This window comes from Poecilia reticulata, chromosome 20 (genome assembly GCF_904066995.2).
Source record: "Poecilia reticulata chromosome 20, P_reticulata-male-v2, whole genome shotgun sequence".
Classification (NCBI taxonomy): Eukaryota; Metazoa; Chordata; class Actinopteri; order Cyprinodontiformes; family Poeciliidae; genus Poecilia; species Poecilia reticulata.
In genome coordinates, this window is record NC_088849.1 from 17639274 (window position 1) to 17783452 (window position 144179).

At 38.7% G+C, this 144179-nt stretch overlaps 4 protein-coding genes and 1 long non-coding RNA gene across 10 annotated transcripts; 3 read left to right on the plus strand and 2 right to left on the minus strand.

Moving 5' to 3' along the window:
- Window positions 1-2064: 2064 nt before the first annotated feature.
- Window positions 2065-9520, plus strand: insig1 (insulin induced gene 1). The gene is made up of 6 exons (XM_008396750.3): window positions 2065-2262; window positions 2355-2702; window positions 4633-4757; window positions 4984-5150; window positions 5838-5937; window positions 7124-9520. The coding sequence occupies exons 1-6, from the start codon at window positions 2205-2207 to the stop codon at window positions 7151-7153; spliced, it is 828 nt and encodes a 275-aa protein (XP_008394972.1). The 5' UTR covers window positions 2065-2204; the 3' UTR covers window positions 7154-9520.
- A 126-nt stretch (window positions 9521-9646) lies between these two features.
- LOC103456903 (uncharacterized) lies at window positions 9647-69539 on the minus strand. Of its 4 annotated transcripts, none has more exons than XR_014085401.1 (10): window positions 69451-69539; window positions 67291-67373; window positions 67110-67193; window positions 66886-66973; window positions 66729-66781; window positions 58849-66378; window positions 58214-58285; window positions 55263-55301; window positions 35850-36031; window positions 9647-14621 (listed from the first exon to the last, which is right to left on the minus strand). It is a non-coding gene; the product is annotated as an uncharacterized LOC103456903 (long non-coding RNA). The 4 variants fall into 4 exon arrangements; XR_014085398.1 differs by lacking the exon at window positions 9647-14621 and adding an exon at window positions 28724-29000; XR_014085400.1 differs by lacking the exons at window positions 9647-14621; window positions 69451-69539 and adding exons at window positions 28724-29000; window positions 67560-67867.
- Window positions 21205-28590, plus strand: en2a (engrailed homeobox 2a). The gene is made up of 2 exons (XM_008403340.3): window positions 21205-23191; window positions 25447-28590. The coding sequence occupies exons 1-2, from the start codon at window positions 22705-22707 to the stop codon at window positions 25767-25769; spliced, it is 810 nt and encodes a 269-aa protein (XP_008401562.1). The 5' UTR covers window positions 21205-22704; the 3' UTR covers window positions 25770-28590.
- Window positions 69540-69557: 18 nt separating the features above from the next.
- Window positions 69558-104419, plus strand: rbm33a (RNA binding motif protein 33a). Of its 2 annotated transcripts, XM_008396747.3 has the most exons (19): window positions 69558-69715; window positions 73347-73425; window positions 74470-74518; window positions 74942-75015; window positions 76041-76329; window positions 78072-78203; window positions 79262-79430; window positions 79533-79762; window positions 81463-81775; window positions 83151-83212; window positions 87245-87374; window positions 87754-88124; window positions 90280-90543; window positions 90740-91024; window positions 91997-92767; window positions 96392-96571; window positions 97294-97479; window positions 98885-98973; window positions 99113-104419. In XM_008396747.3, the coding sequence occupies exons 1-19, from the start codon at window positions 69697-69699 to the stop codon at window positions 99159-99161; spliced, it is 3741 nt and encodes a 1246-aa protein (XP_008394969.1). In that variant the 5' UTR covers window positions 69558-69696; the 3' UTR covers window positions 99162-104419. The 2 variants fall into 2 exon arrangements, with proteins under 2 accessions (XP_008394969.1, XP_008394970.1); XM_008396748.3 differs by lacking the exon at window positions 96392-96571.
- Window positions 104420-107689: 3270 nt separating this feature from the next.
- Window positions 107690-118080, minus strand: shha (sonic hedgehog signaling molecule a). Of its 2 annotated transcripts, none has more exons than XM_008396745.3 (3): window positions 116493-118080; window positions 113045-113306; window positions 107690-109420 (listed from the first exon to the last, which is right to left on the minus strand). In XM_008396745.3, the coding sequence occupies exons 1-3, from the start codon at window positions 116793-116795 to the stop codon at window positions 108750-108752; spliced, it is 1236 nt and encodes a 411-aa protein (XP_008394967.1). In that variant the 5' UTR covers window positions 116796-118080; the 3' UTR covers window positions 107690-108749. The 2 variants fall into 2 exon arrangements, with proteins under 2 accessions (XP_008394967.1, XP_008394968.1); XM_008396746.3 differs by lacking the exon at window positions 116493-118080 and adding an exon at window positions 113491-114483.
- Window positions 118081-144179: the final 26099 nt, after the last annotated feature.

Here is a 144179-nt window from a genome sequence, read left to right on the forward strand (position 1 = left end):
TAATCCATCTTGCTACAAAACTCAAATCATCTGGTTTGTTTCTTTAGCACAACTGCTCCAGTGGCCTCAGAGGCCAGCAGTTGCAGTACTAGCAAACTGTACCTGATAATAGTCTCCCTTGTGCGTTATTGGTCTGTGAGTCAAAAAGTGACTTCATGTATATATTTTTTTTCATTTTATGATTTAATTTGCTAGTTGCTTTCTTTCTCTTATATCTGCCCCCTAATAGGGAAACTATAAGAAACATCAATAAAAACAAGATTGTACTTCTGTTGTAACTGGCCTGAAGGGAGGATACAAGTCTTTGCTGTATAAAGACTAGTTTTGAATCCAAAGTAAAAAAAAAAAAAAGAAAGCTTATTTCACAAATGTATTTCCATAAGACATGAGAAGCCATAAGAAATATACCAACAATCTAAAATGATTTGCTCTCTGTATTTGTGTCTTTCATTTGCTATCGGTAAAAAAAATGTGACTTGCCACTCTGTTGATTTAAATACATAATTCTTTTTCATAAAGTGCCAAAAGCTTGCATAAAGAAATTTGGATTATTTTTTAATCACGATTTTGACATCCACCTGGATAGTCAACTAATAGGACATCATCAAAGAAGTGAGGATCGTATTTATCTAAACGTTTTTTTGGGTTTTTTTTTTTTAGCATTTTAATATCAGTGTTACATATAATACACACATCTACAGGCAAAGAAATATCCGTGCATGTACTGGTTGATCTTAGCACAGAGTGTGTGTGTATGTGTGTTCTGCTGTCTCTGGAACAGGGTAGGTACATCACCACAAAAACATGTATCTGTGTTGTTGTCGATCCTCAGATGACGGTCATTGACCCTCATGCAAATAACAAAATAACAGACAGACGTGATAGAACTCCACACACCCCTAAGCCACACCTCCTGCAGACTGACCCAAAGTTCAACAACTCCTGCACCATGTGAAAAACAGAAGAAAAAAAAAGCTGTGCCACTAACCCCATTAACCAGTGCCCGCCTATATATAAGAGTACCTGTGAATGAAATGAGAGCTAACCTGGCAAGTTTGTGTTTAAAGTAAGAACTAAGGATTTCGTCACCTTCTCCATCGCAACAAGATCATTAGCTGCCTGGTAAACATTTTCATGTATCTATTTTTTTCCAGTTATATTATAATTTCAAATACTTTGATGTTGCATTGTGAAAATTGCAGTAACTTTTGGGAAACATTCATGAAACATTTCCCCGAAGGTCCTTTGAAGATAACAGTTGCAAAAAGAACGGCTCACCTGATACTTCAGAAGGTCGCACTGTGATGTTGAGCCTATCCTTCAGAGAACCTTCAGGGAATATTTAGGGTACTGTGTGTATCCATGGTATCACCACCCACAATGGGGTTGGAGAGGTTTGGGTAGCTGTATTACTCTAATAATTCTGTTCAGGTCTCTGGCCAATAATTCAAGATTTCATTCTTGATGAAGAAAGGCCATGATAGTTTGTGTGCTTCACCTGGAGTAAAGAAATTAGGGAACCGCTTTGGAGGTGGTTCAAAGTAAGTGCCCTAGTTCCTGGGGCACTGCAGCTCAGCCCTTATAAGGCAACAGAGTGCCACTTCCACATGGGCCACTACCAGCAAAATGCCAGGTGCAATTTTAGACATGATCTGGATCTTGGGATGTGGAATTTTGTCCTTAAAATGGGCAGTGACGGTCATATTTTTTATCATAAAAATATAATTTAAAAAATGACTGAATTGGGACCAAAACTAAAATATATTTTTGTCATTAAACTACAACTAAATGGGTAAAAATGAACCCTGCTGGTTATCGTCTGATTGTGAAACACAGCGAGGTTTTTGATGAATGCCTCTCTTTGGAAGTCAAGGTTTTAAAAGAATTGCTCAGTTTCTACTTTCACTTCTGTCCCAGAACCACCTAATCTCTGTGCGTCTGTCTGCACCGGACGAAGGGGCGGGGCAGAGGCGTCACGTCATATCAGCCGCCGCGCTCCGATTGGCTGCCGACTCTCACCCGACACAGCTGAGATTGTTTTCTGCAGAGGAAGCTGCTGTTCTCGTTGGAATGATCAGCCCTTCTTTACTAGCTGAATGAAGCAACACGGCGTGTTTACCGAAGAAGATATGAACAAAACAACGTCATTTGTGTGACTGTTGTAGAGAGCAGGAAAACAAAGCGGGGGGGGGGATCCTGGCTGCATGAGCAGGCGTGGAGGTTTCTGTTTGAATCAGACTCTGAAACCGTCTAAAGAGCAAGGTAAGGGGGCCAGAATCCTGACTAGTCTCACTTCAATCCTTTTTTTTTTAGCATCACCCTAATAAACTTATCTGTCTATTTATGACAAATAGAGCAAAAGTGCCAAATGCCCAGACTAGACGACCACTGCTGGAGCTGCTCTTGTTCACCGAAGGCTGAGACCAAGCATTCGTCCGGAGCGAACTGGTTCGCTTCCAAAGCTGAAGAGATGATGTCCATCATCACCGCGATGCTTGGCAGCGCCTACGGCTCCCTGCACGACGTCCGCACCGCCAACCTCATCCGGAGGGGTCTGGTCCTCTTCACAGTGGGGGCATTTCTGGCGCTGGTGCTCAACTTGCTGCAGATACAGAGAAATGTCACTCTGTTTCCCGAAGAGGTGATGACAACTCTGTTGTCATCTGCCTGGTGGATCCCCCCATGCTGCGGGACAGGAGCTGGTGAGTGGGCCATTCGCTTTATAAAACACTTTCCTACCGTGTGTCAGTGGTTGCTAACTTGGGGACAAAATGATACATTAGCCTTTATACATGAAGAAAAACTAATAATGTATTGAGCGAGTAGGGCGCTTCCTTCTGTTGTTCATTTGCTTGCAGATACATAAGGTTATCATCCACAAGCTACAGTCTAAATTTGGTATGTCAACCAGCTTGTTATCAAAAAACCTGAGTATAGACGCGTAATAGAGATGCCTGCCTTGTGATTGGCTACTCACTACGTGAGGTGTGCGCTCATTGGTTGATGTCATAACGGGTGAGCTGAAGGCCCTCCCTGAAAACCCCGGACACATCCGTGTTTGGCTCCTCCCCCCATGTGCTGCAAGGCAGAAAGAGAAATGAAACAAAAAATGATGGAGATTTTTTTTTTTTGTCTTTTATTTAACTTCATAGTTCCTTGAAAGCGATTTTTGTATTTCCTTTCACGAAATTATAGGAAAAGGCAGCTGCTGTGTAATGCGTTGAATTAAATAAAAGCCATTAAAACGGTTATACATGGGGTTATGTAATCTAAAATAACAAGCAGAAATAAACAAATTTTCCTTAACATATGTTGGCTACACATTTCTGTTTTAATAAATGTTAAGTCTTCCATGCTGTAAAAGGTTGTTATTATAAATTAGGCTGAGTTTGTGACATAAAGAAATGCACAGGTGGTTATATGTTGGAGATTTCCAGATTCCCTTTGTGTGAACTAGTTAATTAGGACCAGCCATGGGCTAGATGCTTAACAGTAAGCTATTGATTAAGACAGCTATATTAAATTTATCTTGAAAATATATTTGGTGTCATTTTGGTTTAGTACATAAACCTAAGACAAAATGGAAAATAAATATCAGCTAAATTTACTATCAGTTTTCAGGGTTATTTGTTTATTGTCCAGAATAACAAACTATTATATAACAATATATTATATAACAATTATATAGTATAACAAAGTATTTTTTAATATAGATACACATAAGACAACTATATTAGCTAGTTAATTTGATGGGTTCACAGAACTTGTAGATTGTCAACACTGGTTTCCAGACCGCCTTACCTTGACATCCAGGGTTCATGTTAATCCAGTTAGTTTAGTTTACAGACAAATAATTCCCTAGCACCAGATGTTTGTCTTGTGAGGTAAAAGTGCAAGAGCCTTCTTTTAGCCAGCTGTCAGACAGTGTGCAGCGACATGTTGGCAGGTTTTCTACATAGCCTGATAAAATCTTTAACAGTGTTGTGTTTATTTCACGTGTTGTTTACGCCATGTGAGTTCCTATAGTGTTGTTGAAAAGTTGTCCTTACTTCCTGACTTCATTTTGTCCTTTGTTTTTTTTTCTTTCCTCACTTTCTTCCTTGTGTATTTCATTCTTTTCTTAACTCTGTCAATTCCTAATTTGTGTCTTTTTATTCTTCTTGAAACAGAGTGTAAGTATAATGAAATGAATTTTGTTCAGTTTTTAACCACAGAAACAGTGAAGTTCAAACTTGATATTTTTGGCACATTTTAGCTACAAATTTCACTGTATTTTGTTGAGCTCTCACAAATGAAGGAAGATATTGAAGTTCAGATATTTCAGATATTTTGGAAAAACTAGGTCTTGTTTTCCTTACACTTCACCATTATCCTCCAATTTGTATTGATCTTTGTAATAAAATCTTAATAAAATGCATTACAGGCTATAATATAACAATATAAAAGTTAAAGGATTTGAATACTTTCACAGTGCCCTGCATGAGTGCAAATGAGTCACTAAGTAAAACAAAACCATGTTCAGCAGATAATCTTTCCCAGCTTTCTCAGGATTGGCTCACTGTGGGTCACACAATTTTCTGCTTATCTTGTATAATTCAGACCTGTTTGTTCCTCTTTTTCTTTTTGTTGCAGCTGTTATCGGCCTTCTCTATCCCTGCCTCGACAGCCATTTGGGTGAGCCGCACAAGTTCAAGAGAGAGTGGGCCAGTGTGATGAGATGTATCGCAGTGTTTGTCGGAATCAACCACGCAAGTGTTGTATCCTTTCTCAAAGGCCTGATTCCCAAGCCAAGTTCTTCTCAAAAGTTGTAGTAAATTCCTGCAGAGGTTACGGTTTGGACACAACGACCGACTTTAACATTTGTTATTGATGGAACTCGGTCACAATCGGCCAGACAAATATTTGCTTGAGATCACAGTCCTACACATCCTCCCGTTCTGACGTCAATCCGTTCGACTTTGCCCTTAACTTACGCTAACCCAGAAACTAGATTTCGCCAACAATGTTCAGCTCTCCCTGACCCTGGCCGCCTTGTCTTTGGGCCTGTGGTGGACGTTTGACCGCTCCAGAAGTGGCTTTGGCTTGGGCATCACCACCGCCTTCCTGGCTACCGTCATCACACAGCTGCTGGTCTACAACGGAGTGTATCAGTGAGTCAACCAGTTTTCGCTCACAGTGTTGTACTTGTTGGTCCAGAGACAGGAAACCTGGGGGATTTAAGCTGACAGTAAAATTTTATATATAGTCGCACATGCTTAAGCTATAATTGCAGGACTTTTTCAAACTACATGTTCTCTTATTAACCTACTCAATATATAATATACAAACATATACACACCATCGTTCTGACAGACTACAAATGAAGGGGAGCAATAAAGCCATAAAGGTATTTATCACCTGACATCCATGCCTTTCCGGCACATCTTCAAAAGAAATCTGCTAGTGAAACTGACTTAAAACTATGTATCTATTTCATTAAAATCAAACATCCCCCGTAAGTGTTTTCCAGTCCCTCTGTAAATTTGTAAAAGTGCATATTTTAGCCTCAAATAGGGGTTTCAGACATTAACTAAAATCCTCCATCAACAACATTTTCTGAAACCTACACTGTATGAGGCATTGTAGTTGGGTAATCGCAATTTCGAAACTTTTTGTACTTAACTGCCCCAATCTGCTTATCAAATTTAGCCAAAAAAGGACAACAAAAAAAAGGTCTGTGGACCGTTTTACTGCAATTTAAATGCTTTCTAAATCCAGAACTGCTCAGTTATAAAATCTTAAGTTTTTCTAAAAGCCTTAACAGTTATTTAATAATCCGCTTTATTCCTCTTTTTCAGGTACACATCTCCAGACTTCCTGTATGTGCGCTCCTGGCTCCCCTGCATATTCTTCTCAGGCGGTGTCACTGTGGGCAACATCGGACGGCAACTGGCCATGGTAACATTTGCTGCCTTTTCTTTTGGGTATTTAATTCTGTACGAAAGGTTAAACTTGCAAACTGATGCCTAACGTAACACTTACATCACACAGTTTAAGAATGTTGGTTGTTCTTAGATCAATAAAGCTGCCTTTGATAAAAGTATGAGAACCCTTTGTTTCTGCTATTGATTATCTGTATCAATCCCATTGACCAATCAGAGGCCACTTGGTTGTCAAAGTAGTTTTTCGCTCCAGATGTTTTAGTGGAATACGTCACATTGACTACCAAGCTGAAATTCTGAGATCGCTTTTATTCTGCTGTATTTGCTCAGAATAACTCCACTCCATGTATCTCCATCAGCCTCCATGCCATTCATTAATAAAAACAAAGACTTTTAAAGGGCTCCTATTCGCCACATATGTTTTTTTTAGCAATTATATAGCAGAGCCACAGAGCTCGCTCGCAAATAAAATTGTGAATTGGTTTAAATTTTTTGCAAACAGCATTGCATGCCCCCCCAACCCCCCTTGCTTTTCTGTCATAATTATCCCATCAAGTCAGCTTTGATGTCTTCATTAAGCTAGTGCCTGGAAGCCTCACCTCATTCTGTCTGTAAAGTAAGAGTCCCGTCACTCCCTCAGTTTGACTCAGCGAGAGCGTGAAAGCAGATTAAGAGCTCTTGTTTTTCACAGTCGCTGCGAGGCGCTGAGAGCTAGTCAGGACTCGGCTGACCAGAGGGTCATTCGCTGCTTGTTTTTGTTTGCGATGAGGCCTGTGGAATGCTGGCACAAGTCTGAACGTGGGGGTTTAGTTTGCAGTTTTTTTGTTGTTGTTTTTTTCCCCCTTTTTCTCCTTCTGGTGCTTCGGCTAAGGATCAGGGGGCGAATTAAGTTGTTGTTTTTTGCGCCACCATTTTTTTTTGTTGTTGTTTTCAGAGCATCTTTATTAAGATTCATATGTAAGCCTATTTTTCTAATATATATCCAGACTATAAAGTTCTAAAATACAACATTATCCTTTAGCCCTGTATATTTTAATCGAAAATTCGTATATATAATTTTGCAAGCCAAACGCACAACATTAGCCTATGACTGAAAAGTGACATTAGTCATAGACTTTGATACATTTCAATGTCTCTACTCGTGTATTTGAGTTTGTGTTTTTCGTCTCAGCTGATTGCTTTTCACCTTCGTCTTTCCTCAGGGTGGCGTTGAGAAACCTCACATGGACTGAACTGTGAACTGCACAAGTGCTATAGAGGAAGACCTTAAGTGAAGAACATTTTAAGCAGAAATGGATTAACAGGAAAGGAAGAATGAGAAGGATAACCTGAGAAAAACCGACTCCTTGTTTTCGACTCCATCCTTTGTTCTAATAACAAAGTACAGGTCAATTCTGCCCCATCAGCTAACGTGCCATGCCCTTCGAATCTTCTTGCAGCCAAATGAATCGCCATTCCCGATGTCCTCCATTAGCATTAAGGCATCCTTCGCACTAAACTGGAGGATGGACTTGGCCTTGTTTTGATTTTGTTGTTCATTGTCTCATGTGACAAATGGACACACAATGATTTTGTTTCATGAAGTGGACTCCTGTGTGCGCGAGTGTTTGAGCGTGGATGTAGTACGGTCTTAGCAGAAAAGACTTGACGATTTTGCAAAGATGTCTTGAGATTTTCTTTTTTTTTTTTTTAAACCTGACTGTAATATGGTCATAAAAGGGAAACTTAGTCTGAGTGGGGACACGCCTGTCTTCACTCTTTCATAGAATTGTATTCAGCGATATTGCATGTTCCCCATCAAACCAAATTAAAGTATTTATTTTTAGAAAGTTTTCACTGAACTAGCAGACGCATGTGGGATTCAGATTTAGGCTCTTCGGTTCTTGAGGAATAGTTTGGGAAATTATTTGCTTTCTTTCAAACTTTAACTTTAGCTGAACTACTTTAAATTGTCTATGTAAAAAAAAAAACGCACAAAAAACCCCACATGATTTCTCAAAGGTGAATTTTAATGTACAGTTAATTTAGACTTGCTTTAAATTTTCAAGAGCCTCCTAATTGTAAATGCAATTCATAAGCTCCAGTTCCCTCACCTCATCAAAGTTGGAGCAAAGTTTTTATACGAGGCCTTGCAGATTAGATGCGATATGAGTAAATAGTTGCAGGATTGCTTATTTCTTGCATCAGACCTCGCAGGGTTGCAGATCTGCAGCTGGACTTTTCTAAGAGTTTCTTATTTGGAAATTGCGCTTTGAACATGGGGAGCAAAAATAAATAAATTTGCTTAGCTTTTCTGCAAATGGCAAAACGGGCTTGTTGCTTGGTTAGTTCCAGTAAAAATGAAGATGAGCTTTGCATTTGTTTTCAGGATTTCAGAGGAAAGCAAATGGTTTCCCACAGTGTTGGTTTATGTAGAAGTGGATAGTTGAAATGAAAAGCAAAATGGTGGTATGTAAAAAGTGCCATTGTTCAGAATACTCTATACTAAGAGAGTATAAGCACATGCATTTGTGTTTAAGAGGTACACTGCAAGACATTTGGGGCACCTCATGCAAAACTTGACAGCGTCTTCTTTGATTTTATGTTTTGCTTGTAAAAAAAAAAAACAAAAAAAGAAAAAAAAGTACAATATTGACTTGCAATTGGTTGTCAGTACAATATCTATTTTTTTACAGACTGTATTTTCTATCGTTTTAGATCCGGGCAACAAAAAAACAAAAAAAACAGGATTGTAGTTGAAAGGAAAGGAGAATGTCCCATTAGTATATAACCTTTAGGAGCTACATGTCTCGTAGAATCATGTGATCACGTTCATTTTCCCAGTCACATCTTTAAAAAAACTCACTTCAACAGTTTGGGAACATGCACCGATCAAATGTGTGGGCGAGACATTATTACTTAAGATTTGCAATCTGTGATTGCCTGTGTTTTATAGAATTTAGTGCTTTTGTCACTACAAGGGTTTAGTTTCCTCCTTTGTGTAGAGATATTGTCATTAGTGCTTGTACGTGTAAAAGCATTCTGCCGATGTAATCACACAGGTATTGCCACACTAGACCGACAGTATGTTTAGTGTTTAGGGGTCAAGAGGATTAAGTGCAATCACACCACACATGAGCCGATTATTCTTATTTATTATTATTCTTGACAAAAGGCTTAGAAATAATCTGTGTACATGCAGTGTGAGTTGCTTGGAGAAAAACAAAAAAAAAAAGCAATAACGTCGTCTTTTTTTTTTTTTTTTTTGTCAGATTTCATGCCTTTGGAGTCAACACCAGTGACTCTCACTGGAGACGAGATAAAAAAAAATTCTATGTTGTGTCAAACTGTTGATTGAAGTTCATTGTGTAGCATTATCTAAGGATACCTGATATATTTCTTTTTAAATGTGTTTGGTGGCAGACCGCTCCAAGTGGAGTCTGCATTAATTCAGGTATGCTAAACAAGAGAGGAAGCTTTATTTATTGTATTTTTTTTTTCTTGTGGCATATCACCTTGTTTTGATGTGTTTTAATTCTGTCTTAAATTTGAGCGATGTGTGGTTTTTTTTTTTTTGCTACCTTGAGTTCAAGTGAAAAATAAAAAAAAACCTGACAATATCTGTGTTGTCATTAGAATCATGAAGGGTTGAAAGAATGAGTTTTTTATATTTGAACAATTTAATACTGAAAATAAAGTAAGCAGAAAATGTAGTTTTCACCCAATAATTTTAGACAAAAATCTGATGACATAAGTGAAAAGTCATGATTATTATTTTTATTATTTCGAACATAATAGACATAAAATCACACACATGAACAAGGAATGCAAAAGACATTTTTGTACAATAATCTTAACATGCTCAGATGATTTCTTGTATGGTGCAGATACCGTCTAATAATTGTGGTTCTACAAATTACACACACCACTTTGCTCTTTTCGTAATTACCTAATAATTGAATTTTACATCAGATTATTTTTTAAATGGTGATCTGAGTGCATTTTCTTATTTAAAAAATACTATAAGATAAGTTGATTCTTTAAAATGAAGTAAAATATTAATTTGTATTGTAGTAAAATAATCTGTCTTTCCAAATTAATCACCACTCTCAGTGCCAGTAAACCTTGAAAATTCACCTCATCTTCACTATTTAACAAAAGATAGTTCAGACTTCATGGGCTTGTACAGAAGAAGCATAGATTCACAGCTCAGATTGATAAATCTTCCAACAGCATAACTATTAAGTCATGCACTTCACAAACCTGCTAGAAGAAAACCACGTCTGTAGTTCTCCACAGACCTGGGCACAGAAAGTGGAGGAAGGAGATTTAGTCAGATGAGACCAAACCTGAACGTTTTTCTTTGCATACATGTTTGGTAAAAAATTTCAATACAACATGGTGGTGGCAGCGTCATGAAACGGAACTTGGCCAGAGTTGATAAAATAAAGACGCGGTTGCAGCTACATGAAGGAAAACGGCAAAAGACTTCAGGTTGGGGTGTAGGTTCGCCTTCAGGCTCTTTACACTATTCTATTTTTCATAGAAACAATCAAAAATCACATCCTTCTCCTTACAAAGCAGTTATGAGTTTTTGCTTGCACGTCAAAGATTTTTAGTTTCACAAGTTATGAAAAACACATCTTGTCCTTCAGAACAATGGAACCATTTACACCACAAATGTTACACAGGGAAGCTTTTATTGAATCCCGTTAGTGGTGAGCTATACAAAACAGCTACAGTTTGCAACTCACTGATTTTAAACAGTTTCTGAAATAAAAGTTAAAAGACAAAAAAAAAAAAAAACACCTCTTCCATTGTTGGTGAAAACACCACTAACCCAAACAGTTTTTACTATAGCTCGTTGAATTTACTGAAGTCTCAGTCTATATCAGAATTAAGCTGTCTGGGGAGCTGGTGACTGTCTCTGCTGCCACGGCGAAGCTCAATGGATGAGGACGCTCTTTTGTCCCTGCGCTCTGTCAGTCCCCAAAGCCACCATGATGTCTTTGGCTGCATCTTCCTTCTCCTTCCTCTTCTTTGTGGGACCATCACCAATGAGCCAAATAGACCTGAAACTGCTGCCCTCCCACTTGTGTGTCACTAGGATCATAAGAGACTGCCCCTCCTGCTCTTCCTGCCTCTGTCTGCCCCATCCCAGAACACGCCTTTCTGCAGGGCAGCCTTCTATTTATACCTAGTGGGGGACTGACAGTTAACCTTTTGCACTGGGGGGACATTTCTGGGAGAGCAGCCAATGTCTGGAAGCTAGTCTGAATAAACCCTCTGTCTATTTATCTAGGTATCTATGTATGTAAGTCTGTCTGTCTGTATATAGATAGATATATATATATATATCTAGATATAGACATATATCTAGATATCTATGTATACATATACAGTATATAGATATCTATATATGTGGCAATGATCCAGCGCCACCCGCCCTCTCTCCCTCCTCTAAGGAATGGTAATTGGCTGACTTTCAGCCTCTTTTTATTTACAGTCACAGCAAACTGAAAGACTCCATTAAGGCACCTTCTCTCTGCCAACAGCACCACCACCCTACCCCCTCCTCACTCATAAGCTCGATCCTTCCTCTAGGGCACTGAGACGGGCCTGGCTGGGCCCCGATCTGATCTATCGGTTTGCCCCTCTCTAGCTCTGTCCTGGCAGACAAACACCGACCCGAGTTGCATTCTGGTGGCTTTAACCCTTTAGCTCTGAAAGTAGATCTGCCTTTGACTGTTTTATTTCACACTTCACTTTTATGTCTTAAAAAAACCTATTGTTTTGAAACAAATACGGAATGGAGTCAGTTATTCGAACGGTCTCTCTCATCCAGATGGCCCCAGCTGAGGTGAGATCAATCTTTATTGATTGGAGGGGAAGGAGTTGCAATAAAGCAGCAACAACAAGATAGAAACATCCACCAGGCAACGCATAAATGAACAAAAACGTACAAATGTGTAAAAAGAAAACGAAGAAAAAGAAGGTGGAAGTTTGCATGAATTGGACATTGCTTTTGGGCTTTGAATGATTGGTTTGAGCTCCTTCTTTGGAGGAGCGCAACATACAACTTCAATGGTTGTGAAAGAAAACTATCAATTTATTGTGTTACACAGGTTTAAATATAACCTTGCACCCCTGCTGATATTTAGTTGAATGTTCTATAACAGGTTATTGCAAAACTAAACAGCTGAAATTCTTACTGGACATTTGATCTCTTGATTTCATGCTATCCAAAGCCAGTTTTGATATATTGTTAGGGATTATGATTCACAATTTCCTCTTGTGGCCACAGAAAATTTAACAGAACCTCAGAATAACACTACCACCACCGAGCTCGACACTTGAAAATATTTTTTCTTAGTGGCCAAATAGTCCAATCATTATGTCATTCAATTAAAAACACAAGCTTCTCCAGAAACTATTTGACTTATTTGTGTGGACAGCTGCTCTTTGTTGACCTTAGAGGTGTATATATTGCAACAGGTGGTTATTCTTTGGCTTGCTCGATCTCAGTCAGTGGTAATGTCAAACTCCCATTATTGTAATCCCTGATAGTGGTGTTCCATCATCTTCATCTGCTTTCAGGGTCCTAGGTTGCTCTTAAACACCCGACCAATTTCATTTCCTCTGACAGTGAGGCTTTGACTCCGATGGTTGAACCTTGGACACAGCTGGGTGTTTTGGCAGGAAGATGATAATTCCAAATACAATTGTAAATAATAATTAATACACAACATATACATTGTTCATTTTTACTAAGTAGCCTTGATTAAGGAGTTATTGAAATCTATAAATATTACTTAGCAGCTTTCCCATGTGAAACTATCAATGTTCCATGACAAAAAAATATATATAAAACTGTTTAAAATAAAGAAAAACAAAGTGACAGAAATAATTAAAAGCAAATACACAGGGATATTTAAAAGGTTCTTAATGAAAACAATGTTTAAATAAGAATCTCTTCAGTTGCTGTTTTTATGAAACGTGTGAACATGTTTCAAAAATTATCAGCAGATTCAATGTTTCTCCTCTACACAAAGTCATTTAAATTGAGTTTAACACATATTAACACTAGTAGTTGTAATATTTGTTCTGTTTCCTCATAATTATCTTATTGTTGTTTTACTTTTGTGCAGCACTTCAGCTGCTATGTCATATTTTACGTGCTTTAAAAATAAAGTGGCATGTTATGGTGATACATTAAAAAGTGAACAGATTTTTTTTATCCATAGTTTAACTTTTGTTTTTCTCTCCCTTGTCTGACACAAGGGAGAGTAAAGCTAAAGATCCCTAACGTGAGTACTAAACTCCGTAGGCATACTTTCATATTTATATAAAACATGTTTTATATAAACATATATAAAATATGTGGAAAACAACTCACAACTCTTAAAACTCACATATTATTAAGTGTACATTCTACGTCACTTCAAGTAAGTTTTAAAAAGTAAGTTAATTTAATGAATGCTTTAAATCAGCTTTGGTCACAAATTTGTGACCTTTTCTTGAAAACCTTCCACTCGACATTTTTTCTTTTAACCCACTGTGATTTTGAGAACTTCTCAAAAGCCATCTAAAAATGTTTTTGCAATAAAGCACAAACTACATATTATAAGGAAGCTTTGCCTCCAAATAAAGTGAAGAAATTGTCTTTCATGTTACCACCAGATGACAGTGTTTATCCTCTCAGCCAATCTGGACAAGACATCGGTGGACCCCTAGTGGAGGGACAGGGAACTGAAATGTCTTAAAAAAGCTTTCTCAAACCAGCAGTTCTTCAACATTTTTTTTCTTATAATTCAAGTGTTCTTTGTCTTTATAAATCATAAAATGAGTGCTCTTCTGTAATCTGAGAAAATAAGCTCTAAAGTGTTAAAATTGCATGTCCGAGTGAAGAAAGCACATTGATAACTTAAAAGATTTATATATAATTTCCTTAAAGTCTGATGAGCATACATTTTTGCATTTGAAAAAGATGCATTATTAAGTGGCAGCAGGAATATTATTGTTGGAATATTTATCTGGCGCTGCAGCGGGCAAGCTGAGTTACATGCATGATGGAAAAGGTCAATGAAATAGATTGAGAGTGGAGAAAATCCTTGCACACTCTTATTTCTCCGCCAAAAGGTCTTCGGCAGCATTAATGTGCTGCTCCCTCTGATAGATAATGAAAGATTGCGTGTATGTATAAGTGATGGAGGGAGAGAGGGGAGGAAAGTGAGGAAGGGGGCCGTTTAGGTCTACTGAGTCTTCATTACACCAGAGCAGAGTCCACTCCTGTCCTTTGCCCTCGCTCATTGCCTGTGCCGGCCAGGAATAATGAATTACAGTTGATGCCATGGGAGAGAGGGAGGAGGGTGAATGACTGGAGTCCATTTTAGATCAAATTACGTCTCAGATCCCATTCAAATGGCAGTCTCAGGCTGCTCTTTGGCTTCTCTGTGTACCCCTGTCTGCAGGGTAAATGATCCGTTCACACCTCTTTTCCAGCATTTTTAGAGGCCATTATTTCCACTTTTCCTGCTTTGCTCCATGGTAAATTACCCAAAAATAAATAAAACAAACAAACAAAAAAAAAAAAAAACACTGATACAGCATCAACTTTAAAAGGATAAACAGCCATCGTCGTGATCATCACGGTGGAGTGGAGGATTTATCAGTTCAGTCAGCGAGCTCAGCCACATCCATGTTGCTTTCCTCCTCTTCCTTCTGCAGGACAATAATAAAAATGACAGCGTAAACCTGTAGTGATGCCACATTATGCATGCCATCCAAGCAAATTCTTGCCAGTGTAAATTAAACACACCTAGAGCATCTCACAGCACCGATCGGACTCTGCGATATCAGCCAGGCCAATGACGTTGAAAATTAATGGAATAAATCAAGATCCATTCCACTATCTGTCTCGAAGTCGACCAATTTTAGGAACTCAACGACAGAAAGGTTAATAGTAGAACGCGGGTCGACAAGCTCAAAATTTACTTTAGAAGAAATCAGAAAGCAAAGAACAAAAGAGAGAGAAGTTGTTTTGTTTTTTTTATTGGAATTTAACGTGCTAGACCAACACAAAGTAGAGGACAATTGCAAAAGGAAATTAAAAGGATGGATGATTTTTGATTTGAGGACAAGTGTGACATACATACATTTATGTTAAGTTCCCAACACCTTGTTGAACTGCCTTTCCTGTAACTACAGCTGCTGTTATTTTTTAGGATATTTTTTAGGCACTGGAATTGTTGCCCAGATAGCTCAAGCTCAGTCAAACTAGACAGAGAAGCATATGATAACAACAATATCTGAGCCTTACACATTCGAAATCAAATTTTAGTCAGGACTTTGACTGGACCATTCTAACTCTTGAACACGCTTTGGTCTGGCTTCATGTTTACTCTGCAGTCTTTTGCAGCCTCTGGCAGGATTTCTTTCGGTATTTTTGGACTGACTGCAAGAGAAAAGCATCCCCACATTATAAACATTATAATACTGCCACTACTGTGTTTAGTCATGATGAGACAGTGTTCTGGATGTTTTAGACCAGGAATAATGTTTCGTACGTTGGCAAAAAAAAAAAAAGTTTTGGATCCGAGTGCCTGCCTGTTCTCTAATGAACCTCCAAGGTCGTAAGGGACCAGCAGTAGGTATACTGACATGAACTCAATGACAGGCGGACTCCGTTTGAAAAGGTGGATTTTTAGGACAAGCTGTTGCTCTGGATTTTATGTGTGGGGAACGAGAATATAAGGGTTGGACATAAATTCACACCACACTATAGATTTCTATTTAAATATTTTCTGTGTCGTTTCCGTTCCTTGCATTAGTACCTTATGTTGGTTATCCCAAAATGAGCCCCAGTAAAATACATATTTAGCATTAGTTATAAGTGAGAACAGAGCACATTCTAAATATTTGTAAGGCTTCCACAATAAGTCTGTGTTGTCATTTTGAATAATGTAAATCAATGGACACTTAATGACCTAGTCAAAGCTTGCAGCTTCACCCACAAAGGTCAGTGTTTGCCATGTACTGATTACTCTGTGTGTGTGTGTGTGGGCAGACCTGCTTTGAGCTTCTCAGCTGAGAAACGTTCAGAGTTGGCATGGCTGAAAGTTAGTGCTGCGGTGCTGACGAGCCCGACGAGCCCGTGCTCCCGATAAGTGACAAATTCACAACATATCCGCGATGTGGGGGGTAAAAACAACTCAGGTGCGGCAGCGTGGGAGGGAAGGGGAGAAAGGAACTTGGGCGCACATGGCACTTTCAGGGGAGTCCGGCACTATTTTGGCGAGTTTGACTGCAAAGGGCGCGGTGCCACACAGGAAGAGGGGTCGGGTAACCGCTCCTGGCTGACCTCCTTTATCTATAATTAAAGCTGGGAGCTGAGCGCAAGGACATAGCTTAAATTGTTTTCTCGCCTTTAAAAAAAATAAATACATAAAAAAATGTAGATAAAGCAATGCTTTTTAAAGTTTACATAAAGGTTTTTCAACTTCAGGTACACTTTTAAAACTCACTTTCGGGGTCTCGTTTTTTGTGCGTTCTTTTGCAGGCTCATGTTTGAGCGATTTTCTTTTTAGAAAAGGACTCGTCACGCTGCGCGACAAACGTTGACTGTGTTTTGTGTTGCACGCACCCGTCAGGAGAAAGTCGAAAAGGCTCTCTGTCAACTTTACGCGAGTTTCATGTTATTGCATTTTTCCTTGTATAGAGGCTGGTTAAACTCTCAGAGCAAGAAATCTGTGTTTACTCTGCAGCAAGTGCTCTCCACCTGTCCATCTCCCACTTGTTCCTCCCTCCCTGGCATGTCAAAAATCCAAAACATCCCAGATTTGGCCCGCACAAGAGAGTGGAAGATCCACAACTTTTGAGGGATGAACGCAAACTACAGCGCACAGGTGCTGCTGCTTTGATGATTTTTGGCATTGCACGCTCTTTTCTTCCAACTCTTTCTTTGTTTTTTCTCTCTCTTTTAAATAATTGTCGGCAAGTTAACTCTTTTTGTTCCTCTCCAGGTAACTCTGGAACAATCGGATGGCGGCTTGTTTGTTCTGGGTAGAATGGGAATGTAAAGTCTGGAAACTTACAGAAACAGCCACTGCGGACAGAGCATTGATTGGTGTCAGGAGTAAAAACTCCGCACTGAGAACTGCAGACCTGTAGTTCAACGGGACGAGCCAGGGGCCTGGCACTAGTAAAGCATCGCAGACATAGCTGCTCTTTGAATATGAATATGAATATGCATTATACTAATGGAGGGGATCAAAAGAAAAGTGCGTCTATGTAAAAAACAAACGTTTCATGTCATTATTATCTTATTTTAACAGCAAAACATTCATGAAATACTTCTTTGTTGCTTAGAAAGTTGCATGTGGGTTAAAAGACGAGAGATTTGAACGTACGTTTGACTTATAAAAATAAAACAAGACAGATTATTTTGGGGGGAATAAATGCGGGACAATTTATTTACTTATGCATTAATTCACTGCAAGCAATCTTTGTTTATTTGTGTACAGAGTTTATTTACTTACTCGCATATTTATGCTTTTCGTTTAGGTGCAATTTATTCATGAAATCCAGTTTGATTCCTATGGGTTCAGTATCATTTCATTCGTGCAAATTTTATTTATGACTCAATACATATAAAGTCGCAGTTTTACGTAAACTAGCGACTGACGCTAGTTTGTAAAACTGTGACTTTAGTTTGTGACACGCTTTCTTTCCAAAACGATGAAGGAGAGGAGTGGAACCCTTCAATAACTTGATCAATCACAAAATAAACACATACACTTTAAAAAAAAAAAAAAAAAGCAATTATTGACCATCAGACGGGGATTGCTGCCCACATTCGTGCAGCTTTCAGAGCTTCGCTGATGGAAACTCAGGCTGCATTCAATTAGCCTTCATCTAATGTAGCTGAGGCCCTAATTGCGCTCAGGGTGGTAGTTGTTTGCGCTAAGCCCCGTTTGAGGCTTCTGTTGAGAGAAGTAGAAGAAGTAAAAGAAGAAGAAGAAGAAGAAAAAAAGAACAATCTCAATTCAAATGAGACTTATCTACGCCACAACGATCAGACGGATTAAGACTTATTAAAACCTATAAAGGGCTAAAAGCAGAAGATTCCACAGATACAAAGTCCACAGCGTGGCGACTCTAGAGGATTTCTCTGTAATCGCGATGAAATTACGAAAAAAAAAAGAAAATAAAAATACAAACAAATTATATAGACATCATGTAGCTGCAGTGCAATGTGCGAGGAATAAATAAAAGGGGAAATGATTCGTGTAAAGGCAAATATTTAGTCAAAAAAGGGTCATCATAATTTAGGCAATTTGGAGAACCCATGCAATAAGATTCAATTATTAACTGCTTAATAGAACTCAAAGCATCTGGATTGCTTTACGATGTTTAACTTCCCTTTCAGATCTCCTTTGTTTTGTCTTATTTTCACATTTTAACAGGTGTAAATCTCATCTTAAAAATGTGTCAGTTACCGACTGACTTTTTTTGTTTCTGTTTCCACTCTTACATCCCGTCTTTTAACCCACTCTTAGCTTCTAATATTTTCTATGTCAATGTTCATGCTCTTGGGCGACCCAGGATAAGAAAAGAAAGAAAGAAAAAAAAAACAGGGGGCAGCCGGCTTCCAGACCTTAAAAAAAGTGAAAAAGGGAGGGGGGAAAAAATCATACAGGATCATCAAATAGAAGAGACGTGCTTTCAGGTTTTTGAAAGGACATAGGAAGCTGGAGGATTTGGTGCGACCCCTGCGATGGTGACATAGCCGATATCTTAGGGGACCCCCATTCATCTGGAGGCAAGGATGATGACCGGGAAGAAGGAGGGATGGGTGGATAGGGGGGGACGGGGACGGTGGGGCCGCATCTGCAGAAGGTCCCCACCGCCCTCTGATCAGTGAGCTGGCACACATCACGGCGTCCATTCACAAATCCTCCTCCTGCGCGTCACCTTTTGTAGTACTCCATAGTACTGACGTATACGACAATCCTACCAGGAGAGATTCGGGGGGTGGGTGGGAGGACGGGGTGGGGGTGTGTGTGGAATGAAATAGGTTATAGGAACTCAAGGACAGGGCACATGCGCACAACGCGCGCGATTGATTTATAGGCGTAGGGAGGGGTGATATGTCTACGTGCGCGCGCGTGCACGAGTCAGGAAGAGGGAGGGGGAGTGGAGCTATATGTGGATGTTGCCATATACATTGACTACATGCAGGGATACATAAGTTTAAGCTTTGTTGCTTTGTCTTCACAAAATTAGAAAAATATTCTATGAAAAACAGGTAAAATACGCGCGCACATTATATATATATAGGCCACACACGCACACATTCCAGCGTATGGAAACAGTGCAAATAGAGGTCGTATTTGTTAGTGTGGACTTCTGGAATGGAAACAAGCAAAGCATTTCAGTGTATGATTAGTAAATAGAATGTTTATTGCAAAAAATACAAATACATATATATTATTTTTTAATGCATGGGTTTGCTCCATGCGCAGCTATCAAGAAATTTAAGCGGCTGCAGGGCCTGCAAGGACGTGATGTTTTCGTTCAACATGTGAAATCGTTGCAGACATCGAGGCCTATGACTGGTATCCATAAACTAGGTTTCCTCTGCACCACAGCAACAGCTGCATGGCTCTTTGTTAAAAGCGTAAACAGTCAAAACAACAAGAAAACTAGCTTTAAACAAAAACCTTTGCCCAAACTGCACATGTTTTAACTATTTATTGCACATTTAGGTGGAATGCAAAAGACATAAGCCTTACTGCACTTTTGGAGTGCACAAAGGCAACCGGTTTGACAACAGAGTTGGCGTACATTTATTTATTTGCAGGATGGTTTTGCATGAAACAGCAAAAATCCTAATTCAAAGTACCTCACAAAACCAAACAGCTGTAAGAAAACACCTCAGCCTTTTATAGCTTAAAAGGCGGTAAAGTAAAATAAGGGATTCATTTGCGATCCCTTAACCAGACAGGAAATTAGCTGGTTAAGGGGAGTTGCAAAAATCTTGCAACTCGAGTAAAAAAAATAAATTAAAAAAATTAAAAATTAAAAAAGCTGATAATTTCATAAACTGGTGAAATAGTCATTTTTGCTGCATACCATTAAACGCGGGCAACTTAACAAAAAAAAAAAACATGATATCGCAGTTAATTTTCAGTTTTCCCTTAACAAAGCGGACAATAGTGACCACGATGGACGCTTGTCTGCCAAAAATGAACATATAAAAGAATGATTGCATCAAAGTGACTATTTTTACCTGTTTTTCGGGAACAAAAATCTTCTAAAATTTCCCGAGCTTTACTATCTGTCCTAGACTCGTATATTTTTTTTAATAAAAAATAATTTTTATAATGTTTTTCTGCCTTTTTCAGGGATAATACGACTTTTAGGGGGGCTTGGTTGAATAATATGTAATATATTGTAATGCACAAAAGGCCTCCCCATTCTAATTCAGAGTCTGCAATGGTGTCATTTCCTCCAGACGCCCCTGGTTTTTTGCTGGGGAGGTTAGAGGCCAAGCCCAGGCGGTAGCGGCCTGTCTGTGGACCCATTGTCTGCTGCTTATTTAGCGCTCAACATTAATCTGCGCTTCCCCTCACAAGTGAGAAACAATCGCAGCGTGAGAGTGGCCTGTCTAATTACACCTTTCACTCTCAACTTGCCACTGTTTGGACTGGACGCACAGAAGCGGTGGGTCGTGGTCAGGTAATCAAAATCCAAATGTTTGAGGTTCGGAAATAAGATATGCATTTTTAACTTCACGATGAAGCTATTGCTCTAATATTGTTTAAAAAAAACTAAATACTGGACACATATAAGTTAGCTAAAAAAAAAAAACAATTGCAAAAATAACAATACCTGTACTCTTTATAAACAAAGCAGCAATCAAAAGGGCGAAAGCATAAAATGCGATTTTTTTTTTCCTGCAAAGCTAGCCAAATGTGACGAGAGTAGTTTCATATGCCAAAATTTCAAATAGAAACAGCTAATATTAGAAAAAAAAACATTCAAGCAATAATAAAACAATGCTATAAGATCACATCCATCAAAGTAAGCACAAAACATGTCAAGCCCAAGGTAGCGTTTTAGAAAATATACACGTTCCCCAAATCAAATTTGCAAACAAAAATAAAAGAGGAAAAGATGTTTAAAAGCACAACGCACGCATTTTGATAGTAAAGAATTAACTCAGTCACTCTCACCGCCGCTCTTTCTGCAGATTCCACCTTATTGACGCAAACCGTCCCGGCTCCAAAACGCCAGAGGAGCACCGTCCGTCCTCACTGATTGGGGGAGAAAAGCACAGAAAACTCGGCTTTGGAGGTGGTCAGCAAAGTTACTCAAAGTTTTGTCTTTGGCGCGACTCCGGATCCCGAGCGGCGCGCACAAAACAGTTTGTTTGCATCACTGATTTCTTTTAAAGGGATATGGACCCTGTTCTGGGGCGACCGCAGGCGTCACGGCAGGAGAAAGCAATCACATTTAAAATACTAAAAGCACATCAGTGTTGGCTATTCTGGCCATCGTGCTTTAATTATCACGCTTTTTTTAGTTGCATATAATGAGATGAAGTGACGCCATTTCGCAGGAAACAAACACATATAAAGAAAAGTCGTTAAGTTCAATGATCTAGTAAATGTTAATATAGTGACATGATGGCTTAGAAATCCAATATTGTTTTACTTCATCTCCAAATGTTGATTTTTACGCATAATCCACACCAGATTGACTTTATGTAAAGCGTTTTTGTTTAAACTATAAACATCTTCATTTTACCACAACTGTTACAAGTGGGCCTAAATTCAACAAACAGCACCTCACTTCTACGTTATACACCAGGATATGTTGCATCCCCCCATAAATAGGTCAGGTGCAGAATTAGTTTTGATTTAGGCACATTTTCAACTGTTAATCAGCTGATGAGTATTTCTAATTTTCATCTACAAAAGTCGCCATAATTAAACTTCACATCATTCATATATGTTCTGGGGCATATTAAACCAATGAAAATCCGATTTCCTTGTGTGTTATTGAGATTGTTAAACCCCGGGGATCCTCGTGGCTGAGCATGTCAACCCTACCGTTGTTTTTGTTTTTCTACTCACAATGCACATTTTCTCAAAGTCCTGAGAAAAAATAAAGTACAACATGTCATGAAATACTGGGTGTATCTGTGTGCATGCACCGGATTCAAATTAGGCTTTCCACCTCGTACATGTTCAGGGCTCTTCCCCTTTTACTAGGGCGAGGATGGGGCGTTTGTAGACTGCTCCGTAGTCTGCGTCATGTGGCCCAGTTTCTGCCGTCCTATTGGTCAGAGGCACGTGTCTGGGAGGAGGGTGGGAGAACGTCACTCGGGGGGCTCGCATTGAAAATAAGAACAAAACTCCAGAGTGAGAGTATTAGAGCATCAGTTTAGGAGCCTCTTTATTTACCCTTAGTTTAGTTTAGGTGTAGGCATTCCCGAGGACGCACAAATCGGATGGTGGTATAAATTTGGATGGTGCGCAAATGGCAAGCGCTTTAGCTCTAAGATATCACTTGTAACCCGATTTTAAGGGAATATATGAGACAAATTATGCTTTTCTCAAAGGACACTACGGCAAGGCTTTGCGTGGTGTCCAAGGCACTCACTGGTATCTGAGTTTATTTATTTTACCCGTGCAGTTTTTTGGGGGGTAATTTCCCTCAAAGTTCTTCGCAAAATTTATTTCTGCGGAGGGAGCGACAAAGGGGTTAAAGAGCATAAAGTGGGGGAAAGTGAATCAGTATGGAAGAAAATGATCACGGCAACAGAGATGCGGTGGAGCGACAGGAGTCCGCGGATGAATCCAATAGAGCCATCCTCCCCCTGCTACAGGCGCCGGGGAACCTGCAGATCCCGCACCGGGTCACCAATTTTTTCATCGACAACATCCTCCGGCCGGACTTCGGACGCAAGAAGGACGTGAGCGCTCACCGCGATGAGAGCAGCCCAGCGTCGCGGGAGAGCCGCGGCAGCCCCGCCGCCCCTCAGACTGAGCCGGTGGGCAGCACTGTGCCAGCGGAGGGGACCTCCACTCCACACACAGTCACCGGGCCCAAGAAGCCCGCGAAAGCCGCCGAGGAGTCCCTGAAACCGAGCGGGGAGAGCGGAGACCAGTGCCTAAGCTCAGACTCAGACAGTTCCCAAGCCAGTTCCAACCCATCCATGTCGCAGCCCATGTTGTGGCCAGCCTGGGTCTACTGCACCAGATACTCGGACAGGCCTTCTTCAGGTTGGTCACATACTGTTTTACTACATCCCCGTATATTTTCTGTAACCTGAAATACCCCGTAACACTGACCCAGGATGGCTTGACCGAGTTTTAGCTGCAGTAGGGAGAACGATCGCTGTGTAGCGCACAAAGCGGAAAAAAAGACTTTTCTAAATACGAAAAAATATATATATATGTATTTGAACCTCAACCTGCATTCAGATATAGAATTTACACAAAAACGTGGCATCGGGTCCTAACAAACTTAAATAATTTATCTCATTATTATTAAACCTAAAACAGAATTCTCGAACGAGGAGAGTAGGCCTTTTGAGAAAATGAAAACAAAAGAGGATAAATATTTAGTGTCGGCGAGCAGAATTTTTACATTTTTTTTTTTTTTAGCTCTAGACAAGAATATTATTAGTTACACATTTTTAAAACTTTACGCATAGATTGTTTCCCAGTATAGTTATGAAATTTCGAGACTCTAGGAGTATTTTTTTTTTCTTTTTTGCAAGTAAACACAGGCGCGCTGGTTCCCTTCCAGGCGAGGGAAAGCCTTAAAACTAACAATTGATACACTTGTAGAGTCTGATTTTGCTTTCTAAAAGTTAGATTTGGGTTTATAGCAACGTGATTTAATAACTATCGCTGCTCAAGGTGCAGCAGTCAACTTTTTGGTGTATTTATAAACTCCCTGTGATTTAATGTCTCACTGAGAAGTAGACACGTCTTTAAAGATTTTTTTTTTTGGCGTGCATATAAAAAGTGGAGTACAACTTGTTCTCATGCATTATGTAATGCTACACTATAGAGTGGCGCGGGGGGCTACTACCAGTTGCAGGGCTTCAGTTCTCATTCAACATATAGAGTTGTTTCGTTTACGTTTTGGATCAGAAGAGCTAGCAGGCCGTCTTTCCAGGTGAAAAGTGACTGAACGTGTTATGGGAGCAGCTCAGATCCAACATTCTGTTCACGTCCCGTCTGCCAGGGAGTTTTTCAGAAAGTGAGGGAGGAAGAATGAGAGCGACAAGGTAGTGGCAGATAAAATAATTCTTAATTCTTCACTGAGCAACAAAAACACGGATTCTTCTACTTTTCCTGCAGAAATCTGTTAATGTGAGTGCCTAAAAACTAGAGGGTGTCCGTAAATGTTCAATGTGTATGCGTGTGTGAGTGTGTGTCTGCGTTTGTAAGAGAGAGAGAGAGAGCAACAGGGAGGCATGACTGCTTTTGGGAGCTTAAGACAGATTTTAAGCCATTGTTTGCTCTTTTTCTGCAAGTTTTCAGAGCGAAAGATTTGGGTTTAAGTTATTCAGATAATTTTACTTTTGATGTTTTTTTTTTTGTTTTGTTTTTTCTGTTTTACAGAAACACAAACCGAACTGAACACGCACCAGATGAGCATGTTTGTTTACATGTATTTCGGGCGATTAGAATAAATATTCGAGAAAAAAGTGACCTTTTGTTGTGAAGTGTGCTTTACGCACGGATTTTGGGTGCAATCGGTGTTTATTTCCATAATGCAAACTGGGAGAATATTATACAATTCACGTTTTAGTGAGGTAGTTTGGTCGAAACCATAAAAATATGTTCCTGGTGGAGTTGTTTTGGTTCATGTTTTGGCTGGTTTGTGGTTAGTTCGCTGCTTCGACGATTCGTATCCTGATTCATTTCCACACGTTGCCATTTCGTTTTCGCAAACAAACTGTTTTGTATTTAAGCTATTGTAATCTGTTTATTAATCTTTGTAGAAAAGTATTTTCATCAGTGGTGGTGGTAAATGTCCATTGAAACGTTCAAATCTCGAGTAAATTGCTGTTTAATTGTCAATGATGATCTGAAACCATTGTGTTACGCCTCATTTCCATATTTAAATTCTGACTCTTGTTTTGCGCCCGTTGATTCTTATTTAATATGCAAGATTTTGAACCCTGGTTGTACTAAAATAACTTTTATCGAGCTACTGATGGTAATACTAGATAATATGGACAATTCTCTACACTGCAGCTTACTGGGTACGAAATAGCACTTTCTACTACACATTTTGGGAAATAGTTAAATTTCGAACTGACCATATACATAACTCGAGTTTTTGGAGCTTTTATGGACAAAACTAGAAAAGTACAACATGGCAAATGGGCGAAAAAGAAATATCAGCACTCAATTATTGTGACAATTTTTTGACCAATTATTCTTTTATATATACTGACAAACAACTGCTTGTGTTTCTGACCCCCCCCCCCTCCCCCCAACCTCTCAACCCCACTCAGGGCCAAGATCTCGCAAACCAAAGAAGAAATCGACCAGCAACAAAGAGGACAAGCGACCACGGACGGCCTTCACAGCAGAGCAGCTGCAGAGACTAAAGTCGGAGTTCCAGACCAACCGGTACCTGACGGAGCAGAGGCGGCAGAATCTGGCGCAGGAGCTGGGTCTGAACGAATCCCAGATCAAGATCTGGTTCCAGAACAAAAGGGCCAAGATCAAGAAGGCCAGCGGCACCAAGAACAGTCTGGCCTTGCACCTGATGGCGCAGGGACTCTACAATCACGCCACCGTCACGTCGAAAGACGAGAAATCAGACAGCGATTGATTCCCAGAGAAGTAAACAGCAGCCTCCTGACGAAAAAGAACCTATAGTAATCCTATGATAGATTTATATAGAGATTAAAACTCTACTTACAGGAATATTTAATGTTACCACTGCAGATACTTTATCACTCACCATGGATGTACACAATGGCTCCAAGAAACCATAACAAATGAATAGATTCCCTACACGAATTTCTAACCCAACCATAGGCCTCTATAGGTTCCTATGGGAATATTATAGTGATTTTTTTCGTTATATGGGAGGTGTAATCAAGCCTACAATGCAATAATATGATCGAATAAAGGGCCAGTGTATAGCCTTTACCAGCATAAATTGTTTTAAAAAAAAAACAGAGATATTTCTGCAATATCACGTCTATAAAAGATGTATAAAGGTACGTTTTCATTGTTTTTGTCGTCCCCGCCCCCTTCCCGGGGCTACAAATGCTTACACTCTCCATTTTTATAAGCCGTATAAGGATTACTGCTATCCATGATTGTCATCGTGTTACATTTTAACTAACTGGCACTTGACGTTTTTACTTGTCAGTAAAGTGGGAAATTAATAAAAAGAAAAAGAAAAAAAAAGAAAAACTGAAGTCCAAAGAATATTTTTCTGCTGCATCCAGGCTACTGTGAATTTAAATATGCTAACAAGGTTTTTCTAATGCCATGCTCGCTTGGTTTTCTTGGTTGTTTTCTGCGTGCAAAGTGGACAGCGAAATTTGTTAGGGCTAATTGGGCACTGCATTATTATTTTTTTTAATTATTTATTTAATTTTGTCCCCCAAGCGTTGTTGTTGTAATGCAGTTTGTTGGAAGTGACCAGTGGCGTTTCTTGCAGGAATGGCACCCTGGGCGAGGTTGTCCTTTGGCCACCCAATACATGTATAAAAAAGAAAACCCACACCCAAAACCTATTTTACAGAGAATGTTTTTATTATATAATTTAGCAGAATCATTTAGAGATACACATACTGAACCTATAATTGATCTACATTTTTGTGTTGTTATGTTTGTTTAGAACACAAAGAGTTGGGGATGCACCGATCGATTGGCCATACATCAAAATTGCATTTTTTTTTTTTTTTACTTAAACAGCTCTAATCTTTGATCTGCAAATTTGTGTCTGTAAACACATCAACTAGCAGTGTGTACTCTGATGCAGTTGTCTTTGGTTCAAAATCAAGTTAAGGTTAGTTATATATTCTTCATGCATAAATTGCAATAATTTTGTACTGTCAACATTTGCTGTTTGAATTAAGACTACACCTATCAAAGAAGCTGCAAAACATTTTATTTTCTCTTTGATGTGTCTTAGTTTGTTGACATAAAAAAAATCAGAATTCATAAAAATGAGAATTAGCACCTCATACCTCATAGGAAGCAGAATATTGGCCAGAAAAATCTAATTGGTGCATCTCTAAAAAAGGAATCTTTTTTCTCTAAATAGAGATAATACATAAGAATTACAGAAAATATCAGTAGAGATTATTATTATTTTTTATTTTATTTTATTTTTTTTTACCACTAATCATACAATGCTTTTCATAATTTTCTCAGTTTAAGATGTGTTCTTTCTCCTTTCTGTGTCATGGCGCACCCAGACCAGGCAGCCCTGAGGAGATAGCCATATCTCAAAAACCGCCACTGGAAGTGAAAGAGCAAAATATTTTAATTTTCTTTTGTAACTAACACACAAAGGTAGGCCTTGCTTATATGATTATGGTCGTCTCACAGCCTTTAAATAAATGTGCGTGTTCTCTTCATTATATGCCAATGCATCAGTGCAGCTATTATAGTTTAAAATAGCAATATAAATCATTTTTTGTAGCTAAACAAAGGCTATAATGCTGCCTTTTGAGTCACAGAAACAACTCTGTAGCATAAAGACAATGAAGACAACCATTTCTGCGCACTCTTTAGACTTTTACATGCAGGTTGTTGGATGTTCTTGGTAAATCTTTCTCTATTTACATTTTTATTGCATATCCATATATCATAAAAAGAAGGGAACTCCGTCAGTGACTGTATTACAAATCTCTTATCGTTGTTGAAAGGACTTCATATGTGTATTTATATAGATTATATTGAGAAAAAAATCTATCCAATGACCAGTGTTGCTTTAGAATAGATATCTGAGGTGTTTACACTGCTTGTTTATCTTGCAATAACTTCTTTTTGTTTCCTTTTTTGTTTGTTTTTCTTTGTGAATGAAAAAAAAAAGTTTATGGGGCCTTTTTTTGCATGAAAGCTGCAATTTGTTGTACTTTGGGCAAAAACAACTGTGTTTATTAACTTTGGTCTTTATCGACAAAAAAAAAAGTATGATCGAGTTTCAGACTGTATCCATACCAAATTGTGGACTTTTTTGCCTTTTTTTCAATGTGTTTTTTTTTTCCTTTTGTTGTGCATCTGCAAAAAGTGTGTGTGAATAAAAAAAAAAGAAAGAAAAATCCACCAAACAGAAACACACTTTGCCTTAAAAAGTTCGAGTTGGAACTTTTTTTCCTGAAACAGAACTGTGCCGAATCAGAGAAGCAGTGTTACTTCAAATGCAGACTTACTCAAGTTTTAATGCCTTTATGAGAACTGCTGGTACGACATTATGAATTTACTCATCAGCGTATATCTATCTATATATGAACATGTTTAAATGAAATTACAACACAGAGTTGTAGAATACAATGCTATTTTTTATTTTATGTTGGAAGTATTCTTTGGTATAAATGTACATAATTTGTATCATGTATTAATTGTGTAATTAACTGCCTCCTGAAAAGCCGCAAAAGAGTAAATAAAACCTTGGAGATTATACATGAGTAGGTTTCTGGCTCTTTTTGTAGTCAGCTAGTGAACATACATACATAAAACCTTTATTATGTTGGTTTACTCAAAAAAAAATACATTACATGTTCACAAATGTATGTATAAACATAAAAAATCTCCATGAAATCTAATCAAAATCACATTTATTAGTTTCCAGATTAAAACATTTGCAAAAAAACAAAAACAAACAAACATCCAAACATTATGCAAGTGAAAACCTTGAACAATTCCCAGGCATGTTTCCTCAACAATGCCTTATCTGCATTTCCATACTTGCACCGCTAGTCTTTGAACGCCATGTCTAACGGCCAGCGACTAGCGTTGGAGCAGATTGGGGGCTGCTCCCAGCACTGTCTTCGAGACGGTCAGTCTTCTTCGCTGCCTCTGAAAGGAGCCTGAGCTTCTATCGCGAGGCAGAAATGGGGAGCAGAGTGGGGGAGATAGGGAGGGGGTGGGGGGAAGGGAGGGTAAAGAGAGCAATGAAGGTCAAAGCCCGTCATGGCTGCAGGTGGCTGTCCCCCCCTTCCCTCCATCCTCCACCCTTCCCCACCTCCGCCTCTCTTAGTAACCCATTCTCCACACACAGCTTTCTCACTCTCTAAACTCATACACTAAGTCTGCCTTACACACACATACACATGCACACACACATTTATCACTGTATTTCATTTTATTCTCCCACACATTCCCCAGACTCCATTCATTTCTGTTAGTTCTCTCTCTCCCACATACACACACACGCGCGCATAAGCATGCACGTATACACACACACACACACACACACACACTCCACTGTTGTTTTGATCCTTCATTCAACCAATAGGAATCTTCATCTGAATGTTCACAGGAAGAGGAGCTGCGGGAAGTTCAGATAGGGACACCAATGAATGAACAGAAACTAAAGCTGTTTAGCAACATGGGCGCATTCCCCTTGAAATTAAGAAAATATGCGTTATCTGTGGATGATTTTGAAAAGGAGATTAAATATTTCTCAAGTGAGATTCTGTCAAAAGATACGAGCATTTAATACTTTACCTGCAGCAGATATCTCTACTCATGTCTTCATTTAGAATGATTTCAGATATGTTGATTCTGGAAGTTAATGCTAATGGAGAGTCCAAGAGGAGACCAAGAAGGAAACGCACATCCACCATCTTTAAACATCTTTATCGCCTTATACAAAAGATATCTTATGACCTCTTAAATCGTCTTCACATTTGCACTAGGTGGTTATCGGCAGATAAGCCGATAATTATTTACACAGGAAATGAAGACGTTGGTGTACATCCTCTAGTGTGAAAGACATACTGAGAATGCAATATATAATATATAAGGTATTTCCAGTCAAAATAGACTGGAAAAGTAACGCGGAATAAAAACAAGAATGTTAAGCAAGTTTTAAGTTAACATTATATTTTATTGACTTTTACACTGCAATACTTTCTCATTCGTAAATGTTTTACAGTGTTACATAACATATTTCACACAGGAAGACTAAGCATAGGTAAATTACTGATACAGCAAGGTTTTAAAGGGCCAGAGTTACCGTTTGAAAACCACAAAATTTCTCTGTCATACTAATTTTTAAGTGTTTTTATTTTTCCGTGTCTATATGGAGTGACACAGTCCTGTTCCTCCTCAACTTGTTGCTACGCACTGGTGGACTGCTGGCTGAAAAAAAATCCTACTACACTTTCCCTTTGATTACAATAAAGACAATTTAGGTGGGTAGGGAAATACTTTCAGACAGGAGAAACAAGAACAGTCAATAAGCATAAGAGAAAACACAAGAAAAAGTGCAATAATCAATATGCTATGTAATCTTAGACAGTAGGATTAAATAGTTTTCAGTTTAAAATAAGTTCCATATTTTTTATGATTTTTTGTTAATAGTGTGAAACCATAACATATTTTCATTTTTCAGTTATCGTACCTAACAATCTGATGCCAGCCCGTGCCTACAAACAGTGGCAGTTTCAGCATTAACTGCACCTTTTGGTGAGCTCCAAAAACATTTCTCTGTTAAAAATGAGATCTTGTGTTTTTTTTTTTTTGTTTTTTTTTTATATATACATGGTGAATCCGTTTTCAAGGGTTTATTTTGTCGAATAGTATCTCTTATTGCTGATCTGCTCTTTATAGACTAGCAAAAATTTAACAGGCTGATATTATGCTTTATCAGTCAGACCACCTGCTAAAGTGGCCAGACTGCAATTTGCTGCTTAGCAGACACTAGTTTCACAGTAGCTGTGAGAGCTAATGCTTCTTTAATTTCCAAATCACAACTATCTATTGGAATTTCTTTATTGTACATAAGAAACATACAGTAGCCTTCTTCCAGCTAGCTGACCACCAGTGCACAGCACCAAGTGGGGGGAGGTGCATTGCTGCTTTACTCTATGCTCTATAAACCTCTTATCAGTTCTTTAATTTCTCTGGTATTTCATTCAACTTTAAACCATAACAATAGTATGACAGGATTTTATGGGAGATTTTGAAGCCGTAAGTTTTTTTTAAAACTTTGGTGTACATCAATATCTCTTGGCCTATTGGTCCAAAGAAAACTACAGAAACTTAAACTTACTGAAGAGAGTGTGGGATGCATCAAGTAAAGTATCAGTGTATATATCTCTGCACACAAAAGGGCCCCATCCTGCTATGACCTCTCCTACCATCCTCCTCCTCCCCTACTGTGTCATTTACCCACAGTTTCTGAATGCTTCCTACGGCCAGAGTGGAATCTGCTCAGAGGTGCCCAGGCTTTGTGGCGGAAACATAATTAAAGTGGTGAAAGATGTAAAAGGTGAAGAATAGGGATGACATCAGGCCAATTTCACACTTGGCACTCGAATGGCTAGGTCCAAGCCAGGACTCTTGCCTCGCAACACAGATCAAAGCCCACTGTCAACGCACCAGTGCAGGAAAAAAAAAGAGGCAAAAGGACACCTAACTATGCTAATCCCCAGGACGAATATATTTTAATCTTGTTAGAATACAAGTTAATGCCGTGGCTCAGTGGCTGAACTTTTTTTTTTTTTTTTTTGCAAGAATGAGAGGTGGACAGAACTACGTTTACCTTTTCTACACGAGGTGCCTCTGTACTGCCGAATAAACAGCCAAAGTCTGAACAAACTTTCTTTTGGACATACTCGCCATATTATCAAGCTGCATACTGTACAGGCAGCAGATACTGTAGAGGTCCCAAGCCATTGAAAAGGCAAGCAACAGTTTTATTAAGAACAACGATGGGAGGGGGAAAAAAAAGTGTCAGTGACCCTATTTGAATCCCCACTAGGGCATCTAACATGCAAAGGAAATGAGTATTTTGTGGGCCAGTTTGTCCCCTCTCACACTGAGCCCTCCTTTCTAAAAGCACCTTGGTAACCCTTGATCTCTCATGTATGGAAGTCAGGGTACTGGGGCCTGCAGAAGTTGACTGGGCAGACAATAGGAAGTGGATGCATTCTGGTAAAAGTCACACCCAAGCAACTCTCATTTCACACACAGGGTTTGAGTGACCCTTGAAGAAGGATCCAGAACTTTTAAGCTCAAATTCTTTGGGTCACTTAGAAAACACACCTGTGGACTGTTTTTTTATGCTAGCAGCACATTTGATCTACAATGGACTTTTATTAATCTTGTTTTCTGCTCATTAAGAAGTAGAACTAATGTAATTAATTTCAGTGTTGTTTGTAATAAACATCAGATTCACATTCTCTAGTTTGTAGACCAATTTTGACCAAGTTTGAGCACACTGAAAATTAAGCTTTTTATTTATGTATTTTTTTAACTCAGTGATCAGTGGGGTTAAACACCAACCCCTTTGTGATCCTATGTGGACAGGCATGTGTAGACAATGTATATATATATATATATATATATATATATATATATATATATATATATATATATATATATATATATATATATATATATATATATATATATATATATATGGACCAAAAAATTATACAACATACTTAATTTTCAAAAATATTTCCTGATTTGAGTCTCAAGGGTAAAACAAAGAAAATATTTGCAAATACTGGACCAGCAGGAATCACTATGAATAATAATATGGCGATTATAAAATAAATCACAGTAAAGGCAAAATCAACTAGTAATTGAAGATTTTTTTGTGATGTTTATTATGATGATGCTGCTTATGATGATGGTGATGATGATGACAGTCATGGGAAAAAAAAGTTCAAAACTAAGTGGACATAAAATGCTATAAAGTTATTTATAGATAGACAATAAATTAATATGAACTTATGGATGAGAAATGTAGAGTTTGAACATTATCCAAATATTTTGCAATACTTATTTTAATTATATAAGTTAAGAGTAAAACTTATAGAAACTTGGAATAAGAGAAACATACTTAAATTTTTGTGATTTTTGTGGCAATTATGAGTCATTATACGTAATGTAAAAAGTACTGCAAACTATCAAAACTCTAAAGCATAAAGTTTGTCGCCATAAAAGTAATGCAAACAAGGAAGGAGCAAAACTTTTAGTAAATTTAATCAAGTTTTTTGGTGGGAGGTTTTAGTCAAGATCCCATAAGTAATTAGGAAATGTAATACAAACTAGAAATAAGTGAAACTGATCATGTATATTATTGAATTATTGTGTGAATAAGCTAAAAGTGAAGAGAATACAAACATAGGTACATAATGTTATCAAGATATTTTGTATTTTTGGTAAACTTTTGGGAAGTTATAAAAAACTACAGATTTGCAAAAATGACTGAAAGACTATGTTGCATTTATTGTGATTACCATATAAATCAAAAGTAAATAATGAATGGGTGTTAGACATTATAAGGTGTTTATGGCAAAGGCAATACAAGCTGTGAAAAAAGTAACACAAACTAGGAATATACATTAAGTAACTTTTAATAAAATATTTTGTGGTACTTATGGCGATATTAATGTAACTTACAATAACCATAATACAAACTAAGGAGAATGAAACTGGTTTAAATTTTTATCAAGGCATTTTATGATATTTATGGTAATAACAATAAAAATTACATTAAAAATGTATTTGGCAAAACATTTGCATGTAATCAGACTACACAAAAAATAAGAGTTATCTATTATCAAATAGACAACTTCACTACAACAGTTCCATTCAGTGGTGATACTAAGTTGCTTAATGCTACATAATTGCATTTAGTAAAATTTTGAGACATAGCTCTCAAGAAAAACAATGGTGAAAATAACTTAACTTAAACAGCAAAATTAATTATCAACAGTTTATTGTTATCATTATCTCTTTTTTCCCCAAAAAACTGTATTTTTACTAATCTATTTTACGCATTATACAATCTAGAACCTTCAAACATAGGTTTTGCTCTGAAAGTAAAGCTTGTACGTTATCAAGTAGTGAGCTTCAGTGCCCCAATTACATGATGCAGTTCAACTGAGCTGATAAACAGAGCACTGTCAAATTTGAAAACACAACTGAAGGACTGGTTGAGGCTCTTATGCAGCTGACTTTGTAGGTACAGTTCAAATTGCGAGATTCATAATAAACTGACTTCTAGATTTACAGTTCCATCAAATTCAATTCAGTTCAATTCAGTCGATTAACGTAGCACAAATTCACAACAGCTGTCATCTCAAGGCCTATTTTTATGCCAACAGGTTCAATTCATAAGCAGTTATTTACAATTTATTTCGATCACATTCATTCCAACACAATCAAATTATATAGTCAGATGCAGTGTAATTTAATCCCACTGTAATATCTGACAATCCCAGTATTCTGTAAATGATACAATATTAATATCACACAGTTTTTTTGTGTCTGCTTATAATTTGAATTATTGATTAATTAAAAAATGGTTTTGTCCAGAATAACTCTTTAATTTTATAGATTAGTAGATATGTATATCTATATGCAGTGCAGGGCAGATTTTTTTCCTAATCTTTCTCCATCTCAGCAGGATTTTGGAAGAAATTAGAGCACTTTACAGGTAAAATTGGACACAAGTTATATGCTGTTGATTCCTGGTGCTTAGACAGAAATGTTTATGTTTTTGAAATAACAAGATAACACGGATAAATGTTTCTTGGTATTTATACTTAAATTTAAAACAAAAAATATTTTACTATTTAATTACTCATTTTAAAACTGAAAATTTGGCATTAATTCTGCAGCTGAAATACTATACCACGTTGATTAATAATAATTCAATATAATTTTTATTGTGATACAATAACCAAAGCGAAAATATTAAATAAACGCGTACAAGAGTTTACTAGAAATTCTTAGATTAAAATTTTTGATGAAACTTTTACAGTTCTAATATTAACTTAATAATTAGTGGGGCTATCAGCGCAGGTTACGTCTGCAGTCAGCTGCTTGCAGACTTGCCAAATGTTGTTGAAATACAGAGCTACCTCATTAATTTCCTGTTTTTGTTGTGGCTGGAAATATTTCAAATTTTGCTTTCCCATAAAAGCTGAAAAGGTGTAGTAGCATTCTTTAAGCCAGTTGAATGGCAGTGTGCAGTGATACAAGTTAGAGGGGAACTGCAATATTATGCCAAAGAAAACTTTCTCCGACATGTCATTAAAAGGACTGTAAACTACACCAGCTTTGCGTGCATGCCCAAAATGTTTTTGGAACATTGAAACTGTAACTCTTAGCACCGTGGTATACCTTGATACTGGTAACCAGTCTATATTTACCAGTAATTAAACAATTATCAACATTTTGTCATTTTGGTGTGCAACCCTGAATATTAGTTTAGAGTAACTACACACCTCAAAACATAAACTTCAACATATGTTACGTTCAAAACTATGTGAAATCCTAACGTTTTTAACCTAAAACTTCTGCTTTGGATTAACCAAGCACTATTCCAAAGCTAGGTTTGGGTGTCCTGTTCTGTATTTAATGCATGAAAGAAAATGCTATTACTGGTTACAAAAAATTAGCTCAGGTAGGTTTGTAAAACATAGTTGTCACAAGGGACACAAGTGCATATTAAGCTATGAAAAACATCAGTGTATTAAGTTATGAGGTGCATTACAGTTTCATAAGTCAAGGGAGTCTAGGCAGTAGAAAGTAGATCTCTTGAGCAGATTGGTTGCTTCTTATATTACATTCTCCTTACACATACTAAATAAAGATGTAGCTACAATGTACAGTCATGCCAGTTCAGGCCTGCTTTTTACTGAGTTCATGTTGCTTGCTGACACACAGCTAGACAGGGTCAAGGATACATCTGACTCACCTCAGACCTCTGCTTTCCCCCCGGAGAATGGCCTGTCACTCACTTTATGGTTACGGATCATAGCTGACAGAGGCACAAAGTGAGAGCTCGATGCTGCATCAACAGCACCAACATCATCGCCAAAAAACCCCATCCTTAGTGTGACATCTTCCTCCTAGTCCACCAACACAGCTCTCTCTGCACTGTGGAAAGGGGAAAAAAAACAACATTCACACACCGAGAGCTAATAATAAAGTGTCATTCAGCGAGAGTGGGGAAGAGCTAAAAATAATGAAATATAGACATTTACCTTTAAATTCTGCACACTGATGCTTGAATATAGGAAGTCTAGCAATAGAGTTGTTAAGAGGTGGCAGCCAATGCTGCAAAGCTTTAAAATGACAGGGTATATTTCTTAATTTAAGCTTTTCGCACAGACTGGGTGTAAAAATGTTCAGTGTTAAGCTTAGTGAAACAGCGTCAAGTTGCTGCAGAAGATAGCCTTTAATTAGTGAGATGACAAAATAATCACATTCATAGAGATGTTAGCCTAGGAGCAAAGGGCTTCGCCAATCTGTGATCTTTGCATTTTGTTCTTTTTTTAGTGATTAAAATGAATGTGGACTTGAAATAATTTCAGATGCCTAAATTAAGATGTCAAGCACATATACATTGCATACATAATTTGAATACTTTCAATTTTAAAATGATACATAGTAAAAAAAATAAAATAAAAATTTGATGAGCTACCATTTACGATATAGCAACAATATGCAATGAATCATTAAAAAATTAAAACAATCTTGCCAACACGCTGGACAAATAGCAGTAGTGTTATTGCATAATGAGACTGAACACTGAAATGAAGATATTAGTATTGGATTAATAGATTTTTGGAACTAATGGAGTAAATTTCCTGATTTTTTTAACTTTTGCACTAGCTTAATGAACAACATACAGTTAGTTTTTGGTATTTTGTAAGGAGCAAAAACTGGTGGAAGTGTGCACCCCTACTACATTAAATATCTTTGTTGAGCCTGAATTACAGCAAAATTTAGTAACGGACATGTATAAAAGTGTACTGATGCATCAAAATCCATGCTGAAAATCAAAATCCATAAATCCAAAAAAAATGAAGGTCACAGACAATTTTCACACATATTTCAAAGGATATGTGCAGATGAAAAATAAATAACATTTGTTTCAATAATTTAGATCAGCGTCTACACCTTTAAGAAAGCAAGAATTTGGTGCAGAAGAACTCAACACAACCCCACGTTGCAGCCGGTGCGCAGTAAAAATCTGCTGGTGTCTCAATTCTAAAGATTTATTACAAGTCTGGGGTTTTGGGGTGTATTAGATCTGAAGATTTAAATGTATCGTAAAATTCAATAAAGTCATGTAAAAAAGACCTTAGCTTTTTCATAAATTTAGATGCTACGCCGTTGGACGTAACTCTGGACCCAGATGGACGCAATTTAGCCAAAAACATTGTTCTCGTTGTTGAGAACGTTGTTGAGTTGGCATACGAGACGAGGCGAGCTGCAGCTCAGCCGATCGTGGTTGCTCACTGAGTGGGCGTCTCCCTGCTTTTTTTCCGTTACCCTCTCACTCATTTTGTTGCATGCTGCCATTTTAACTCACTCCTGAATGGCAGGCGAGAGGGCGTGGCTGGTGATGGCGGCAGCCATGATGGTGAAATCACCGGTGCAGCTCCTGTGCAGAGGCTTCATCAATCAGGTTCTGAATAGACTCTATACTATAATTTACATTCGAACCCAGGTACTGTGTTCGAATGGCACAGGTACTGTGTAGGCATGAGACGTTTCACTGAGGACAGGGCGTGAGATTTCTATCACAAATAAAAATGTATTCATTACGCTTTTCTAATTTCACAACATTTGCTTTTGAGTCATTTTGAATCATCTAGATAAAAGACAACTATGTACAGAAACAACTGAGATCCTGTGTCAGTAATACATAATTAAAATCAATGCGAATATATTTTCTTATGAAAATAAAAACATCTTTTTACCATTGTAATTTTACATTATTTAAAAAAAAATCAATCAAGGCTACTTAAACGAAAACCTCACTAATTTCACATCTTGTGCACAAATTAAGGCGATCATGACGTTAAAAAGCCAAACTTCAACTTAAAAATAACCTGATTAAAAACAGTAGTTTTTAACACAATGGCTCTTCAAAATTGGGAAGACAAGAGAACATTTATTCAAGTATTGCATGTGTTTTTTTATCAGTGCTGAAAAAAAATTGGGGTCAGTCCTTACTATTCATTTAAAATAAATTAAATTAAACCATTTACATAATTTATGATTAACCATTCAAGGATGGCCACATAGTTGAAGGTCTGTTAATTCCAAGTCTGCAGAATTAGAAAGACAAGAGAACATATCAGTAAAGAACTGTAACTATTTTAACTATATCACTCATATCACAATGATGGCAAACCTAACTATTCTAAAACAAGTGTAACTGAGCAATTACTAACTTATAATGTACATTTTAAAAAAATTGTAATTTACTATTTTGAGTTACCTACAGAGTTGAGGACCTTTGACTTAGTCATTTTTGACTTCCTGTTTCCCTGTATAAACATGATGTGGCACTGAGGCAAATTTCTCTTAGTCAACATTTAAAATGGATAAAACAATAAATATGCTTTGATAAAATCTTTTTTTTTTCTTGCAGTAGCATAATTTAAAACCTAAAAGGATCAAACGTTATGCCGAGTACAGTTATTCAGAGGGCAAAATTAAACATACAGTCATGATTGTTTTATTAAAAATACCTCTTCAAAGTGGGAAAGACAGGAAAACATGGCATTAAATGAAATAAATATGCTAAAATAAAGGCTAGTGGCCTAAATTTGCCCATTAGAACAGTCCTCAATAATGCAAATGTTTAAAACAGCTGGAGCTGTGGCACATAAGCCAAAGAACAGACCAAAGTTTATCTTGTCACCACAGTGAATAGGATAGCAAAGAAGCTCTCTATTAAAGAACTGTAACAATGAATGATACCATATAGTCAACAAGTCTCCATAGCAACTATCCTTTTTACTTCTTTTTCAATAACAAGAGATTTAGTGGCTACTTACTGCAAATTTAGAAAAAAAAATTACTCCACAAGTGCATCCAGGTTGTGTCCAATAAAACAGTTTTCAAATCACAATGCAATTCTATGTTTGATTTAAAATATATAAGGCAGTAAATTCATGCCTGTGGCCTTTCTAAGCAGCATGTGTTTAATGTGGGTTGCATCCACATGCTGCCTCACTTCCCCACCTCCAACTCTGAAAATTATAAAGAAAAAAACTGTCTTCCTTGACTGACCACAGCATCTCCTAACCAACTATGTTTGAGGTCAAAGTTCACTATGTCCCCTTGGCAACACCACAGCAACTAGAAACAACGGTGTCTAGACAGGTCATGGTGCCCCCTCTCTTTCCCCAGGAGTGCCAGCATCCCCCCCCCCTCCCCTTCCATTCCTGGCTCTTTCCGGAAGGAGGTGTCAGTGGCAGCCAAGTACAGGGTAAACAGGGCATGGTTTAGGGGAGGGGGTGGCCTTTGGCCCGCATGGGGTCGCATCAGCACCTCCACCCTCCATTGATCAAAGATGAGGATCCTCCTCACCAGGACCTTGGTCAAAAGAAGGCAGGGTCGGGAGATGAACCCTGCGTTTCTGTAATCTAGACGTGTCCAGGCCCAATTGTCTCCTTTCACGGCCCAAAATGGACCCTTCCGGTGCTGCTGATTACATTAGGGAGGACAACCTTTTTTCACACAGGGGCTCCCAGACAAAGAGGCTCTTCCATGCTCCTCGCCATCTGGTCCCCAAAATAACAGAAAAGGTCCCAGGAAAGAAAAGAAAAAGGAAAGGGGTAAAAAAAAGAGCCCAGCAAGCACACAGCTTTAACTGAAAGAAACGCTGTTTGAATAGATGGGATGGCTGGACAGTTAAGCAAACATACAGTAAAGCCTCATGTTTAAGCGGAGATTGGAAGCCAATCTACATCAGCAAATAAAGCAGCATACGTGGGCTCCGATAAGTAGGTCTGTAAACAGAGAGATGTGCCACCGACACACACAAATACCACTGCCACAAAAGTATGGAGAGTCTCCATCAGCTTACAGTGAGCCATGGTACCAGTGTTGGTTTTTACACAAATGGCACCCTGGGTAAAAATCCTTTTTCACAAACTTGGATGAGATTATGTTTTATCAATAAAAGTTTTAGAAAATTAAAACACCATTTTTGCAAATAATTTGTAATGAGTGTCAAAAAGGGTTTAAATTGCTGAAATATTGTGCTTTCCATTAAAATAAAGAATTGGAAATGTATTTTTTTTCTGTTTTCTAAAAATAAAAAAGTTTGAAAATATCAAAGTTTTATTTTAAAGAATCTCTGCGCAATGTGTAATAATACACTTAGCTAACTAAATACTTTTAGATTTTAAACTAAAGTCAAACTGGCATCTATAAGTTAAAGGGCCATTTAGATTAAAGGAAGATTTCTTCGCAAATACCAACGTTAGCATTATTAACCAGCCAAAGTGTGTCAGTGTTTTCTCTTGCAGTCTCAGCACAGAGTATTTTCTTACAGTCAGGTCAAAAATTAAGCAATAAGGAGTAAAAGATATTGAATTACCCCAAATATAAGATGTTTTGAAATGTTTGAAACAAGTAAGTCAATAAAAAAGTATATAAATAATTTGTTACACCCTCTGCAGTTTGGCACCCTTGACAGAGGGCTATTACGTCAATATTAGAAAGTGTCACTAAATAAGCTTTATTATTTAGTAATTTTCAAGCATAAAATGTTGAAATGTTAAAATGCTATAGAAAAAAAGAACCCGGTATTTCTTAGGATATTCCTACATGTCTGTATCACACCATAATATACAATTATATTCAATAAATTGGAACCTTCCAATGAGACTCATTTGTCAGTTTAAAAGTAATTTTAAAAATAACCATTCTGTATTAAAAATATTTTTTATTGGTCTGATGTAATATTGTAATCTTAGCTATTAACATAGTTACCAGAAATAAAGGCTTAAAAACATCAGTATGTGCAACGAATCTATATGATGTCTTTCACTTAGTGAACTGAGTTGCTAAAAAAAGCACTTTTAAATGATATCCTAATTTCCTGAATACACCTGTGTACAAAAGCACTAAAATATTTAATAAAATTAATTGATTCAATGTTTGGTTGACCCCTGACCACGGGACGCCCTGGGTGGTGAGCCTTATCAATGATTTGAAAAACTGATGACCAATACTAGTAGATGTTAGATGAAAATAGTGTTAAAAAATAATGACATATAAAAATTTGGAAAAAAGAATTAAGAAGTGAAATCAAACAAATCGGCATCATTTAAGATGTAGTAGAGTTTGAAAAGTTCAGAGTTTCAACTAATTGACTGTTGACTGATTTGCATCATTAATTACGCTTGCTATGGCTTCAGTTTGCGATTTATAAATCGGCTTTTAAGTAATTTTCCTTTAGTTGCAACACCTTTAACCTGATTTAAACCCTAATGTTTCCTGTGCTATTTGACCTATGGAGCAGACGATGTCAGCATCAAAACTCCATAAAGCGCAAGTGTTCGGCAAAAAAAAAAGTCAGAATTTTAATACGAATTGGCATAAAAATGTATCTTCAGATAAAAGAAAATGTCTCCATGTATACTTTCAGAGACTTATTTAGGTTTCATTTTTGCTGCTCTAACATCAGATCATTCTGAAGCACCCTACATTTTTCAACAGTTTAAAAAATTATTCATCTTTGAAACCGACAACTTGATGACTCCCCACTGCCCTCTTTTGAAGATTATGTCCAATTTAAAATCCTGCACATCTTTGTTGAGAGTGTAATAATGTGCTCTGCTCACTTCACTAACCTCCTTAAAAAGGTGTTCATGTTCAACATGCAGTCACTGCAGGTATGATACCCTGAGTTATATTGTCACACAAATATATAACCTGGGATTTCTGAAGCTTTATTTAGCTAATGCTTGATTATGTGCTCTGTTGTGCATGGCCTGGTTTTTTTCTCTCAGTTTGAGCTCAGAAGAAAATTTGGAGAATAAACAACCTCATTAGTGGCAGAGGTGATGCTGCCCTTGTTCTTGAATGGTTTTGTTGGGGGGGAAAAAAAGGATGATGTGCAGCACTGGTGAGGAAACTTGTTTCATATAACTACAAGTGTGATTTTGTTTTTTAATTGTGCTGTTCTAAAAACAATCATTTGTTGGGTTCCAAAAGATTTGCAAAACTTAAAATTTAATTGCCAACTACCAGTCCTAAAATCGTCTATTTTAGTCATATTTACACATGCACCCAGCAAGATTACCATTATAATTTGTCACCAAACTCTTTTTTTAAAGAATGCACCTTATACTTAAGGTTTTAGATTTCAAAAGGAAGAATTAGAGAAATTCACTTTGCAGGAACAAAACGCATAAATTATTAAGACACTTGCATGTTTTTGTAGATAAGAAACTCCCAGAATATCTACAGTGAAAACAGACAAAACTTTGACAATGTTATTTTTATCAATGCTTCAAAACAGAATGAAAAATTTGAATCTCTACATATTTAATACATATGGTAACATCTTTTTAAAATTGTCTTACTTTTACCTAAAAACTAAAATTTAAGAATTAAAGCACCCTCCACTTTTATTGATATCCGCAGTAAAGATGTATAAAAAGCCTTGAAATAAATGTATATTTTATTGCAGAGGCATGATTTTACACTGAAAAATTTAGAATAATCCAACCTTTAATTTGAGTACATTTAAACCGTGGGACAAAAAAAAAATCACTTGTTATGAAATACTAATTTTCAACAAAAATCAATGGTCTCTTCCCCCTTGTTTTGGTGCCTCTAACAACGGCTATAAGATGAGTAACAAGTATTTTTTTAATGCATGGTGTTTTAAGGTAATATGATGAGAAAGGTAAAGGTAAAGAAAAAAAAACCTAAAAGGTCACTGTTGCAGAACTATGGCAAAGAGTGGTGCCTTAGGGTCACTCTCTCACAACATTTTCTCAATTAAAAAATGTAATTTAAAATCTGTAAATTGTTCAAAAAAAGCCAGTAAAAATTGGATGCTCTTTAAGAAACTCTGTTACATGCTGTATTATCAACACAGTCCAAAATGGTCACACAGCATATTTCTGCAAGGTAGTCTGAAAGAAAGAAAAAATCAATGAAATCAACTGCCTTTGGGCTTTCTTGACAGCTATACCCTGGGTGCAACGGAAATTAGTGTCAGTGTCTTAAAAGACCTGCATGAACACATGACAACAAGCTTCTCCCTTCCCAGCTATAACTGCAGCAGCATCCTGATGTGTTCATCTGTTTACAGAGGAAGCAGTTTTCTAGCCTAATGATATGCAAAAAGAAAAACGAAAGAGGGTAACCTGCAAGGCTTCTACTTCATGACGTAAAGTAGTCCAAAAAAAAGAGAAAAAGCTACGTTTTCTTCTCTATAAGTATGACTCGGACATGCCATTGCACGACACAAGAGTTTTGATACCGCACATTTTTGCTTACCATCGTACCCTTGTAAAAAATGAAACATATTTCACATTTCGGGTGGTTTAGTGATTTGCATTGCAATTACTGCCAAAAGCAGCAAGACAAAAGTTCAATACAGCAAAGATGTGCATAGAATGACCGACTAGCAAGGGTCAAAAAATATTTATGTCTGCAGCACCTTCTGTATTTATTAGCACACTTGGTGAAGGTGCACAAAATTTTTTTTTAATTAAATACATCTTTTATTGCATCAGCATAGTTTCATAAAAAGGGAAGTAGATTGGTATATGTCAGCTTTGGAGATTTTTTTTAACTTCCATCACTATTCTTTTCAAAGTGCTTTGTGGTAGGATGAACTTGAGTCATTTTCCCATCTTGTTCAAAATAGCTCTAGATGTTTTAACCTGTTTCATTATTGCTCTGACTATAAATATGTTGTAGATAGCGAAAGGATAAGTGAATACTTTTTTTTGCCATATATCTTGACCTAAAACATTAAAACACATCCATCCTACATGAGTGTTATGTTCTCTAATCTTACCCATTTTGAAAAGTGGCTAATTAAAATGAATGTGTACACTCTCAAGAAACAGGGTCTCACACATGACTAATTAAAGGTTCAATTTAAAAAAAGTAAAGTATAATCAAAGAAAAATACTTTTGATGCATTTACTTTGTGAATAGTTTATTTTCACACGTGTTATCTTGGTAGAAAAATGTCTTTTCATGCAGAATCTTTTGAGTAAATCAATAAATGTACTCAAACTAAACGTTGGATTTTCAATTTTTTTGTATGAAATAATGCTACTGCAGCAAAATATTATTGGGTTTTATGCAAATATGTTAATTGACTTAACCTTAAAAAAAAAACGGTTGAGAAAATTAACCCTCTGTGTCACATTCCTCTATCCTTCAGAGAAAGAGGAAGTCATGGAGTACTTATTGAAAGTTATTCTATACTGCCTATGACCAAATTAGAATAGTAAAGTATAAAATACATAATTATTTTATTTTATAGAAATAGTTAGAGGTGCCACCAGTTTAAATGATTATTCTATTTTACATTGTTTGATTCACTTTTATCAACGGTAGACATGGAAGGATATCAGTAAAAAATTATATTAAGGATTTAAAAGAGTTAGAGTTTCTGTTACACTTTTCTTAGCATTTTAAATCCTTTTAATGACAGGCATCAGAGAAACTGCATGGATTATCATGTAGCCAATCTGTAGCCCTGCATTGCCAGTCTCCTACCTGACTGTGCACTGATAGTCAGCTGACTGAAAGAGAGCTACAAAATGTTTTCCCCATGTTGCAAGAAAGACAAATTCAGTTGTTTGGAAATAGTGACAGAAAATCCCAAGAAAACTAAAGGAGTACCAGTCATCACTCATATTAAGGTAAGACTGCTGTCAAGTTGCAGTTGCGTGTTTGTTAAACAGCTGTAAGTTGGTTCTGTTACTCTATAATGAGCAGAATGTCAAAATATGACATTCTGATTATATGCTGAGCAATTATTGTTTTAATTTATATCAAACTAACAGCCAAGATAACATTTTGACAACATTAATGTGCAGCATGCTATTTCAACATCTCATTATTTTAGCATTAGTGAGAATGATGGTTGATTTTTTTTCTGTTTTGAAGAAAACAACAGATAATAAATACTGTTTCCAAAGTAAAATAAAATAATATGCAATATGAGCAAACCAAATTCCATTGAGCTTTCTGTGCCTTTGCACCATTTAAAAGTAAAACATAGTTCTCTATGTACTCAGGTGACTGTCCTGTTTTGAAATTCATGAACTGTTTTGCATGTTTTTCTTCTGCTTGAATAAAACAAAGTGGCAGTGTAAACATATCTGGTGCAGTTCCAGCCAAAAATGAAGCAAACCCAAGCACTGGCGTACAGTACTTACACAACAATACTATCTGGGGTATAGTCCCACACCCTTCTAAAAATGTCCCCAAAAAACCCACACATTTTAAATTTGCACAAAAAAGAGTTACGAGAAGCACAAAAGCTCCTCCTGCAGATCAGAATAAAGACAAATATCTCCAAGTTAATCACACAGCAGAATAAAATCTTCAAAACACACATATTTCTCCCTTTGTTGTCATCTCACTGAAGAGTTTCCCCACTTTTTACTGTCAATGCGTCATTATACAGTCAATCTCTCAATCTTTTCTATTCAGCTTTTAATCATTTTATTTCTTTAGTTAAAGCTAATCTAATGAACAATAAGCATCTAAAGTCCAATCCACCAAGGAGTCATTGCACATATGTGTGGTGGGGGTTACACAGACACCAGCTCAGCATCTCAACAGTGTGGAAGTGAGTGCGACATCTAAAGAGGGCAGGTGGTGCCAGTCGAGTGAAGTGCATGAGTGCAGTCCCAGTATGTAATGTCTGAACTACATAATTAGATATTTTTCCTTGGCGATCTTCAAATTATGTCATCAGGACTTATGGAGAACTCATTAGTCAGTGTAGCAAACAAACTGGAAATAGCTCTCAATCCTTTGGAGACATGCAAAACGTATTCCAGGGAGGAATTGGAATCGCTGTGTGAAACCAACAAGAACCAACATGACACCTGGCGTTTTACAGCTCAGAGTGGTTTGTTGCACGCTGCTAAGCACAGTGGTGAGGAGTGCTTCTTAATTGTACAGATTTGAGTTTACTCACAAAAATCACGTACGGCTGTCCAGAAAATGCTACAGCCACTACTGTTTTCTTTTGTTAACTAAATTTGCTTTTAAAAAACAAAGGAAAGAAAAGAAACTTTGTTCTATTTGAATATAAATTTTAACACCCATTATCTTTTACAGTGTACAAGTATTAGCGATTTCAGAAATGAAACATTAGTCTCAGCAGAACTATTTGAAGAAATGACAGTAATTTAATTCTGGTAAAGACGTTGTCCCACATAGAAATACATTTCTATAGAAACATAGATGTGTAAGATGAGCACTTTTTAAAAATATATATATATACGGAACACATATTTTTTATATTCTATGTTGCATCTTCAGACAGATGTTGAAAAGAATTGCTCCTTACATCATGCAGTTGATACCAAAATTTTATATTGTGCAATAAGATTAGAGCCTTGACTATAATGTGTTAATTTTGATTAATTACATAAACTTTAATGTAAAAAAAAAAAAAAATCACAATATTAATTGCAATATGGTTGCGATTATTATTGTGAACCACAAAGGTGGTTGGAAACTGTATTCGTGCATTTCTGCCTATAAAGCAGGATTCTCAAACAACAGTGATGGACAACAAAGCCACTTTTGCATCACTGGGGATTAATTTTTGCTTCAAAAAGCGATCGAACAGGACGCTGGGGGAAAAAAACGTGTTCTAGTTGTGTTAAACGGAGCTGTCCTAAAATACTATTTCAGTGCATAACATGTTGCAGTCCACAGTTTACACTGTAAGCTGGCCATTATCCACAGTAGCACTTGTCCTGTACTGACATTGCCTGAAAGCCACTCAGCATTGAGGAAGCTCCAAGGGGCAAATAAAAAAGCCAGATTGTAGTTTGCAAATACACACAGACACAAAGACCTTCATTTTTGGAGACACATCCTGTGGTCTGATGGAACTAAAGTGGAACTGTTTGGCCATAATGACCAGCATTATATCTGTAAGAACAATGGGAGATATTGAAGGGACATCTAAAGACATCAGCCAGGAAGTTAAAGCTCCAGTTCAGATTGGTTTTCCAAATGGGCAATAAACACACTGCCCATGAAAATACAAGGACAACAAAGTTAGTCTTCCTGACCAGGAAGAATGACAGAAGAATTTATTCACATATCAAGTTGTATTTAATCAAGAACAGTAACTGCAAAGAACATGGCAGCTAAACAAAAACACCAAGAAGAATGGAATCCAATAGAAACTGGACTCTTGTCTAAAGTTACTTTTTTTGAAGGAGGTAAGGTGTGCATTTTGAGACAAGCTGACACCTAGATGGGGGCCCATTAAAATGCTGCTTTGGGGTTGGTGCTGGAAACAGCCTGCTGTGCCTCAGATTTACAGCTAACACAGGCATGTTCCTGTCTATGTCCCATTTAAAACTTCACAACAATATCTGTGGTCCTTTCCTGTTATGTTTTTCAAATTTTAAACTCAGACGCATGCTTTTGTAAAATGACATTTTGTAAAATGACAAAGTTCAGCCACGTGAAACTCTGTCACCAAACCACTAAACAAAAGGTGACGTTTTTCTATTGCTTCCTTCTCTGAGTCTACTTTTATTATAGTTCTGCACTTTGAGATCATACTTGGGTTTAGTTATGTGTTTTTGTCAAGCTCAGGATCTTAACTCATCACCGTGACCTCCAGTTCCAGGGTTTGGCACCAACCAGAAAAAAAGGCATAATACGTAACATTTGATTTGGTTAGGTGATACTTAATTAACTATGAGGGAAATCCAAATAAATAAACATACTGTATAATCTCATTTATTCATTCTTTGTTTGTGCACATTTGTCCTTGCAAGCTCATGGGGGTTCTGGTGCCCAACTCCAGTAGTCACTGGGAAGATGCCAATTCATCCCAGGGCAACAAAGAGTTAACCACACCTGCATATTTAAGAACAATTTTATAGAGGCCAATCAACTAAAGAGTCATGTTTTTGGACCATAGGAGGAAGCCAGAGTACCCAGAGAGAAACTACACATGCATGCAGAAAGAAACTCACAAAAGAAGAAGAAAATATAACCTAAAAAATTGTCTTGTTGAGTTTGTTTTTATTCTAAAAGTAGAAGATGCTGATTTAAAACACAGAATACAGCAAATCTTCTCCCCATAAAAATATGAGTCACGGTTGTCTTTATTGTTTTTCTTATTATTTGACCCACAAGTTTGCTTTATCTGCAGTGTGTTTGATGCAACCCTGTAATTGGGAGTATTGTTGTTCATGACGACAGGCAAGTCAGCACAGTCACAAAAATTTGGGTTGCAAACAGACATCAGCAGACATTGACCTTGCTGGGCAGCTACATTTGACTAAATTTAAATCACACAGGCTTGACAGTGGAGTAGACTGTAAAGCAGGCTGGGAGATAAATGTTTGTCCTAAGGTTCTCTCCTGTTTCATAGTTGGGTTGTTTTGTGAAGAACAACAATTTTTCAGTAGAAGTAAAAGTATTTTAATATTTTTTTTATGAGAAAAATTTTATCTTTCCTTAAGTTTTTCCAAAGCGGGCTTGTGAATTGTTGGTATGTATGGGTAGACTTAATTTTACATCATAATGACTAATTCTGATATTTTGCCACCAAATATTTTGTGCACAATAAACCAAAACACACTAGGAATGCAACAATTTCTTCTGTGTTTCTTAATGCACTGTACTAAATGCTTAAAGTGATAAAGAAGATTTTGATTGGTATTAAATATTAGCCATAAGCTTAATGCAAGAACCACGGACATTTCACACTTTATGAAAATCTCAGAGTACAGATCTCCTGGGAAGTTCCATGCCAGAAAAAGAGCAGAAATGACAACATTCTTCTCTTTCCAGAATTAACTATGCCCCATTAACATTTCTAAACAATTAAATAACACTCATTGGACACCACATAAGAAAAAGTTTAGCCCAGGGGATATTTTGAGGGAAAACTTCGAGAACGCTCAATCCAGTGCAGCGGAAAAAGAATTTTTACACAGCCCGAGGAGAGAAAACACATTTTTCAGTTCTTACAACATATGTACAAGCATGTAATAGTCGAAATAAACAAAAAGAACAAATATTTCTAAAAAATAAGGTTTGCTACATGCAATTAGCAGCAAAAATCAACCAAGAAATTGGTTCAGCCAGCCATTATTCTATTTCATCATGTGAGGCGTTCTGCTCTCACATGGTGTTTATTTGACATGTTATATAAATGAAGGCATGCATCAGCAAAGTAAAACTTTAGAACTGGCATAAGGCCGTGAAAGATGGAGCAAGAATTTTAGTTTGCATCCAGCTTATATTAGTATCGCAATAGTCGCTAAACTAGGATGCCCCAGTGCAGGTGTTAGACAATGTCTCCCACCGAGTGCATGAAGCTGTTGTTGAAATGGAGAGCTCCTACAGTGACAAACTACATCACCCTAGACACACAGTGGAGCATTACCAGAGTTCCTTCCTCAGAGCAGCTGTAAGACTTTATAACCATCACTTCCCCCAAAAAACGAAGTCTTTATAATGCCTTTATCATAGACAGCTTGCTAGAAAACTGCATGGCTGATGCGTTTATATGGGTCGTAATGTAAATGCATTTATCGACTAAGCAAGGCTAAAGAAATGTCATAAACCCACTCATTGAGAAAGATGCAAAGAGAATTTAAGTGTACATCCAGCTTAAATGATCTTAACAACAGCGTTAAGATCAAACAAAAAGTGGGGTGTTGTTCATTTTACTGCTTCACTAATTTGCACCTTCACAGTTTTGGCCATTGTGTACACAACTCACTGGTGTAAAGACATCAACAGTATGACCTGTAGATATTTTTAATCGTATATTTGAGAAATTGATAAAGAATTCTTATTCAAATTAAAAGTTTAAGTAAACAAACTTGAATAATTAATTAAAGTGTGTTTTAGCAGCGAATTATAATTTCTATGTGGAAAAAAATTATTTAAAAAAATCTATCCAAACTGAAAGGTGTGAAAATTGCATACATTTCAAAAGTGTTGGTAACTGAGCTTTTTTCAATGAACAACAGCTATATTAAAACATTACTGAATAAATTTGTCTAGTAAAAGCTTGTGAGAACTGGTGTAACATCTGCACTTTGGAAATCACACCTTGTCCTCACTTTCAAAGTGACATGTGCTCTGACCTAAGAGTCTAAGAAAACATTTTAAAGAGGGTCATTAGTTACCAGTTAAAGACAATAATTGCCTATTGATGAAGATGAAAGGACTCTAAGGAAAACAATGTGGAAATGGGCTGCTACCATTCACATCGCAGTCGGATTCCAGAGGTTAGAAGCTAAGTCCTGCTGATAGTCTCAAAGGGCAATACGCTGAGCACTGAGAACTTCAGTGTGACTGTTTGGAAGCATAGCCACAGTTTAGGCGCACAAACATGAAAAATATCAATTTCACATTTGGCTTAACGCTTTCACACTTTGTGTCATTGACACCAAGAGGGAAGGACTGCGGAAGACAAAACACAGCTCCTGGATAAGGATCATGTTAATGCCTATCAATTAGGATCAAAAAGGGATTAACCGGCATGGTTGCAGCGGTGGGATGGGAGCCCGTGCAAAGTCACTGAATGCTTGGGGTCGCACCCCCGACTTCATTAGGCCTGACCTTTCCATGCCATTGTGTGACAGCAGAGACCCTGCAGTCGATGGGTGCAGCCTGAGCCACCTCAGAGGGCTTTCTGAGTCGAATATGAGACACGCAAAACTGGCTGTTTGAGATCAGTGAAATATAAAATATTCCTCTTCAAAGTCCAGGGAGACTTATTAGGTTACTGCAACTTAGTGCAGGTGGGTATTTACTCATCAAGCCCCCAAGCTTCTTGCAAAGAAAATCATTTTCTTTTCTCACCTTGGAGAGAAGTGAGATTTACTAATTAGTCATGGCGCAGCCTCCCCTGAACTATGATGTACCGCGGGGATGACGAACTCAACTCTGCCGTGCTGTCTTAATTCACAAAAAAAAAGGTCAAATGGCTAAAGTGAAAGCAGGTATTCAAGGTGTGTTGGAATAAGCCCCAATTAAAGAAAAATGCAGGCAATACTGCCAATTCTCACAAGTCTGACTTTGATGGTAACTTTGAGCAAATCCCCTGAACTGGAGGTGTGTATGTGTGTGTGTGTGTGTGTCAGGAGAGAATTGATGCTCCTGTTAGAAACACATTTCAAATATTTCCCTCAGAATTTGAAAAACTATAAGGAGAACCCTGACGTCAGCATCAATGCTGACACTGGGAGTCTGTGCCTCCTTTCCTAGAGATCCGCAAATATCTTCTTTTACGATGTAGCGTTGAAAGATTTATCAATTTCTGTTTTTTAGAAGCATCTGATTAATTTTCATTCTTTCCAATAACAACAGAATGTTTGTTGTTGATATTTTACCAAAAAGGTTAGTCCATCAGTATGACTTTAGTCAAACCACAGCACTTTCCTTTTGCTGTAAATTGTTCTTTAAGTTTGTAATGTAATGTTTAATGTGTTGTGTAGAAAGCTGGCACAAAACAAAGTCTATCAAACTTAGTTATTGACCAATACTACTATAGCTGTTAGTGAAGTATAAAAAATGCGGATCGTATTTTGCCCAACTCTCTCCCTTTTTTGCTACAAGAAATCTGTGTAGTTTTTTTAAACTCCTTTCGGTTATGGTATTTACACCAAATAAGTGGTTAAGTGAAGACTAAACTAGCCCTAAAGATATGTCTACCACTTGTTTATTGTTCTAAAAATCTGATAGATTGTTATGATTTCTAATCAAATTAAAATGTGATTTTATTCTACTGACTATATAAACCCATTAATCTGGTCATGATAATTTTCAATACTCTAACATCAAATGTAAAAATGTGGTAGAGAGCAAAAACATCCAAGTTAAGAGTATCTATTCCAACCAAAGCAGATAGTATCATTTCATCAATTAATTTTTTTTTTTTGAGAGTCAAATTTTTTGTCAACTTTTTAAATCAATCTTTTATTGACAAAGCAAACTATTTATACATAGCATGCTTGTTAGTGTGCTTGAAAGAAATACATTCTCCATGAAACACTACAGCTGGCCTCTGTTAGACTCCAGGGTGCTAGAAAATTGTACATTGCATAGTCTTTCTTCATTTGAAAGGCATCACTCCAGCTATATCTTTTTACTTAGTAAATACCAAGAACTCAATAAAACCTAAAGACTTTTTAAAGATGGCAGAAGTTTGTCTGAGACAAGGAGAATATCTTGCTGAGAAGAAACGTTGCAATGAGCAGTGGTCTTCCTGACTTAGCCAGCCTTCCTCGAGTCGTTTAAATGCTTGTGGATGGGCACGTTCCTTGTTAAAGTCAGGTCAGATTTGAAGACAAATGAGAATAGGGAGTATTTTGCTGAAGCTGTCACTGCTGCAGCTTTTTGGCAGAGGGGAGCGGACATGCAACACGTGCACATCTGAAGAGTGGCAGGATCACAAACAGTGCAACGACAGCGGGGCAAACACCCAACATTTAGTCTGTTGACAGCAAAATCACTTACCTTTCCAAAAAGCTCGAAAATAGCAGATTACGCTTGCACTATAATCAATGTAAGAGCGACATGCTGTAATTAATGTGGTCCTAATATTCATTCATTATTTTGCGGCTTCAGCAGAAAGACAGAACCTGTGGTTAACCAAACAACAGTCAGATGTGTTAACTCAAGATGGCTTTAAGACGCAGAAATTTTATTTAGAAAAATCCATCTGATAAAAAAATATTTTCAAACATAAAATGTTTGAAAATGATCAACGCTAAACAGTTAAAAAAGAGAAAAGAAATCAGTTAAAGAGCAACAGCGGTTTATTCTCTGCATATTTTTGTGCTCCAAACAAACTTAAATCCTAAATCGCGTAATGTTTTCAATAATTCAACATTAAAAGACATAAACTGGAACTATAAAAATGCATTGAAATGAATGTGGTGAAGTTATCTCCCATTCTTACAAAAGCCAAGAAATTGTACGTTTAATAAGGGAAAAGCTGATTAGTATGACATTAAGCTATACGTTGGGAACAGGGAATTCCTGCATATGCATGAGCCCCAAAAATGAGCTTTTTCTCTCACTTTTTGCGTGACTACAGAGAGGAGACTACACTTGACGTTATGGACAGCCACTGTTGTGCTACGTGGCATCAGAACCCAGTCTGGCTTTCATACAAAGTCTTAACAGTGGACGAAAACAAGAAGGAGGGTCTCCTAAACCTCCACATCACTCAATTAAGTTAGATTAAATCACAGTCTACTGTATTTTCCACAAAATCTTGATAAGGCCTCTTTTTACTTCAACGTACATGCCCAAAATAATGTAACCTCGTTATCGTTCAAATCTTTAATTTTTAACTATTGAAACCTAACACGCAAATACCATCAGTTAGTTGCTGTGTTTTCTTTGAATAAAAAAAAAATCGTTTAATATGAATAAAATATTTTGTGAATTAAGTAATTAGATTTAAAATGAAAATAAATGCATAAATATGCGCGCATAAATCTGTAAGCAAAAAAAAAGATATGAACCGTTAAACAATAAATATGGCAATATATCTTAAAATTTTATACTGGGATACTGAACGATGAAATGATACAATATTTCTTTTTGCATTATGTCGTCTTTCTGATACATGACTTGCTGCACTGTTAAAATCTATTTTATTTATCATGTAAATATTTTTTACAATTAAGTTTTTATAAGCTGTAAGTCAAAACTTAGCTACAGTTAAGGAAGGAGTTTTTTTATACTGGTTTAGAAAACTCAAAATAAAAGAAAATTCACAGTCAAAGTATTTTTTGATATTTAAATGGCTCCTTTAAAAACACTTAATTTAATTAATTAACAAATGGCTTGTATAATTTCTGTAATGTAATTAGTAAAAAAACAAAGATGCATGGCATATATCATATAGCAATCGATTTCATTTTATAACAACATGTAATTGCGGTATATAATAAGATTTAAATACTGCTTCGAAATGTTTGAAACTTTAATTTCTACGTATTTTAATTCATTGTATCAAAAGTTGAATAGCTTACATAAGATCATGTTTAAAATTCAGAAAATTCACAAAGGTTTTAATTATAACAGCATAAAATAAACATAATTATTTGTGCTGCCGTCAATAAAAATTTAACTTATTAACTATTAACCACATTTCTATTAATGCATCCGTTCGTGCATAATTGTTTTTGAAATATCTTCTGATGAAAAGTTTGTGTGGTGCATGAAAGTTGTAGGATTTTCTTCAAGGGCTTAGGCTGCAAGTTCAGATTCTTCTCTCTAAAAGCTTGAGTACAGTTTATCTCAACTGCCACGAAGTAAAATGGACGCTGATGGCTTTGAGATAAAGGCTAAGACCAACCCAGGGTCTCAGTTGCGCAGTTGTGGGCCCAAGCAAGTGGACCCAAGCTTTGCCAGACTACCAGAAGACATTCTGAAGTACACACAAGGTATTCATTTGAAATGTCCCACGACGGCGTCAGAGAAGACTGCGTCATCATGCAGCAAGAACTGCTGAGATAAACACGCCACCATTTTCACCAGGCAGCGACTGTTGCTGCGGATGCTTTTCCAGAGGGCCGTGCTTTGAAACGTGCTCGGATTTAACTCTGCTCGCGCTCAGAAATAGACCCAGAAAAATCCTTTCATTAAACCTCAGGAAGCATTAGAGCCAAGATGAAAGCCTGTTTTTCATCAGACATCGTCACGATGTTGGACCTCATGACCTCACTGTGGGTGGAGACAGCAAGCCAATAGAAAACAAGGGAGGATGCTTCGGAGTGCTTCTGGCATCAGCGTTTTTCAACCGAGCCTCAAGTGAAAGTTACGAGTTTCATATCCATGATTATGTCATGAAGAGATAAAAAAAAATCACCCTTGATAAAAACCAATCACAGTTGAGAAGTGAGCGATGGCGACGGTGCTGATTAGCCAAATTTTCAGCTGTGCAGCGTACAGAAGCGGCATTGCAGTTCCAGAGCTCGACCTCTGCAAACACCGTTGTGTGCCGTGGAGTGATATTTCCCTCAGGCAATCATATTCAATGGCTGCAGCGCCGTAAAGCCTTCCTAGAATTGCTTTACTCCATTTTAAATTTACCCAGATGTGCTTTAATGAAAAGGTCAACGCATGATCTTACCATTTGTTGACAGGAAATCATAACTGTCAGTGTCAGCGGCTGCAAGAAAAGCAAAAACATGGATCAGCTGTGAGAATGAAGTGCTAGCAAACAAGTGTGAGACAGTGTGGAAGATTTGGCAGTAAGCACAAAAACAAACATTTACAAATAAAATATTTTTCGCTGTCGTAGCGACAGCGTAAACATCCTAAACTACATCTACTGTCAGTCTTAAAAATAGAAAAACTAATTTGTATTTAAGGTCAACTGCTTGTTTTCGTAAAAATAAAATAAATTTGATTTAATTTTTAACGTTTAAATTATAAAAAAAGGTTGCAAATGCTTCTTTCTGGAACATATAATGCAGGACATGTATGCAAAATAATTTTATTTTGAAGAGATGCATTTCTATAATTTATCATCTAAACACCAGCCGCATTTATTAGAGAAATTTTTACTTATTTATAATGAAGTTATAGGTTTAGTTATAGAAGTATACGTTATACGTTCTTCCAAAACTATCTTTTGTGCATAATTTATTCCCACGAAAATTTTTTTAATAATCCACGTTTGTCAATTTATTGCTGAAAACACAAGAATTAATAGACGAGCCTGAAAACACCTCCACTACTTTTCTCAGAGAAACTCGGGACCTGTAAAAACTTCTGCATGTTTTCAAAGGCGGCTTCATGCCTCAGTAAACAACACAATCAGCAAGCACTCAGAAACCATTAAAGCAACCAGGACCACAAGAGATTAAAGGAGCTCCTCTGACGGCAGATGAGTATGCACTAAGTAGATGATAATGAAGAGATCTGTCCAGACTGGTCAATGATATGGCAAACAGATAAACATCACAGACTCAGTGATTGGATGTAACTTGTAATGTCAGACGGACGCTCGGAGCACTTTTTTAAGCCAAAGTTAATTTCAGCTACTTGCATTACTCCCTCAGAAAAAAAAGTTGTAAAGGAAAAAAAAAACGTTCAACTTCAGGACAGGTTTTTTTTTTTGTTTGTTTTATATTAATGATTATACAAGCTCTAAAGAACACAATTTATTGCATAATATCATTTTTTACAGCGCATCAAGGTTTATATTTACTTCCACGAAACCAGCTGCTGTATTCCTCTTTTTTTTAAAAATACTGTAAATTACTACTGTAAATAAACTTTGTCCTTAATCACATACCTTCTAATAACAGAATTTTGTAAGTAGCAAATTTGTTAAAAATTCGACAAAATACACACAAATACAGTGAAATTAATTCTGTCCCGCTACATAGTGGACTCTAGTAGGTCAGGATATTTTTCAATAACATTTAGCTATAGGTCTTAAAAACATCGGCTAAGTAATCAAAAAAATGTTTGAATTATAAAATTAGCACTTATTGGCAACATTAAATTGTTCATCCTCACACACGTATAATCACAGGCAGAGCTATTTATTGCAAGTCGTTAAAATAATAAACATTCAGATTTAATTTTAAACTGGTTCTATGTGGCACTCCGATATTTAAACGCGTTTTTTTAAAAATCCACAGTCAAGAGGACAACATGGAGAGTTCTTGCTTAGTGTTTTTCTTAATAGTTTGATGCCCTGCCAGCCTTTCGCATGCACGTAGCAGACAAAATGGCTACCAAGCGTCTCAGATCTGTAGCACTCGATGAGCATGTGAAAGAAAATGTGACCGAGAACCAGATGAAAATAATAAAACTGTACAGAGTTCAGTTGATCAATGCATGCAACCTGCTGAGTAGAAGAGAAAAAAGCCTCTAACTCGTAGACCAAAAAATATTTCAGTCAGAAATATCGGTTCAAAAACGCAGCATGGCGTCCGCGTGCTCTTTATACCAATGCATTGCAATCCAGTGCAATCTAGACTTGCTGATTCACCATTAGTCTCATGTTTGTATTTTTTAATCCTATCTTTGATTGTACACGTCACAAATGCAGCATTAGAGCCTCAGCAGCCATCTTGCCAAAACAGAGCTGAGACGAGGAGGGAGGAACTGCCTGTCTGACTGAGTCATATGACTGCACAGTCTGCAGACAACTGCAGCGACTGGAAAAAAGTGTCTAGACAAGTCTAAGCTCACCTCAGATGAAGTAGGCTAGCAGCATCTCACACAGATTAGTTGCGATTTTTCCACAAATCAATGAATTCTGTTTGTCTGTCTATCTAATTAAATGATTTAAAGTTTTTTTTTTTTTAAATGTACATATTTATGGTAAATAATGAAGACCATCAAGCGCATCGTTTAAACTTGGTGAGGTTACATGCCTTCTAGGCTTTCCAGGTTTCAGCAAACTCACAACTTTATAATTTAAATTTTTTTTTAACTTAATGCTCCAAATATTAGTTTTGGTTGTCATTGTGGACTTTGAGTGTTTAATCTTATCTAACTTAGTCCTACATAAAATCCATGTTTTAAAGATTATTGTACTTTGACGCTAAAATGACGGTAAAATCTCGGGATGAATGAGAGAACTTATAGGGAAGTTTTTGGGAGATAAACAATAAATATAGTAAGGAAGACTAAAAGTTCCGATACATATTTTGGTGCAATAACCAAAAGATGTTATTGCACCATATTTTGGTGCAATAACAAATGCACCAAAATATGGTGCATTTATTATTTAAGTGTTAAAGGCCTTGTGTAGCTTAGGCCAAATTTCTAAGCAACAATGTATTAGAGCTGCTCAACATATTGAATTGCAATTATTACTGCATTATCACATGTCTGAAACATCATAACAATTAATTCACATTCCCCATGCTAGTGATAAATTTGACCAGTTGGATTCAGTTTCATTAGCAATGATACCTTTCAAGGGCAGTAATGTGGAATTTAATAACTTAGATCCAATTAAACAATAACACATAATTTAATTCTTTCATAATATCTATCTATCTATGGGAGAAAAATATCTATCCCTAAGTGCCAAAACATTTATGTGCCAAAACAAACCTTTATGTGCTTTTATAGGCTGCCTCGTGCATGATGCACTCATCTTGAACTCCATGGGTGAGGAACAACTCCCTGCAGAGCATAAAACAGACACAATAAAGGGAAGCATTGCATAGAGTTCATAATTCATCATGATGTAACAATTTAGGTGCATGTTGCGTAGGATAAATAGAATACAGCTTTTTCGGGGGGGAAAAGACAAAATCCCCAGTGCTTGGTGCTGTGGCTGAAAGGGTTAAAGTAAACGCACTGAAGCCAGGTTGTGCCCCTCAGGTGACTGCTGAGTAAACACAGAGCTCGAGAGCGCGTGGAGTTAATCAAAAAGCCTCGCGTCAGCAAAGGTGCGTCACCTGCGCATCTTCCTGAAGTAGTGTGTGAATGAGGTCAAGTCCCCACAACAACACCTCTATTGTCTGGCATGAGTTGCACAAAATAATACGAACGCGAGTGCGGTGCGAATGATTTTTTTTAACAGCACAAATGAATGGGACTATCTCTTCTCCCACTCTGTTGCGTATGTAAGCAGAGGAAGATGTTGGAGAAAAAGCGCTAAAAAAAATACGAAAAGCACTGCTGTAATGCTGCAGCACCCGCTCTGTTAGGCTGCTTGCACTCCAGGGTTTGCCTTAACCTACCTGGGCACAAGGAGCTGTCTGCCTGCTGATGGACTGCAGAAGAGAGGGGGGGAAAAAAACTTTGGGTTTTTTGTTTTCTAAAGAAGAAAAATAAACATTTCGTCAATGCGTGGCGACTCAAGGCGAAGCGACGTCTGAGGAGGAGCGCAAAGATCCAAATTTCCCAGCAGGCGGCTTCCTTGTAGATGCACAGAGACCCGTAAAACTCCATTTCCAAATTTATCAATTTGAGACAGACTCCAGACAGTCTCCTAACGGTTGCGTGCCTGGTCCCCTCTCACGCGCGTGCACGCGAATGGCGCGGGAAACGGCGGCGATGACAGATCTTCCCCGAAAGGACACCCCGCGCGGCCAATAGCGATAAGGGTTATGAGATGGGGAGCCAATCAGAATTGGATATCAGCGTGACGTCCCGCCCTTCATCCTCCTCCTCGCCCGTCTGTTGACAGTGAGTGCGCTGAATAAAACAACAGTCTGAGTCAAGCAGTTCATTGCACATAGATCTGGGTCACTGACTGCAGCTTATTCACTCTGGGAAAAGGGGAGTGGGTGCATGACTGAATGTGTTACAGAGAAATGATATCATGTTTAATTAACAAAGCCATCTTTATAGAATTAATTTCATTACGCTAGAAAGACAGACAAAGCGCCTTACGAAAGTTTTCACAACCCTTGAATTTTTAAACGCGAATTGGCATTTACACGATAGACCAACACCAATATGACATAGTAAAAAGGACAAGAACAGTTTCTCCATTTAAAAAAAAAAAAGAAATATTTAAATCTTTTCTGCAAAACACAGTATTTTGCTTGTAGTTCAATCAAGAATTTAAGGTAGGCTATTGTCTCATCAAGCCAGAGCACTTTCTTCAATATGTTTGGTGTGTCTTGGCTTGTGGCAAACACTGACTCTTATGGCATTCTACAGTGGTTTTCTTCTCAGCACTCTTCCATAAAAGCCAGATTTATGGAGAGCCTAAATCATAATTGTTGTTTTGACAGGTTGTCCCCTCTAAATTGTGGATCTCTGTTACCAAAGTCCTTGTTGTGGTATGTTTAAAGTTTGTACTTTTTCCATTTTTATGATGAGTGATGCTCATCCCACTTTTTTGCATTTCCATTTGCAAAAGACAACTGAAAACTTTGAATCATTTACCTTCCAACTCACAAGTATGAACTACTTTATGTGGGTCCATCACAAAAAAGTAACTAGTAACAAATTAGTTTGATGTCTGTGATCCTAATGTGGCAACAACACATTTCAAGAACTGTGCAGAGTTTGTCTGAGGCTAAATTAGGAGTAAATTCTGCAGATTAGAATGAGCGGAAATGTAATGGTTGTACAGGGTTGAAACATATATTTTGGGCACATCAAAGGCCTTCTAAATTCCTTCTGATGTGCATCTCTCTCTGTTCATCTAAGTAAACTGGTCCTGCCTCTCACCGAATATCCATGTTTTTCAGAAACCACAGATTCGTTCTTTGTTTCTGTCTTGGTTTGGTTTTGTGCCCTTGTCCAGGAGATGTTCAAAGTTTGGGATATAGTTTTACAACCCAATCCTAGTCAACTTCTCCACAACCTTTTCTCTGATATGCATGCTGTTTTTCTGTTGCTTTTGTTCTTTTTTTGTCTTCCTGATGTTGTTTGATCTCTAATGTTCTCGAACAAAGTTCTGAGACATTCTCAGGACAGATGGTTTATACTTTTAACTGAGTGACTCTGAAGGCAGTAGTGTGCACATCACATCTTTCAGATTTTTATTTATAAACATTTCCTTCCATAACACAGATAAGATGAGATGAGATAAGATAAGATAAGATAAGATAAGATAAGATAAGATAAGATAAGATAAGATAAGATAAGATAAGATAAGATAAGATAAGATAAGATAAGATAAGATAAGATAAGATAAGATAAGATAAGATATATTGATAGATAGGTTTAGCAATACTTTCTGCAAAGTTCACAGAGTTCAAATTTTCCATTTATGCTAGTGGGGTAACCTTTAACTTCTACCCATTTAGATAAGCAGCTCCCCAAACGGTTTCATTCACAAAATTAATCTCTTGCAGGAACATTCCAGTCCCATTCCTCAGCGCTAGTACCACTTTTTCTCAGGACAGCTGCTGATCCTCAAGAATTGACATCAAAAACTTTTGTGTCGCACAAAGCAACTTCCAAGTCGGCATATAAATTCTGTCAAAGTCTACACAAGGCGTACAGACAAGTTTGTTGTAAAGAAGCCTCTGTCCTTCGGATGGGAAATAGCAAGTCTTGTCTCCTTCAGCTTTGTGCCCTTTAATTTGCATTGTTATGGAAAACCACTGGATTTGGACAGAGCACGAAATCATTGAGGTTACCATAATAGAGAGTGACAGCTCCTCCTTTTCAAATCTAGTTGGAAGTAAAATCAAAATTCCTGGGAAAGAAAATCCAGGGGGCATAGAAATATCTTTTACAGCTCTGAAAACAGATGTTTTAGGATGTGCAATATGAATTGCACCTGCAAAATTTAAAGTATTAGCTAGTGGAGTACATTTCTTATGCCACAAAAATGAAACAACTCCTGACCTTTGTTGCCTTTGTTATTGTTTTTGTCCGCAATATCTATCTGTGTGGAATAACTGTATCTTAATGTTTGAAAGAAAAGAAAATGTGTTCAGTTCAACCAGTCTATTAATATTCAGACTGATTTTTTTTGGGGTTTTTTTCAGGGAAGTCCCTTAATACCTTCTCAAATTAAAAGTCTTGTGGGTGATCCTCTCCATTGCCCTGCCTTTTTAGATATTGGTCTTGTGGCGCAACAAAATAGCCTCTTCCTCGCTGCAGGACCCTATAATGAGCCGATACAATAAGGCTTCAGTTCAAGTTCACTGCTCACCTCTCTTTGGTCTCTCTCAGGGCCTTTGTTGACGTTTGTCAGCCCAGAGGAATTTGGGGGTTAGAATTTGGCTGCAAAAGCCAATGGCAGACTCAGACCACAATTTTGACTCCCAGAATGGCACACAAAAGGGGGAAACGTTTGCTGATTGAAAAACGGTTTCAAGCTGTCAGACAAGAAAAGACATGGGGGTAAAAAAGTTGGCTTATTTAATTAGCATAATGTGACTGAAAACTAAGAAAATATCATTTTACACTTGCAGCTAATTTTCAGAGAGTATTATAGACCCATTTCAAATCATTTTCCACAAAATGCATAAAAAACATGTTGTTTTGTTAACGTGTGACAGGAAAGCTTTTCCAATTTTAAGCCAGTTAGGCGTACCAAAATCATTTTTACTTTTTGACTACCAGAATGATTTTTTTTTTCACTTTCTTCCACTTCAAGTTTACCCAAATTTCTTGGTAAAACTGCATCTAAAACAGCAAAACCTGGAAGAAATATGTTGGGTTTTGAGTTACTCATCCTAGCAGTTTGCTGGAATTTTAGCCAATTTCTCATTTGTTCCCACATTTTCACCAGGACTGAGATCTGGGCTTTTTGGTGTCTCCTCCCAAATATTGATATTGTGGTTCAGAAGACTCTTAGCAACGAATTTATCTTTGGGTCGCTGCCATTGTGGAAGGGCCATTTGACCCAAAGTTTTACATTCCTGGCTTATGCCTTTACATTTATTTCCACAAAATGTTATTTTGTAATCATCCTTTCTATTTTGTGAAGTGCATTAGTTCCTTCTGCACCCGAACACTCCCACAAGACATTTACTTCAGAACTTCACAGTTCTGAAGTAAATGTCCATGATGGGGCCAACAGTATAATGAGCACAGAAGTCAAGTCTTTAATGACTAGAAGCTGTGACAACAGGTTTTACATTTCACTTTTTACATCTTTTACAGGTGATTTGAATGATTACTAATTGCATAGGCTTATGCGATTAAATCCAACTGGTTAGATTTAGTCACTCTGACATGGGATAAAATAATAATAATAATTTGCTGTGGAGAAAACTGAGTATTTGACTTCTAATGGAAGTACATATATTTTTTCCAGTTGATAAAGTCAAGAGTTTGACTCTTTTTACAGAACAAATGTGTTGGTTATTAAGGAGTCAGTTGAAACACTATTAATATTCGATTAACACCATTTTAGGGTCTCTGAAAACATCACTTCACTGGATAGATCCAACAGGGATCTATCTGTAGAAATAAGTTTTCCTAATTATCTTGTATATATTAGTGTATCTAAATCTAACAAAACCATTCTGAGTTATTTTACTGACTAAAACATGAGATATTTGTCTCGGTACACAACACAGCTGAATGCCAGAGAAACTTTCAATCTCTGATGCATTTGCTTTGGTATTATGTTTCTTTGGCGATATTTTTTTTTATCAGTGCAGCTTGTTTCAGTTGAAACATGGTACATAACGATACTGAGTAGACTGTAGCACTAACATTGCTTCTGTGAAAATATGAAAAAGGCATTGGATAGATTATGTTTTTTTATACAGCATATCAGAAGTTTAGTGTCCTTAAACTAAATTTACCTGGAATTACTGAAAAACAATTATAATCTCCTTAATTTAGCAGAGCAAACCTACAGACCTGATACTTTATGGACTTGCAGACAGTACAGTCTTTTTCCAATTAAGGGATATCATATATAAAAGATGTTTACAGACCTTTAGTCATTACTGTGCAATCCGATATTTAGTCACTAAATGCTTATAAACTCTGTGTAGAGGCTCGATTATCGCTTCCGGCCCATAATTATCATTCCTGTTGTGCGTGACACACGAGGCATTAGAGAGGTCAAATGGAAAGGCTTTAGGCACTTAGGCTAGGGGTTTCGCTCAACTTCAATTGTGACTGTAGAGTGCTTTTAGGTGTTTTTTGACTTTTTAATCATACAGACCTTTTACAGTGCCTTGCAAAACTATCACATTTTATCTTGTTACAGCCGCAAACGTCAAAGACACATTGGTAATTGTTACAGACCAACCAAACGCAGTTTCACTTCTGAGGTGGGATAATAATAATAATAAGTCGCTTTGAAATGCTAGTCACAAATAAAAAAAAGTCTGTAAAAATGTGGTGTGCATTTGAAAGGTTAAGTTCATTACCAGGAAATGGAAAGAGCTTGGCACCAAGAAAAGTCCACATCTAAACTGACAGGGAGAGTGCAAATCTGGTCTCACTGAGGAGGCAAGACAGTGATTGTTGAAAGAAAGCCTTAAAATGTGTTATTTGCAATTTGCCACAAGCCATGCAAGGTACATCCACAGCAACCGTATGAAATTAGGACTTCTGGAGATGAGACAAAATGTAACATTTCTGTCCGACATGATAAAAGCTAATACTGCTTTCTCTTCACTATTATCCAAATTACCTTATGTTGGTCTATCACACAAAGCCATACAAGAATATGCTGACAATGTGGTTGCAACATGGAAAAGTGTGGTAAAAGCTCAAGGGTATGAATACTTCAAAAGGGCCTATATGGCCATAGGGTGTTCATGTTGTTTGTGTTCACAGCAGTGAGACTGCAAAGCTTAATAAAACCATCATTTTTTCTATGTATTATTCATGTGCATACATCTTATATTTTATAGATAAATAGTATACTATTCTGCAGACAGATCCTGCTCTTCTTTCAGCTTCTCCTAGTGTGTTCTTGTCCCTCAGTATATAGATAGCATCATAAAACATGGAAACCCCAAAAGACACTCCATGTTTACAAAACTCGTACAAATTATTTAGGGAAACTCAGATGTTTCAGTAATAAAGAACGATGGGCACACTGATGCAACTCTTTCAAATTGTGAGCTGGCCGGACCAGACTTTATCTTTCCCCCGGTCCTGTGTGAGGTGTTACATTTCTATCCACAGGAGTTAAGGATGATCTTATTTCTTGGTGTTTTTTGGTTCTTGATAATGTCAGGATTGTAAGCATTTCTCATTTCTGCCAGTGACAGCAATTTCGAAAAGGAGACAAAAACACTCTGTGAAGCACAACAAAACTAGTCTCTCACCATCAAGATACATCTTTTTTCATTATTCTAGGTTGCATTTATTTGCTGGATTAAGTTGCATAGAAAACAAAAAAATATATATTATATATGTGTGAATGGTTGAGTATTATGACCAGCATGATTTATTGGTGTATTTAATGTTAGTTTGAGAACAGCTTATAAAATAATTTATACGAGTAAGAATAAATTAAAAGAATAAAATGTGTTGTTTTTAATAGAATAACCCATTCGATAATAGCACATCATAGAGTTTGTTTGATTTAAATGCTTAATTATAATAAATTTAATAAAGTCAAGCTTTTTCATTAAATTACTGGTTTTCATTGATTCTCTTTGACTTATCTGAAGTTGGGTTGCTGAGGGAACAGGACGAAGAGGGAAACCGAGAATTCCATTTACAGCAATCCCATCCAGTTTATCCTGTTGGATCCCAAGGTGTTTCGATCAGCCGGGGTATAAAGTTCTCCAGGAAGTTCTTGGTCTTCTGAGGGTTCTTCTCCCTATTTTGTAGTCATGAATTTGCAACTGGCCATCTCTCTTAATCTCCTGCAAAAACATTCATAATTTTAACATCTGTATCCATTTTGTCACATTACAACCAAATTATGTATTTTATCAATTTGATTTTTGTCATAGAGCAACATAATGTAAAACCTAATGGTGAAATGAAAGAATGACATTTTTATGGGTATATTCCTGCCAACTTTGCACATCTTGAAACTGAAATAGATGATTCTTCCTTGAAAAACATCTTAAATTCAATCAGATTAGATGGAAAGCATCAGACAAAACGTTTCGAGTCTCTTTATAGATTATTTATTTGGTTTAGTTTCAGTCTCAAACATAGCAGCATACCACCACCATGCGTCACTGTGTGGATGATGTGCTCAGGATGAGGCAGTTTGAGAGGTGTTAACGACTCTACTTAGCATACGAATAGTCTAGCATATGCAAAGGCGCTTCAGCAGATCCATGAGGATTCTCAGTCATTGGATGAAAAACAATGACATTAGAGTTTATCATTGACATGATTGGTTGGTTGATGTGTGCCCATTGGATAGCACTTATGTCTTTATAAATAAACCCCGCCCCAATCTTTAGAATTTTTAATGCTGCATTTTAAAACTATATATTAAAAACAAATGCTGTATTAAAATATATTCATTTGATATTGCTTATACGCAACATGTTCATATATGAGGAACATAAAAGAGACAGAAGTTTTTTTTTCTTTATTTCATTTTTTTTTTTTTTTTTTTTTTTTACTGTTTGCACACAAAATAAGACATAAATTCTTGTCCATTTCTGGACCATCTGGCAGTGTTTTTTGTCCAAACATGAACATTATGCTGCGTTCAGGACAGGCCCAACATCTCTCCTGTAGCGTGAACCTGACGTCTCTTTCTGTCTTGTAGTCCTGATGTCACTGAGCTCCTGGTTGGAGGAACTTGGGGTCCATCCTCACCACAGTCCATCATCTTGACACCGCCTCATAGCTGCCATCCTTCCAGAATGCCACCTTCTCTGCTGCCAGTACTTTCTGCCTTCCTCCATCAGCTGTTAATACAGAACAGACAATCATTATGAGCTACAGGCATTTTTTAGTCATTATGAAACTACAGTGAAATTGTTTGGCAACTTCCAGTTTAGTTTGCTCACTTAAGACATTAAAACAAACAAACAAAAAAACGCATTAATACATTCTTACAAAAAATAAAAACTTTAATAAAAAAGAGAAAACACTTGGAAGCAATTGGAAGAAAAAAAGAATTGAAAGCAGTTGGTAATAAATAGTAAAACATAGTTAAACTCGGAGGCAGATAATTTGCTTTGATGGATTTTAATAAATCACAGTACTTTAATCATTCAAGGAATTCTAACATCTCTAGATTAGTAATAAATCTTACCTGCTTCTTTCTTTAGCTACATCTGGATGACTGGAAGTAGGTCTTGGATGCAGCTGGAAAACATTTTTGTGCATTGTCAATACATAGCATAATTACATTATGTACATAAACAATATTGAAGCATAAAACATCATCAACATTCTAAAATAATACTCACACACAGTTGCATCTCTGTCCTCATCACGGACATTAGAACGTTCCTGAAGAGTCTGATTGACACAAATGTGACTCCCATTCTGTGGAGTCTGTGGAAATAAATGTAAAATTAAAAAAATATTGTAGCAAATATATCGCTTTCTCAAAAATACATAAGTAAATAAGTTAAAATTATTCTCAACCAACCATTATACAGTCGGGAATCAAAGCAGTGATTATACATACCGGCTTCATGACTTCGTCCTCAGATCCGTCCTCCGTCCGCCATTTTGAAGATCTTTAATGCGTTCCACGCTCTGCCTTGCTGTACTGCGTTACAACAAAATAAATAAAATAACGGGAAGATCAATTTTCCTTACAAATATGCGAGTGTTCACTATTCACTAAATGTGAAATCATAACTTACTGAATTTCTCTTCGTCCTGGTGGACGAGTTCCTCAGCACCATGGTGTGAGGTCTGGCTGGTACGGCTTGGCCATTTTTCAGGTCTGAAAAAAATCAAAGAAGATGAGAGTATTTTTAAGAGCTCAGAACATCACATGTAATAGAGATTACAATACAAAATCTCACCCGACACTTCGTTTCGGCATTAAGAAAACGACAGACCGCTTTCTGTAAGAAACAAACAAAGCAACTCGCCTCGCTCCACGTGCTATTTATAAAAGCTTTCTCACCGTGTTTTCCGCCGGAACATTGCTTAATATCAAAACGATACTGAAAAGATAACTCCGTGAAATAGGACTTTTTCCACCATTTCACACAACGCACAGGTATTTTCGTTCATGTTGGGTATAGGCAGTTAGCACTCGTTACCGCCAGTGCAAATCTTCCTCTGGAGTTTAATGGCGGCTGCTTGACCGACTATGAAAGCGCATTACTGCCACCAACTGGACTGGAGTGTTAAATGAAAGTTGACAGAAAAAAAATACATTCTAAAAGTTATTTTTTCAAAAGTTACGTGACAGTATATTTTATTTTTATTATAATTAATTGCTAAAATGTTTTTATTTGTATATATGTTTACTTACTCAATTCTACTTTGAGCTGTCTTCTTTTTAGTATATACAGAATATGATTCATAATCCGTGAGTTATATTTAGTGCTTAACTAACAAAACTTTAAAAAAAGAATACAAATGTTTATACTCTATCAGAAGGTATCACAAACTTTCAACCATTTTGTTCTTCAATTTAAACTTGAGAGTTAAGCAACTGAATACTGAAAAATCTGTAGTTTCTTAAGTCCTGTATTGTGATGTGGAATGACCACTACCACTCCAATATAGCATGACTCTGGGTCTTTAAAGCAATCAGTGAACATTAACATTAGTTTGAATATTATTCACAAAAATACTTTATGTACAATGAACCACTCTGGAACATGGTTTTTATTATTATGTTTGATTAAGTTGTGCAATTCCTCCCAACACAAGATAAAATCTTCAGATAGGAGGAATGTCAAAGTAAGATCACGTTTCACAAAAGTCTATTGTATGTAATCATGCATATTCTTCTTTTATATCATCAATTCAACCAAAACTAAGTTTTTCAGTGCTCCTAACACACATGTAATATTTTAATGGATATGATAGATTGTTTTTAATATTCTTTTTGCAAACACTTCTTTATGGTGAACAGAAGGTAAAAAGAGTTAGCTACAAAATGAATAAGAGTCAAAAGGTGGTACTCAACAGTTGATTTGCATTTGCATGGCACTCAGCAACTTCATTTAAATACAAAAACCTCTGCTAGGCACAAGGGGAGGGGGGTGATAGGGGAACAGGAACACACAGCGTTTTTGATGATTTTTGGTAGTGTTCGACTCTGACAAAAACCTCTTGCTGAAAGCCTTCAATCTCCATGTGCACGGCAGAACAAGGTGTCCATAGCTGTCGAAAATCCCATTTTTCGTCCTGTTTCAAGATTTTAAATTATTTTGAATAATTCTAAATAATTAGGTCATTTGCAGGAGTCTATTCAATTTAATTCAGGTCTGTCGAACCAGGGATTAATTTAAAATCTGCGGGTAAAATGCCTGTGAAGAGTGGCGTTGAAAGCCAAGTTTTGTTTCACCAGTGATTTTCTTCAGCCCACTTTTCTTTAAATGGAATGTGTGTATAGAATGTAAATAGGGTAATGCCAATGGCAATTAGCTGTTCTGGATTTCATTTACAAGTATAAGATTAAAGCTTTTAATCTTATAGTACTTTAATAGAGGTGGCTGAATAAATATGCACACCACACGTTTCAGACTTCTATTGGTAGAAAATGTTGAAAACCTTGTGTCATCTCCCATCAATTCACTGTTTTGACCAATGACATAATATCCCAGCAAGCATTATAAGTCTTGATAAGCTCAAGAAGTATGAATTCTTCTGAAAATATTAATCTAAATAAATAAACAAACACATAAGGTGGCTTGAGCACCCAATGTCTTCATATCATTGCAACGCCTCTGAGTTTCTTGGTCATTCTAAACAGTTCACACATATGGGCTTTAATAGTAGTGAATTAAAAATAAATTGTGCATCCGTCCTAAGGCAGTAGTGCAACGTGTTCTTATTACCGTTAGAAGAGCATCCAGTGGGTCTATGCAGCAAAAAAGATCGAAGGACCTGCTTGTCTCTCCACCCCCAATGCATCATCGCCGCAAACCTCTCTCTGCCATGTTTGTACCGTCGTCGTGGGGAGAGACTGCTACTGTATAGACGCTATTGCATACTACTCAGTTTTTAGCTATCATAATGTTGACGTTCTGAGTATTAAATGCACCCACTGCTTCTGTAAACATTAAGCGTTTGGGTTTTGTACAATGGCAGCCGACGCTCAGGGTGAGTATTCTTTTTTCTTGACCTAAAAATGCTAAGTTAGCTGTAAGCTAACATGGCTAGCTAATGCTCATGGCAGCTTTTAAGGAGGCTGCAGCCAAGGTTGTAGGCCGTGTTGTAGACCTGCGACGGAATGTAAAACATCAAAAATGTTAACAACGACAATAACAATATAGCACAGCTAATTTTGTAAACGTGATAATAATCAATTTAATAAACTACTTCAATCACGTTGCATCTATAAGAACGAAACGATTACACGCAAGCTAGCACGCAAACACGCAAGCTAGCACGCAAGCTAGCTTCTAAATTGGTGCACAAATTTAACCCCAAAGTAAGCTGATGTTTAGTGGTTTTACATTTATATTACTGTTATTTATTTGGTGTTATGTAGTTGGCCTGTTTTCGTTTAATGTGTAGCCCGCTTTTAATATCGTACGACAGCTAGCTTTACTTTCACAATGTTGGTTTACAACCATTGATTTGAAGTGCAATGGGACATATAACATGCTGAGAGCTTTGTAATCAATGTTATATTTTGTATGTAAAGTTGAACTAAAAACATGTGCAAGAGGGTACTACCATCTGTGACACAATATACGGAGTGTTTTTACTCGAGGCTTGATGCGTTTACTTGGTTTTAGATTATTGAGGCCATTAGAGTCCTCAAAGCACTTTAGATTTAAAACCAGTGTAGTTCTTAGCTCACCTAAAATAACATTACTGTGCGCATATAGATGCATTAATAATTGCAGACAGATTATACAGTATTTTTAAATGAATGAATTAGTTAAATTATGTATTAAGCTTGACATTTCAAAACCATAAAGGCAAAAAAAAACTTACTGAGTGGTGAAATTTTACTTTATTACAAGGAATGCACAGTGTTGTTTCCAGTACTATTTACATCTCATTACTGTTTGTGTATGTGATTGAGGGTTGTTTTGGTAAGTACCTCTATTTTAGGGTAATGGTGTAGTACAGCATAAAAGAGTTTTATTTTTTTCTTTTTGGTAAATGCGCAATAATGACAGAGAGAATACGCCTTATTAGTGTCTTCAAAATCAGAGGTTTATATACAGAATGATTAATGTCTATTTAAATGAGAAAAAGCCCAGATGTAGATACCATGGTTTTGAAAAATTCTGCCAGGTTAACTGACACAGGTGAGATAATTGGAGGCCGATCCGTGGATATATTTTAAGTTTTAACACCTGGAACACGCTGTCTTCTTTTTTGAAATTTTAGGAAGGAAACATAAAATATCAGATTTCAGTTTGCGAATGAGCATGGGGACAAACACCTTTATTTTGGAGACATGTCCTGTGGCCTGATTATTCCAAAGTGGAACTGTTCGGTTGTACACTTGTAGGATAAAATCGGATGCTTGTAAGCCTAGGAACACCAATCCATCTGCGAAGTATGGGGTTGCTTCAGGAGGAACTGGTGCACTCTATAAAATAGATTGCATTAGGAAATAATGTCATGTGGAAGTGTTGAAGCAACATGTGAAGACATCAGTCAGGAAGTTAAAACTCTTTTTTCAGATTGATCTTCCAAATTGACGTGTGACTTACGGACAACAAAGTCAATTTGGCATAGCCATCGCAAAGTCCTGATCTCTAGCCTATAGAGAAGTTCAGGGCAGATTTGAAAAGGTGTGTGTAAGTGGTTTCGTCTACAAATGTGACTCAGTTCCAGCAGTTCTGTCAGGAGGAATGGACCACAAGTCCAGCAAACTATTGTGAGAAGTCGGTTCTAATGCAATCCGACCGAATGCTGAGGAAATGTATATAAAAATCTTATCTTGAAGACATTAACAAAAAGGCTTGTCACAATAACAACTTTTGCTTGATGACAAATTGTCTCAGAAGTTATTGTGATAAATAATAATATTGTCATTTTGAGAACATTTTCAAGTAAAATAATGATAATGGCATAATAATGCAAGAACTCATTCCCAAACATCAGTAAATACTAGAGAATAGTCTCAGAATTTTAAAGGATATATTTCTGTGCCGGTCCTGCCTATTTAGTGAATGAATAATGTTTATGCTATTTTATTTTAAATTACGTTTTTCAAATTGTATTATGCTTTTAGAACAAGAACTCAACTCATGTAGGGAAGGAATCTTTTACAGATGCTATTTAAAAAAAAAAAGTATACAGATTCTGAATATATTTATAAACCTGAAAATCTCTGCATGTATTAAGGGTGCACCCAGTTGTTGGTGTTCCCATTCTACATTTTAGTTTTGAGTTTTTAAATAAGGCGAAAGTCTGATGTAACATAGTCTGCATTCTTCTTATTCATTGAGGTTTGCACATTGAAACATTTTGTTTTTATTATTATTTTTAAGTGATCCCAGATGCACAGTATTAATAACATTTTTAAGTTATGCTACTTGCAGTCTTCTGACCTTTTTTTTGTGCTGTTGTTTTCAATTTTTTTTAATTTTTCTGCTACAAATTGAAAAATGTATGCGCTGTAACTTCCACACCTAGAATAAAAAAAAAATGTTGTCAAGTTTTGTTCTTAGTAAATTAATATGTGTTTACTACAGCATTGGTACATCTGTAATGCTCAGATGTACCAATGTTAAGTCAACCTGCATGTGACTGCTTGCCATAGTTGCAGTTTTAAAAACTTCATGGTTGAACCTAAAACGTACTTTCCATCAAGATCAGTGAGCAACTTTTCATGATTCAGACAGACAGAGAATTAAATAAAGTCTTGAACTAACCTAAAAAGTTAAACTTAAAAGTACATTTAGGATACGTGCTGAAGTACTGTGGTGAAACTTGTCCCCATCTCATTAACCTATTTTTTTTAAGTTTCCTCTCTCATTTCTCTTTCCTCTTTCTTCCAAATGTCTTTGGGGCATATATTAAAAGCTGCTTCAAGGGTGCTCATACACAGAAGTGTAAGCTAATTAAAGTTTGGTATTAAGTAGCTAAAAACACATTAGCTAAGAACACTTCTGCACTTGTAAATGTTATTCACAGGGTAGAAATTTCATCACATAGCACAAAAATCCTCCTGGACCAGTTGCTGTGAAGAAAGAATGGCCAATCTTGCTTTGGATTTCTAATAGCTGGCCCTTAACTTTGTAGCTCTTTGTTATGCCTTGTGCCTACAGCGGTTCAGTTTTTATGGCCATGTTCGTAAATGTTAAGTTAACATCAAAAGTTATAGATTGTTTCTTGAAGTTTTCGTTATCAGGATAATATTATCAATGTTGGTGTTGACAAAGTTTGGAGTTGCTGAACTCTACTATTCTTAGATATTGAGTATTAATAGACAATATCTTAAGTTGCAGTGCTTGACAATAATCATGCAACTGCATTTTGTTTTAATTAATTGCTAGTAATCTTATATGTCTACACAAGATTGTTTGCAGATTATGTATTTTATGAGCTGTTGCTGATTTGTTGATTCATTGAAGCTTTCACATAAAATCTTGTCCCTTTTTGTTCCTTGATACTAAAGTAGCTCACTTGAATTATTAAATGAGAAAATACTATTGTTATCCATGAACAATTAAATATTTAAACTGGTATTAAAGATGATATGTTTTACTACAGAACTGCAATTGGTAGTATATTTCTAAGAGAAACTGTTTCTCTGTTGCAGACTTTGACTTTGATGAGTATGACAAACCTGGTGCCGAGCGTTCCCGCAGAAGAAGAGGTGGAGAAGATGCTCTGGAGAGGTAAAACCTCACGTCAAAATGATCTTCCTTTCATACCTGTGACTTTGTTGGGAGCCAAAATGGTCTTAAAATATATGAGACTTTGAATATTACCAATGAAATGTGCTGCAAAATGAGCCTTCAAACATTAAACTTGTTTTGTGTTGCAAGCATACTTGCTGTTAAATGTTATTTACCTACCATTCCTGCTTTATAGCAGTTGATTTTTCTGCAGCAGTGTTTAGTAGAGGGACTCCAGTGATTACGATTCATAGAAGTAAACAATTCCTCTGCTATGGTGATGCATGAGCTTGTTTGCTGCATTTACTAAGGTGTAGCTACATAAAGCATTGATATTATTGTTTAGTCAAACAGAAACTTAAAAGTGTGCTTTTAATCTAAGAAGTTAATGTTCAAAGTATGTTAGAACGCCTCAAAATATACATACCTGTTATATGTATAGTTATGAAACATTAAAGATCTGTACAGATGGTAAATTTGTTCATTTTTTGAGGGGAATCTTTAGCAATATTAAAAAGAAATGTTGCCCAATGCTATTTATAAAAATAAAGGAATTAAGTCATTTGCTAATAGCTCAATAGAGTATAAAATCTCAACTTCCTGTAAGGGTCATGTAAAAGGTCCTGTAAAACATTGTATATTTTTCTGAATAAAATATAATCTTGCAGATTGACAACCAGAGTGACAATGTGGTTTTAGGTACAGTAAAAACTGTCTATTAAAATTTTCACCTTTAAGCTTCAGTTTATCTGAAAATCCGGCTGTCAAGTAATTTTTTTGTATCCTTTCAAATATCTAAAAGTCACTTATCTATATAGTATGAAACAACTTAAAATTCCAACATAGAAATTGTTTAAGGGCAATTGTTTTTACACCGCTATACTCATGTAGTAACATTTGGGGCTACAAGATGACATGAATCTTCAAGATACTAAAGAATGACTAATGCTCTGTATTAAAAAAGACAAGGCAGGCTTAATTCTATCTGCATTATCCATCCATTTACATGTTTATTTGACACTGCTCTAATTTTTTATTGTCCAGTGATTTGGAAGAGGATTTGTTAGAGGAAGACTGGCTGTCTGCTAAAAAGGTAAGCGTAAACAAAAATGTTTAGGAGTCGGTTATTGTTTCCTTTTGCAGCAGCAAAACAATTGAGTTTGAAGCTGATTTTGTGCTTACGACAGGAATATGACGTCCAAAACATTAGGCAATATTACTGTTGAAACCCTTGAGAATAGTTGTGAGGATTGGGCATGTAGCAGGTGGCTCCTCCGCAGGGGGAACTGTTGATGTGAAACAGGAGGAAATGTAGTGGACAAAAAAGGCCAGTGTTGACCTGCCCAGATTGCCTTCACCACATGGGAATAAAGCATCCTCAGGGGTTGGAGGTGACCTGCCCCCACGCCTTTAACAAACACACACACTCGTATAAGAGGCATAGGCGGTACAGTTTTAACATGGGCTGAAAATGTCACATTAGAATGATGTTTTTTTTTTTTTTACTTTGTTTTAGAATCCTTCAGAAATGTCAGATGAAGAGCTAAATGATGACCTTCTTCAAAGTGACGATGACGACCTGAACACGAGGTACATTTCCATAAAATAATGTTTCCAGATCATTTTTTTTAGCTCAGATTTGGCATCAGTTTTTGATTCTGTTTCTCTAACACGTTAGCCCTGCCTCTTTTGCCTTTTTTTTAATCAATCTAATTGGCATTTTTGTCAATGTAGCAACTAATTAAAGCAGCTGATTTCCCTCAAGATATTCAAAACATTTTTATGTAGATTGTCTTCAGTTTATTTCACATTTTGTATTTTTTTCTTAAAGAAAAGAAAGAATCTCACCCCAGATTCTTCAAAGATATATACGATGCCACCCTTATTACTTTTTCAGTCATGACTGTAGCTCTGAGTAATCTATTTTGCTTTAAACCCTTTACTAAAATTAAATATTGGCTTATGTTTCCATGTAATGTATTAACTTTATTCACCGGTTTTATTCACTTTAAAAAGTATTATTTTATGTTATATATGATAAAGGTGCTTTGGCGATTAGTTTACGGTATGATGATGTTTTCCACACTTTACAAAATGCTCAGCTGATTGGCAGCCTGCATTGATGTGAAGGACAAATTCAAAGAAGAGAAATGTAAATCACGATTAATTGATTATTCAATTATTATTTGAATGGTCACATTCTGCTGATTTTTTTTTCATTTAGTCATTAAAGCTTTTTATAAAATACTGGAAGAGGCAAATAAACAAATAGTTCAATTTCATTTTAAATAAGAAAATAAACCTGAAATACAATAACATAGCAGTCCTCTGGAGTACGCTTGACCATTTGTGTCAAAGCATGCATCTACAGCTAGAAATAATAATTCTGATAACATATGAAAACCTCAACCTTTTCTGCTTGACTTAACATCAGTTCTTTCAGCAAATGACTTTTTACTGAGCCTGTATACTTCAGCCAACAATTACTCCTTTACTAAATTAGTTGACAATTATTTCAACAATCTTTTCGTCACGTTTAATAATTTAGCTTTTGTTGAGGTGATTAACTATCACAATGAGTCCCAGCAGCTCTAATGTTGTTTTTTCTCTCTCAGTGGTCAACATGCTACATACAGCATGGGAGCTTCCTATGACCAGCAGGGCAACTTGCAGGAAGCAGACTACACAGATGATGTCGTGAACCTGGGTGCGGAGGGCTGCGAAGAGGAGGAGGAGTTCCGCCAAGAGGAAGAGGCGTACGCAGGATCCTACAACCAGGAGGACAACACAGAGATGTCTGGGAACCAAATTGATTACGGCGGAGAGCCAGCTGAGGGTGACGATGGCTACCAGTACGAAGTGCTAGACATCGACATCAACGAGCCATTAGACGGTGAATTTCAAGTGAGTTTTCACATTTGCTCATTGCCGCTGTGTAAAGGTTGGCACACAGTCGCACCCACACGTTCTCCCACTCACATTTTCTCCCCACCTCTATTGTGTCCCAGAGATAATGTCTCATCTTGGGAGAAGTCAGGATGAAAAAAAAAAATCTATTCAGGAGACGGAGACGTCTGGTGGCGTTTTTTGGGCAGAGGACGATTACAATCATTATCACCTCCTGCCAGCAAATTTCTCCATCTTGCTGACAAAGTTTACTTGACGGCTTGTTTGGCCGCTGTCGCCTTCGAATCCCGCTGCCATTGTGACCTTGGGCCGTGTATCTTTAGAGCAGCGAGAAGCCTCTTTGTGTCGGGGAGATGTGCTGCCAATCGCCAGAGGTTAATGTGGGAGGCTCCCCCCGCCCCACTTCTGGCTTTTACACTGGATCTGATAAAGTCTCACACAGGTGAAAAGATTATTGACCTTCCTAAGGACACTCCATACAGTTTTCTAATGATTGATGTTAGTTTCTCTTTTATTCGTTTCCCTTTCCTCTTTAGCCAGACTAAGAGGATCAAAGATAAGGCTGGATCCATGTGCAAATGTCTGTTATGCTCCATTTACCGTGTTGTGATTGTGTTTGGCACCTGACAGAGATATATTAGCCCACCTCCCCTTTCAAAACAAAGATAAGATGTCGACCTTCTTAGCCAAAGTGGCCGTCTCTTTTCAATCTAGGGGGATGTGTGGTTATAGATCCGTATTTGCTGTTTACAGGGTCACTAAACTGGTTGACCTTGACTCTTTGCTCACCCTGGTTTCATTGAGGATTACGTGGAATGGTTCAAATGATTAAGATGTCCTCCTCTCTTGTGAGAGTCACTCCATTTGTTTGCTTCTCTGCAAGTTTGTTTTTATGTTTTGCATTTATGTGCGTTCCAGTTGAGAGGTTAATGGGGTACAACAGAGAAACACTGTTGTGTGACCTGCAGTCTGACCTTATTTACCAGCTAATGCTTGTTATTCTGAATCGCTTTACTAGCTCTGTTAGTAAGTGGATGACTTGTAGATTTTTGCCTCTGCGGCAGACTTGTTTATTTTGAATTTATAATAATAAATTGCAACGAATCGGAAGCCGAATGAAAGAGTTATGAAGATAAAAAGAGAGAAAAACTGATTTGTCATCCTGGAATGTTTTGCTTCCTTCGCTACGCAGTCGTGAACTTACAGTTCAGCCAATAACAGAGTGATTTGTGAGGAGTCAGTCAATGATATTTTCACCATCACTGAAGCAGGGAGGAGTGTTTTTATCTGTGCCTGCATTTCTGTATATCATGTCAAACATTTACATCTCATTGAATTTCAAATGCTGTCAGGAATAGTAATGAAGCCTTGCTCCCACTGTTATGGTAATTTGCCTTTGGAAAGGGGTGGGGCTCCCTGGTGCCTTCCAAATCCTCACCATAACATTTTGGTCTCCATTCTCTTATGTTTTTTTGTTGTTGTTGTTGTTTTTTTTTTGTCTCTGTTGATGTAAAAATTGTATATATCTAAAATTCAAATCCTACATTAATTCAACAAACCTGTATTTTTCTTAATTCACTCACCTCTTTTGCTTCTATTCATTTGTTTGTCGAGATGCTGCTTGCTAGTTTGCTTTCTAACAAAAATAGGATTTATTTACCAAGAATTTCTAAAATACAGTAGCACATTGTCAGTAAATATCAGAGAATTGACACTTACTTTGTGTATTTACCTTTAAGAATGAGGAATTTCAAAGATCCAATGGCAATGAAGCAGAAACAACTCAGGAGGAAGACGCTGAGGAGGGAAGAGGAGAAGAGCAGCGAGAAGAAGACGCTACAGAGGAACCTCCAGTCTATGAGACGGAGGAGGTGGGTCTGGACTGAGTGCTTTGATTTGTGATTAAATCTGAAACTGCATAACAGACTTCTCATTTGTATGACTTTTCTCAATTTTGCTATAATTTCTTTTTAACAAATTTATATTAAAAAAATTAAATGTTTTTATTGTACGTATTGGAGATAAAAGAAAATAATCAAAAGAAGACTGTACTAAGTCAGAAATGAACTACTTTTCTACTCTACAGGGCCATTCTTTGCCCACACTGCAAAATAAAACTGACTTGACCCAAGGAATAAGAAAACATCAAACATTTTAAATTTTGTTTATGTGTAATGTTCTTTAATGGTATAAATTTTGAAACTACAACTTAATCTTTTTGTTATTATTATTTGTTCGGTTTTACCAGTAATATTGGTGTCATTCTGTTATGGAAAGTCAAAGGAGATATTGCACCCATTTTTGCATTTTTCTTTGTTTTTATGATGCTGAAGACAGCTAGTTGATGTTTTTATAGACCAAAAATGCTGTAGGTTCTTTGAAATTATGCATTTCATGGAAAAAACAAAACAATTTTTAGTATTTGATCTTTGTATTATCAGTCGATCAGTTGACTGGGTCATCTGTGGATGTTTTTATATTATTTTTAGCCATTTTTTCCCCCAGTAGGTTTTTTGTTAGGCTTAGACAGCCTCTTGAGGGCCCAGAGCTTCAAGTTAAAGATCTATAAGAGCTGTAAAATTGACCTGTTTTTGATAAATGCAACCCTCTTCTGTAAAAGTCGTTTTTTTTTTTTTACACTAAAAACTTGGATGGACCAAAGAATAGTAACTGTGACATGAATTACTGTAATTGTAGCTGGAAAAATTTAAGTGGTTTACTCGTGTATTTTTATTTTATGTTTTATAGGATTTTTCTTATTTTTTTGGCTTTTATTTGCAGCAGAAAGTGGGTAGAGGGATTTGGGGGGAAGACAATGCAGCATAAGTCCCAGATTTAGGAATCGAATCCTGGACGGCTGCAGCTGCTCTACCACTGCACCACACACCGCCATGGTACTTGTGATTTTAATGCTGTGCACTGTCTCCAGGGTGGGAATAAGACTCTTCTCGAGGACGAAACGCAGGAGGAATCTGATGAAGAGGACGAAGAAGGGGCAGAAACTGGCAGAATACGGTTTAAATCTGAGAGAAAGGATGGCGCTGTTGTGCGCCTGGCGGATTCTGGAAGTAAAAAACGGCACATCCCTGAAACTCTAGGTATGCTTTTTTTTTTCTGTTTTCTTGATTATTTTGTGGCTTATTTATACTTTGCTCCCTGAAAGAAGAAAGCATGAAAATTATGTTTCCACATGTCTCCAGAGCTTTCAGACAAGGCCAAGAAAGACTTGATGGAGTTTGAAGTGCAGGAGCGGCAGAAGAGACAAAACCGTCACGGAGGCCGAGGCAGAGGAGTAGGAATGGGAGGAGGGGGGCGAGGAGGCAGAGGAAGAGGAGGTTTCTCTGGCTTTGGAATGGCAGATTTTAGAGGAGGACAAAGAAGAAAAATGCATGACCAAATGCTGCCCCTGATGGGAAACATGAGCATACAGGTAAACTGGTGAACTTATCTGCCCAAATTCTATTTGGGTCCATTTGGATTTTTTCAAGTGCATAGTGGAAAGTGTTTCTCACTTACAATAATTTACATATTATATACGAATTTATTGTGACAGACCAAAACAAAGTTAGGGTACAGTTTTCAAGTGGATTGAAAATATTACATGGTTTTCAAAATGAACAGCGTGGCATATTCTTTTGAGTTCAATCTTCCTGAGTCAGTCTTTTCTAGAAAGCACATTTTTGCACTTTGATCTGCAAGTGTAAGCCTCTTTTGTGGTCATTTTATATTACCTGGATGTAGTGTGTATTATTTCCTTTTTACGCTATCAACTTGTGACATTTGTGACTATTTTTCATAAAATCCGTTTAGCTCAAATGCAGGCTTATTACATTTAAATAATATCAAATATTTTCTGTTCTGACAACTCTAATCTCCAAATTATCAGGGTGTAAATCTATATTGATGTACTGAGAAAGTATACATTATTTTGAATAATATTGATACTTTAGCGGTAATGTAACGAGACATGATTCTTTTTGTTTGAAAGTTTTCCGATAAACCAAATTTTATATATATACCAACATGTAATATGGGCACAACCTAAAACATGGTTGCACCAGGTTGTAATAACACCAAATCAAACTGACACTAAGTACTCCGACGCGTCACGCTACAATGTTTTTATTTGATAGGTCTTGTTTTGAAGTCTCTTTCCAACGACAATATACAGCTTGACAGGATCAAATATATGAACAGTTTCTAATCTTCAGAGCATATCTCCAGTTCGATGTTTTTCTAATTTTAGTTTCACTTATTAGTGGCTACTTGTGGAAAATATCTTCTCCAAGAGTTGTATTTTCTATAAATAACTCACTTGATTTTTCTCTTGTACATATTCAGGGTGATAAACAAACTGAAAGAAAAATCTGAACTGTTGATATCAGGCTTTTTGTTGTAACCCGAGCTGCTTAATATGCTGCAACGATGCCTCGTGTAAGTAGTACACATAAACCAAACTGAAATGAATATCTTTTAAATAAATTTTTAAACAAAAGCCGTATAGATCTGTGGCGGTTCTTCAAACTTTAGCTCAAGGCTACAGGTAACAAAACAAACTGAGCTAAAGAGAACCCCTAAGGTTAAAGTAGTTCTCAAGGCTGCATTTAAACTCCAGCACTGCATTTTTTTTAGGTTATATTAATTAATGATAATAAGCTGTAAAATTCCACACACAACACCAACACAGGGAATGAAAAATTAATGGCACATGGTTGACATGCCAACACCACAAACATTTTGTTGTCTGCAGTTAATGAGGTCGTGCTTTTTGCGACATACTGTAATTGTCAGGTTTTTACCATTTGACAAATGTGGTCAGTGGCATGTTTGTTTGTTTGCTTGACCAATTATCAAAGATCAATTTGAAACGCCACTGAGCTGTACAGTTTGATCCCCCCCCAGCATTTCTCAGTTGGTTAGTATAGTTTTGCAGGTACAGATGTTTATGTTTGTGAATCATGTTCACTGTAGCTCACTTGGAAAGTCTCCACTAAGATATGCAAATACTCCTTAAATTAAGATTCTGTGTAACAGTTACACCTCATGTTGCAAATGAAACTGTGTCGTTCTTAATGGGAAGACCTGTGTTTTGACAGCTTGTCTCGTTTTCTTACGTTTTCCAATTAACAGCCATCCTCTCGAATGCCTTCCCCGCATCAGCAGCATCTGCAGTCCCATCAGCACCACCCTTCGCGTCCAAGAGGACCACTTCCCTTCCAGGAGCACGGACGCCCCATTCCCCAGCAGGCTCTTCAGCCGCTGCTCCCCTCTCACCTGGCTCATCGCTCCCCACCGCTACGACCCCAGCTGGAACAACCCCCACCTCGAATGATGAGTTCCCCGCCGCCTAGTTTCCCTCAGCATCACCAGCAACAGCCCGCTCAACCCAAAAATATCCACATTAACCCCCACTTCAGAGGACCTGCACAGTCCTCTGTACAAAGTAGGTTAACCCATCAATACCAGCATGTCTCAATAATGACTTTTTATTTTGATGTGAGTTGTCTGAGTTTCTTATATTTAATTACTTGAGTTGTTATTTTTTTATTGGTGAGAGAAAAAAGCAAGGAGGTACAATATTATTAATTATTCCAGTAATTCTGCGCTTATATCCCGGTTCTTAGGAGTATAAAAAATAAAGCCATAGTAAGCCATGTTTGCATTTTGTCACAAGCTGTCTGGGGAAAAACCGTAAACAAAATGCATTTTAGTCAGATGAGACAGAAATCAAACTATTGGGCCACTTGCAGAACATTTTGTGTGGCAGAAAACGAAACTTACATGTTACCCCTAATGCAGTATCTCCATCTTGAAGCATGGTAATAGCAGAATAATGCAGTGGGGACACCTGTCTTCATGAGGAACAGGGAAGCTGGTCAGAGTAAGTGGGAAGATGGCTGAAGCAAAATGTGGAACAATCCTGGAAGAAATCCTGTTAGAGGTTCCGAAAGACTTGACACCGGAGTGTAATCAACTCCTAGCAGGACAAAGACCCTGAGCATTGAGCGAGAGCTACTGCTGAGCGGTTCAGATGAAAGTATACAGAGTCTCAAGTCCATCGCTACACCATGGGGTTTTGTTCTGGAATGGTGGTTTCTAACTGGGTGTTAAACTCATCTATTTCTTTTAATTTTTGCAAATGTAAAAAATGTATCGGATCACAAACTGGGCTTCAAAGTGTTTAGTGTGTGATAAATCGGTCAAGATTTAGGATGTTAATTTCCAGATGTTGAATGTTTTTAAATTAAAAATCCAAAAACTATAATAAAAAAAAATCTTGAAAACTGAGTCTTTTAAAATACAGAAGATTGAAATGAAGTATTGGAAAAACCCTTAAAAGACAGGATGACATATGAATGATGTTACTGTTGTGTCATTCATTTTTGCATATGTAGTATTTGTTTACACACAATTAAGTGAAAAAGCTCTGAATGAGTTATTAATATACTGTCTCTGAATCCTTTTTTGTTATTAGAAATGTAGTTGCATCAAAATTGAATTATTTGATGCCAAATGTTATGAAACTGCAAATGCCTTCTTTACTTTTTTGTAAATTGCTCTGATATTATTATTGCCATGAGCTTCCTGCTCCATACCTATCAACGTAAAATAAAAAAAAAAAAAAAAAAAAAAAAAAAATATATATATATATATATATATATATATATATATATATATGCCTAAGAGTCCTTAGCATAGAGATATCTCCTCCTCTCTGCAATCATCCCCTCTCTCTGCCTACTGCCTCTCATTTTCCTTGTTTTCCACCCCTCCCCCACCCTTTCCTCCCCGTTTCTGCCCCTCTCTTCTCATTGCAGTGCCCTTGATGCCTCCTGCTCAGAGCCAGTCCAGACCTGCTGTGGGTCCTCAGAGGTTTCCTGTGAGTAGCAGCTGCTCCTCCACCTTCCATTTGCTTCACTTTCTTTCACTCGCCACACGGTCGATGTCCCTTTATGTTAGAGGAAATATCATTACTTCAATTAGACCGTCTGCACTGACCAAATACTGTTAAAGCAAATCCGTAAACAGCGATACGAGCCTGGGCGTACGACTGGAAACGCATGATAGGAGCTCCAGGCTGAAGACTTTTGGAGGCAGGGCTCTGCTGTGACGGGAATTACTTAACAGCTCTTCATGGATGGTGTGGAGCTCAGACAAGCCAGCTTGGCACATAATGGTATTGTGAATATGGGATATACTCCTGGTAAAAAATTCACTCTCTGCAAGTTTGTGTCCTAAAGATGCAGAAACATTCTCTCAATGATATCTGAGCTAGTGAAACATGGTGGTGGACTGAGGCTTCCCCCCCTCCCTCCATCTTATATTCTTACATTTGGCATACAAATGTATCTGAGATTAGTGATTTTTCTGGAAGAAAGGGTCTCCCATTTGAGTCACAAAGAAGCCCTCCCAAAAGGCGACAGAAATATCTTTCAAGTCATAATTGCATTGAAGAAGCCTGCTTGCCATAAAGTGAGCCGAAGTGCCCTAAGTCGCACCATCCTTTTAGATAATGATGCCCAGGCATCAGGTGGTGCTGCTGCTGACTGACATATTTCTGGAAATTGCATTTTATATGGATTTATGCAAATTAGCAATCAGAAAATGACTACATCCAATTGCCTTCATGTGGATGTACAAATGAGCCTGGCTGTTTCTCTGGAGACGCTCTTAATGAAAAGCTGTATTTTTATTTACCTCTTTCTCAACCTTCTGTGTCAGAATGATGCTGCTCCTGTTCCCATATGTCTAACATCATGTTGGATGTTGACAGCAGACTTGCTTAAAAAAAAAAAACAGTTTGGGCTCTTATCAGAAAGCAGAAGATGCATTGGGAAGAGAATTCAGACAAGTTGGGAGATAAACAGCACGATGTTGGATTCCCCAGCTGCCAATCACATTTAGGCTACCGTTGCCAAGGACATGATTTGAAATGCAGGTGACACACCAGCAGGCAACTCTCCATTTATCAGTGGACATGTGATTACTCATGATTATCATACATTATCATCCCATCAAATTTAATTGTTTAAAGGCTGGACTAATGGGGGGTCATAGCCTCCAGTATTAATGCATTAAATCTTTGGAGGTGGAGACAGGTTTTGAAATATTAATCTTAACACCAATTAAAGCCCTTGTTAGGAATATTTGTTTCTACACATCTTTAAGCCTCGAAACTCCAATTTGTGGTGATTTTTTTCAAATTATTCAATAAAATGATTAATTTATTTTAAAAATCAACATATGGAGGGAAAAAATGCTTTGAAAGAACATTTTGTAAAAAAAAAAAAAAATAAATGCTGTTTATTTGATAGTTATTTGCTTAGTTTTGAAAACACTTCTACATTCTGGGAATCCTTATTCTACGCTGTAATCTGCTGGTTAGGGAAGCTTGGCATACTTCCATCTATGAAAAGTAAGCCAAGAGATGTGAGGCATCACGTCTCTTGGTGATGCCTACTGATGCTGATGGCTGTTAAGGAGTTGCTAATGAGGTGTGTGAAAAAGAATTAATGTCACAACAGCTTTGTTTTCTGTGCTTGGCCAGAAAACAAAGCTAGCCAGTTCATCTTCTTGCTGCCATGCTGTTTATTAGTTACAGTTTGAAATACAGTCAGCATCTACAAACGTTAACAGGACTTCTGTGCAACACTGCCTCTAATAATAATGTTAGAACTGTGAACTGTAGAACGATAGGCTGAGACTGTTTGTGAAATTTTAAAAGGACAGTTGAAACTTTTTTCTATTGCGAGGTTATGTGGAGTTTTGGAATCAATATCCTACACACAGTAGGTACTCATAGGTATCAAACTGGAAACGGTTGTACTTTTAATTTCTCCCATCTTAATCAACCCTGCTTTCAAAGATGCCATCATACCCCCCTGTAATTGCCATTTATAGGAGGCATGTGACATGAGTCACATGTCTCATTCCCTCCTTCCCCCAATTTTAAGATGCGCCTAAGTCCGAAAGCCTTTGGAGTTTTGGAGTTTATCACCAAAGGTGCAAAAAGCTGCTCAGCACTTATAATGATAGTTTGATTGCATTATTGCCAGGAAAGGCTTTTTCTTTGCTTACTGAAAAAATCCCATCACATTTTCCGCATACCAAAATGCATATGAATGCAGACATATTTTTTCTTAATTGACACTCTTTTGTTGTTTTCATATCAACAAACCTTTTGGTTGAATTAAAATTAGTTTAGATCTAAATCTGCTGGGACTGGGACTCATTTAGTTATTAACTTGCAGTGTGACATTTATGAAACCTTTATTCTGTCTGTGTGAGCACAAAAAAGTGCCAATTTCAAAGCTTTTTTTGACATCAACTGATCTTGAGATGAGCACAGACCTTCAGTTTATGGATAGGATTAATTCACAGTTCTTACAGATTTACTGTAAATATGCAGTTTCTCTAGTTTCTCTGTTTGGGAAATAAAAAAAAATGAAGATCCATCCATCCTGTCCATCTGTTGTCTTGTTTTCCCCAATTTTTATTTCATCTGAATTGTTAGTTCATTGCAGGACTTGTTTTACCAATTTAAAGTGATTTTCTACATTCTGCTGCAAATCTGTGATTATATGACTCGAATGAATTGCCTCATTTCTTTTTTAACAGACGGTTGGCCCAAAAATAGATTGGAATTAAAATACATGGAAATGAAGTGCAAGACAAAGCTGTCAGATGACATACAATCAAATTACACATGACATTTAAGCATTTTTGCATTAACATTTTATAGCCGTAATTCATTGAAATTCTTGGCAAAAACAAGAAACAAACCAATAATCCAAAGTTAAAGTCAGTGGCTATGAAAAATGTACTTTACAGGTACAAAATTGAGTTAGAAAGGGGAAAAATAGCAATGCATATGTATTGCCATAGAATTCAAATACTTCAAAAATCAATCAACTTTATTGTTCACCCTAAGAAATCAATATAAATTCTCTTTTAAAAAATACTCATCATGTTAAAAATCAGATGTTCATAATGAGTTGGGTGCTTTAACATTTGGCCTCCTCTAATATATTTGCTTATATTACGCCTTTTTAGCTTGGAGCTTCACCAGCTTCACTCAAATATTGAGCTTTCCAGACACTGTTTTATCAAGGATTAGAAGTGAGAGGATGAGCTGTGGTATTTGAGAGGTATTATATGGACACCGGAGTCCTCATTGTGCAAACCTGTCTGTCTGACCTTTTAGAATAGTATGATTGTGCCCCCATTGTGATCCCCTGTCTTCGTAAGCCCCTTTGATTAACTTTATGTTAAGCAAGTTTTGGGGACTCTGGCCTTGCTTTTTAACACCTCTTCTCTCTAAATACCTCCATAGAGCAGTGGAATAAAGATGGATTAGGCCTTGATAGCATCTTAAGTAATTTACAATAGGCTCAGAGGAGGCAAGCAGCCCATTTGTGGAAGTGTCACGTGTTGAATAGGAGGTTAATTTTTCAACAGAGATGGATGTTTAAAGAATAAAGGAGACAGTTATGAGGGGGGATTCAAATTCCAAGGAGGGATTAAATAGTTATCTGGTTTTCTTGGTTAAATTGATTGGGTTTAGAGTAGAAAGCTGTCGACCAGACGAAGTGGTTGAAACAAAGATGAGGCCACCTATTCCCCCCCCGAAACACTTTTTCCTTATTAGACACTGCTCTTCATTTATATCAATAAAGCCCCAAGAAATATTAATGCAGGTTTGCTCAGGAATTCATGCTGAAGGGTTCCTTTGGTATTGGCATGCATATTGATGTTTACATCTGTTTAAAGACACCAGCACTTCAATTACTCACACTCTCCCTGCCCAGTCTAATTCTCCACAAATTCCCTTTATTAGTTAGAGTTGTTTTTCGATTATTGAGTTTCCAGATTGGAGAAATGATTCATGAGTTTCCTGGGGTTTTCTTCCTAGGGCCTGGGAGACTTCCAGCAGCACATGCCGGGTAATTTTGGTCCACCCCAGCGACCGCCTCATCACATGGAGCCCTTAAGGAACCAGCCACCTCAGGGCCCTCAGGACAGGGAGCCTCTCTTTATAGGAGGTGAGTCTCAGCGTCTAGCCTTGATGAGTGTTGGGAAGCTTTCAGAGCATATTGAGCTCTCTTCATCACCTCTAGCTCTATACCTAGAGGGTATGCTGCCAGCTCTCTGGTGTTGCTGTATTAGCAGATCTCATGTTAAATGCATGTATGTATATACATGTGAATGAACCTTGGAAATGGCTTTAAACATACATATTTATGATTTTTTCATACCCGTCGTTAATGTAAAATTGATAGCCTATGCTCTTGTTTCCCCTCTTCACCCTGATAGAGTTGTCTGATGTTTTTCATGCTGCAAAGATATGTGAAATTTCTTCTTTTTGGGAGGAAACAAACTAAACTGAGCTGTTGTTGCTTTGTCTTTCCTGTGTGTCCGCAGAGTGTGGAGATTCATCGCGGTTTCCAGGTCAGCATATGTTTGATCACCCGGGGCCCGGCTCTTTGATGAACAGCGGCAACAACCTCCACCACCACCAGCAGCAGCTGCCCGTACAGGCCCACATGGGCTTCGGCCCTCCCGGAGCGCCCTTCAACCAGCCAGGCCAGGGCCCATTAGGACTGTTCCAGAGAGAACCCCCGAGACCCAACCTCCCGCCCCACCAAGGCCACCAGGGGATGGCGAACCTGAATCAACAAGGTGGTCCCCCAAACCAGCCCCGGCCTTTCATGAGCCCTCGGCAGCCATTCGGCCAGCAGGGCAACATGTTCCCCCCTCCACCAGTTCAGTTTGGGATGCCGGTACAACGAAGAGTAAGTGGTAGACATTCCTTTCTCTTATTTTTACTCTGATTCTGCTTGAAATTTCTGTTAAGTGTTCTGAGTAGCTTTTATGTTCCCATAAACTTGAAGTTATTATCAAAACAGTCTCACTTAGCAAGAGCCAGTGCATTTTGTCAAGAGAAACAGACTAGAGCTCCCCCTAGTGAGGGAATCCTTGTCGTATCATATTTGAAATCCAACAAATAAGTTAAGCAACAATTAAAGTAAAGTTTACATCAAGCACCAATAAGTAGCATATAAAATAGATACTTGCAGAATGAAATGACAAGTGGGATAATAAGTAGACTATGAAATGCCAAAAAACAAAGGTACGGTTTTAGCCTCGTCTTCCAGAGAAGTTTGTCTGTTTTTGATGGTGGATATAAATAAATAGGTCAGTAATCTATGAATGGTCTTGCTGAAAGGACCTTCATATATATCCTCAAATTTGAGTTTTAAGTCAAGTTTATTTGTCTAGCACATTTCAGTAACAATCCAATTCAAAGTGTGACAGAGAGACAACATGGCAGAGTAGCCAGTTATGAAACAAGCAGTAAATGTCACATTTTGCCAATTGCCATAATCAAAATCATCAAGCAAAGATGCATGAAATGTATTGATCAATGTTCCAGTTATTAATTAAAGGAAAAAAGTTTCTATATGACTCTACAAAGGCGTGTTTGCTTACTGACAAGGATTCTGATCGTGACTCTGTAGGATTTTATTGGTGTCATTTCTGAAGATGAATTTCTCAAAAACCAAAGAAAAGTTAAATGACTGTAGGAAAAAGTCTCCACTTTGCCCTCCAGTTTTAATCCATGAGAGCTGTTAAGATTATGGATTACAGATAACTTTGTAATTTGATTTACAGCTGCTAAACAGATACAGTCTATTCTAAGGCTTTATAGTTTTATTGGACATTGAGAATATTTCTGAAAATGATAAACTCCTTTTTTATTCAGTCAGCTTTAGCTTTAACTTTTATTTAGTGATTTGAGTCTCACTCTAAAGCAGAAGTCCAAACTAAACAGCATAGTAAATATGTGCAGCAAAACTACAGGACTAAGTCTTGTAGAGCTTCCCCATCTCTACAGGACTAGAGTTGCAAAAAAAACAAACATATTCTTGTTGACCAAAGATTTATTTCCAGGTATTTTCAAAACCATGTTAATAAAGTGCAATACAAATGGGCAAAAATGTTCCTTTGTCCCTTTTAGGGATAACCTTATTCATAATTTTAACTGATTGGCCAAAACAGAGAGTGTCATAGTCTATGTTTGTATTCTAGTTCTATCATGCATGTTGTTGTTTTTGTATTTATGTCAATCATATTTGGACTTTTCTGGCTCCAAAACAAATGGTCCCTTTGGTGATGATAGCATTTATTTTGATTTTATCTGTTTGGTCAATAGTGCATTTAATAGTCTACTTATTATCCCACTTGTCATTTCATTCTTCAAGTATCTATTTTATATGCTACTTATTGGTGCTTGATGTAAACTTTACTTTAATTGTTGCTTAACTTAATTGTTGTTGGATTTCAAATATGATAACAACAAGGATTCCCTCACTAGGGGGAGCTCTGGTCAATAGTTGAAAAATCGATCAAAACTAAGTACTCCAATCATTTAGCAGTGTGACCTTTAAAAATTAACATGGATAATATTGTAAATTTTTTTTCTCTGCTATACACACACGAGTAAGTTAGACTTCAGCATAAAACCTGCATAGAGAATTAAGAACCTCAAAGTTGGTATCTGAGTTGGTGGACCAAAAATACAAAATTTCAGTTTTGCCAGCTTTGCAAACAGAATTTTTCATCCATTAGGTTATTTCACTTAGATAGAAGAGGAGCAGTTATAGGGAATCTGAAGACTCCAGAGAGGGGTACAAGTAGGTGCCGTGGGCATCAAAAGGCAAAAGAAATATTTTGCTCCCTGATCGTGTTTCCTGGGAGGCAGAGCATGTACAGAAAAATGTAAAGGCCCCATAACAGAGCCTTGGGGTATTCCATGCGAAACAGATGATATTAGTTGAACACAATTTCACAAGTTTGCAGTCCATTACCGAATAAACATGTTGTAGAGAAATAATTCAAGATGATTTAAATATATTCGTTTTAATGTGAATTCTGTTACCGTTGCAGGGCTTGATGCACACCCCCCCTGTCTCCCAGCTGCCACATCACGATCCTTTATCTCCCCATCCCATACATCAGCAGCAGCACCACCACCATAGGCAAGAGATGCCCCATCAGCAGCACCAACAGATAAATCTCAATGAGCCTCGCTCCATGACACATCATGGTCAAAATCCTTTCCATCAGCAGCAGGGGCATGGTGGCCCCAGGCACATGAATCCCCGTTCTCAGAACCCCCCACAGAGGAACATGTCAAACAGGCAGAGAATGGTAAGAGATCAACAGAGAAGGTCATTATTGGTCAGAGTGTTCTGTTTTGCCATAGTGTCGCAAAATTAGCCTTTAGTATTTTTTTCATTGTATTTATTTTTTTCAGTTAGAACCCCTCAATTTCATTTGAGACCAAAATTATGCAAGTAGATAAAAAGCAATTAAAGACCTGAATTAAATCTCTTTGTGTCTCCAGAACACGCCCATCTCCAAGCCAATGCAGCACCGCAACAGCAACCTACGGGAGCTCCCTGTAGCACCTGCTAACACAAACATGAACAGTTCCTCCCCCGCTGCCAACATCAACCCTGTTGCCAGGACAACGCCGGGAATGCGTCCGGGGCAGAACCCTCAGCCGGCGTATGGCGGTGGCAGAGGAAGAGGCCAAGCTGCGAAGCCTGAACCACAGGCTGGGGAAGCAGGCAGGGTGGTGACTCAACAACAGGAAACTCCAAACACACGGTCCAGCTCAATACCACAGGTCAGTGATCTAGGATCAGACCCAACTGCCAGAACAAAAAAAAAAAAATTACTGTCCAGATAATTGAGAAATGTTTTTCCCCTGTTAAGCTTCTCTAAAACGGGGCGCTGCATATTAACTCAGAAAATACTGTGCCTTGCTACAGTAGAGTCGTTCAGTCCCTTAAATTTTAGATTTATTTAAAAATATGGCTCAATCTGGCCAATACTGTTAGTGATCCGAGTGAATACCAGCGGTTCACCGTAATCCATTCCACATTGTCTAAATGTTACACATTTTAAACCAGAGAAAAGGGAAATTCTGCTGATTCAGAAGTGAGCTCGAGCATTTTATTTTTTTTCTAAGTAGCGGAAGTTGAGGTGAATGTTTTGTACAGTGGATTTCTGATATTCGTGGGGATTTGGGACCACAAATAGTTAAAATGTTTGGATATTTGAAACCACCACTATGAAAACTTCTATTTTAATGTTTCAACACCAAATATACTACAGTATTCATAAACTGTGTATGTTAATGCATATTAATAAATGGTACTCCTGGATTTACTGCTCTGTAAACTCCAGCCAATAGCACGTCAAGTAGCGTTTTCTCTATATATTTCAGTTTCCCAATATGCACTTTTTAAAAAAATTTTTTTTAGAATATTTCAGATTTTCCATGAGTAATTTGGAATTGCGTTCCACAGACAAATCTGTGAATAGATAGGGCTTCAACGTTCTCCAATTATGTAAAATCCCTTTGGAGTAAAATAAATTAGCCATGCCTTAAAAGATGCAATTTAACATAATGTTGGGAAAAAAACTTTAATCTTGTTTTCAAGTGCGATAAATATAGGATGCATCAACCCCATTAAATAACTATGGCATATAATTGTGATTTTAAAATTGACTACAATTATGATTTTTTTTATTCTTTGAGCAGCCCCTTTTTTACTGTGAAGTCACCTTTTGCAACATGCTTTTTATGCTGCAGGACCCTGACGAAGACGAGGAGACGCGGCAGTACCGTCTGAAGATCGAGGAGCAGAAGCGTCTGAGAGAGGAGATCCTGAAGAGGAAGGAGCTGCGGCGGCAGATGCAGGCTGGTGTCAGGAAGAAGGAGCTGCTGGAGAGACTCAACGCTCAGACAAACACACAAAACCAGGACTCTACTCCTACACAGACTCAACCTTCACTACCAAATCAGCAAAAGCAACACCCTGTACCACAGCAAGTAATACCACCGCCGCAACAACCGCAGCAGCAAGAACAAAACCTGCAACAACTACAGGCTCACCAGCAGCAGAGGCCGGTTCCTCAGAGGCCACAACAGTCAGTAAATCACACATTAACTAATCCTAATCAGGACAGTGCCATGCCTCCTAGCATTCCTGCCCTGATCCCTGCCCCACGCCCCAACGTCAAGTCACGCCTGCAGATGGTAAAAGGGAGCCCACAGGAACAGCAGCAGACCCCCGGCTCAGGTCCTGAGCAGCAGTGGAAGCAGCCCCAACAGAACCAGCAGCAGCAACAGCAGCAGCAGCCACTCCAGCAACAAAGAAGAAACAGCTCTTTGCAGAGTGCAAACAAACCGGGCGCTCAAGTTCCTCAAAAGAACACCCCTCCTTCAGTGAGGCAAGGCCCAGCTCAGACTCTAGGACCTAAACCTGGGGCGAAAAGAACTGTGATGCAGCGAGTGAAAAATTCAGGTGTGGAAGCCCAGCAGGTGCCACAGAAAGTCAGAGTCGTCAAACTTTCAGGACCGGTGAGCTCAGGATTTCATTTTTATTTGACACCTTCTTTTGTGTCTGACATTTATTTGATCCTTTGCTGTAGATTTTACCCACAAGGGAAACTGCATAACAGGGGAAGGAAATGCCATTGATTCCCTCTCACTGTCTATTTTGTTATGTAGTTGATATCTAACCTATGAGAATGACATGGTGATGTCTGTGTCATTTTGGTATCTTCTATTAAGCATTGGGAGCTGGTATTTAAGCCTCAATGTCTTTACACACTTTTTAGCTCTTGGAACTCAGAAAGTCTGGTGGCATTAATAAAAAAAGATCAGTCTGACATTTATCTGTAGAGTTGGAGATTCCTCGGCTCTGCTTTCAAAAGGTTGATATCCTCTTTTCAAGACAGATGGGCAAAATAAGAATAACAAGATATTCAAGAATGCCATTTCTTACTCTCTTGATGCACTGGAATTCAAAACTATTGATATCCTTTGAACTTTTTAAACGTTTTGATATGTTACAATCCCATGCTTTATTTTTTTGATTGAACAACTTTGTCAATATTTGCAAAGTGACACAGGGTGTGTTAAGTGATGTTGAACACATCTGAGTCATTACTTTATGGGACCACCTTTTGGGTCGATTACAGCTGCAAGTCTTATTAGGCATATCTTTACAGTGTTGCGCATCTGCAGACTGAAATTCTTGCTCATTCTTCTGTGCAAAATATCTCAAACATACTGCATAGTGAACGTCATTGTTTTATTTTGACACGATAGTCTGGTAGACGCTGTTCGATTGGGGACCAAAATAGCAACTTTTGTTTTATTTTCAGCTGGTGCGGTTTTGCTTTCACATTGCACTGTCAAAAGAACCAAACCTTTTGAAAAACTGTTCACCCCCTCACCTGTGGTGGTGCTGCACCAAGATCCACAAAATGAAAACCTCTGAAGAAGACAAAAAAGGGCAACTTCCTTCTTCACAAAAAGTAATTAAAAATGGAGTTGGGTCAGATTTTAGTGGTTGTAGGATTTCTCTTTTGTGTTTGGCAAAAGCCCATGACTCATTTCTCCCTCTAGCTCTAGACACTCATGTTTGTTTAGGTTGTATTTACCCAGAATGCCCTTCTCTCGTCTGATTCCTGCTTATGGAGCGATCTCCGGTTCACTTGCATCTACATGTGCTTTCAAAACACACCTTAGTTCACTTCAACGGAACCGAACCTGGGTTTAATTACGCATTCACATTGGACTTTCTGGACAAACGAACCAGCGTTTGATTAAAGCGGACTAAAAAGAGCTGGCGTGAACATACTTATAAAATTCTCCCAGAGATTCCAGCTCTGTGCTTTGACTTGACCATTCTTGTGTTCACACGCATACCAGGATTAATTTCCATCTAGCTTTTAATCAGTTTCTCTGTCTCTGCTGGAAAAAAAAACCATCCCTATAGCATGACACAGCTGCTACCTTGCTTTACCATAAGGATAATGAGTTCAGGATGTGCAATTACAGTTTTCAGCCATTCATAGACCATTTGTGGGACAAAAGGTTGAGTTTTGGTCGGATCAGACAGAATAAGCTTCTTCCACGGTTTTAGTTTACCGTGTGGCAAACTGTAAACTGTAAATCTTATGGATTTCTTCAATTTTTAGCCATTGCTTCCTTTTGCTATTTTTAAATAAAAGCTATGTTAGTGTATTGCACTAGTAGTTGTCCTGATGATGGATTTCTTGTGCATAGTTTGATGGACATTTTGGCCATACCTTTTCCATTCTTGGACGATGGATTGAACTGAGCTCTGTCCAAAGTTTGGGTTACTGATTTATAATCTAATGCTGCTTTATATTTACCAGCAACGTTATCCCTGACTTGCATGCTGTGTTCTGTAGTCTTCATGATGCAGTTCATTCATTAATGCTTTCTAACAAGCCGCTCAGGCCTTCAGAAAACAGCAGGGTTTATACTGAGAGAAATTATAGCTGGAATCTTATTGAGGGCCGTCAAAGTAAAGCATGTTAAATATATGTGCATGCCACACTTTTTGGATTTTTATTTGTTAAATCTATGAAACACACAATTTTCTTCCTGCTTCACAATTATTCACATTTTCTATTGAGCTATTGTATAAAGTCTCAATAAAATACATTGAAATGTGTAGTTGTAAGATGACAAAAAAAAAACTTGAAGGTTTATGTTAACTTACTGCTTTGTTCTAATTGCACACTAATCTTTTTTTTTTTTTGAACAATGACAAAGGGGATGCATGTTGAGCATTAATACTCATCATTGAAGAGACATGTCAGTGGGATGTGATACTATTTGAAATAAGCCGCTTTCAGCCCCTCATCCCTTAGGATGAAGCAGCTGCGGTAAAATTGCAGACTGGCTGCAGATGAAGTTCACAGGGTGTCACTGTGTTAATGGAACCACGTGCAGAGCCATCTGATTTCCTGAACCTTATAGGGGGGAAAAAATGTAGGAGGATCTGAAGTGGAGGAAAAGTGGTTGAAAACCAAAAGCTTCATAAGTTGCAGAGCGAAGAAGATTCCCTCCTGCATTGTTCTGCTGTCATCAACGAGAGCTTGACAATGTTATCTCCTCTTATTCCCCTTCCCTCTTCCTCTCTGTCATCCCTCAGTTGCTTTTCATATCAACCCATCTCTCAGGTGTGAGGCAACAATAGATGCCAATCCAAGACCCTTGTAATTAATCTTTCTTGGTTGAAGGTGTAAGGGGGGGATAACATAATACCTGTGTAAGAAAGTTGCCACTTTTGAGGATTTTGGATTTGTATAGCTTAGGCACAGAGATAAGAGGCAAATTATATTTTCATCAGAGGTAACACAAAAGCAGTGCAAAACACAAAAGCTCAGGAAAATGGTTGTGCGTGAAGTGGGGGGAGGGATGGGATACACATCGAGCTGCTGTCGCTTCAGTGTAATGCAGCTTAGCATTTGATGGGCGCAATCAGGAGCTGTGATTTCTATAGAAGGGATTAATCCATTTACTCTCCGCTGGGGACAGGTCAGAGATAGCGGCTCTTTTCTTCCCGTGTATTGATCTGTCACATCTTTCTGCAGAGTCGGAGAAGGGACGACCTTCAATTCCTCGCCGCATGTCAACAGCGGAGCTGTGACTTTATTTGATAATGAGACCATCACCTTGTTGGGTTGATCTTTATTCTCGGCAGAGTGGCTGATGGAAATCCAGTTCCAGTGATTGCAGATATTTAGTTTCTTTTGTGGAGCTCCTTTCACAACCCTTGGTCAATTATATACAGTTCCTCGCAGAAGTGTTAATACCCCTTGAACTTTTCAATGTATTTCATCGGGATTTTTTACGTGACAGACAAACACAAATAGTGCAAATAGTGGAATGGAAAGAAAATTATGCGTTTGTTTTTTTATATGCAGGTTATAATATTAGGAACTCATTTTGATTGGTTAATAAAACTGGCATTACAATTACTACATGCTGTGCGTCTTTGAGAGAACACAGAATTATCCTGCTCTGGAATAATGGGAGGACAAATGCTGCTGTGTAAAATGTTGGCCAAATACTTCATGTTGGGGCTGCACACAAATAAAGACAGGCAAAATTTGGATAGTGACTCAGTGTTTTTCCCCCTGCCCCATTGTTCCAATTCAGAGCGGAAAGGGGCCCGAGGCAACCAGCAGCCCTGCGCAGCAGCAAGGCACCTGGCAAGCACCTCCACTCAACCAGGGCATCCAGAGGAAGGTGGTGACCATGATGGGACAGCAGCAAGCGGGACCAGGTGGAACACCGCAGGCTAGCCGCGGGGGCTCGGGAGACGCACAGCAAAGCAGGGTGTGACATGAAAGAGATCTCTCTCTCTCTCTGTCTCTGTCTCTTTTGTTTTAGGACACTAAGAATTATTTTTTTTTTATACCTGTAATGTATTTATTACCAGAGTAAACTCGTGTTTCATGGCACCTCCCAGCCAAAACGTCTCCTGTAAAAAGTGATTACACCGGCGCCGGGTAGATGTAGCAATCATGCAGCGGGACAGACCGGTGCGCCAGGTTCAGGAGTATTGACAGGCTGAAAGCAGCAGAACAAGCAGGGATCCTCCATCTCCCCTGGCCGCTGCGCACACATGTCACCACCAGGCTCTTGTCACTGGTTCCAGACTCGCAGATGCTGACAGTGTAAGGCAGCCACCACTACGCCTGCATGGCTGCTCTGCCTTTATGCTCCCTCAACCCCCAGATACACACACACACACTCATAACCATATTTCCTCCACCTCCTCCTCTTTCTGCACCAGGGGAAACGTACCTCTCTCTCACACAAGATCATATGAAGATATGTCATGAAGCCTGGCATCATCTTCTGACGTTTATGTTCTGTGTAGATTTATGATGAGTCAATCACGTTAAAAGTCTGAAAGGCACAAGAGGAAAAATGTGTGACGTTTTTTTAAACGTACCTTTGCGCAAAGAAACGCATCTTTGACGAAAGCAGAGTTTAGATTCCCCCCCGCCCCCCCAAGCCTTGTTTTATTTATTTTTGCTCACTGCTTGGTTTAGGTTGTCGTGTCGGGCCGGGGTCGAGGTAGAGGGGCCGGTCCGGTGGGACGGGGTCAACCGCTGCCCACCAGGCAGAGCCAGAAAGGAGCAGAGAAAGAACCCAGCACTGTGTGCATCGAGGGCCTCTCCACATCTACCACTGAGTTTCAGCTCAAGAACCTCCTCATGTCCATCGGGCCCATAGAGGTAGGACACACCACATCTATAGAAAGGCTCAAGTTTAAAATACATTTTTTTTGCAAACTTTTCCTGATTTAGTTTTAGCCACAAACACCAATCTCGTTGATGTGGGTTTTATTTGACGGAACAACCCTTCTGATAAAAAGAGTGGCTAGGAGAGGGCAATTTTTGAAGTAAAAGCAATCATGCCAAAGTAGGCGAGTCCTTAGGTGAAAGGCTAAATTTCAGTATAAAACAAACACTTCAATGGCAGTGGCAGCATTATGCTGTGGGGTTGCTTTTCTTTTTCAAAAACAGGGAAACTGTTCAAAGCTGATTGAAAGATGGAATGCACCTTATATTGTGTTGATGATCTGGCAAAGAAGGGATCTACAGAGCACTTTCTCTATGTTGAAGTGCTCTTATTCGTTATATGCTTATATATAAGGACATATATTTTACATAGGGAAATTGTGATGAAACTCAAGATCACAATTTTTGCCATTGTTGCCCTCTCCCTGTCCAGTTAGTATTTACCAAATATGGATCTTGATTTGGGACAAATTCTTCATTTAGACACCTTGAATGGTATTTTGTTGTTATGCCAGGCCACGATTTGGCTCTGTGATTGTAGCATGTCGTCTTAGCTTTCACATCATTTAGAAAACAGTTACCCGTCTCCAGTGAACCAAGTTTTTGTGTAATTTGTATGTATTTTTTGACAGAAGTTGTATTAAGCTGAACAAGTAACGTGGCACAATAGAGTACAACGCTATCACTCGTTTTTATTCGCCCTTGCTGGCATAGGCAAACTCCACAGCCATGTTTTCTGGGCAAGTGCTCTTTCACAGTGCTTCACACCTCTGCAGGAGTTGTTTCTGAAAACTGGTTTCAAAAAGTGATCGTGTCAGAGACTCGAATCGATCACCGGGAATGTGTAACACAACGGCTGGATCGCAACAGAAACGTTAGTTTCACTAAAGAGCAGCTTTGTGTAAATGGGGCCTCCGTAGCAAGATTACAAACTGATGTTCACAGAAATACTTTGTCTATTTTGACTGAGCTTGAGTTACTTTTCGGAAAAGAAGGGGGGAAAAAAAGTTCAGTTCCTCAGACACATCAAATATAAGTGCATGTCACGCTTTTGTAGATTCTTAATCATTTAATTTCACTTTTTTTTCTGTTTTGCTCTACTATGTTTGGTCTGTCACCAGTAAAAACATGGATGCTTGGTGAAAAAAATATGAGTATTTTCTCTCCACCAGTGTAGAAATGTGTTGAAATGTGATCTCTTAGCGCCCTCTGTTGGGTTGATTTGGAAGTTAGTAAATAAATGATCCCAGTTGGCCCCACCACCCCCACGTTCTCTTATGTATTGGATGAGTATCTCTCTCTCTCTCTATTCAGTTCGTTCCTTCTCTGTCTCCTGCAGATGTTCAAAATGATGCCGCAGCAGAGAAAGGCTATTGCCAAATTTTCCAATCCCCAGCATGCTGCGAGTTTCCAAATGAGCTTCCATAGGTAATCAATACTCACCTTCCTTTCATCTTTGTTTACATAATGAAATGATTAGCGGTCCTGATAGAGCCTGTGATGATGTCACGTACAGAGTCTCTCAGCAGTCTGTGGTACAAACAATATTATCACCATTGCTACACAGGCACATGATTGATTTGTCCCACATTGATGTGTCGCTGACTGATGGCTGAGGAGCTCAGCAGATCCACCGAAGGGTCTCTTTCTCCTGCTGTGGTCGGGAGTCTCTCGTGCAAAGCTCTGCTCCACGTGGGTACAGGATTGTTTCTTCAACGCCCTCGTCGTCTCGCCACAGATTTCATCATTCATCTCCCTCCGGCTTGGACAAGTGAACCACAAAGACAATAACCGTGTGCATGCATGTGTTTGATTCTGCCTGCAAAGTGGCTGTAGTTTTAAAATAGCATTGAAGAGACACTAAACAGTGACTCATCCCTCGATGTTTGAACTTTCTTTCCCCCCAACCCCCATCTGAAAAGGACACGGTAAAATCTATCATGGGATAATTAATGGTTGCTACCCTCTTCATTGAGTTATTTATAATAAACTTAAAAAGACACTTGATTATTATTCAGCTTTAAAAACACCTCATGGTATGTTTATTTTATGCTTCGGTTTCATGCAGGGAGAAGTCATTTTTACTCCCTTGCTGTAGATGGCAGTATTTTATCTCTTTCGTTGCATTGTTGGTTTCAGCCTAAGCTTATCCTCAGGTTGGTTTTTTTATTTTGGCCAGTGGCGCCATCTAGTGGGGATGTTTCATGCAGGGACAGAAGGGACCCGGATGCTGATTGGATGTTTACTGTAGCTGCAGCTGAAGTCAGAGATCCTTATATGGTTTAGTTTTCAGAGTGCCAAGCACTCTGTGGAGTTTGTAAATACCGTTTAGGCTTTCTGGTTCTCCTCAGAGTCTTCTGGATTTAAAGGTTAAAAAATTTCTGTTTATTTTTGTTCTGAATGTGTTTCAGTCTTTTAGCTGTTGACTGTAAGGTGTTGGAGATAAATGTTTTCTTTTGACATGCGGTTTGTTTGTTTGTCAGATTATGTACTTGTCAAAAGTTCAGAGCTGTACCAAAAATAGATAGTTTATTATTATCAAAGTGACTTGGTTTCTTATAGTTGGCAAGTGCTATATTTAGAATAATTTTTTTAATTGCTTTGGGAGAAAAAACTGCTTTCATTCATTCCTTATTCTTTTTTTTTCTTTTACGCCAGAGAAAGGATCTAATATTTTGAAGTCATCTGATTGGTTGGTGCCTTATAACTGAGCAGGGTGGTTTACTCGGATTTGAAATCATTGTCGCTGCTTAACACTATTAGAAGAAAAGTCAAAGAAATTTAACTGCAAACCTTGTTCTATAAATTGAATTCACACAAACACTCGTCTGAACATGCTGAAGTAGTTCAGTTAAAAGCTATTGGGAAATTTCCCAGATTTCCCCATTACTTATTATGACACATATTTTTCCAAGTTTTTCTGTCTTTTTATATAGTAATATGTAAATCAGTGATAAACGGGTTTTCTGTGACATTTCAATTGACATTTAAACTCATTTCATTTCCCTCTTTCTTTCTACACTACACTTTTTTTATGTATTCCGCAAAAAATATCACTGGCGATGGTGACATTTAAATATTATTCGTAGTAAATGTTGAGGGAGCAACCATTAAACTTCCAGTAGTCCTGTATACAAGTAGGCAAGACATGTTTGCTCTTAATTTATCCTTTTTTGACTATTCCTTTCCTCTCCTTGTGTTAGTCAAGTTGTAACAAGTTAGTTTTTTTATATGTAAAGGCTGAGCTAATTTGTAGAGAGAGAAATCCTTTTTACAAGTGGTATGTTTCTATTTTAGAGTCACTATGAGAATTGAGTGGACACAAATTTCTGTTCATGAGTGGAAAAAAAAACAAACGTTTAAAGGAAAACGAACAAAAAAAAAAAATGCTAATAAAAACATGGCCAATATACCGTAAACATGCTGGTATGTGAAGCCGGTTAAACTTTAGCTCAAAGATGTGTGCTTGGTTATGTGTGATGTTCATGTGTCTGGTGCCTTTATAACGACGTCTCTTTATATGTGTGTTATATTTTAATCTTTTGTACTTCACAGAAGCTGTGAGTTTGTGGGTATTCACCAACGTGTCGTACATTTACATGGAAGATTTTTACTACTTCAGGATTAAACCATTTCTAAAAGAATATTCCTTAGGTTTAAATATTTAAGAGCTAGGCTTAAAAAAAAAAAAAAAGCAACCTCATTGTCCATTTTTGCACTGATTTGATCAGGTATTTTAGACGTTTTAACGTTCAGATTTTACCTTGGTGACATCCTGATGTGCAGCCTCATAAAACAAAGCCTGCATAATTTTACCGTGGTATAATTTAGATGAAATGAGGATAGATGAAAAATTGGAGTACTAAAAATATGGATGCTGGATAGTTTGATAAAACTTTCCCTTGGCTGCTTATCTGGATGACACCCCAAATGGAGATCCTTATTTTGTGTCTTAAGCTACAATCTTGTTGTTTACAAGTTCTTGTTTACATCTGACCATTCTGCATGTGCGGTAAACTCTTTTAGTGATATTTCCTTTCTAATTTGGGTTTAATTGAAATTATTTTTTTTAAAGAAGCTGCACATTCATGAAGATACTGCACTGAGATCTTAGTAACTGAGGGTATGAAGCCATATGTTGCTAATTCCTTCTTGTAAACAAGAAGTTTTACATTTAAGTTATACTTTGTGTCTGAACTGACGTCAGTGTGTTTCATTCTCTTTGATTTAAATTGAGCTATTTTAGAGATTTTTTTTCTTTATATGTGTCATGTTCCTGTGTTTTAAGTTGTTGATTTTTCTTAAGGTATTATTAGTAAATCCTGTGGATTTGGAACAAGTATCAGCAATGCTGCTCATAATGACAATATTATAAGACATTATGTCTTTATAATTCTAAGCACAGATTCACGTTGAATCTTTTGTACTTTACAATGAAGAATCACTTGCATACAAACTGTGAATAGTTGAACTTGATGCAGTAATTTTTGCATATTAACGAAATATTGCAGAGAGCTGTTTAACTAGCAGCCACTTTCTTTTAATCAGACCTTAGACTTCGTGCATTTTTTTTTTGTTTATTTTTTTCCTCTGATCTTTTATTAAGAAGTTCTATCAGTAATTAATTGATGATCAGAAGGTTTATGCCAGCTTTGGTCAAAGATGTAATGTAATTGGATGCTCAGAACCACTAATGTATTACTGTTTGTTTTTGTATTAGGCCTCGGGATCCAGATGATCTGAAGATCTGCTGTAATCTTCATATTAATGTTCTTGTATGTTTTTTTTCCAGATCGATCCCATCCATTAAAGATGCACTTATTGCGGTTTAAGCCTGAGTGACCATATAAATGACCTGGCATGTAGTAAAATGTATTTTTCGCTGCTAGTTCAGCATGCTTGTATTTAAAGTAGATGAATTAATAGTGTTGCAAACATGAGTCATTTAAAAATGGCAACGTCTCAGTTCTGTGACACAGGGTTTTACTACTTAAAGGTTAACTTTTTAGACTGTGATACTGCATTGGGCATTAGCATGGTTAGCATCACAAAAACCGTAGCGTTTGTGGGTTCCCATTTTCAAATCCAGTATGTTCCCTAACAATCCCAAGTTGATGGTTCTAAAGAATGAAATTGAGCGTCTTTGCTGTACTCTGTCAAAGCCTTCCTGTTATCTGCTGAAAGTTGCGCTCTTTTTCACTCGTGCCGCCTGAAAGTAGCTCAGACATTTGTCAACACGCTGTAGAAAATAGTTTCCTTTTAAATATCTTCTTGCGATTCTTCGCTTCTCCTGACTTCATCTCGCTGATGCTGAACGTAGTTGCTTAGCCTTTGCCTTCTTCTCTCAGTAACAACTTTAACACTGAAGAGTGTTCTTGCTGTCACAAGCAGGATAGGCAGGCCTAACTCAAAATGCCCAGTTGTTTATTCTGATCACAAACAGATTTCCCTTTGGTCATTTTTACTATTTAGTCAATACAACTGCGTGTTAGGATTATTTGTGGATTTTATTTATTTTTTGTCTGTGTAATGTTTAAAAATCTGATAATACTCTTAAAATTAGAGTAATATCAGATTGTTTCTGTTTATTCGTATTAAGGGGAAGTTGAAGCTGATAAAACCTATTCAAATTAAATTAATTTTTTTATTTTTATTTCAAGCATGATAGCAATATAAAGTAACAAACAGTTTTGTTTCACTGGAGGTACGTGTTAATTTTACTTGTTCTAAAATTGCCTTGGTTTTCTTCAAGGCCTTGTTTTCTTAGAATTAAACCAGTAGATTTGCTTTATCAACAAAACAAAAAAGCAATACATTTGGTTTTTTGTCAGATTCTGTTCCTTACCTCTGAACATAGGCTTGTCTTGTACAAACTTTATAAACAGTTTTTAGACTTTGTTGATCCCTGTAAACCTAGCATAATTATTAACTTTTTTTCTTTTTTTTCCCATTCAGTTTAACTTTTTTATTGTATGTAGTCGGCTCTTCTCTGTCACATTCCTAGTCTTTGGTACGATCCGCTTCTTGTACTGTTTTAGTCACACAGGCGAATATGTTTTGCATTTAGTACTGTCTGTAATGTCTGAATTAAATCCATGCACTTTATCTTCAACAGAATAATGCTGCACTTTGATGGACCAAGGACACTCCTGTCTCATTAATGCCGTTTCATATGCTTAACACTCGGGGTTTTCTTTCAGCTGTTCAGTTCCTGGGCTCAGAATGAAGGTTTTTCTGTTGACCTTTTTTCCCCTGAAAAGCTTCAGCTGATCTTTTGTTACTGCCTCCTCTTTCCTTTGCTCTTCTACTTACTCACGGTACACAAACTTGACCATTTCTCATCTTTCCTTCCACACCTCTGTTGTTGAGTGAATTGCAGCAAGTTGGCCTGCCTGGATTACCATTGTTTGTTAGCCCTGTGGATGGAGGTTTCCACTTATGTGACGACTTCTGGGCTCGCAGAGCAGACGCGTAACTCTAGAGAGAGCCGCTTTATGGCTATCTCTGCACCAAAGCGTCCTCCAAGCTTCTTGACAATCACTGTTTGGTCGAACTCTTTTAACGGAAGCCTCTATGGACTCCTGATGTCGAACTGTATGTTGCATCAAACGGTGACGAAAGAAATCCAACATGTTGGAGTTTTGATGGAAAATGTTGACAAAGCGTCACGTTGTGTCTACATCCCTGAGTGATATTTCAAATGTGAAATGACCAGGATTATGTCTGAAATTATTGTTCCGTTTGTTCTGATGCTGTGAATATGGAAAGTCTTCTACAGTTATGTACATTTGAACTTGCAAAATGTTTCTATAAAAGCTGTGATTTGTTACGTTGGAACGCAAAGATGGAAAATAAAACTACTTGACACAGCAAATGTGTTCTTGACTAATTTGGGGGGAGATTGGATTTTTTGGTAGAAAGGATTTAATAAGTAAATAGCTTGCTTTTATACTTGTTGGTTCGCTAATCAAATTATAAAAATGCTGTACATATTTCCTTTTTTTTTTTTTCCTTTAATCATATTTTTTCATGATTTTCAACATGAATTGGCTTAGATTTTTTAAAATGACATTTTGCTTGGAGGCCTCACAGCTTGCATATCAGCTGTGAGGCTGCTGGTCAGTTGGGTGAAAGACATCTACATGAATTAAATTGTTGCATTTTTCTGATCATGCTGACCAGTCAAAGAACCTTAAACTATTGCCAAATTCACCATATCACACTAAAGTTAATACGATTCGCAGATCAGCAATGCAACTTGAAAGTCCTTGTTATTTGGTAGAAGTGGGAAAATGAACTTTCTGATTGCACCACAGACTTCATAGATTTTCTCTTATGTCCAAAGTCTGGTTTGGTCATTTATTGGTCATGAATAATGCATCGTGGTTTGTAGAAAAATGCCATGAGCCACTCTTATTAAAGTCGCACTTTACTAACTTCCATTGACAAGTTTAAGCAAAAGGAAATAGATCTTGACCTAAACTGTCGTTTTGAGTCTTGGTGTCATTTCAGTGAGTGCGCAGTGTTCAGCCTCTGGTGTTCATGATATTCACACTGGGAATCTCATACGGTTCCCATGCCTACCCTAAAGGAAGCCACACATAGTACTACTCGGGCCAGAGGTTCCTGCAGAAGATGGTGAGGGGAGCTGCGGTCATGCCTTTAATTTTTTTATTGCATATTCTTTTGATAAATTAACATTCTCTAATTTATCTGAGGAAGAGATGAGACCTTTAGTAATATTTTTGGTGTAGTAGTATTTATATATTTTATTTGTTGGGGTTGTTTCAGTCATTTTGAAACTGCAAAATGACTAAAACAACCGGACTTCTGTCCAATTATTGTTGAAGTGTACCGGGTTGTTGATGCTGTCCATTTCCCTCTAACTCACCACTCCTCTGCCGCCACAGAAGAGCAAAAAAAAAAAAAAAAAAAAAGGACTTTTGATGGACCAAGCCAGCCACCACCATTTGCAGAAACTGGGAGTTTTGTTTTCCAGCAAAGCCAGACTGTTCATGTTTGCGAATGTCAGCGTTTGTAAAAGCGGTTGTTGAGCCCTGGCAGACTGAGGGCCCCCAGAGGGATTAGAGGAGGCTCTGTTTACCTGCTCTGAGGAATGCTGCCCTGCGCGGACGCTTTTGTATCTGACGGGGACCCAAGGTCACGGCGCCGGCAGAGATGGGCCGCTTTGTCTCCATATTGTGAAGTTTCCACCTCACAATATCAACACGACAACACAATGTGGGAGAAGAAAAGGGAATTCCTGCTCATGTTGCAACAGTGCTCAGAAATTCAGGTTTGCTGGCCCTTTTTTTTTTTTTTTTAAACATTTGAAAGCTCAATGATGGATGACTTTTTGTGTCAGTTTTACAATCTGTATGGTTAAAGCTTCCTAATTCCCACAATGTTCTAATTCACTTTTAGGGTTACTAGTTTTTCTGTTTCAACTTTTAGTGCAAATTGTTGACTGAAATTCATCACGTTAGTTTTTTTTTTTTTTTTTACTCTAGTGGTCTGTATTTGACAGTCGGCTGACAAGAAAGTGGGTTGAGTGAGGGGGAAGACTTGAGACAAAGGTCAACAGACTGAGACTCAACCCTGTGATGGCTGCATATACGACTGAGACGTCCATACACCACACCACCATCTGAAAGGACTATTAAAGTGTCGTTAACCTCAGTGTGAGATAAGTTTCAGAAAGGACTAAAAAAGCTGAGCGTTGTCAAACTCTTCAGACCATCTGCACCAGCTTTTTCTGTCTGCTGCTATGAGGAGCACCAGACTGCTACACTGCTTCCTGCCCCATCCCATTCAAATGAGGCACTTCGTCTTATTGCAGGTATTTCATTTGGATCTAAGGCAATCTGTTGAATGATCTCAAAGAAAGGCTACTCAAAGTAATTTGAACAAATTCCTCAAAAGGGTTTTATTTCAGTCAGCCTCCCAGTTATCCAGACCGGGTCACATGGCTGACAGATCCAGGTCGGTAACCCAGACATCCCTCTCCCCTGCGACAAGCTCCAGTCCATTCTAGGCGACCCCAAGGGATGTGTCCAGGTCAGAAAATGTATATATGGTGCCTGGTTTATGTTCTTGGTCTAACCCAGGATCTCCTCTCAATGAGAAGGGATCTTAGACACATGACAGAGCCACGTCGATGCTGAGGCTATCGCTAAGGCTCTGCAGTCCAGCCACTTTTACAGGTTCTTGTTATTCTGGTGATCTGATCAGGAGTTAGAGTCGAGACATTGACTCTCACTAATAAATTTGGAACTCCATTTTATGGAGAAGTTTTCTCTTTGCTTTTTTTTTTTTTAAAGTTCTCAATTGTAAAAAAAAGTGGATTTTGTGAAAGTGGATTTAACCTTTGATCAACAAAAAAAAACTATGTTAGAAACCTAAACGCAAATTATTTCTGTCATGCAAACATTTCTTGTTAAATCATGTATATTTGTGCCTTTTTTTTCTTTCTTTTTTTTTTTTGCTTCAGCGCGTTCAACATTCTCCAATTATCAGTACCACTATTTTACCACACGGTGTCACCATTGTACTGACTAATAACCTCCAAGCCACCGTGCAAGAAATTGGCGCTGGAATCAATTTTCACCCAAGATGCACCTTGAAAGCTCTCCATTAAGCGCTAAACGCGTACTATAAGTCTGTATGAAAATAGCGGAGGATTACGGAGATTTGCTCAGACTAAGTGAAGCTGTGATTTTGGGACTATATTTCCTGCAGCCCGTGTTTGACCTGAAGCCGCCGACACCGGTGGCACAACAAACACGCTCCTGTTTAATCTGTCTGCACGTTGGGGAAGTTATTTGCAGAGGGCAGAGCTCGTTAAATTTGACATAGGCTCTCAACATTTCACAAGCACGCAAAAGGCAGTTCAAAGCGCAATATTCGTCTCACTCTCTGTGTCTCTCTCTCTCTCTGTGTGTTTTTATTTTTTGTTCTTGAGTGTTCCGCCAATAATTCAAATAATCCAGTTAGAACTCAAAACGCCAGATTCTTGTTCAGTATTGCCACACAGTGTGCAAATAGGAAATTGTACAATAAAGATAACTTACGAGCTTTCGGGGAGGGGGGGGATCTTCTTTATGTGGTGATTTTCTTAAGTGGAACTCATTTAGACAAAGACAACTGCAAGTTTGAAGATTTTCTTTATCTCATTTTTGTAATAAACATATAAATAATAAACTCTAGACATTTCTTGACACATCGCCCTGTTATGAAAGTTAACTGGTATGGTAGAGACTATCCAGACATGTGCATCTGCCGCAGGTCATTTTCTATACATAGAAAACTATGTCCCTATTACAAAATATGAAAAGAAAAAAAAACAAAAATAACATTTTAGTACATTTACAGGAGTTACTTATTAATTTATTTAACGAAGTTGCTTCAGTACTACTTTAATGGTTACTGAACTGTCAAAATCTGCATTTTTTTTGACATGTTCATTTCCTCTGAAGAAAACAGAAAAAAAAATAGAAACATACACACACACACACATAAAAAAGCATAAAATGCAGACATGACACCAAAAATAATAAAATAAAACAAATAGCAGTACAAGAATTCCAATACTTTCCAAGCTACTGTATTTTTTTTTTAAATTAAAATATATTCTCATATCTTACACTATTTCAAATAACGAAATGTGATTCGGCAGCAAATCTAATTTACATTTCTGTGTATAAAAATATAATTTATGGAACCCCGCAAAGTTTGTTCTATACCCCCAAAATATAACAGTCAGTTGCACATGTATAGTGATCTTCTTCTCTGTCCAGTTATTTATTTATTTTTTTATTATTCATTTTTATATTTTTTTTGTTGTTGTTTTTCTTCTTTTTCAAATCTTTTTGCTTTTTGTAGTTGAGATATACAAAAATAGATTATGCACAATTTGCTGCTCGCATCGTTTCACAATCCATTTCTGTGACAGCAGCAGCAGAGTTCACATGAGAATAAATTATTCAAAGAGGATTATTTTTAAGGCTCCATTCATTCATTGAAAGGGGACGCATCATGGAAAAGTCACTGAAATAAATATCCCAACTCCGCTGGGGCCTTTTTGTTCGTTTTTCTTTTTTTTTTTTTTTTAATTTTAAGATCATTATTATTATTTAATATGTCATTCTACTGGATAGTTCGAGGGTCCTATTTGAGTCTGATTTTGTTCCTGTGGCGGGGGATTTTCAGCTTGGATATGCTGACATCCCCAGTGGATGGATCGAGTGGTCGTCCAAGAGCCACGTCCCCAGCTGGTAAAGGAGTTTGGAGTACCAGTGCACCCCCTCGTTGTGCGCGCTGACCCGAGGCCGGGAGACGAACAGCGATGAGGACACCCAGTGGGCGATCCTAACGGGCGCCAGGGCCCAGTGCGCAAGCTCGTGGTCCTCGATCACCGCGTAACAGGACGCCAGAACCTGATCCACCACCACGGTCCCCTTAGCCGTCACGGGCGCGAAGGAGCCCTCGTGCTCTTGCGTGTAAATCCGTTTCACGTTCACGGCCACGACTCGACTCCGCTCCCCGTCGTAGACGAACACCTTCTGTCCCGGTCGCACGTCGCTGGCGAACGTCGCCGACCGCGTGGAGTTCTCGCGGGCGACGAAGATGAGGTGCGCGGCAGTGAGGGTGATCTTCTGGCCCGTCTCGGTCTCGATCACGTAGAAGGTCCTCCTGGTGGTGGAGTCTCGGTCTATGAACATGATGAAGTCGGTGAAGATCGGGTTTCCGTCGCCGTCCGCAGCCAGGACTCTGTCCCCAGGTTGGAGGTCTCTGACCGGCTTCTTGGTGCCGTCCTGCAGGGTGACTGTGGAGGATCCCGGGAAGCAGCCGCCTGACTTTGCTGCTACTGAATTTTCTGTTGGAATAAAAGTTTATGTAAAGTCATTACACTGACTCAAAAAAGCAAAAATAAAAAAGAAACAATTATAATGCCATTTTTCTTGACCCCCCACCCCCACCCAGCCTTCAGTCATATTGATTCATGCTTGTTGAAGAGTGAAGTTTTCCTTAAATCTGACAGTTCCTGTGAAATCATAAGGTTTTAAGACATGTTATAGCAACTATCAAAGTACTAAATTTCTTTCGATTTTTTTTCTGTCTTGACACATTTTGATGAGCCCAAAGTTTTTTTGTTTTTCTTTTGCATATTTAAGCTCTTTCGGTTGCTTTGTATCACAAGTGACCTGAAACATGAAAGTTCCTGTAAAATGACACTATTTTAATTTATAACATAGCACATCCTACAAAACCTACTGAAGAAGGCATTTCTCTACAGATCTTTCAGGGTTCACACATCTTCTTGGGCCTATATGCATTTTTATACTGATGCCAAACTGGCTTCTTCAAACAAGATGCATTCTAGCCTAAGACTCATTGTTTTGTGTGCGTGTGAAATCAAAAGACTTAATCTCTTATAATAATCATCATTGCAAAAACACCTAAGAACTTATTTTTCTTCAACTTATTCATTTCCCACAGATGTCAGTGCTCCTGGATGCTTGTCATAAAACAGCTGTCATTCAAAAGCCACTCAAGAACTAATTCCCCCCCCTTTTTTTTTTTTTTTTTGTTTTTGTAACCTTCAGACGTCTCGGTGTTCCTGTATGCATTTTGCATATTGATGCCCCGCAGGCTCCTTGATGTCAGATGTGTATTGGCTTGGCCTGTAAAACCTAAAAGCCTGGGCTCATCTATCCTTAATTAAAAAAAAAAAGAAGAAAAAAGCCCAATAAAGAACAAGCATTGTTATTCTAAATCAGCTTGGTGGATGGAGCTACTCTTGGTAAAGAACACTCACGCCTTTCCCAGCTTCTCTCCCCATATTTACTCAGGTGCAGAAACCTCCATGTGACAATTCACACAAATAGGCGACTCACAACTACTATTTACCCAGTGGAGCCACTTTTCCATGCCTCTCGAGTTGTAGATTTGAATTTAAATGAGTGGCCCCCGGACTCTTAAATGCTTGCTGTTGTGCAACATCAATACACACCCCCTCCACCACTACCCTGTCTACCGCCTCTCCTTGCTTTGTTGTGAGTCTTGATGACGATAATTTTGGCCTTGGTGGAAGCTCTTCACATACCAGTTTCTAGGATCATGCAGAAAAAAAAAAAGAAAAAAGAAATGGGTTGGGGGGGGGGGGGGAAGAGATGTTTTTCTACTCAGAATTTGGGGGGCTTTTAATCTTCTTTTAAGGTTCCCGAGCATGAAATGAGGTGACGACTGCAAACCAGATTTGGCCAACATTGTTCGGCCAAATCCTTTCTGTAAAGTCGCATGACCCCTGATGACATGTCGGCCCAGAGCGTACTGTGATCTCAGAACGTGTGAGATGAATGAGGAATAAGGGATTTATCAATAAAGTGTGGACTGAGAGAAGCGCGACGGTTCATCTGTCAGTGGTAAAGGGAATTTAAGTGCGATGCAGTTAAGGCCCTGGATTTTTAAAATATATCTACATGAGACAAAACAGAAGCCAGACATTTCACACGTGATAATGAGATCTAATCGCAGTACATCATTATATTAAGTTTTTGTTTTTTTTAATAATTGGGATTCATCTGAAATATTTTCGTATCTTTTTCGTGGAGCTTTAGCTTTTCTGGGTCACAGCCAGCAGCCTTGTTGAGACTGCAGTGTGTTGTTCCCACTAGGAGACGGTGTGGGGCAATGTAAGATTAAGGAGTGAGCTGCATGGTAAATGCTCGCACAACGGATGATAGGTGCACATACATCACTGCCTGAAATATTCCTGTGAAATTCCTTCCTCATCACCATTGGCACTGCCAGGAGGCGTACGACGTCCATTAATCAGCCTCATTTGAGAACATTTTTAAACAGAAGACAATTATTTTTAATCTGCAGCCTCTGTGTTGCACCTGATTGACTGCTGTTTTTTTTTGTTTGTTTTTTTTAGACACTATGGGTTTGTTTTCTAAGCTTCCCAGAAAAGCATTGAGAAAAGAAAATTGCCTTATTTCTCTGAGTCACGACTGATGACCAACCCTTTCAAAATGTAAGCCCTGTTTCTGTATATTTCGTTCTCGAAAACAGGTTTCAAGAATCAAACCTGAATATCTGTAGTCCAGGTCTGACCTGTTGATACATTGTGATTTTTTTTAATGCTGCACAATGTAAGGTTTGTCTTGATGCCCAAAAAGTATTGAACATCTCCCCTTTTTTCAGAAGCAGAATGTCGATTTCATAGTCGATGTTAATTAAAAAAAACATTTGTGAAGTACTCCCTAAACAACAATAATAAGAATAATCTGAATTCAAATAAGTGGCTAATCTCTCTGAACGTTTATATTTTCTTCCAATTCCCATCCTCCATTGACTAGACAACTTGGTGAGTTGTAGGAAACCAATTCAACGACAACTGACATTAAACCTTTTTTTCCCCCAAGCGCCATCGTTGCCCCCTGACAGAATTACATCGTGGGCTGTGAGCCAAATTGACGTAATAAAAAATAAAAAAAAACAGTGGTAAGAGAGAGACAGGTACTCCTTCCTGGTACTGCTTGTTCCCCAACCCTAGCCTGTCTGCATGGTATATGGTTTGAGTTGTCTCAAAAGTTAAACCTCTGCTCTGGAAATGATGCGACACCCAAGCTGAAGTTGGAGATTGGAAATCCAGCATTGTTGGTTGTTGTTTTGCTGACAACAATTAGCAAGGCTATAGTAATAAAGTTTTTTCCCTATTTTTCTGGAGCTCATACTGAGACACAAGATAAAAACACTTCATATCAGTTTTTTATGTGTGGCAGCCATGTTGGATACTGAATTTAAGGGGCGTTATTGTTCCGTTTCTGTCAGGAAAAACAGAACGTCCAATATCTGAGTACAAATATAACATACATGTTCCACCCTGAAGTTATTTATTCCTCCTCCTGGAAAACCTTTTGGATCATTACCAGGACAAACCTAGCGTTAACCAGTAGGACATTGTTTTAAAACAAATCTGCATCACTTTTCTTTGTAGGGCCATCTGATATGTCTAGCAAAAAAAATCCTCAGCTGCACCTGCTTTTGAGGATTCATTTGCACAGCAGTGTGCACCTCATAGCTCCCACCTTAATGCAACGTTGCAAGCAGGGAAGGTCAATGAGGGGGGAGAGGGGGGGGTCATCACCACCCTATAAATTACCCCTACCCCACCTCCAGTAACCAGACATTTATGCATAATACTTTACATGAACATAAATTGAGAGGAGTAGTCAAGTTACATAACAATGAGTTACATTGTTGCTGTGTTTGTTCATATAACTAAGTAGTGTTTTTTGTTGTTGTTGTTGTTTTTTTACCTTTAGAGCTGCATTAGGGACATTTTTGAATTGTCACTCCCTCACCCGCATATGTTGAGACAGTATTAGAAAATCTGCAATTCTATGATGACTTGATTTTGATCTGGGTCCCCCGCCCCCCACCACCACCAAGCCACCGTCTTTTAAAATGTCCTGGAGACGCCCCTGCTTACCTGCTTTCACTGAGCAGTGGATGTGGGCCTTTGACTCATAGTAGACCCAGTCAAATCCGGCTTCCACGGCGAGCCTGGACAAGGTGCCATATTTGCTCTTGTCTCTGTCCGAGGTGGTGATGTCCACGGCCCTGCCCTCGTAGTGCAGGGACTCGTCGAAGTGGTGCCCGTCCTCGTCCCAGCCCTCTGTGACCCGGAGCTTCACCCCAGGCCACTGGTTCATCACAGAGATGGCCAGCGAGTTCAGCTTGTCCTTGCATCTCTGCAGCGAGGCAGAAATCGAGTAAATCAACTGAAAGCAATGCAGATCATTCGCATAAATTGAACTAAAAACATATATGATTTTTTTAATCCTGTTGCCACACTTTCATTTGCACACTTTCTCCATTATACATCTGCTTGTTTTTTAAAAAATATATATTTAGCAGTACTAAGGAAATACAGACATTTGGACTCGGTGAAGCCTCTTCATCCCCACATGAATCCATGGATTCTCTCAGCTGTGCTGAAACACTGCACCTCTGATCCTGAGCTTGCATTTCTCAGTGTGAGCAGCAGCGTCAGAGGGCACAGCTCGGGTAAGAAAGCTGCTCATGAAATATGGATAAAGCACTGCATTCGCTTCACTGGCCCTATATCATCTGGGTCTTTGGTTTCTGCGTGAAACGTCCCCCCCCCTATCAAAGAAGGGACCATTTGAACAAGATAAGCACGTTATAAACGCTCAAAGCTAATATGTTGTTGTTGTTTACTTTAAATCAATAACTGGCTCTGGAGGTGATATGAAGATTATCTTTCCTTCAAATGTGTGTGTGTGAGCACTCAGTGAAGATACTTGGCCCTCTCCAGGACAACTGTTCTCAATATGTCAAATAAAACATCACAAAGAGTCCTTTCAGACGTGGGGAAGGAGGAAAGGGGGGGGACTTTCATTATTCTGCTCCTGCAAAGTCCTGGAAAACGTGACATGCCTCCTTAAGTGGAGGTGTTATTAGTTTGCTGACAGACAGACCTGTGAAATATCAGAGGAGCCTCGCGGACAGCTCAAAATTTTTGAGGTTTCACAGAGACCTTTAATCTGTGCATCACACTTGTAGCATGTGATGAATAAAAAAAAAAAAAATCAGTTTGAGGGGGGGGCGAAGCAGCTCACAGAGTGGGGATTGTCGTAGTCAAGAGCCGTAAAAAGCTTGAACCCTGTTTATTAATTCATCAGGTCGTGTGCCGCAAATCACGCCAAATTCTGCTCAGCCACCATGCATGAAGCGAAGCACAGCAGGGAGCCTCCAAACCTGCGCTCTTGCGCTCCGGAGGGGTGATTTGCTCAGCAGCCCGCCTCTTAATCTTTTTTTTTTTTTCACAAATGATTTGGTTAGAGGAAACACTTATCAGCTACCTGTCAGTGCAAACATCTCTTTCACTTATTACACTGCATAAATACCTACTTTGAAAGCGATTTAATCCATCAAGTCGAACTCAAGTTAAAATAGAAATCAGAGACTTAGACCAGCTAGTTAAAAGAAAGAAAAAAAAGAAAGTAAAATAAGATATTTCACAAAGTAAGTTGAGGATACGCTCGTTTCTACCTGTTTATTATGAGACACATGGAGCTGAGCGGCGAAACCGCAGTAAAAGTCCCCCCCCCCCCTCTCCTGCTCCCCCCCGGCACTTTTGGAGCTCTCCTCCTCCAAAACTGTATCAGACTAAACGGGATAGTTCTCACGTTCCCTGACAATGAACTGGACTTCCTTCACTGAGAAGCAGGGTCGCGTCCCCTTCAGTTTTATACATTTTGTCACAGCTCCCAGCTACCAGAGTTACCGCCTGCGCGATCATCGGCGAGTGTCTATTTTCTAAAGCGCCAGAGACTGGGTTAAAAACTGCGCGTAAAGTTCTGCGCGCCAATGCGCGCAACCAAAGGCACAGCACAAACCACGCTGGTAAAATCTTTATACACAAGGCTTAGGTCACCTGCAGCCGCCGTCACTTTGCCTGGGTGTTGCCTCGTTGTGATAGTTTTATGTGACGAAATGAAAAGAAAGGCGAGCACGTTTGCTACTTGGACTCTTAAGAAGTTCAACTTTTGCTTCAAGTCAAATTGAGGATGTCTTGAAGCTTGGTCCGGGTTAACAAATTGCCTGAAAAATACACCGTGACTGCAGTAACGTGGAAATATCCGACACTTTTAACGAAGTTATCACCCTCCCTTCCGCGCGTATTTAAATCTGTTCCAGGAGTAACACCCAAGTTCCTTTAAAACGTCCATTTCTATTGGAAATGAACCACAGAACCTCCAAGTTTATCCTCGCGGCTCCACTCTGGAAAGAAGCCATCCGCCTAGGCCTGTAATTTCCTAATCCCCCATCTTTTAGTAACTTAAATCTATCGGATAGAAGAGGAGAGAGGAGGGATATGTGGGGAAGGCTGAGACCGCACGCACGCAGTGAATATTTCATCGGAGCCCATGCCTGGCGCAAGGCGCGAGTTCAGAGACTCCGGCGCGCCACCGTCGCCACCATCACTCCCACCGTCGCATTTTTTTTTTTCATTCTCACTGAGCCGATACGAACCCAAAGCCGCCTGTTCAGTGTTTTCCTAATTCGCCGAGCTCTTAGTGCCGACTGCATGGACGGAGAGACGCGGCGTCCTGCAAGCGTTGGGAGATAGGAATCGAGTCGCGCAACAAGACCTGCCGTCTTTCCTGCAAAACGCGCTTGCAGAAAACGCGCAACCGGTCCACGTCCACTGGCTTCCCCACCCTTTACGAAATGCAACATCGTTCACCGCACCGCTGCGCGCACAATCCAGATGGAAGAAATGTCTAAAGCGCATCACCAGGGAACATAATAATCACCTTAATCCAGAAACACACACACACACACGCACGCACACACACACACACACACACACACACACACACGCGCACACACACCTACACACACACACACACACACACACACACACACACACACACACACACACACACACACACACACACACAGAAAAGAGTCAAAGAACGAGGCTCTGCAGAGCTCTCAGATGGAGCCTCATTCAGATACAAATATAGATATGAGGAGATGGAGGAGGAGGAGGAAGAGGAGGTGGTGGTGGAGGAGGAGGAAGAGGAAGAGGAGGAGAAGGGTGGGGAGGGGGGCGCATTAATATTTCAAATTCACTGTCACAATAATGAAGGCCGAGTGTCCTGACTGTCCGCCTGCACATCACTCCTCCAGCTGGATCTCTGTGCGAGAAAGTCCCAGGCTGGCGCATCAGAGTGCATCTGCATTTACAGTGAAGTTAAAAGGCTCAGTGTGAAGAGTTCAGACTTCACCTAACGTGCGCAATCAGTCTGACAGGGAGGCTGTTGCAGTGCGCGGTGATGGTGGAGGAGGAAGGAAATATACAAGAAAAAAACAAAACAAAAACCAAGATTATTCAGTGCGCTTACCTGAGTCATCATCCTGTCGGCTCCTGTGTTCTCCTCATCCTTGAAGATGATGTCTGTGTTATAATTGGGAGTGAGCTCTTTAAAGCGCTCGGAGTTCCGTGTGATCTTGCCCTCGTATCTACCGCTCGCCCCCAGGGTCTTCTCCGCCACGTTGGGGATGAACTGCTTGTACGCCAGAGGTGTCAGCTTCTTGGGGTGTCTCCTCCTGCCGTAGCCCCTGCCCGGTCCGCATCCCACCGCGGAGGACACCAAGGACAAGCAGATGAGAGCGACAGAAGCGATTCTGGTCCAGCGCTGATGCATGTTAAAAATAAAATAATGAAGAAAAAAAAAAGAGAGAGAGAAAAGATCTAAAAAAAGAAAAAAAGAAAAAAAAAAGAGTCACCGCTGCGGCTGCTGTCTTATCTCAGCTGCCGATGTCCTTGTCTCCTCTCTTCTCCCCTTTTCTTTTTTTTTTTTTTTTTTTTTCTTCCGCCTGCGTCTCTTGGTCTCTTACCGCGGCAGGTGCGGAAATGAGCGCCTCAGACTGATGGTAATAACGGGGCACATCGAAAGAGGATATTTAAAAAAAAAAAAAAGAAAAGTAGTGAGAGAATTATAAGCCACGGGATCTCTGGTTTAAACTGCAGCCGCTTGTGTGAGCCGAGCGCTTTTACTGCTTTGTATTATAGCAGCGATCTATAGCAGGGGTGGGACTTAATTGGCTCGCCTAGACAAACCCTCCTGATGTTATCCCACTGAAAAAAGGGGGAGAAAAATCAGGGGGGGAAAAAAAGAGAAAGATTTTCTCCCACCTTACGGTTAGTCTCCCCTTCACGGAGGACGCGGGCTCCTCCTCCATGGGAAAACATCAATTATGAAGCAAAGCGTCTCCAACCCTCCCGTTTTCCAGCCTGTTCGCAGCAGAGGGAGAAACTTGCAAAGTGCCGGACACAGATCTGAAATCACTGTTAAGTTTCTCCGTGTGTGCACCGGGGCAACTCTCCGCATGGAGACACTCGTGGACGCGCAGTGCGCATACCTGTGTTGGATGACTTCGCCATGATCCGTGTCCAGTGAGGATAAAGACGTTGAAGACATCAAATAAAACGGAGATCTCGCTTGGGCCTGAAACGACCTGATCAGGCAACCCATTTGTAAGAAAAAAACAAAAAACAAAAAAACACCCATGCGCAAAGTTGCGCAAAAATGCCACCGGTGACAGTTTTAGATAATTTAAAGTCTTATGAGATTCCAGTAAACTTATTTGAATTAATGTTATGATTTTAACGGAAAAAGTAGTCAAAATATTTCCGAAAGAATCAGATCTTTGGTGCGCTCGTGCTGTGCGCCATTTTACGCATCCAAGCAACAAGACAGGCCGACAGAAAAATAAACAACAACAACAACAACATATTATGTCTTAGATTCTATTGAAAAACTAACCAGGGACACCTACAACTCCAGAGACCGTTAGAATGAGCGGGTTTGATGATCAGATGAGTCTTCTTCGTGTTAAAACACTCAGAATTAACCAAATAATCTCCACTGTTTTTGCTCGACCGGTTCAAAGCAGGGCATAGCTGTGAAGTGGAAGAAAAATAATCTATGTTGTCCATCTTTTTACGAGTGAAAATTAAAAAAAAAACTGGAATGCAATTACAACTGTAAGCCTTCAGAGGTTTGTCTCTACCTGCTTAGAACATCTAGAGATTGAAATATTTGTCAAATTTTTTGTGTGTGCAAAAATAGCTTAAGCTATTGGATGGAGAGTGTCTATGATAATCAGTAGATTCTTAGTTTTTATTCAAAACTCCAACTGAGCTTTTCCATGGTTTTTAATCCTGCAGGAAGGTGAACCTTTATTTCACTTTCACATCTTTTCACACAAGTTTTAGTCCACCATTTTACTCCTTTGTCAACTCCGAGCAGCTTCTCTGTCTCAATTGATGCAAAAATATCCCCATAGTTATTATGCTGCCTCAATCACTTTAATTGATCAGTTACGTTTGGTAGATTTGTAGTTGTGCATTTCAGTGCACATTTTCAGATGAGTGAGTGGAGATGTTCAAGGTGTGGCACCTGACCCGTCTTTAAACTTCTCCAGAACTTTCTCTCTGACCTGTGTTCCCTGGTCTTCGTGAAGATGTTTTTTTGTTTTTTTTTGACAGAAGTCCTCAAACACACCTTTGGGACTTTCATAGAACAGCTGGATTTATACCAAAGATCAAATGACAGAGGGGTATCAGAGGAAAAAGGATGATTAATGAAAATGCATATCACACTTTTTAGGCTTGTGTTTGTAGAAAGAAAGAAATAATAAAAAAAAGCCCACTTAATTGTTCTCCAACTTCACAAATCCAAATAAATTACAACAAAAGTTGCAAATAATGTGACAAACTGTGGGAAAGTACAAGGGGTTTAAATACCTTTGAAGGTTACTGTAAAGATGAAGGGCGGGGGAGTGCAGACATAATCATGTTCCATTTTGCACCTGTACTGTTTTCTTACGTATTCAACTGGACTTTATGAGTCAGCAATATAGAAAAGCTGCTTTGACCCAACACAAAACCTATTAAATCTTGTTTGACATAGCTTCACTCTGTCAGTCCTAAACCCTCATTGCATTCAAGACACATGAGTTGAGACAAAAAAAAAACAGATATTCAAAACAGTTTCAGGTATTAAAAAAAAAAAAAAAAAGATTTGTCTGATAACAAAGAGTAATTACAGGCAGAGGACTGTTTCGGGGCCAAGCTTGGCTCTCATCGCACAGACTGCGTGGCACGTTCGCTCTGAAGTGAGGACAGATATGCCAGGCTTTGGTGTGGCTTCAGTCTCATTAAAGCAGGCTCTGGCTGACCTCCAGTCTTGTGTTGTTCAAGCCTGTGCCAGGCTTGTGGGAACCAGAGGGGGGTAAGACTACCTGCCGCTCAGTGAGATCGTGATCATCAGCTCCTAGCCAAAAGACGGCGTGTGCACCTGGCACACCGCTGTGTAATCCTAAAATGCTTCCAGTGGTGGATTTCAGTTTGGGTTTTTGACGGATTTCCTTAAGATGTCCTTCTGCATAGTTGGTTTTCTAGATGAGCTAGTCAAACACAAGGCTCACAGCAATTATGGGAGCACCACAGTCATTGTGTTTTGCCTGGTGGACCTAAGAAGTTTCCTTCAGCACAAGCAATCATAAAAATGTCTGTCAGGCAAAATAAAACTCACAATAAGGTGAATACTGTAGGCCAAAGAGGGTTCTTTGTAAATTAAGCGAGTGACAAAACGCGACGCGGAATGAAATGAATTATGGAGAAATCGCAATGAATTATGCAGCCGAAGGAGCGAGCCGCTCTGATGGGTCTGAACTTGAGTTTCTCCCGCAGAGGAAACCAAGAATCTTTCAGGCAGACCTGGGGCAAAGAGTATTTGCAAACATTACACTTTAGTATTTGGCTTTGGTCTACGGCAGCGCCAAATGGGTGGAGTTAGAAGCTAAAAGCAAAGGAAATCTCTGCAGGCAGACAGTACAAATCTGGTAAATGAGAGTTATGGGAGACATTTTCTTTTCTTTAACTGTCAAAAGGAGCAATTTAAAACAACATGATTTCGTCAAAGACGAAATGATACATAGCTTGATATGTGGATTTAAATGAATGACACGTGGGCCCTGGACAGGTCGCCAGTCTGTCGCAGGGCATAGACAGTTTCCACTATTTGGTACTTAAACTTTCAACATAGGTAGTTGCAACCATTCTTAGAGGGGATCTCAAATATTCACGGATTTCAGGTGTGGTCCCACGAGAAATTGGGGGTCCGCTGCACAACTCAAGCGGGAAAATCTGTGCGCTGGATAGCTATTTGTAATGGACTCCACAAATCTGACCACAATGGAGAAGCTGGCACCACCTGCATAGTAAACGTGTGGAAGAAGGGGGCTTCTCACATCGCTCTAAACATACGATCTCCATAGTGGTGATCTCCATAGATCGTGCTTTAGGGATGCCCTTTCTTCAAGTGTTGTGAATTGTATCACAGTTTCATTCACATTGTCATTGGGGTTAGATATGGCAGCAAAAGTTAGGTCTGTTTACGATGTAGTTTGGACGGGACTGAGGTCGCTTCAATTACACAATTCATACTAAGACATCTGTTATGCCTTTCCCATTCAGGCACGGAGCAGCCGGTGAGTAATCATTTTTTTGCCGTTTTTGCGTCCCTCCTCCCTCCAGACTTCACCTGCACTGCTTCCTCCGCTAAGAAACACTCGCAGCTATTATGCTGCCTTCATTTGAAAATCCTCCCTCTTCATCTTGACATTCTAAGGAATTAATAGACATGCTGTTGCTAAGACGAAATCCACGCCTATGTTTGATTTCTCGAACCACAGTCCTCGCAGTCCTCACAGTCCTAGCACAAGCTAGATGCAACCAGGAGTGTTTGATGGAGTTTAACCAGAGTAAGTCCCCCCAATTACTGCTTAAAGCCTCCTCCTGTCTGAATGTTTTGTAACATTGTTAGACGGATTAGGACTACGGAATAATCACGCACAAAACATTTAAGCAGTGTCAGGCTGCTTGTGCTGTTTTCCCTTTACTGCAAATAGGGTTTCCTTTCTGTCAGTCAGTCGGAAAGCCGGCCCAACCGCAATTCATTGTGGGTTTTTCTCTCTCGCTCGCAGGTGGAGTCCACATTCAGACCTTTATCCTGTTTTGAACATCTGACAAACCGTTTACAACGCAGGCAGGTAGCCACCAATCCCACGAACATGTGTCCTCCTTTGTCCCGGCAATAATGCGTGAATGGCCGTCCTCTCTATGGTTTATCTAAGTCGCACGCATAAAGCATTATGAGTAACAATCCAGCCCAACAGATACAGGTGCCCCGGAGCTAATCCGTGAGCTACAATGAGAATTTCACAACACTGTATTTGGAATCGCAGCTCTCAGCGTGCCCCGGAGTCTGTAAAGGCATTTTATTTGCACTCTCCAGCCGCTCCCAATACTTAAACATTAAACGCCAAGGCTAGACAGGCAAAACCACTTTGAACTGCAGGGCAGGGTGAACTCTGAGGGAGGGGAGGGAGCGCTGAGAGAGCACAGAGCAAAGGGGGCCGGTGTTTGAGCTCAAGGTGAGTCAATGCAACACCATCGCAGTCTTTTGCAATGGTGACGGAGAAGGGAGGGACCACATGTGTCAGTGTTTTTTTGTTTTTGTTTTTTTTTTAAATATGACTGTACTTAAAGTTTCACACCAGACAATATAAACAAAATCATATTGTTATTTTTACGCCTCTGTGCTTATGCGCGAAAATGTATGACGTAATATACCTTTAGAGGCTATATGCAGTTATCTTTTAAAGCTGCATGATGTGCATGATGTGTATCTGTGAAAAAGAAATTGAGCTTCTCCTTGTAGTTCTATTTTTCTTTCATGCAATCTCTCAATTTCAGACAGAAAATAACGTGATAACTGATAGCTACAAACATAAGCACATCAGAAAAAAAAAGTTGCAAAACTGATGGATGATATATGCCCTGCAGAATGTACATCTAAGGTATTTGTGGAAAGTTCACCTGTTCGTGCATCCTTTTGGATATTTAAAATATTTAATAGAAAATGCATCTTGGGAAACTGAGACACCTTGGCGCAATGCCACTTGACACTCTTCTGGCTGGCATGTGCAAAAGCAGTCAATCTACGGGCCGCTTTCATTTTCCTTGGCACTGATTATATGTACTTCCAAGAGAGAATTTAAGAAAGACTCTGGATGTTAGGTTCTGTGGTAGTGCAAGACAATATTAGAAAATTAAATAAATGCAGTTCGGTGATTGGACACTGGCTAATCAGCAGCTAGGCCAAAATGCAGCAGTCCTGCAAAAGTAAATCAACCCTTGCTACTTTTATAAGAATTAAGAATGAAAGAGGCAGCCAGGCACAGTTTATGTAATGAACAGCATCCAGTGACTAACAGCAGGTGTGACCACTTGTAGAAAGGAAACTGTATTAACTGTTTGCTCAGCTGAAGCATTCAACCATGCGATACATATTGCTGCAAAACAATCTGGGGAGGGTTATAACAACACCTGAAAATAGGAACCCCTTGTGAAAAGATTTTATGACAAAATAATTAATGTGACTGCATTTTAAGTTGTTGCATGGACGATCGTGACTTCTGGAAAAATGGCAATTGCACAAAAATCATCAAAGTGAAAGTGTTAGGCCGCCATAATATTAGAACTTTTATTTAAGCACAGTGGTGATTACAGACATTGAGTAAGAAACTTCTAACTACCAATGTTTTAAACAATTTTGAGTCCACATTAAATTGTGTCATTCACTACAACAACATTGCCAACCCCATCAGCTTGCTCTGTAAGCTGAGAAGGAAAAGAATCAGTGTGTTGTACTGCAAAGTTAGACTGGAACAATACCAGTCCTGTAGATGAGAACAAGGTAGTTTTAGGTTTGGTTATGATGCACAAGGCTGTGTTCAGAGACAGCACATAAAAAAGAAATGTCACCCTCACACTACTGGTGTCACAGGTAGACACACACTTTGCAGACTTTGCAGTCACAGGACTTGACCACTGTGGCCAATGGCATGGACAACGGACACCTCTGTAACACACACTATTCTGGAGTCAAACAAGGGGCTATCAGTATAACATGAAGTTTGACCAAAATTATCTCACCTCCCTCCTCTTATCGTCCCCCAAGTTCTCTTACAAACCTTCATAATAAAGGAGTCAAAGCAGGAATTTTCCTCCAAATATGTGAAGCTTTCTCTCCCATGGCAACAAAAGCCTTTTTGCTGTTCCCCTTTATATCCAAATAGACTTGGCATGCTTGGAATGAATCAATATTGAATTGAATCAGAAATAAAACTGAATTGTGACTTTATGAATCAGACCCATCCATTGTTAGAGCAACTAGCGCGGCCTGTTTCATATTTTCAGTGTTGAAATTTACAATACAGGCTTTTGTTGTGTAAAATAAATTCTGAAGCCTTGAGTGAAGAGCAAAGCTCTGACCCAAATCATCAGTGACAATGAGCGGCAAAACTAGTAGAATGTAGTCAATTAAAAACAAAGAATAACTCAATTTTTTTTTTTTAAATAGAAAAGACTCATTTGAACTCTTGCAAGCATGAGCTCTCTGTTCCACTCTTGTCTAAATCAAAGTCATCACCTTAACAACAACAAAAAACTCCCAATGGCAGGAACCCATAACTAAAAACAATATAGTTGAAGTGCATTGCAAAAAGTCATTCCTCTCGAGCTTTCCCCACATTTTGTCATACAACAACCACAAACGTTAATGTTGTCAACTGGATTTTGTGTAATAGATGAACACAAACTCCATAGTGCTGCGGATAGGACATGTTCCGTGGTTTTTCAAAACAGTTGCAAATGCACACTTGAAAAGTGGTGAAGAGTCACATTCATTCTGATTTTTTATTATTCCCAAGGGTCCAGTACAACTAATTTAATCTCAGTATAAAAGCAGCTGTTGTGTGAAGATTGTTGGGGAACATTAGTGGACAGTCATCAAGAAAAACAGCGCCATCGCTGGGACACACCAAAACATCAGGCTCATAAAAAAATAATTATAATTATTAGTCATAATAGCATATTTAAAGTTAAACTCACTCTCTAATCCACTTTTTGCTTTTGTTTTTTGCTAATAAACTGTCCACAAAGGTTATTTAGGGCTCTATCTTTATGTTTCTGAGCAAATTTTGACGTTCTGGGGCAATTCTTTTAGTTTGGTATTATTTTGCCTAAAACCGACTCCCTGTACTGGCCGTCAAACAATTCTTAGTTGGTTGGCACTGCAGTAAGGCTTGGTACGACTTCGGCACAACTTCCTTACTTCAGGCATAAAAAGCACAGAACTCACTCCTTCCACACCTCTCTCTCCCCACTCTCACGGTGGCGAGTCAGGAGTTGGACTAGTAAGCGACAGGGGAGCATTGATGGCATTATTGCAAGTCACTATCTACTCGGCTTTACAAATGTGCGATTTACTCACAATGTGGACACGGAGTGGAACAGGTGGCTCTTCTCTACTCTGACCATCGGTGAAGGTGTGGTGTTGAAAGAATGACTCTGTCAGACTGGCTGCACTGCTTAGGAAGTGGGAGACGGTAATGGAAGCTGATGGGCACTCTCTGCTCGCTCAGGACAGGCAGATCTGCAGAGCTTCTCACCGTAACATAGTCATATTGAATCCCACCAAACTACTTTGACGTTTGTGGCTGTAACGTAATGAAACGTGAAACCTTTCAGGCATGCTTTTCCAAAGTTTGACAAAAGTATAGGACCATATTCCTATTTCTTTTTTCTTTTCTTTTTGTTGCACCATGTTGATTATACTCTCAGATTTTCTCAAAACAAGAGTTACAAAGTGGCATAAAGAGTACAGTTAGAGTATTATATTTAACACTAAATGTGAGCTCGGGCAGATGCAGTGCTTGTACCAACACATGTTGAGCTACAAGCTTACAGGAGAGCTTCAGTTGGAGAACACCACCAATGACTCGAAGACATAAAGTTGTGAAACAGCATTATAAATGATTAATGCCCCAATCTGATTCACTGTGATCTGAGAGCACTGGCTGTACAAATATACTTCTTAGAGATGAGCAATGTGCTTCAACATGAACTCCTCTGGGTTTGCTTTCATTAAAGTGAGGACACTGATTCTATCTCTCTAATGAGCCCTGAGTGCTTCGAGTGTGTGCCATTTCACCTCGGGCAGCAAAAAGCGATGGTAATAACTCCCCTCTGACTGAAAAGGGGAACAGGAACACAACAAACAGCAGGAAAAGCTTCAATCACGCCCCGTTAGCAGGCTACTACACTACCTGTGCCGACCGCAGTAACCACCTGTCTGCCTGAGTCACTTCATTTCTGATAACGAGGCGCTCAGACATTCCTCTCCTCAATCAGCTCTTTCTCATTTGTTGCAGTTATGAGTGCAAAACATCGCGTCTCTTAGCAAACCGACGGCAAAACGTTTGTTTGTTTGTTCCTGTACGAGGTAAAAAAAATAAAAAATAAATTAAAAAATAGGTTTTTGTTTTCCAGATATCTCGATTTGTAACCAAAAGAGGAGGAAGTGCCGGCGTGCAATAGATAGACTCGGCGCTAGTGTTAAGTCGAAGCTGATAGCAATCAACCTATGTCCTTCCCGCTTCTGCTCATTCATTCAGACCCCACTAATCCAGGAAACTGCAGCTGCTGATCCAGGTTGTTGCTTAGAAGGAACAAGGAAGAAGAGCTGATGCGGCTGAGCCTCATATCTCACTGTAAGAGGTTTGGATGGACACGGATCTTTGTCAGCTGGATGTTTTTGATCACAATCTGGAGTGGAAATATTGCCAGTTTAAGAGTGTTGACAAACTACGTGTACAGATAGGGTTTCATTTTACTAAGGCAACCGCAAGCATCAAACATTTAGGAAACAGACTGAAGTCAAGAGGAAGCGATTTGTGGTTTGCAAACATTTTCATGAATAAAAGTCTTAACTCTGCAGGGTGCATTTGTTTTCACTCCACCTGAGTTTGTAGCATAGCTTTTTTCGGTAAATAACAATGCGAGGCTTTTGGAGGCGTTTCTTCATGTAGAGACAGAAATTTTAGCCTCTTTGCAAATTAGTTCAGTCAGATTGAATGAAGAGCATGTATGGAAATCATTCTAACAAAGGGATGTGCTACGATCTAAATCATTCTATATTTAGACTCTGGCTGAACGTTTAAAGTAGTTGTCCTCCTCAAAGGTGAAGCTGCTCCAGGATCAATTCTGGAACAGGTGTTCTTCCAGTATTGTCCTTAATTAAACTCCACGCTTCTTCCTATCCAATGTAACAACCCTTTCTGTCCCTCTTGAAACAAACTCCACCTCATGATGCTGCCACCACTGTGCTTCATTATTTGGAGGTTATATCTTGAGTTGGTGTGCAGTGTTTGTTTTCCGGCATGTTTTGCATCGACTTGTTCTGATATGACCCGAGCATCGTCTTCCACATATTGGCGTGTCTCACACAAGATTTGTGGCAAACTGCAAATTTGACTTGTGGTTTTCTTCCAGCGGTGGCTTTCGTCTTGATTTGTAGAGTGCACGACCGGCGCTGGTTTGTTGTTCCGGCAGGTTTCCTCTCCCGAGCTGCAAAGTTCTGCATCTCCATTGGAGACACTGTGAGAGTTTTGGGAGATTCCCAGGTGACCAGAGGGAACCGACGTTGTTATTAAATGCTCTCAGCTCCACCTTGGCTTATACCCTCATGTCCTCAATAGCAGGATCCACCCCGAGATGTCTTCAGGGTGGATCTTTTTACAAGCAGTTCCCTCTCTGAGAGAAGATTCATAAAACGGATCAGATCCATTGACGGCAGCTTCATAAAAAGAGCCAGGCTCTTGTAGCTATTTTTATGATTTGTTTAGCCAGCTTGCTCTCGTGAGCTCAGGGTCTAATTGTCTTAAATGGCAGCGGCTTCTGTTTGTGACACTTAAAAGAGGCTATATTGAAGTGACCTGCATTAAAACCTCTTTGATGTACGGCGAGCGATGGATCGATTTAACTGAGAGGAAAGCAAAGACCACAAACAGACACGCAGCTTAATTTAACTCTGCCACCAAACGTTCATTTGTGGTGAAATTCATTTTCATCAAAGACAAAAATAAACAAGATGTGACAGTAATTTATACAGATGAACAAAAGGATTATGTATTCAAAACTAAAACAAGTCTAACCAGAAATACAGTTTATTTTTAAAGAAAAATATCATAGGTTTCCTGTCAGGCAACATTCTAAATCATTAAAAAAAAAAAAAATCATTTTCATTTACAATTTTTTGCTTAAGCTGCAAAATCTTGAAGTTACGCATAGAAAATACCAACATTTACAAGGTAAAAATGAAGAATGAAGTTAGTTGTTTTTCCCTTAATAAAAAGAGAAATCACAATTTCAAGACTACAGCTTTTTTTATTTTTTTTTTATTTCCATCTCACAATAGAATGGATGGATGGAGTTAAATAAGAAACAGTTATGTTCTTTGGCAGAGGTTCATCTTCCAGCAGGAGAATTACCATGAACATGAAGGATTTAGGTTAAAGCATAATCAGGAATTAGAATGGTCTAGTCAAAGTGCAAACCTAAATCCAACTGAGAATCCGAGGCAAGACTTGAAAGCTGGTTCTCACAGATCAAAGGTGAACGCAAATACACGCCACACATGGTCATATTTACATTTTAGAGATCTTTTCATTTCCCTTCAGTCACACTCTTTGTGTTGATCTAAAATCACATGGAGGTTTGTCGTTGTTCACTTACAAGGACACTCTTGCAAAGCAACGCGGCTGCAGTCTGCAAGCTCTCTTGACAAAGCACGATAAGTTTGAAACGATAGACAATACACATGTTTTTCCACCACAGTTGTTGATTCACAAGCTGAGGCGAGGCACATTCTTTCACTCTCCACCAAAGTTCACAAAGTCTAAAGGCTGCCTCTGCTCCTTGCTCCGTCTGTGCACAGCTCGGTAAGCCCGGGCTAATCCTGTCCTGCCACCGCAAATAAAACCCCAAGCCCTAAATACATTTCAGAAGTACAAACGAGGAACTGGAGCATTACTTTAGGTGGGATGTATGAAGACGAAGGTGGGCTGCTGGGGCATGTCTTAGCAGGTCCCGACAACATATTTCGGTTGCCATATCGGCTGCTTTTCAGGATTCGGTTCCTATTACAAATTGATCTCTGCGAAGGTCTAAGAAAGCACCTACGGTTTGGCTGCTCTGGTTTGAAACGAACTCAAGCCCATTTCCTGTCGACAGGTGGGAAACTCCTCATCCTTTATCTTTACTGCCTCAGAAAAAAAAAAAACGTCTGCCCCGTCAGTCTCAAAGGGAGGAGTTTCACCTTTCTTTCCAGTGTGCTGCTGAAGGTTTATAAAAGGCTTAGATCACAGGTGAGGGGATCACAGAGCAGACAGCACAGGTGTTTGAACAGTGAACTGAAGACTGTTTTAGTGCCCTGTATATTTGAACATAATCTCAAATCGTACGTTATGTTTCAGCTTTGTGAAGACGTGTTTCTGTCTGCAGATCAAAAGCACAGGAAACGGACCTGCTCCCACTGGAGATGGTGGCAGCATATTGTACTGTCGCCCAGCTTGCAGATTATCCTGCTCAGGGCCTTTATTATTTAATACTAGCGTAAATTGATGATTGTTTAGGGCGCCTTAAAATTGATGTTTATGTCATTACAGGAAAGGTGCTTTCCCCCACTTTAGATCCTCTTTTTTTTTTTTTAGGTGTGTTTCTCATGTAACCTCGCCTCATGTTTATTTGAAAATTCCACGTTGAAAACGTTTGCGTACGAGTTTCATCCAAACATTTCTGCACCTTTTAAGGAAGGTTAGGGCACCGGTGGGAAAACATTCTCCACTTGCAAAGCTCCCTGAAAACTGACGAGACGGTGTGCAAAAGCTCACCCACTCGCTACATTGTCCAGGCTGCCAACCAGACTGGAGCTCAGCACTCAAAAATGTATCAAATTTACTACCCTCAAAGTATTTTTCCTTAAATACGGAGGCACAGAGTGACATGTTACCGTCTGAACAGGCAGACGTGGAGAGTCAAAGAGGTGCTAGACGTTTTATCGCAGCAACAGCTTGGCAAATCTGAAATTTAGTCGAAAAGGTGCAAAAACAGACTTGTACTAGGAGTGTCAGCTGCTCTGGTCCCTATCAGTCTGTTTGTCTGTCTGCGTGTCTGGGTCACAGTTGAAAGAGCGTGCAGTGTGTGACACACAGCAAGCCAGTGCAGAAAGAGGAGCAGCAGGCAGACTCATCCAAGGTGCTTTGGGGGTTGCTGGAGGTGGTTTATGGCACTCCATAGTTTTTTGTGTGAAAATGTAATTATTAGGCAGGAAATTTGTTCTTAGAATGTATTTATAGTAATACTGCCTTGTATTTAAGGGTGTGCAAAAGTGAAGGAGAGTTCTGCCAAAATTTTCCAGATTTTCATTTGTAACTATTTTGAAATTGAAGATTTTTCTGTCCTCTTTGCAAAATTTTGCAATAGCTCAGAATAAATATAACAGATTTGTCATTTTCTCCATATGCCGTGAACCTTTCAATTTCATTACCATTTTAATGAATTTGATCACCATTCACTTCAGGATCGTGGATGAGACGGAATCGATGGTATAGGCGTGTGAAATCGCCAGGACAGGACCAAGACCGAGACATGTAAACAGCCATGCACACACACGCACGCATGCACGCACACACACACACCCCATAAAATCTAAATAAGTAGCTGCCATTTTGGCTCACAAGCAATGTTTTTGGGATTGTGACGAGAAAACAGAAAAAATTACCCACATGCATAGAAAGATCATGCAAAATACACACAAGCTGGAAGATAGTTTCTTTAGGAAGTTTTATCGCAGTTATTTTTTCAATTCTCAGGTGATGTAGATAGAACTTTTTGTCTGAGCATTAGTGAGCTAAAGCTACTTTTAACATGTAACAAATAAAAAAATATTTGACATTTTTAATGAAAGAGTATTTTTCATACTAAAAGATTGAGTCTCATCAGTCACTTTGGTTTTCACTTTTGTATCATAATTAATTTAGTGTTGCTTAGCAATTTTTTTACAGGCACACTCTGGATTTATATCCATACACAGACAATCCAGTACGCAAGTTGTCCTTAAATGCACCGTTGAAGTTCACCCAGTCTAACGTACGACAGAGTCCCCTCGATACAGTACCGGCGTGTGTTCAGATGTCTTTACAGCAACAGGTATACATTACATGCAAGTTTAAATGTATTAATTATGAGCAAACAGATTCAGAAATAGATTGTGATGCATTTTTCCCCCCCTCCTTCAAGAACACAACTCACACAGCAGGAACACTCAGAAATTTCAGCCCTAAATACCTGAGTTAAAGTATGACTCCGTCATAATGAATGAGGCTAAGAGTGAAGCAAACAGTGAGAATGATAAGGATTACTTTCAGAACTGCGACTGTTACAAATCTATTTAAATAGCTGTTTTAAGTTTTTCATTTGATAAGATTCCCACCCCCACACGTTCCCCAGTTACATACGCCAGTTTTTGCAGCTGCTGTCATCTTAGTGGAGTAATATTAAGATGATGTTGGCAGAATATTAAAAACGCTGAAAAGTGTAATAACAGAGAAGACTTTGTTTTGTTGCTTATGTATAACTAAATTACGAAGTGCATTACTAGATATAATTCTTTATTTTATACTAAAAATGTACATTAGATCATGTTTTATCTGCAGCTATGATGGGGCTAACCAGTCCAACTGGACTCATTATCAGTCTGTCAGCTTGCAGGTGTTTGTTGTGAGGGGAAATCTTTATCCAGTGAAGTCACAAACTACTACAAAATAACAAAAGATTAAAACTAGACTGACATTATGTTTTGTAGTACTCACAACCAACTGTTTTGAGTCTTTTTTTTTCTTTCCTACCTCCATTTCAGGTAACCTGCGAAAAGAGTCACTCCTTTAGGTCAAAGCTCACTTCCAAGTGTGTGTTTCAGAAACCACTGAACAAGCAGACACAAATGGAGGCAGTTTATAAGCTAACATATAAAGAAAAAGAAAATTAAGATTGATTATTTACACTAGCTGTAGTGTCCTGCTGGGTAAAAAGACATGTTCATTCATTTTCAAAGGATTAATCTTTAAATTTCACAGCAATAACAATCACATTTTTGTGGAAGTAGTTTCCACACAACACACACTAATTAGACATATTTTGTTCACAAACATGTTTAGATGATGCTTCTGCAGCTTTGTGTTGCATCGTTCAAAAATGAGGCTTCTACAACTTCGCGTCAGTCCGTAACAACAGCAGGAAATAATAAAAAAGGAAAATCACATAGCACATAAAAATGGATGCTGGATAATAAAGGCTCCCCAAACACACATAAAATGTGTCCCGTAAGAAGCAATATCTCTTACACTAAAGGGGCAAGTAAATTTCAAAGCTGAGGTAATGGACGTTGAAAGATTAATAAAGAGTCTCCTGATTATCTCACCATTGTTAAAGTCGTGGTTTTTAGACGTTTACAGAGGTCTTGGCTGCAGCACATGACGCTTTGAAAAAGCTATTAAAAACAATAAAAGAGTGACAATCAGACAGTGAACTACCTCAAAGAGAGTTTGATTTGTGCTCTGCTGCTGCTTTTACTGCGCAGTATTCATAGCCCCTAAGTGTGTTCACATGCAAAGAGTCTGTCGCATTGAAGCCACAGACTTTGATTTGTTTTACTGGGATTTTAATGTGGCACACAGTAGCACATAATCCTGAAGTGAAAGGATTGATGTCTTTCATAATAAAATCTAAAAAGTGTGGCATGTGTTTGCCCACCTTTATTATGATACCCATAAATAAAATCTGGTGCCATCAACTGCCTTCAAAGGTCACAAGCTAGCTAGACAGAGTCTGTGTGCATGTACTTTGATCATCTGGTTTGTGTAACTCTGGAGGAGCTGCAGAGTTTCACAGCGTACGTGGGAGAATCTGCTAACAGGTCAACTATCAGTTATGAACTCTTTCCATCTGACCTTTATGTAAAAAATCCTTACTGAAATTCTAAACTTAACCATAAGCCAGGAAGATTTCCTGAAAATGTTATATTTTTTGGCCGATATCAAAAACACGAGCATCGTTCAAATCCCTTTTTTTTCTTTAATTTTTTTGCTAGGTTATTGCTGGCTTGTGCTGCTAAACTTTAATTTGTACAACCGTGTGTTTCTTTTTTAAGACCCTAGTTTACTACAGGGATTTATTACTTAATTCTCATTCGTTACACATATCTCTGTTATCTTTGAAATTAAAGTGCCACAAACATAGAGACACAAAAACATCAGAGAGATGAGCAACACCGAGTGAGCCAAACACATGCCAAAGCTGGAAAATTTAAATAAAATGAACACGAGGAAAAAGTTCTAAAGGTATGTATATTTTTGTAAGGAACTGCTTAAATAAGATTTGCAGGATGGAAACATAAATGCATCTGCTCACTGCCGTCTATCCCACCTCCATCTGATTCCACCATCATCATTTCTGGTTGGAAAAAGAAAAAGAATCAGCAAGTAAGCAGGATAAAAACCCAAACAGACATGGACAAAAATAACCTATGATGGCCTTTTATTCTTTCAGGTAATCTTATTGAACATTTTATATGAAGGCCTGAGTTTAGACATTTATGATTTTTCACGCCTTTTTCCTCATGAATGTGGAGGATCAGTGTGTGTGAGAGGATCAACCGATGATGTGGGGGCCAACAGGGGGCACTGGGGGCCTAATCCTCAATTCCAGGGAACATGGAAGAGAATTTGCTTTCGCTTCTGCTAATACCTCCCTGCACCAACTTTGTAGCAGCCGACTGACTCAGACGGACAATTCATTTCTCTTATCACGTTTCAAGATATTAATGTGCTTTAAAGAAGCAATCAATCTTGTGTGTTCGACGAGCCTGCGGACACGACTGCTCCCGTCTGAACCGTCATCAGTGAGTCAGTGATGTCTAATCAGGACTTGATTGGCACCCTGGGTAGAAGCGACCTGTGAATCAATCAGATGTGAAGTGCATTTTCAAGGGCTCAGCCAGCTCTCTGCAGGCACACACACTCCAGTTGTGCTCTCCATAGATGTTCCCATGCATTTAATGCGACGCGTTTTTCCACATATACGCCAGGTTTAAAACCTTTTCTAAGAATATCTGCTTAAAATCGGATTGCATTCAACGTAATCAACAACTTTAAGAGGCTTTCGCTCTAATTATTCTCTAAGTCTCCCTGCTTCTGTGAGTTATTTGCTGTGGAGAATTATGATAAAGCACATTGTTTTCACCAATTATCCTCCACGGAGAGACTGACCTGCTCCCCCTCTCTCTACCTACTGAGCCGTGGTTACCAATGGAAACGGTGCGAGACTAACATTTACTCTTTTGTGTGATGCATTGCAGTTTAAAAAAAAAAGAAAAGAAAGAAAAGAAAATGAACAAAGCACAGAAGCGCACTGTGTGCAAGAGCGAGAGGGAGACAAGGCTCTGCAGAGGCTGAACTTTCTCAACTAATGTACCTTGTGAGGCTGATGGTGACAAAGATAAATTAGCCAGAGAAAGAGCAGGGGACGCTTCAACAGCAGCCGACCCTCCGACACCAATTAGCAGATTGATTATGCGCCTGAGAGAAGCGGACGCTTGTCAATCAGCGCCACACAAGGGGAGCGACAGGAAGGAGCTGGTGTGGATGTACCTGGAATGTTAAAGGAACAAGAGGCTGCTCCAAGGGACTCATACAGAGGCACTGATCCATAGGACTGTGCAGCGCTCAACACTGACACACTAAAACAGCAAAGGTGCAAATACCACTATGCCATATAGAGGCCTGAATACCTGCAAACTAAAATACCTGTATGACTGGATGCAAGCGGCCCCGTCTGTGTGCCCAGATTCCTGTACTAAAAAAGATCAGAGTAGATTACTGTGGCCTGCAAAAGTGTCTATATACCCCTTGAACTTTGTCACATTGCAGCCAGGAACATGACGTGGAGCGGAACGACGATGATGCAAAATTACTCACAAATCAAAATCTGTGCCATGTACACCTTTTTATTCTGATACCCTTGAATAAAACCCAGTGCAACCAATAAATGAATGTGTAATTTACGTATAACCCCATCTCAGTATAAATCCAGGTATGCTGCGAAGGCCCCAGAGGTTTTGTTGGAGAACACTAACGAACAAACAGCTTCACAAAGAACAGTACAGCAACCTAAGGATAAAGTTGTGGACAAGTTTGACACTTTTGACCGTTTTGTATCTCATTAAACTAAAGTTCTACAACATCTGTTTTCAAGCATGGACCTTCAGCATTTAAACAAACAAATGCGAAGAAAAGGTTGGCTAACAGCTTCTACCGCTAACAGTCGTTAGCGCCAAGACATTTGAGCTTGCAACAAGAAAGCACTCAATTTAGGTGGGAGGTAATTCCCAGTTCTGAGTTCAAATGTTTGTGGAAATCAAATGCAGCATAAGTACAGGGCGAAACCAGAAGAAAACCTGTCAGAGGTGGCAAAGTACTTGAGGCTGGTGAGAGATTCATCCTCCAGCAGAAGGGCAACACCGAACATACAGGCGGAGCTACAGTGGGAAGATTAACATCAAATGAAATTAATGTGATGAAATGGCCTAGTTAAAGCTCAGGCTTTAACTAAATTACAGCTATATGCATGCATGTAAATTCATATATGTTCTTTCCCTTTCGCGAGTAATCACAAACTTTGAGTTGGGCCAAATAACTTTTAGTAACTTTATGTGCATGGATGTTTTCAGTTATATGACAAAATGTGAAAACAAACACACAAATGTTTGCAAGGTATTGTTTGTGTATGGCACTAGATTTTCTCATTTTCCCCAGTTGATGCACAAATGTCTCCATGTTATTCATTTCATCCTGAGGAGGTGGGCAGCGTTGTCCTCTGGGTGGCAGCGGTCCTGTTCGACTTCATTTAGCAAGGACACGCCAGCAAGGACATAAAGTAAATAAGTGCTAAATTTAGTGCAGCCTGACAAAGGCCCAAAGAAGAAGAGGTGCTTCATCATTTTTTTAATTTACATAGAATATTGGAAATCCTAATGTTTTCATCAGTTCAAACTGGGTCACCTGCGCAGGGTTAATAATAGCAGGCAAGATGTGCAGCTGCAACTCAGTTTGATGTATGATTTCACATATGCAAAAAACACCGACTGAGGAAAGTCAACAGTTCAAGTCCACAAAGCTCGATGGGATAGCTAAACTTGGAAAAGATAAGGACAAAATTAGATTTGGCTGCAGGAGGAGAGACCATTAGGTTCTGATTCTCTGCCTCTCCCTCACAATATATAGTCCACAGTCACTCTTAAAAGGATGAGATGATGACATCACCCCCATATTCAGAATACCAAATGCATGAAAGAATGAAAAAAAAAGAAAAAAAAAAAGAGGGGAAACAGAAACCAATTTGTTAGATTAAACATTTCTCATGCCGCTGCGTGATTTAGAAGGCCCTCTGACCGCAGTCGCACAAGGTTTTACCCGCCCTAAAACACAGTATTCTGTCGATCTGGCCCAGCCAGAATTTCTAATTATAGGCTACAGACGCAAGAAGGTCAAAGGCTTATTAAAAGTCAAGATTAAAATTCCCAATGCATATTATAAGCTACCTCCTCCCCTCACTAGCAGTTATTTGCTAACTCATGCCAGCACAGTGAGCAATAATTCTCAAGAGGAGCAGGTTAAAGTACATTTGAGGTGAATATGAGTGTGTGTGTGTGTGTGTGTGTGTGTGTGTGTGTGTCTGTGGGAGGATAATAGTGTTTTGAATAATGTGCAACAAGATATTCCACTGAGCAGATATCTGCCTATTGCTGTTTGTCATCTGTCATAAAAACTAACTAACTAATTAACTTTGTGATTAAATATGTTTATTTAAGTAATTATGAATACTTAACATTAATCTGGTATCGTCTTAAAAACACATGATTTAAGTGCTTGTTTAATTAATAATCAGTAGCAGCGCTGAAATTGTTTAGAATCCAAATTATTTCATGAGCCATTTTATTTTGTAGTTTTTACTCCAATCTTGTCAAAATGCACAAAAAAAAGAGATCTATTCGCAATCTTGGGTTTGCATGCCTCTTGTGTAGCGTTTGTATGTTCTCTGAACATGTTCAGGCAAAACGTTTTTCACAAAATACAATGATGCGTAGAATAGAGACTGTATTGGCAGCTGCAGAGTTGCTGCTAGAATTCTAGCTATTACATTTAGCATTGTTCAAAGATGAGGAAGGACTTTTTTCTGTAGATTTTGGCAGCAAACAATAAACTCGACCAACGGTGAAGTATATCACAGGTCAAAATATCAAAACACAGAACATTTCAGGAAACTGCTCCAGAGGACTTTCTTTTGCAGGACGTGGGTTTATTGAAGTCTGTAGCTTTACGTATAGTAGGATTTAGATGAAATGGTGAAGGTACAGTCTGTGTACGTATTTGAGGTGACACACATTTTCTTAACAGAGCTAACTGGAAGCTCAATCACTATCTTGAGTCTTTTGGCAGAATTTCTGGTTGGGATAAAATATCTGTTACAAACCAGAGAAAAAGGGGTTTGATGCTACTGTCAGATTCAAAGTGTTGTTGGAGAGCGATGGCACAATTACATACTAAAATATGGCACTGATTACGATAAGATATTTGGTCCGCAGTTAGTATTTTGGAAATAGCTGTTCTATAAGGACTCGGATTGGCATTGGGGCCAAAAAATGATGATTGGTGTATTAGTCCTACTTTGTTTTTTTTCTTTTTTTCTTTAGAGTCGAGAAATTGTACTTATTTGAAAAGATACTTTGCAAAAATAAAAATGTTTGTGTTACATAATCCGTAATTGCAGAATGTAATGTATGTATTCAAACGTAAAAGGAAATGAAACGACTTCCTTGATGTGTGTGCATCTGAAAATCAACCCTTGGAGTAGCATGTCTAGGTGCCATGAAAGCTGCCTTGCGATGTCAAGGCAGGTCATCACAATATACATCTTTTTTTTTTCTACCTCTTTTCTAACAGTGACTTCTTTACTCACCTTCTTTAAAGAACCTCCCAAAAGATGTGCAGACAGACACTCCACTGGACCAGATAAGCTGTTGCTAGCAGACATGGTCCGTTATGAACCAAGGCCATTTCCGTCAACAAGATCAATCTCACTCAAGAAAAAAATAGGCTGTCTGCTTTCTTTTATTTATTTATTTCCCCCCCTCCCTCTCCTGTCGCTGGACCAGTTCCAGTGGCGTCTAATCACTTTGCCGTTCTGTTATAGAGTTCACCTTCCATTACAGCATTAAAGCTCCTTAATCATAATTGAAAATTTGATTAAAGAATAATGACGTGACACTTGTTTAATCAGCCCACTCGGAGCCAAGCAAATAAACTTACTCATCCACACGCAGCCGCTGTCTGGTGTGTGGATAATGAAAGCTGCAAGGTGAAAAGCACTTTATCAAATGAATGGCTGAAACAGACCCCGACCATAGTTATTATCAGTCCGAGCTGGAGGCTGAGACTCCTGTGAAGACAGAGATGCAGCTGAGAGTAATCTCTAACTGGATTTAATTGCTAGGTAAAAAACAGCTATAAGAAGGGCAGAGGGGGGACAGAGGGGGATTGCCATATTTATGAAAGTAAACATGATACCTCACTTCCATGCTGCCTCTTCACATGTGGTTTCCCCTGTCTCAGGTCATCTTCCCTGCATCTGCAGCTTGTGAAGGCAGCTGAGGAGGAATAGAGCATTAATTACGCCTGTGCGGTTAAATGGTGTCTCAGGGTATCGGCGCTGCACCGCATTTTGAATTTGACCCTCGGTGATTCTCGTACATTTGGGCTCAGATGCTAGACCGGGCACGTTTTCTGGTCGGCGCTGATGCGTCCGGGGTCTGAGGCGAACTCTGGAGAAAGCCGTGCATTTGCATTCATATATTCACAATGTAACAATAAAGCTCTCTGTGGCTTCAAGTCGGGGATGACACGAGCTTTTTCGACTGTGATCAATTTACCTGGCCACACAAAGGTGTTGGTTTTTCTGAGCACTGTTCCCGCTTCTTCTTTGTGATCTGACGGATTCAACGACTGGCACAGGAGACAAACTCTGTGAATCATCTTATTTCTGTAGCCTATATTGGCTGGCACTTATTTACATTTTAATAACAGAGTCATTTGATATGACGTGGTCGTCCACAGTGCTGCATTCATGCAACCTGCACGACTGAGGGGGAAACATTTTCAGCGGTAGGTTTTACATGCCTTGCAAATGTACTCAACCCCTTTGAACTTTTTCGCTCTAGTTCTCCTTGCGGACACAAATTTCTATGTATTATAGCTGGATTTTAATTGACTGTCGAAAGAATAAAAGTGCACACTATCTTTATCTTTTCCAATAAAACCACCCAAAAGTGTTGCATGCATTTGCAAACGTAAAAAAAACCAAAAACTGTTACAAACTTCTGGACTGGAATGGTGTATGACAAAAAAAATTCGAGAAACTTCTTAGAAAAATTAAGAGAAAGCTATAAGATCTGCAGATTGCCATAAGATATGTGCCGCACACATGCAGAAGCTCTGGTCAAATAAAACTATAACTTGGCTTTTTAACCCAAATGCAAAATGCTACATGTTGTTAGGTGAACATATCCTTATGGTGAAACATAGGGACGTTATTATTATTTTATGATTTTTACCTTTATTAAATGGCTCACCTTCCAGAAGAATGGTAATACCAAAAATATATCAAAAGCAGCAAAGATGGTTTTTACTACAATAAACAATTAGGATAATCAGGACTGACCTCCCCTCCATCCAGGACTGAATGAATCTTCATTTCAAAAAACAAAAAAAACACACTATGTTTGTATGCTGTGAGCGCTTGAAAATCAAATTTAAATTCCTTGTTTCCAATGTGCTAGGTTGTGCTGATCAGTTGACAAAAATGTTGAAAAGCTCCAGGGGTGTGAAAAACTAGACTGATTGTGTTTCTAGTTTTGGATTTATTCTGCTCTTAACGTGTTCTCCCACCGAGCAGAAACAGATTTTATGCACAGGTATCAGTAGGAATTACAGACGGGCTTCTGCAGAGTGTCAACTGCACTTTCTTGTGGTTCACTAAGTAAAACTAAGTAAGAGTGTTGTTAAAGATGAAGGCCCACAGTAAAGTTGTACATAAATGAGCAGGAGTTATATGTATATTTTTTATGTTCTTTACTCCAAACAATAAAACCAAAATATCAACCAAGTGTAGTTTTAGAATCCCATTTGAATTATTCTAAATGTGTGGAACTCGACCCATAACCTATTTCAGAGTTGAAATAAGTTATGAGGTCTAGGGGACTATGACTCTTTTTTTTAACACAGATCCAGGTTGTTTTTGATAGATATGTCTCTTTAACGACTAAAAACAATATTTGAAACTCCATTTTGTACTCACATTGCTTATATTTTACTCACTACAGAACAGCAGGGATATGTTTTTTTGTAATAACGTTTCTGATGGCAACTTATTGCACTAAGGTTCAATTTGTCTTTTATTTCTCTGCTAGACATGTGAAGCAGGAGAGTTTAACCAAAGAAGATTCTTTATCTCTAAAATGCGCTAACACAGATCCCTTAAGGACTGCACTCAGTGATGTGTGTTAAATGTGCATCTTTTGACTTAATATTAAATTGGAAAGCACTGTTTGCCCAGTTTGATCTCTGCTCAGCATCATCTTAATGTTATCTAGATCACTGCAAATAATTTGTGCTGCTGGCTTTACATAAAATAAGAAAAGATATTACATTTATGTATCCCTGATTTGAGATGTCCTTAAGCTAAAGTTTAAAACTAGATTCATACACAGATTATTTGGTGTCAGTTGAACATATTTGCTTAAGAAGTGCACAATCTGGTTGCTCTCACGTCTGAGCTGCTTCTCTGAGTCTTGGCAGCACACTGGGGGTCACTGAATGGCAAAAGAGGGACAAAGAGAGCCAAACACAAAACAAAAGTAAAAGTCAAACAATAAACAATATCAAAGAAACACACTCCCAACCCAACTTTCATTGTTTTGCAAGTGAAACTCAGCGAAGTTGTTATAAATGAAAATTTGCCCTGTCTGTTTTAGATAGAATAATTAAATTCATATTTAAATATTTCAAATTACAGAATACATATTCAGTTCTTTGTTCGCATATCTGGGTTTTTTTTTTAAAATACACAGCTAACTTGCTTTCTTGCATTTGTTCAAATTTGTGGGAGTATCTGAATATCAGTTTTGGTTTCATTTTGGCCCAGTCATTGTTTTTCCATCTGTGTTAAACAGAGGCTGAGCTCTTCACTGAGACACTTTGATTAAAAGTAATAAATGTGAAGGAGAATAAAGTAAACCGCATGACAGTAAGTATCAATTCATTATACCCCTGGCTGTGTGAGCTATAAAGCAAGCAAGAAAAGCATTAGCCATTATGTTTGTGCCAAAATGAGTTACACTGACAGCTGTAAACATCGTAGTCTATCACACTGACAGTACCAACATATTCAAGATAAATGAACATCCCGGCGACCCAAACTGTTGGAAAGCCATCAAGAAACTCTTTTCTGATGAAACCTAGTGTTAAACCTTTAAAAAACCTACTAAAATACAATCACGATCACCTATGAGTAATCAATGTTGAAAGACGTTTCTCTGTTTGTTAATTTGATCAATTGGAAGAGGAAAATAGCTGGCAATGTTTTGCATTAGATGTGCGTTCAGGTACATTTCAGTTCAATCTGGAAAGACTGAGACGGAGAAAAAGAAACAAAAGATTTAATGACAGGAATGAATAACAGTTCTTTGGCGCTCGGGCCCCGGCAGCTGATTTGAGCTGAGATTTGCTGTGAACTCGGGTGTATATCCCGGAAGCTGATTAGGGATGCTCTCCCCCAAAAAGGGGCAGAGGCCGGGGCCGAGGGAAAGTGAGACCTAGAACTTGTGAGCTGACTTGAGAATGCAGAGAGGAAAGTAAAGAACAGGTGATCAGCCAAATGAGTGTAGATAACAAGAAAGGTGAGATGCTGGGCATGGGCCAGCTGCAGGGTCAGAGGAACGCTGGGACATGGGCCAGCTGAAGGAGAAGTGAAACGCTGGGTCATGGACCAGCTACAGGGTAGAGAAACGCTGGGACATGGGCCAGCTGAAGGAACAGAGAAACGCTGGGACATGGGCCAGCTGAAGGAACAGAGAAACGCTGGGACATGGGCCAGATGGATTGACAGAGAAACACTGGGAGATGGGCCAGCTATAGGAACAGAGAAACGCTGGGACATGGGCCAGCGGCATTGACAGAGAAACGCTGGGACATGGGCCAGCTATAGGAACAGAGAAACGCTGGGACATGGGCCAGCGGCATTGACAGAGAAACGCTGGGACATGGGCCAGCTATAGGAACAGAGAAATGCTGGGACATGGGCCAGCTATAGGAACAGAGAAACGCTGGGACATGGGCCAGCTGAAGGAGCAGAGAAATGCTGGGTCATGGGCCAGCTGAAGGAGCAGAGAAACGCTGGGACATGGGCCAGATGGATTGACAGAGAAACGCTGGGAGATGGGCCAGCTATAGGAACAGAGAAACGCTGGGACATGGGCCAGCGGCATTGACAGAGAAACGCTGGGACATGGGCCAGCTATAGGAACAGAGAAACGCTGGGACATGGGCCAGCTATAGGAACAGAGAAACGCTGGGACATGGGCCAGATGGATTGACAGAGAAACGCTGGGAGATGGGCCAGCTATAGGAACAGAGAAACGCTGGGACATGGGCCAGATGGATTGACAGAGAAACGCTGGGACATGGGCCAGCTATAGGAACAGAGAAACGCTGGGACATGGGCCAGCTATAGGAACAGAGAAACGCTGGGACATGGGCCAGATGGATTGACAGAGAAACGCTGGGAGATGGGCCAGCTATAGGAACAGAGAAACGCTGGGACATGGGCCAGCGGCATTGACAGAGAAACGCTGGGACATGGGCCAGCTATAGGAACAGAGAAACGCTGGGACATGGGCCAGCTATAGGAACAGAGAAACGCTGGGACATGGGCCAGATGGATTGACAGAGAAACGCTGGGACATGGGCCAGCTATAGGAACAGAGAAACGCTGGGACATGGGCCAGATGGATTGACAGAGAAACGCTGGGACATGGGCCAGCTATAGGAACAGAGAAACGCTGGGACATGGGCCAGCGGCATTGACAGAGAAACGCTGGGACATGGGCCAGCTATAGGAACAGAGAAACGCTGGGACATGGGCCAGTTATAGGAGCAGAGAAACGCTTGGACATGGGCCAGCTACAGAGTAGAGAAAACCTGGGATTTGGACCAGCTATAGGAACAGAGAAACGCTGGGACATGGGCCAGCTGCAGAGTAGAGAAAAGCTGGGACATCGCCTGGCTGAGCAGTTTTAAAAGTTTGAGAAAAGACGATGGACAGTGGATGACCAAAGGGCTGTTTTGATTGTGGAAAGCAGAGAGGCAGAGGGAGACTCACTGGGTGTATACATTGAAGATGCGGCTAGTGGTGAGCGTGCTTGAAATGCGAACTGTGGGCGGCAGCATAAAGGACATGAAGGGAGGAAAAGTAGGACAAACACAAAATACGTACGTACGCTTTAGGTGAGATAGACCAACCACCAACAGCGAATTGCGCAGTGCTTACCTAAGCACTGAGGGAATCTATGAACACAGCTCTTCATATATACTTGTATAAACAAGTATATATGAAGGAGTATATACTTCATATATAGGACAGCTTTGTCCTTTTAGACAGCTTTGTCAAAAAGGACAAAGCTGTTGGTGTAAGGCCAAGGGAATGCCTGAAGACTAGTTAAACATAATCTAAAGCTGAATAATATCATATATTAATTTTTGCCTTGAGGTTGCAAGAATGCAGGGGCTTGGAGCTATAAATAAGCATGAAGAAAAACAAGGCTCAAAATGAGAATAAAAATGAGGAAATAAAGGGCATAAAATGACAGTGCGGCTGCACAGTGGCGCAGTTGGTAGAGCCGTTGCCTTGCAGCAAGAAGTTTCTGGGTTGGATTCCCGGCCCCGGTCTTTCTGCATGGAGTTTGCATGTTCTCCCTGCGCATGCGTGGGTTTTCTCCAGGTACTCCGGTTTCCTCCCACAGTCCAAAAACATGACTGTCAGGTTAATTGGCCTCTCCAAATTGTCCCTGGGTGTGAGTGTGTGTGTGCATGGTTGTTTGTCCTGTGTGTTTCTGTGTTGCCCTGCGACAGACTGGCGACCTGTCCAGGGTGTACCCTACCTCTCGCCCGGAATGTTAGCTGGAGATAGGCACCCGACCCCACTAAGGGACAAGGGTGTAAAATGGATGGATGGAGAATTACAGTGTGAGACGTGAGATTAAGCTTTCAAATGGGTGATTTTGTCTAATGGATGGACGGATTGAGCAAAGCAGAGAGTCATGAGCAGGGCTGAGACAAGCAGCAATGGAAACAGATTGACGATTGATGACATGAGACAGATTGGAGGAGGTTCAGCTTTATGGTTAGAACACAAGTGCTTATTGAGGAGAGCGACGCATGGGATCGCTTGCAGAGATAGCCCCTCAGAGAACAGGTTCCAGCAGGGAACAGGTTTTGTAAAACGCGGGGTACTCGAGCTGCTGAAACGAAGGGGAAGCTGAACCAGCTACCTGAAAGATTCCTCCCCGAAAAAAAGGGCCATGTCCGACAGGCTGAATTTAAAATGGGAAAATTAGAGAGAAGATGCCACACTAAATTTCCAGGCAAGAGGTGGTGCTGGCTCACCCCGATGAAGGGTTGAGCATATGGGAAAGTAAATTGGAGCATAATTTATTATTTTTTGTATACAAAAAGCTTTGAACTTGTTGAAACGTGTCATGTGAATGAACTTCACTAGAACCCAGGCAATGAGGTTGGGGGTTTGGTTCTTCCAGATGGGGCAGAGTGCTCTAGAATAGTTCTAGGAGCTAATTGCTGTAGCTGACAGACCCACAAGAATGACTGGTAAGTGTCTAATGGCAATGGCCCAGAAGTGAGACTGGAACAAACACATTTGAGCATGGAACCTG

Bases quoted from the DNA above. Each gene is read 5' to 3' on its own strand.
- insig1 (XM_008396750.3), top strand. From the start codon at position 2,205: ATGAGCAGGCGTGGAGGTTTCTGTTTGAATCAGACTCTGAAACCGTCT. The intron at 2,703-4,632 runs GTGAGTGGGCCA...TTTTTGTTGCAG, and splicing joins ATGCTGCGGGACAGGAGCTG to CTGTTATCGGCCTTCTCTAT. The intron at 5,938-7,123 runs GTAACATTTGCT...GTCTTTCCTCAG, and splicing joins TCGGACGGCAACTGGCCATG to GGTGGCGTTGAGAAACCTCA.
- en2a (XM_008403340.3), top strand. From the start codon at position 22,705: ATGGAAGAAAATGATCACGGCAACAGAGATGCGGTGGAGCGACAGGAG. The intron at 23,192-25,446 runs GTTGGTCACATA...AACCCCACTCAG, and splicing joins CTCGGACAGGCCTTCTTCAG to GGCCAAGATCTCGCAAACCA.
- rbm33a (XM_008396747.3), top strand. The intron at 73,426-74,469 runs GTAAAACCTCAC...TTTATTGTCCAG, and splicing joins GGAGAAGATGCTCTGGAGAG to TGATTTGGAAGAGGATTTGT. The intron at 90,544-90,739 runs GTAAGAGATCAA...TTGTGTCTCCAG, and splicing joins TGTCAAACAGGCAGAGAATG to AACACGCCCATCTCCAAGCC.
- shha (XM_008396745.3), bottom strand. From the start codon at position 116,795: ATGCATCAGCGCTGGACCAGAATCGCTTCTGTCGCTCTCATCTGCTTG. The intron at 113,307-116,492 runs GTAAGCGCACTG...GCCTCGCTGCAG, and splicing joins CCGACAGGATGATGACTCAG to AGATGCAAGGACAAGCTGAA. The intron at 109,421-113,044 runs GTAAGCAGGGGC...TTATTCCAACAG, and splicing joins CCACTGCTCAGTGAAAGCAG to AAAATTCAGTAGCAGCAAAG.